Source organism: Neoarius graeffei, chromosome 14, assembly GCF_027579695.1.
Source record: "Neoarius graeffei isolate fNeoGra1 chromosome 14, fNeoGra1.pri, whole genome shotgun sequence".
Classification (NCBI taxonomy): Eukaryota; Metazoa; Chordata; class Actinopteri; order Siluriformes; family Ariidae; genus Neoarius; species Neoarius graeffei.
In genome coordinates, this window is record NC_083582.1 from 49,937,908 (window position 1) to 50,082,086 (window position 144,179).

At 42.4% G+C, this 144,179-nt stretch overlaps 4 protein-coding genes across 4 annotated transcripts; 2 read left to right on the forward strand and 2 right to left on the reverse strand.

Moving 5' to 3' along the window:
* Positions 1 to 18,626: 18,626 nt before the first annotated feature.
* si:ch211-214e3.5 (zinc finger protein 518A) lies at positions 18,627 to 46,698 on the reverse strand. Its single transcript, XM_060939916.1, has 2 exons — positions 46,610 to 46,698; positions 18,627 to 25,066 (listed from the first exon to the last, which is right to left on the reverse strand). The coding sequence occupies exon 2, from the start codon at positions 25,049 to 25,051 to the stop codon at positions 20,573 to 20,575; it is 4,479 nt and encodes a 1,492-aa protein (XP_060795899.1). The 5' UTR covers positions 25,052 to 25,066; positions 46,610 to 46,698; the 3' UTR covers positions 18,627 to 20,572.
* A 14,453-nt stretch (positions 46,699 to 61,151) lies between these two features.
* On the forward strand, positions 61,152 to 62,370 carry mxtx2 (mix-type homeobox gene 2). Its single transcript, XM_060938866.1, has 3 exons — positions 61,152 to 61,173; positions 61,318 to 61,490; positions 61,651 to 62,370. The coding sequence occupies exons 1-3, from the start codon at positions 61,152 to 61,154 to the stop codon at positions 62,368 to 62,370; spliced, it is 915 nt and encodes a 304-aa protein (XP_060794849.1).
* A 651-nt stretch (positions 62,371 to 63,021) lies between these two features.
* Positions 63,022 to 121,512, forward strand: bms1 (BMS1 ribosome biogenesis factor). Its single transcript, XM_060939917.1, has 23 exons — positions 63,022 to 63,139; positions 63,518 to 63,708; positions 80,954 to 81,144; positions 83,714 to 83,793; positions 83,870 to 84,058; positions 84,161 to 84,303; positions 85,030 to 85,151; positions 86,346 to 86,539; positions 97,310 to 97,449; positions 97,538 to 98,235; positions 100,337 to 100,438; positions 100,654 to 100,805; positions 102,910 to 102,991; positions 103,077 to 103,156; positions 103,242 to 103,427; positions 107,656 to 107,844; positions 108,053 to 108,233; positions 108,337 to 108,395; positions 108,513 to 108,635; positions 109,141 to 109,288; positions 116,076 to 116,251; positions 116,704 to 116,865; positions 120,898 to 121,512. Exons 2-23 carry the CDS (start codon positions 63,533 to 63,535, stop codon positions 121,123 to 121,125), a joined length of 3,801 nt encoding a protein of 1,266 aa, XP_060795900.1. The 5' UTR covers positions 63,022 to 63,139; positions 63,518 to 63,532; the 3' UTR covers positions 121,126 to 121,512.
* A 9,093-nt stretch (positions 121,513 to 130,605) lies between these two features.
* Positions 130,606 to 140,085, reverse strand: sh2d4bb (SH2 domain containing 4Bb). Its single transcript, XM_060938998.1, has 8 exons — positions 139,923 to 140,085; positions 139,070 to 139,229; positions 138,619 to 138,775; positions 132,574 to 132,712; positions 132,267 to 132,476; positions 131,911 to 132,033; positions 130,992 to 131,212; positions 130,606 to 130,698 (listed from the first exon to the last, which is right to left on the reverse strand). Exons 1-8 carry the CDS (start codon positions 140,083 to 140,085, stop codon positions 130,606 to 130,608), a joined length of 1,266 nt encoding a protein of 421 aa, XP_060794981.1.
* Positions 140,086 to 144,179: the final 4,094 nt, after the last annotated feature.

Genomic DNA, 144,179 nt, shown 5'->3' on the forward strand with positions numbered 1-144,179 from the left:
ATGCAGTTACCTCCTATACCTTATTTACCACACAATGGGTCACTAAAAGGAAAGCGAAAATAGGAAAATGCACTAATCGTTTAATCCTAATCGTACCTTTAAGTCTACAGATTAACTCAACATGCCACTGTACTTTACCTTGAGTTCTGGAAAGGAAATGAAAATTTGTCCACCTGTATTTTGATCCACGTGCCGATCAGTATGTGCATCCACATCTTTTTTTTATAGAACATGAATTGCTGCATTGCTCTTTGGACAAAACATGAGATTTATGTAGTGACCTAATTCAGTCAGGTGTTGTTTCTTTTCAACATTTGCTACTTTTTTTCCCAATAAATGTATTTTATCACCATGAACAAATTCCTCCATTGTCTCTCTAGTGGTATATTTGATCAGTTTGTTTATTTGAGCCATCATATAGTTTGATCTGAAGGTCAGAGTGTTTACAGCATTCTTGGCCCCTGTTTGGGGTTTGTGTTCATAATTGTGTCTGTGCCTCAAACTCCAGCGTCATGCAGGTTTGGACAGTTCCCTCTACACTGTGTCTCACCCCTTTCATGCCTTCTCTTGTCAAGGGCTGGTGCAATAGGAATCATGAAGATGAAGGGAGAAGTGCCTAGGAATAAAGCTTTCTAATTAATTAATATTTAAAGGTAGACTGCCTTTCAGATTTTTCAAGTGTAGGTCATAAAAAGAATTTTCCCTGACACCCAGTTATTTTTGTTTAGTGGACCGAAAGCTACTGTATTCGAATCACAGACTTCCAATTTTATTTTATTTTTTTTAAAAATAGAACAATTAATGAATTTAGAGCCATGTGGCCCTAAATTCTCCACTATTTTTTCCTGCTTCACCATGACCCAATTCAAGATACTATGTCATGCATCACGTAGTGGGCTTTCCTTGTTCATGTAAGGCATTGTGGGATACAAATTTGAAACTGGAGAGAAAAATGGAGGGCATGAGTGTGGGAATCAAAAGTGAAAGACCGACTACAGTAATGGAAAGCAAGAAGAAAAAATGTTATGTTGCGAAGGAAAGGAAACGCAGGACCAAACTAATAAATATCGGCGGTCAGCAAGCACCTCGGTGTGATCAGCTGTTCGTTTAGCAACAGAATGATGTAACTGTCAGTGCACAGTCAAGGTAAACCAGTAGATGGCAGTAATGCAATACTGTGGATGCCAGCTGCCGTAAAACCCAAAAGAAGAAGAAGAAGCAGGTGAACCTGCGCACACGGACTTCCTCTGTCTGCTTGACTGCATGAAGTGAGCAATTTCATGCACATTATTTGCTAGGGAATCGCTGCAAATGAAATAACTTCCCAGCCACAGAATGGCCTGATATTTTGTGAGATATTACAGAAATAAACATATATCACAATGACCAAATTTCAGAGGGAACTAAATTTCACCGATTATATGAAATCGAAAGGCCGTCTAGCTTTAATATACAGTTCTTGCTCAGACACTAGCAGGAGCACCCTGTAAAAAAAAACCCCTCTTGTTTAACTGAAAATATTTAAGTACTTTCTCAATAAACATAGAACGGGTATAGTTACTGCAAATCAATGACAAAAGGAGAGAATAAGAGATAAAGATCTTTCAGAATGTGGCTCTGATAGCATTAACAGAAATCCACTCAATCTACAAAACTAATCTGCATGGCTTTGTGAGAGGAAAGGGTTGAGTTCACTGAACTAGCACTGGTGGTGTCATTAAAATGTTCCATGGAGATAAGGGCTTTCACTTCATATCATATAACCATGCCAGGGGCTGCTAATGCTCATCACTGCCATCTGCTGTTCTGAGTCAATGCTGTTGTGACAAACTTCATTATTTGTGTGACAGTGATAGAAAGTCAGCTGGGTGTTAGACAGAAGTGTCTCCTTGTTTTTGCACAGTGTGACTCAGTTTTAACAAACTGAATATGATCATGCACATACTTTATTACTATGTCTGTCCCCATAAGAACCAAACAAGCAATGAAGCAAGTCACATTCTGACAGCTATTTGACTTTTAAAGCCTGCAAAAGTAACCTCGTTTCACCTTTTACTGATTTATAATTTTTTTACCCTATTTTTATACAGCATAAAAGAAGCTATTCAAACTCTTGCAGTATGGCATAAAAAATGAAACTAAGATCAATTATGTCAGATATTTTTCCAACTTTACTGTGATATAGCAACCAACAAAACAAAAGTGAAAACAAATAGAAACATTTTATTTATTTATTTATTTATTTATTTATTTATTGGGGGAGGGGTACTTGAAATAACCTGGTTGCATAAGTGTGCACAATCCTTCACTAATACTTTATTAAAGCACCTTTTGCTTGGAATATAGCACCTACAGCTTGTAATATCTTTTTGGGCCAGAGTTTACCAACTAAGCACATATTGATTTGGCAAGTCTACATCTATCAAATAGTGTGGGGATATACATCTAAAATCTCATCTCATCTCATTATCTCTAGCCGCTTTATCCTTCTACAGGGTCGCAGGCAAGCTGGAGCCTATCCCAGCTGACTACGGGCGAAAGGCGGGGTACACCCTGGACAAGTCGCCAGGTCATCACAGGGCTGACACATAGACACAGACAACCATTCACACTCACATTCACACCTACAGTCAATTTAGAGTCACCAGTTAACCTAACCTGCATGTCTTTGGACTGTGGGGGAAACCGGAGCACCTGGAGGAAACCCACGCGGACACGGGGAGAACATGCAAACTCCACACAGAAAGGCCCTCGCCGGCCCCGGGGCTCAAACCCAGGACCTTCTTGCTGTGAGGCGACAGTGCTAACCACTACACCACCGTGCCGCCCCTACATCTAAAATGTCTCAATTTTTTTCAATGTCTCATTTTTTAAATCTTAAACATATCTTCCTTTGCATTTTATTGTGGATTCTGTATTAACTTCTTAATCAAGATATAAAACATTCACGGAATTTATAGCACATCTTTATGATCCAGTGTTATTGTCAGAAATAAAGCTGGTAAATTGATCACAGATTGATCTAGCTCTATAACTAAGCTGTTCAACTACATCCCAGTGCTGTAACCATTAAGGGACTGGACAAAACCATGATTCCTAACATTAGGACACCTTTCTAAATGCAAATCATACTCTTCTGGACCTTAATCAATACAATCATGCAAAAGTTTTGCCGTCTCGAATGATCAATTTATGTTGGTTTATTGTAGGTAGACAGGCTACAGGGTTTCAATAGGATTTAGATCTGGGCTCTGACTGGCCCAAAACATTGATCATCATCTTCTGGAACCATTTCTTTGTTGACTGTGATTTGTGCTTTTGGTTGTTGTCATACTACAAAGTGAATTTTTTCTTTAGCTTCTGCTGTCTAACAGAATCCTGCAGATTTTGTGATAAATAGATTGGTATTTGAAATTAGACAGATTGGTATCAATGGTATTCCCTTTTTTTTTTATTAATTATAATACAATACAAAATAATTTACTCAGAATTAAGGAGTAAAAAAGGGGACAAACAAAGGAGGCAAAAATAAAAGGGAAAGAAGAAAAAACATTAACAAATGAACAGAGCCTGTGTGTTGGGAGAAGTCGACCTTGTTTTTAGACTGTCTTGGTATTCATGGATTTCTTTGCTTTATATGTTAACCATTTTCTGTAGCCTTTTATAAAAAAAATTCTTCCTTCATTTTCAACTTATATGTAAGATTTTCCATCACAAGTATACCATCTATGATTGACAACCATTGTTTGTGACTTGGTGCTTGGTGACCAGTTCTTAGCAGTGGCCTTCTTTCCAGCTGTCAGGAGGATCTCGACCAAATAGTCAAGTCAAGTTTGTTTGTATAGCGCTTTTAACAGTAGACATTGTCCCAAAGCAGCTTTACAGAATCTGAATGACCCAAGACACAAGCCAGTTTTATTCCTAATCTATCCCCAGTGAGCAAGCCTGTGGCGACGGTGGCAAGGAAAAACTCCCCCAGACGACACGAGGAAGAAACCTCGAGAGGAACCAAACCCAAAAGGGAACCAATCCTCACCTGGACAACAACAGACAACATGACTATAACATTACCAGTTTTAACATGAAGTCAGTTTTGTTGATGTTATAACTCTTCATTAATGGAAACTTGAGTGCAAAACTGTTCATGACAACCGCAGTCCCAAAGTTAGCAAGCCAACTGTAGTCCTCAGCCATAAAAGCATTACTGTAAGTGTCCAGAGTATCTTCCAAGTGTGACTTTCAACTGTCCATATGGGGCCATCCTCCACAGGAGCGATGTGATGAGACTCCAACCAGACATAGGGCATCAGGATGGATCAGGCAGGACCGAGGAGCAGAAGAGGTCAGCACCTTGATCCCAGGATTGACATGTAGCTTAGAGGGACAGATTGGAGGGGGGGAGGAGAAGAGAGAGAAAACACAGGTTGTTAGGTATGCCCAATGCCACCTGAATAAGTAGGTACAGTATACATTTTGCGTTGAGTACAAGCAGGGACTCCGGCAAAATTAACTATGACAGCATAACAAAAAGGAGAGAGCCAGAAGGTAACACAGGCATGAGGGAGCCCCGGGACATAAAGCAGCAGCCACTACACCATCAACAAACTCGAGTGAGCAAGCAAGTGGGGGACTGACAGCATCCATACATCCCAGTTTAACAAAACACTATGTCTGAGGACCCTCCAGATCTACACCTTTATGTCATAAGCACCATTAACGAAAGGCTTGACTAAACAGATATGTTTTCAGCCTAGACTTAAATGCTGAGACTGTGTCTGATTCCCGAACACTACTTGGAAGGCTGTTCCATAACTGTGGGGCTTTGTAAGAAAAGGCTCCGCCCCCTGATGTAGCCTTCACTATATGAGGTACCAGCAGATAGCCTGCACCTTTTGATCCAAGTAGGCGTGGCGGGTCATAAAGGACCAGAAGTTCGCTCAGGTACTGTGGTGCAAGACCATTCAGTGCTTTGAAGGTCAATAATAATATTTTATAATCAATACGAAATTTGATTGGGAGCCAATGCAGTGTGGATAAGACAGGGGTGATGTGGTCATATTTTCTAGTTCTAGTAAGGACTGTTGCTGCTGCATTTTGAACTATCTGGAGCTTGTTTATGCACTTATTGGAACATCCAGACAGTAAAGCATTACAATAATCCAACCTGGAGGTAACGAAAGCATGAACTATTTTTTTCTGTGTCGTGTAGTGACATTAAATTTCTCATCTTAGCAATATTTCTGAGATGAAAGAAAGCTATCTGGGTAATGTTATCAGTGTGAGTTTCGAATGAAAGACTGGGGTCAATAATCACCCCGAGGTCTTTTACTGCTGTACATGAAGAAACAGAAAGGCCATCCAGAGTTACTATGTAATCAGAAAACTTACTTCTAGCTGCATGTGGTCCTAGTACAAGTACTTCAGTCTTGTCAGAGTTAAGCAGAAGGAAGTTAATAAGCATCCAGTGTCTAATGTCCTTCACACATTCCTCAATTCTATTAAGCTGGTGTCTCTCATCTGGTTTTGCAGAAACATACAACTGTGTGTCATCAGCATAACAGTGGAAACTAATACAATGTTTACGAATTATATCACCCAGAGGTAACATATATAAAGAAAAAAGCAGTGGACCCAAGATAGAACCTTGTGGAACACCAAACTTTGCCTCAGTATGTCTAGAAAAATCACCATTTACATTAACATACTGATAGCAATCAGTTAAACAAGACCTGAGCCAGGAGAGGCTCATTCCCATAACTCCCACAACATTTTCTAGTCTATCCAGAAGAATGGAATGATCAATGGTATCAAATGCTGCACTAAGGTCAAGTAACACAAGCAGTGAGACACAGCCCTGATCAAACGCCAACAGTAGGTCATTTACTACTTTAACCAGAGCTGTCTCTGTGCTATGATGAGGTCTAAATCCTGACTGATACATTTCATGGATGTTATTCCTATGCAAATATGAGCATAACTGCTGTGCCACAGCTTTTTCAAGGATCTTGGCAATAAAGGGGAGGTTTGATATTGGCTGATAATTGGACAGCTGACAGGGATCAAGGTCAGGTTTTTTAATCAGGGGTTTGATAACTGCTAGTTTAAAGGATTTGGGTACATAGCCGATCCTAAGAGAAGAATTTATTATTTTTAGAAGCAGTTCAATTACTTCAGGTATTATCTGTTTGAATAGACGTGTAGGTAAGGGATCTAGTACACAAGTTGAGGCTTTTGATGCAGAGATTAATGAAAGTAATTCAATTTCTCTAAGGGGATTAAAACATTCTAATTCCTGATCTGATACAGTTATATTGTTAACTACAGGGTCAGTTACATTGTCTGACCTTAAATTAGTAGTTTGAATTTTTTGTTGGATATTCTCAATTTTGTCATTAAAAAAATTCATGAAGTCGTTGCTACTACATACTGCAGGTGTGCATGTGTCTTTAGTGGACTTATTCCTGGTTAATTTTGCTACAGTATTAAATAGGAATCTAGGATTACTTTTGTTATCTTCTATTAGGGAGGAGAAATATGTTGATCTAGCAGCACTAAGAGCTTTTCTATACATCAGGAAGCTCTCCTTCCACGCTAATTTGAACGCTACCAATTTTGTTTGACACCATTTCGAGTGGTTTGTTAAAGTGCGAGTGTCATCATTATACCAGGGTGCTAATTTTTTCTCTCTGATCATTTTCCTTTTAAGAGGAGCTACATTATCTAAAGTATAGCGGAATGTTGACTCTAAGCATTCAGTTACCTGATCAAGTTCTGCGGGGGCTGACAGTGACCCAATCAAAGTTGATAACTCTGGGAGATCATTTATAAAGCTCTGTGCAGTAGTTGACATGAATGTACGTTTAATACAGTAGTGTGTTGAGGTGGATATATTATTACTCAGACATATTTTGAATGAGATGAGATAATGATCTGAGATAACTTCAGACTGGAAGTGTGACTATATTTTCTATGTTTAACCCGAATGTTAGTATTAGATCGAGGGTGTGACCACCATTATGGGTCGGTCCTATGACACTCTGATTAATCCCTACTGAATCTAAAATGGACACAAACGCTGTTTTCAAAGGGTCTTCTGGGTTATCGAAGTGAATATTAAAATCTCCAACAACTACAGCTTTGTCTAAGGAAATAACCAGGTCTGAGATAAAATCTGCAGATTCAGAAAGAAACTCAGAATATGGCCCCGGGGGCCTGTAAATAATAAGTAACGGAATTAACTGGGTAGACTTATTTTTCGAGGCTACATACATTATATTAGTATGAAAAACTAATGTATTAAATTTATAACCAGGTTTGTGTGTTACACCTAGATAATCATTATAAATAACCGCGACGCCTCATCCTCTGCCAGTTAGACGAGGCTGGCGTATGTAACTGTATCCAGGAGGACTAGCTTCATTTAATGCTATACATTCATTTGGTTTAATCCATGTTTCTGTTAAACACAATACATTAAACTCCTGATCAGTAATAAGTTCATTAACCATTAGCGCTTTAGATGTAAGAGATCTAATATTTAATAGCCCCACCTTTAGATCAAAGGTGCTGGCAGTGGCTGTACAGTCAGTATGATCTAATTTTATATTGATTAGGTTACTGGAACAAACTGTCTGAGTATTTATACTTTTTTGTTGAGCTCGGGAAACAGACACAGTCTCAATGTAGTGGACCCTGAGTGACAACTCTATGCAGCTAGCAGACAGTTGGTTTAGCCTGTTCGTCTGCTCCCTGGCCTTGGCTCTGGATTGCCAGAAATTAACGAGGCCTGTTCTGAGACTATGACCTATGCTGCAAGAAACAAGTGGGATGGATACCATCCCGCCCTAACAGGCCAGCAGTGCCCTCAAAATTAGCCCAATTATCTATAAAGCCCACACTGTTTTCAGAGCACCACCTGGACAACCAGCAGTTCAGCGACCATAACCTGCTGTAAGTTACATTGCCACGCCACATTGGGATGGGGCCAGAGCATACTACAGCATCAGACATTGCCTTCACTAATTTAAACACCTCTACAAAGTTACTCTTAGTTACTTCAGACTGACAAAGGCGTATATCATTATTAGCTCCTGCATGGATAACTATCTTTGAGAACCTGTGCTTGCCTAGGACCCTAATGCCGCTTTTCCACTACAAACGCGGCTGAGTCGGGCTGAGCCGTGCCGTGCTGAGTTGAGCTGAGCGGGGCTGTTGGAGTTGCATTTCGACTACAACCGCGCTGAACCGTGCTGGCTGGAAGTGGGTGGACACATTGGGTGGAGTTAGCGAAAGTGGGTGGACGTCAGGTGATGTCGTTAAGCAGCGCAAACAGTGACATCAGTGATCTTTTAAGCGGTAGTCTCACGACCCGAATAGTAAACAATAAACATGGAGGACATGGAGTCGTTAGTGTTGCTGGTCTTGGTTCTGTGGCTTGTTGTCACCGACAACGCCAATAGATACTGGCAAGAGCGTATAGATGAGGCAAGGCGCATAAGGCTTCAGAAATTCTCGTAATTCGTAATTATTCTTCTTCCGGGTTTGCGGTGTTTACAGATCCCAGCGCGCTCGCGGGGCGTGTGTGGGCATGTGAGGACACTCCTCCTCACCAATCAGTGCACAGGGGAGTGTCTGCTCACGCCCCCAACCTCACTCGGCTCGCTTTGGCTCGCTTCAGCCCTACCCCAAAACGATGCGAGTTTTAGGGGCTAAGCAGGGCTGAAGCGAGCTGAGTCGTGCTGGTTTTTGGTAGTCAAAACGCGAGCCGTGTCGGGCTGAAGTGAGCTGAAGCGAGCTGAAGTGAGCTGAAAAAGGGTAGTGGAAAAGGGCCATAAGATTACCCGCTATGTCCGGCACCCTGGCTCCCGGTATACACCTGACTAAAGCTGCTGGTGCCCCTAAAGGCTGAGCTAATTTCACGTGCCATATAATAGAGTCCCCTATAACCAGAGCTCTTTCAGGTTTCTCAGTGGGTGCATCACTAAGGAGAGCGAACCTGTTCGACACGTTACGTGGAGAGGAGTGGTGCTCCCATGGGCGAGGCTCAGCGGTAGCTTTGGCTCTATACTTATGCCGCCGAGTCATCACCCATTCGCCCTGCTGTAAGGGCTCTAATGCTGGAGTTGGGGGATTACTAACTCCACCTAGGGCATCCAGACTTTCCCCTACAGAAACTACACTGTTCTCATTCTCACTGGCCTTCTCTAAAGCCTGGATACACGCTTCTAGGACTGCAATCTTCTCCGTCAGAGAGCTAGCTAATCTGCACTTATCACAAATAAAGCTATTGCTAGTGACGGAGGAAGAATAACTAAACATCCTGCACTCAGCACACTGAACAAGCTGAAGGTGTGCCATGATGAAAAGATTCGCATACCTTAATCGAAGATCTGTTGATATTAAAGCAGATCCGATGTGGATGGCCTCCACTTGTGGTCTTTATGCAGGAGGAGAAAAAAGAAAGCTTCCGGTCTTGGCGTTCGTCCAAAAAAAAAGGGGGAAAAAACAGAAAGAGGAAAGTGAAAGTGGAAAGTACAAAAAGGAAAGCGAAAGTACAATAAAAAATGAAGAGGATACTGGAAAATTATTTGTAGAAAAAATAAAAAAGATGACTGATTAATGCCAACACTCGCGGAAAAAAAGACTCGTCACAAACAACTCAGAAACCAGGAAGTGCGTAGCACAGAATGCGAATCAAAATATTGGTTTTCTACATGCACAGGTCCTTCCAAATATCCAGGGTATAAAACAAGACAAGATTTGGGAATTACGTAACCCAATACTTCACAGAGAGCTGAGTGAAGATCCTCCCAAAAAGGCTGTATATTCATACATTTACAGAAAATGTGTGTGGGGTCTGGATCCATGTGATTACATCATCTCCAGCATGACTGTTGAGCATTCATCTGTTTACTTTTAATTTTAGGTGTGATGAAATAACAAATTAGATTCTTCCAGCTAAATTCTCTCCATCTTAATGATTGTGTCTTAGTTTGGTGTGTTTTCCACATATCATACCACATCTCTTCTGGAATCCCTTCACCCAGCTCCCATTCCCATTTGGCTTTAACATACAACCCCAATTCCAAAAACGTTGGGACAAAGTACAAATTGTAAATAAAAACGGAATGCAATAATTTACAAATCTCAAAAACTGATATTGTATTCACAAAAGAACACAGACAACATATCAAATGTTGAAAGTGAGACATTTTGAAATTTCATGCCAAATATTGGCTCATTTGAAATTTCATGACAGCAACACATCTCAAAAAAGTTGGGACAGGGGCAATAAGAGGCTGGAAAAGTTAAAGGTACAAAAAAGGAACAGCTGGAGGACCAAATTGCAACTCCTCTCATCTCATCTCATTATTTCTAGCCGCTTATCCTGTTCTACAGGGTCGCAGGCAAGCCGGAGCTTATCCCAGCTGACTATGGGCGAAAGGCGGGATACACCCTGGACAAGCCGCCAGGTCATCACAGGGCTGACACATAGACACAGACAACCATTCACCCTCACATTAACACCTACAGTCAATTTAGAGTCACCAATTAGCCTAACCTGCATGTCTTTGGACTGTGGGGGAAACCTGAGCACCCGGAGGAAACCCACGCGGACACGGGGAGAACATGCAAACTCCGCACAGAAAGGCCCTCGCCGGCCACGGGGCTCGAACCTGAACCTTCTTGCTGTGAGGCAACAGTGCTAACCACTACACCACCATGCCTACCCCAAATTGCAACTCATTAGGTCAATTGGCAATAGGTCATTAACATGACTGGGTGTAAAAAGAGCATCTTGGAGTGGCAGCGGCTCTCAGAAGTAAAGATGGGAAGAGGATCACCAATCCCCCTAATTCTGTGCCGACAAATAGTGGAGCAATATCAGAAAGGACTTCGACAGTGTAAAATTGCAAAGAATTTGAACATATCATCATCTACAGTGCATAATATCATCAAAAGATTCAGAGAATCTGGAAGAATCTCTGTGCGTAAGGATCAAGGCCGGAAAACCATACTGGGTGCCCGTGATCTTTGGGCCCTTAGACGGCACTGCATCACATACAGGCATGCTTCTGTATTGGAAGTCACAAAATGGGCTCAGGAATATTTCCAGAGAACATTATCTGTGAACACAATTCACCGTGCCATCCGCCGTTGCCAGCTAAAACTCTATAGTTCAAAGAAGAAGCCGTATCTAAACACGATCCAGAAGCGCAGACGTTTTCTCTGGGCCAAGGCTCATTTAAAATGGACTGTGGCAAAGTGGAAAACTGTTCTGTGGTCAGACGAATCAAAATTTGAAGTTCTTTATGGAAGTCGGGACGCCGTGTCATTCAGACTAAAGAGGAGAAGGACGACCCAAGTTGTTATCAGCGCTCAGTTCAGAAGCCTGCATCTCTGATGGTATGGGGTTGCATTAGTGCGTGTGGCATGGGCAGCTTACACATCTGGAAAGACACCATCAATGCTGAAAGGTATATCCAGGTTCTAGAGCAACATATGCTCCCATCCAGACGACGTCTCTTTCAGGGAAGACCTTGCATTTTCCAACATGACAATGACAAACCACATACTGCATCAATTACAGCATCATGGCTGCGTAGAAGAAGGGTCCGGGTACTGAACTGGCCAGCCTGCAGTCCAGATCTTTCACCCATAGAAAACATTTGGCGCGTCATAAAATGGAAGATATGACAAAAAAGACCTAAGACAGTTGAGCAACTAGAATCCTACATTAGACAAGAATGGGTTAACATTCCTATCCCTAAACTTGAGCAACTTGTCTCCTCAGTCCCCAGACGTTTACAGACTGTTGTAAAGAGAAAAGGGGATGTCTCACAGTGGTAAACATGGCCTTGTCCCAACTTTTTTGAGATGTGTTGTTGTCATGAAATTCAAAATCACGTAATTTTTCTCTTTAAATGATACATTTTCTCAGTTTAAACATTTGATATGTCATCTATGTTCTATTCTGAATAAAATATGGAATTTTGAAACTTCCACATCATTGCATTCCGTTTTTATTTACAATTTGTACTTTGTCCCAACTTTTTTGGAATCGGGGTTGTATAATGTTGAATCTGTTCTAGCTTCCATTAAACAATGCTACAGATTTGACACAGCTTTTGGATAGCTTTGCTATAAGCTTGTACAAGTAGCTTTATGATAGGATTCCCTCTATTTTAACTAGAGCCCCAGGCTCAGTTCTTCTGAAGAAAAGCAGCTCCATAGAATGATGCTGCCACCACCATGCATTACCATGGGTATGGCTTTCTGTAAGTAATAAGCTGAGATTGAGATTGTTGTCACATACAGAAAATTACCAGTACAGTACTTGGCAGATATTCTTGCAGCTCCTTTAAGGTTGCTGTAGGCCTCTTGTTGGGTCGGTACGGTGGTGTAGTGGTTAGCACTGTCACCTCACAGCAAGAAGGTCCTGGGTTTGGGCCCAGTGGCTGACGGGGCCTTTCTGTGTGGAGTTTGCATGTTCTCCCTGTGTCTGCATGGGTTTCCTCCAGGTGCTCCGGTTTCCCCCACAGTCCAAAAACATGCAGGTTAGATTAATTGGTGGCTCTAAATTGACCGTAGGTGTGAATGTGAGTGTGAATGGTTGTTTGTCTCTATGTGTTAGCCCTGCGATGACCTGGTGACTTGTCCAGGGTGTACCCCGCCTCTCACCCATAGTCAGCTGGGATAGGTTCCAGCTTGCCTATGACCCTGCACAGGATAAACGGTTGCGGATAATAGATGGATGGATGGATGGATGGATGGATGGATGGATCGGTCTCTTGGCAGCCTCCTTGATAATTTGTCTTCTTGCCCTTTTGGCAATTTTGTTCTTGGTAATGTCACTGTGGTGCCCCATTTTCTCTCTGTTTTGATGATGGATTTTATGGCATTCCATGGTACAGTGCCTTGCAAAAGTATTCATACCCCCTGAACTTTTTCACATTTTTCCACCTTACAACCACGAACTTAAAAGTTTTTTATTGAGATTTTATGTGATAGACCAACACAGAGTAGCACATAATTGTGAAGTGAAATGAAAATGATAAATGGTCTTCAAAATTTTAAACAAATAAAAATCTGAAAAATGTGATGTGCATTAGTATTCAGCCCCCCTGCGTCAATACTTTGTAGAGCCACCTTTTGCTGCAATTACAGCTGCAAGTCTTTTGTGGTATGTCTTTACCAGCTTTGCACATCTAGACACTGAAATTTTTGCCCATTCTTCTTTGCAAAATAGCTCAAGCTCAGCCAGATTGGATGGAGAGCGTCTGTGAACAGCAATTTTCAAGTCTTGCCACAGATGCTCAATGGGATTTAGGTCTGGACTTTGACTGGGCCATTCTAACACATGAATGTTCTTTGATCTAAACCATTCCATTGTAGCTCTGGCTGTATGTTTAGGGTCATTGTCTTGCTGGAAGGTGAATCTCCTTCCCAGTCTCAAGTCTTTTGCAGCCTCCAACAGGTTTTCTTCCAGGATTGCCCTGTATTTAGCTCCATCCATCTTCCCATCAACTCTGACCAGATTCCCTGTCCCTGCTGAAGAAAAGCATCCCCATAGCATGATGCTGCCACCACCATGTTTCACAGTGGGGATGGTGTGTACAGGGTGACAAGCAGTGTTAGTTTTCTGCCACACATAGAGCTTTGCATTTAGGCCAAAAAGTTCAACTTTGGTCTCATCTGACCAAAGCACCTTCTTCCACATGTTTGCTGTGTCCCCTACATGGCTGCTTATGCCTGTCTTTCAACAATGGCTTTCTTCTTGCCACTCTTCCAAAAAGACCAGATTTGTGGAGTGTATGACTTATAGTTGTCCTGTGCACAGATTCTCCCACCTGAGCTGTGGATTTCTGCAGCTCCTCCAGAGTGATCATGGGCCTCTTGGCTGCTTCTCTGACCAGTGCTCTCCTTGCTCGCTCTGTCAGTTTAGGTGGACTGCCATGTCTTGGTAGGTTTGCAGTTGTGCCATACTTTTTCCATTTTTGAATGATGGATTGAACAGTGCTTCTTGAGATGTTCAGAGCTTGGGATATTTTTTATAACCTAACCCTGCTTTAAACTTCTCCAGAACTTTATCCCTGACCTGTCTGGTGAGCTCTTTGGTCTTCATGATGCTGTTTGTTCTTCAGTGTTCTCTAACAAACCACTGAGGCCTTCACAGAACAAGTGTATTTATGCTGAGAGTAAATTACACACAGTAGGACTCTATTAACTAATTAGATGACTTCTGAAGGCAATTGATTGCACTGGATTGTATTTAGAGGTATCAGAGTACAGGGGGCTGAATACTAATGCACACCACATTTTTCAGATTTTTATTTGTTTAAAATTTTGAAGACCATTTATCATTTTCGTTTCACTTCACAATTATGTGCTACTCTGTGTTGGTCTATCACATAAAATCTCAATAAAAAACTTTTAAGTTTGTGGTTGTAAGGTGGAAAAATGTGAAAAAGTTCAAGGGGTATGAATACTTTTGCAAGGCACTGTACATTTAGTGTTTTGGAAAGTCATTTGTCCCTCTCTTCTGGCTGATACCTCTTGGCAGTGAGGTCAAGTACATGCCTTGTAAGCTCTTTGTTGACCATGGCAGCAGTAGTTGTATGAAACAAAGTTTGAAGAAAATCCCAAAGAAACATCTCATCTCATTATCTCTAGCCGCTTTATCCTTCTACAGGGTCGCAGGCAAGCTGGAGCCTATCCCAACTGACTACGGGCGAAAGGCGGGGTACACCCTGGACAATTCGCCAGGTCATCACAGGGCTGACACATAGACACAGACAACCATTCACACTCACACCTACAGTCAATTTAGAGTCACCAGTTAACCTAACCTGCATGTCTTTGGACTGTGGGGGAAACCGGAGCACCCGGAGGAAACCCACGCGGACACGGGGAGAACATGCAAACTCCGCACAGAAAGGCCCTCGCTGGCCCCGGGGCTCGAACCCAGGACCTTCTTGCTGTGAGGCGACAGCGCTAACCACTACACCACCGTGCCGCCCCCAAAGAAACATGCTGATCTTTATTTGTGTTTAAGCAGAATCACTTCACTAATTATGTGAAATAATTACCTCACCCAGGCTGGAGTCCACCAGGGGGGCGAGATATTGTTTTTGGTGGGGTTTCTTTCTTTCTTTGTTAGCAACATTACAGGAAAACGGCTGGACCAATCTTCACGAAACTTTCAGGATAGATGGACATTCGTCTCCAATAGAACCTCCAACATTTTGAGGGTCATCCGGTCAAGGTCACCAAAAAGGTCAAAATCTTTTTTTCATGATATCTTCCTTCATATTCAAAGTATTTACTTCAAATTAATTACAAAATGTTCATCTTTCAATTCTGCTTCTATTGATATGATACATGATGGGTTTTCTTAGCGGTTGGAGGTCAAATGTCAGGGGGTCAAGGTCATTGCTAAAATTTGCATATTTTCCATTATAACTTGGAAATGGTTAGAGATAGACAGATATTTAGCAGTATCAACATATAAGAAGTCAAATATGGGCTTTCATTTGGCACCATGACCTTTGACCTTCTTTGTTTGTTTGTGTGTGTCTGTTAACAATCTAGCGTCTAGACGTTTCCACCGATTGACTTCAAATTTTCAGGGTAGGTGGGCAATGGTCCATAGATTACCTGATTAAATTTTGTGGGGTAATCGGGTCAAGGTGAAGGTCAAGGTCACTGGAAAGGTCAACCTTTCGGTCAAATTAACATTTTCCATTATAACTCAAAAACGGTTGCCGACAGACAAATGTTTACTATTATGAGCATATAGGAACTCCCATATGGCCTTTCATTTGGCACCATGATCTTTGACCTTGAAAGGTCAAACTCAAGGTCATGGATTTTCATAGGACTATAACCTGACAGCTGATGATTGAGAAATATTACCACTACCAACATATAGGTATAAAACAAGTGCTGCCAGGCAAGTTTTGTTTTGCCTGGCAACACTTGTTACTTTTGAGTTTCAATGTGATTGTCCGTTCTGTTTCTATTTGTTTTTTGCTTGGGTTTTGTTGTTGCTATATCACATTCAGGGCTCGAAATTCATAGTGGTCCGGTCACCAGAGGCGACTTAATTTGTCATTTGGCGGGTAAGTCCTGTCACTAGCCAGCCCGGCTGGCTAGTTGAAAATAAAAAATATATATGAAGCAAAGATTCAGACACACCGTCAACTAAAGCCGCCACATATTAAGCGTGTGCCGTGTCTGTGTTAATCGACATGTTTATCGGCAGGACGGAAAATACCGAAGAATTCCGATTCATATCATGTACGAGTCAGGCTGTCGGTTTTTTCACTACTGCGCATGCATATAACGCATTTCGTTGAATATCGCGGTAATCACGTGTAGTATTGGACCAAGTGGGTGGAGCACAGAAGCACGGCAGGCCAGAACTGAGTTCTCAATGAACTATTTATTGCTAGCTTTTCAGCCTTTTATCACTTCCCAGCCGCGCGCGCGCACACGTGTTCTGGTTGGGGAGAGCTCCCTTTCTCTGCTCTCCTCTCCTTTTAAAGGGCGCGGTCACTGGGGAAGACACACAAACACAGGTTAATCCCCATCAGGTGCAATGATTCCACTACTTACCTTCCCTGACTCCGCCCTCCATTCACAGACCGCCGCTTGGCCACACCCCCACTGCCACATCACGTTATCAAATTCAATAGATGTGACCACATTATCGCCCATTTAAACACGTGTTTTTGTTGTTGTTTACATCTACATCTGCCAAAGCTACATTGCGATGTGGAATTTTATGGAAGGTGTACAGAAACCGCCAGAGACGGGGACAAAGCGACCTCGGTCTGAAGAGGAGAAAAAGGCCGCCAATAAAGCGTACAAGAAGGAGAAACAACAAAGGACTTATAAGCAAACGTGGGAGCAGGGTAGGCCTTGGCTGCGATACGATTTTTATGGAATAATTAATTTTTTTCAAGTTGATTCCTAGTCAGTATGACGCTCCTAACGCTTTCTCTCTCATAAATGGTTAAATACAGAAAGCATGTTGGACATATTTTGGGTGCTATAGTCATGATAGTAAGTATATTTGTTTTCAATACTCATACATCAAGTTGCCAAGTTTTCCAATATATTAATATTTGTTGATATTATATTATGGTGCTCTGTATTGTTCTCATTTATGTATTCAACAACAGTATCAAAATACTCGGGTCTTGAAATAAATGCACATTAGTCATGAACAGTGGTAACTACTCTCTTTTGTGTTATTTTTGACAGAAGTAAAATTCATACATGAACAAGTTTTGGCTAGTTGATTTTCTGTTTGGCTAGTTACTTTGGAAGGTAACTAGTCCGGCTGGCTGGTGAAAAAATATATGAATTTCTAGGCCTGACATTAATGGTGGAAAATCTGGTATCATTTCGCTTTCTTTGTTTTGTCCATCACAAAACCTGCAATTATAACAAGGATATGTAGACCTTTTATATCCAATTTATGAACACAAGGGACATGCATGTGGACTAAGGAGTCGCATGCATTCAGTGCAGTGAATAATAAAAGTATCTTTGTACCAATTCCCAAATTAGGACATGTAAAGGATGGGTATCACAATAGTTTATCTTCAGTTTGGAGGACTCAGTGAAAGATGAAAAGAAGTGTTGCACAGCACACAAATCTAAACAAATCTCATATTTTTTATCCTGTTCTAGCCTCAGCTTTTTATAGAGACTAAAACCAGTCAGCAATTTCTTTATCACCTTAATTACTGTGCAACATTTAATCTAATTAAATTTATTTATTTTTCTTCCTTCTTCTCCCCCCCCCATCTGTTTGGTAACACTTCATTTCTTATGAAATCACTCCCTTCATCCAGGCCACTTTCATGCTCTGAACCACTTCTATGGCAGGAAGTCAGGAAGACAGCACTGCTATAAGCCTGACCTATTTATATCCTGCACAAGCCTGCAGAACTGTCTTTCCCCCTCTTTGGTAGCTCCACATTAGCTCTCAGTGACTTGGCACTGGATTACAGTGCACTAAACCAATCGGTTATCAATTCAATTCATAACTGTTGATATACAAGATGGAGTCAAATGAAAACCATATTTTTACTCTTCATTCTTTTTTTGTAAATAGGAGATATAAAAGCGTATCATTTTTCAGTCATCTCCATTTCAGTGCAAGTGCTCCAGAGCTTAACGAGTCTCCAGATTCCTGAAATTGATTCAGTTCCAGTTTATGTCACACTTAAGGTTTTCATTTGACTCACCTTTGTACATGAATTGTACATCACTGCTGAGTGAACTGAACACAAATCTGAACTCATATCAAAATTATTAAAAAAAACACCAGTCAATTCTTGTAATTAGTTCGTTGGGAGTGTAAACAACTGGGGTATGGGGGGGGGGTATGTTCAGGCAGGAAAAGAACTGAAACAGATTATTCTAAGTACAGGACTGCATGCTGTGGGACTCAGCCAGTCCAATAACTATCAGGTACTGCCCCCTAGTGAGCTAAGAGCATAACAGTTGAGTATTCTACTTCAAAGAGAAAATAAATTAACTTCATTCAATTAAAAAAAAAGTTTCCAGAATGGCTATACAACCTCCGCAAGAAGATTTATACACATCAAAAGTTCTTTCAAAGTATTTACATTTATTCAAGGAGGAACTGTAAGGAGGTGAATACAGTACAATAGTGTCGACCTGGTGCGTCACATTTTAGGCACTTAGCATAGAAAAATACATTTGTTTTTCACATCGCAGTAAACCTAAACGACCTGTTTGACATTAGCATTAAACATCAAACAGATTTTTTTTTTGCCTCATGATTAAAAAAGTATTTGGTTGTGATTATGTTGGCATGTGAGAGGGTGATGCTTTCTACTTGTGGATGGCATAATGTAGTGGTAATCTAAGGAAGGATCACAAGAGCAGAATAAAGGGTGCAGCGCTGTGAGTGAAAAGCATTAAACAGAGAGTAAATTTTCAAACTATGCATTTAAAAACCAATGGCATAGCAATCAAGATGCAAAGCAGTGAAACTTTGTACTGCTTTGTAACAATGATTGTCATATTTCAAAATTGAGGAGTAGGAATATCTAAAAGTCGTTGCAAACTGTAGGAGCTCAAAAGGCTAACATTTTAAATAAAAATGATACGGTTAAAAGGTATAACTTCACAAATTCCTGCCTTTTTACTTTACATGGTATTGTAAATGCTGCCAACTCTGAGGTAAAGCAGAACTTGTTCAGAAAGTGTCCATTTTAACATTTTAGGTTTGCATAAGTCATCAGTAACAAATATAGACCAGCAGATTCTATTTAACATTGGTAGTAATTCATGTAAATTAAACCGTTCAAACATTTAACCTGGCTGAACAGTACTGTGGATGCCAATAAAAAGCCTGAAATTTGAGTCATTAAAAATAATAATAATAATAATAATAATATCTGTGTTGAAGTAATTGCCATTTAACCACTCAACCCTCTTAAACACACAAGAAACTCAACACAAACAACAAGAATAACTGCCTGGTAAAAACTTTGAGGCAGATTGAGGCACACAAGTATATGAGAACGAGACCCATCACAACATTAATTTAGTGTCTGGTTGGCCATTTGGTGGATTGGTGGTTTGCATCTGAACATGCAAAGTATAAAACATGAAAGTATTACTGTGCTTTGCGTTTGTTTTTTTATCTTCATTCAAAAAGAGAACAGCAAAAGAGAAAGAAACACTAAAATGGATACTATATTCCCTGGGGGGGTTGTACAGAAGATTTAAAACATAGTTTAAACTAGGGTGAAATGTATTATTGCTACGAAAGTGACACTGGGTCAGTTTTAACATGATTAAAAAAAAATAGGATAGCACCAGTAAAACAAACATGACAACGTAGATACACACATACAGTGTATGAAAATAACAGTTTTAAAAATACAGCTTCCACAGGAACCTAAAAGTTTGCACAGATATTTCTACAGCTACATCAACTGACCAGTGTTCATAATGAACATTTATATGATTCGGATTTAAAAGGGAAATGTTTAAGTAAGAAGGAATTTTTAAAAAAAAATTACTAAAGTAATAAGCTCTATGACCTCTACCAACGGTTAATGCGTGTGGCCAACTTAAAACACACCCATAAATGAAAAATATTTTCAGACGCTTTCTGAGCCAACATAAAAGATCTCTTTATAAACTGGTTTCTGAAATTACCTGAGAAATCTGTTAACTGACTGCATTGAAATAGGTCTATTACAGACAGCACCTTCCTTTCATACCAGTGATCTTTTTTGCTTGCATGTATAAACATACAGTGTGTCCAGTTTTCACAGTTCAATTATGTACATACACAAAAGGTCTAGAGTTCAATATACATGGGTTAAAAATATTTACATACAAATTGGTATCAGGTACCAAACTTTCTTCTGTTACACTATCCATTAAAAATCTTCTGAACGGATATCTATGGGAAAAAAAATAGACAGCTTAAGTATATCTAACAGTACTTTTTTTTAAAGAATATTTCTACATCAGAGGACGGCTTTTGACCCAAACCAAGAGCTGTGTGGTTACATTAGAACAGCTTATTCCAGTCTCTTGTAGCCTCCATGAGATGCCGCTGTCCATGGCCAATCCACTCTTCTTGATTGTTAAACACTCGGCCACAAAACCAACAACTAAACATTGGTATTTGCTCTGAACCTGTGCTGGAGGGCAACCTCACTACCTCATATTTGTTTCTTCTTGTCTTTTTTAACTTCAGTCTTAAGATAAATCGCTCTCTAACATTGTTCCCTGATGGCTGGACTTGTGACCCTGCACCGAAACCAGGAGTGTTTGACAGTGTACCATCTGGACCAGTGACACTCCACTCAGACAGGGCTCTGACTGTGTTCTCTGACAATGCCACCTTGATTACTTCACCTTTGTATCTGTTAACAGACTTCATAATGTTCGTCACCTCAGGAATATCAGCGTCGGGGTGGTTTAGCACCACTACTGGCTGGTTTTGACGAGGACATTTGATCTGCTGAAATGGGCTGAAGGGAGAAAGTCTAAGTGTTCTCTCAACATCTTTTGCCACTGGCTCACACAACGAGGACGCCTCTTTCTGAGCAAGAGCCTTGGTTGACATTCTTCTAGTTTTAGGAGAGGTCTCAAAAGATTCCGCAAACAAGATCCTTCTCCTTCTCTTGCGTTGGCTCCGTGGACGGGCATGCATGGGCAAAAATGAGGATTTCTGCACTATTAAGCCATCCTCAACTTGGTTCTCAGGGTGAATATCTGACTGGGGTAAAATATTTCTAAGTTTTGCTGAGATGAGTTTATGAGCGGTGCTATGAGCACTATTGGAGGTTTTCAGTCCTGCTGACCAATCTGAAGACATAAGTAAGTAAGGTGACTGCAGAGAACTTGCGGCCACATAAAGTGGCTTTTTGGCTGAAGTGTATGGAGTAGTGGAGAGGAACCTGGTACCATTCGGACTTCTAACTATTTTGAGGAAAACCCTGCTTTTGCCTCCTTCGTTTGCTTGGCTGCCCTGGTTTGCCCCCTTCTCATTTGAGCTATTTACCAGTATCCTTGACTTGGCTGGCGAGATATACCTCACCAAGTATGCCTGTCGTCCAGTTTGCAAAGGAACTGCTTTATCAGCTGATTTCACAGGCATAGCCAATACTGGGCGAGTGGTCAGGACTGTCTTTGAGGTTGAACTAGTTGACTCAGTACTTGGTGAAACAGGAAGTGGTCGTTGAACTAAATAACACATCGGTTGCGCGTTTATTGTCTGTTCTGAGGGCGACTTAACAGTACCTGATAAGAGAAGAGGCCCTTTCAGGGCAGAAGCACTGACAAAATAGCGGCCTCCATTGCTGCTCACTGTTTGCAGGAGTGATGCATGACCTTTACCCTCTCCACTTAAACTCTGGGCTGACATGCCAATTCTACCACCATTAAGTGTGAGAGACAACCCTGATCCTTTGCTTGGTATTTCGATTCCTGGCTTAACATATGACACATTAACTTTGGAAGCGCAGGACTTTGTAATAAGCTTGAAGCCTTGGCCACTGGTGAGCTGGACAGGCACAGCATATGGAGTCTCCGTAGTCTGAAGGAACATCTGTTTCTTTCCCTCAGGCATCTGCAGGATCCGAAGTGTTGTTTTTGTAGGCTTGTTAGAATCCTGCAGCATAGCTGACGATACTATCTTTTCTTTCTCAAGCTGCTGGCTGATGATGGCATCTGAATGCTCTTCGAGTACCTTGCCCAAACCAGTAGCATTACTCAAAGATGCAGGACCACCTTCTAACACAGAAGACATAAAATCCTCTTCCTTTTTCTCCGACTCTGATAAACATGCTCCCTTGTCAGTCTCCGTCATCGCTGTAATGGGTAAATCATCAACAGTAGCTACGCACTCATCAACCTCTATGTCGCTATCGGACACTCGTTCTAATGATTTATTCTCACTGGCTGAAGTTATCTCATTAACACCTGCACTGCTTTCTTCCCCACTTCCGACATATTCTTCAGACTGTTCATCCACAAGGGGTGGAGAAGCAGGTAGTGTTAAACTCCAATCCGAAGCCAGCTTGAGTTCATCAAAATCATCTTCACACTCGTCTTCCTCCAAGTCCTCTTGAGAATGTTCATCAGCATCCAGAAAATCAGGCGAACTGCCAAAAGTCTCTTTAGAGTAATTGTGAAAACTAAAAACTTCCTGATTTGGGGAATTTTGCAAAACAGTGTCAACTTCTGCAAGACCATCTTTGGCATCAGAGGAATCATTAGCAGTTGTTTTTTTCTGTGGGCTTGTATCTGAATCTGAGAGCAGATTATCTGTGAGCAGCTCCTTGCTGGGACAGGAATCAGTGACTGAACTAGGCTGAGAGGTCTGACCATTCAATGCATCTGGAAAGGGGGTCAGAGTTGCTGCATTCTCAGATAACGAAGTCTCACCTTCATCATCAACAGAGGTCTCGTTCTCTTTAGCTAAATGAACTGAAGTGGGGGACGGAATTTTAGGTGAACTCTGCTCGGTAAGTCTCTTACATTCATCATGATCTTTAGTGGATTCCACATGTTTACTTGCTGCTAAATTACTATGAGACTTAACTGAGACGGGAGGGGGAGTGGCCTCATCTGCCACTGATGGTTGTGTGGCATCACTTGCCGATACTGGAATTTCAGGAAGAGTGTGCTCACCTGCAGCTGATTCTGATAACGATAGATCAGTACATGAATCTACATCTGTGGTGGGTTTGGCAAGTGTTTCTAATGGAGCTGCTTTTACTTTGGTTTGGTCTATGTGTGCTGTCTCAACTGAGTTAGAGGCTGAATGTGTAGATTTGGACTCCTCAGCTGTGGATTGGGGTGGACAGTGATCATCATGTAATGACTTCATTTCTGAATCCGAACCACTGCACTGGTTTTCCGAAAAATCTGCCTCTTTGTTTATTGTGGACAAGTCAGCACAATGTGAGGCTGAAGCCTTGGCAACAGATGCATCAGATATCTCAAGAACTTCATCATCAGCCTGGTTTGAAGTTGGGTCCACATTTGCTTCATGTGCATCTAATGAAGATGACTGATCCCCACTGTGATTTTCTACATCACGCGCGTCTGTTTTTACTGAGGAAGATACATCTTTCTTTGTTCCAGAATCTAAACTGAGAAGAGATCCTGATCTTTCAGACAGTGAGGAGTAGGGGGAGCGACCAGTCTTTTCATCATCTTCAACAATATTTGTGGGTGATGTCTCATTTTTGGTAGTAGGTTCCTGTTTTGTTGGGATGACTTTTAAAACTAAATGCTTTTTACCATCTACCATCTTAAAGCCCATTACTTTTGTGGTGCAGTTCGGGGGAATTGAGATTTTATTTTTGACCATGAGAACAGTCAACCCATTGTTGTTGCCTGGATCTAGAATCCCAGAACCAGCACCAAGTTCATTTTCTTGCATCTTTGGCTGTGGTGTAGTTGATGCGACTGGATAAGAACACTGTGGCTCACTCTTTAGCGGACCTTTACTCCACTTGTTGCCCTCTTTTTTCACACCCACAGCTCTTTCAAGAAATTGTTGCGTTTCCTCCAATGTTTTTTCAGGATTAAACAATCTGCCACTGTGGTCAAGCAGACCTACTCCAGGGTACGAATTCAGCTTTGACATCCACTGTGGTTCCCTGGACCCCCCAGCGGGAGGACTCTTTTTAAGCAGCAGTTTCAGTCCTGGAGAATTAACTCTAGAATTGTCCTCGATTGATCTCCATCTGTTTGTTCTATCCATTTCATCTCCATGAGCCACAGCCATATGCTTACTTAGATACTCCCTCCGTGCAGCACCATAACCACAAAACTGACACGTGAAAGGGAATGTCCCAGAGTGGACTTTTCCAGAATGGACCTTCCCTTGTGTGGGACTGATGGATGGACACTTTACACATTTGTGGCTGCCCTCGTTGTGATGATGTATGTGCTGAACAAAAGTGCCTGCATCTCTCGTCGAAAAGTCACACTTCTTACAGCGAAACAGTCCGTTACAGCTATGGCACATAATGAAATGCCTGGTCAGCAAAAGTAGCGAGTACTGGACTCCATCATTGCAGATCTCACAAGTGACCAAAGTGTCTCGATGTCCAATGCGATGTCGCTGGAGAGATGAGAACTCGTTGGTAACAAAGGTACAAAGATCACAAGGATATGTTGGAAGTGTTCCTTTGTGAACCCCTTGAAAATGTTTCAGCAAGTCATTGGGGCTGTAAGTGGTATCACCTTTGCATTCAGAGCAGCAAAAGCTGAGTATCTTTCCAGAGAAAATAGCACCCTGTTGGAGCTTACATGGCGATTTCTCTGAGGCCTTGCTCTCTGTGTGAGAGTTATCAGTACCTGACTCCCCAGACTGTGTTTCATCTTGGACACAAAGGTCATTATATGCAGTGTCTTCTGTCTGATTTGCAAGTTCTTTTGATGGTGGCAATGAATCGACTGAAGCATCTTTCTCAACATCCCCGTTCTGGTCATGGCTTTTTGGTGGGTCATCTGGAGTAGCCTCCATGTCTTACAATGGATCCTGCAAAAGACAGCAAAATGATAAGATGACTACGTCTCATCTTATCAGTTTAAGAAACTGCTGCAAGATCTGAATTTAACCCTTGTAATATATCCCAGTAAGAAACTAACCATTACACTTTCCCATTTAATGTTAACGGGATCATAAGCCAAAGTACATCACTGTGTTTGGGACGAGTTCATTTTTCTAAAAACCCACTCCACTCAGCACTAATGTCTGATTTGTCAGTACAGCATGTGGCTGCATTCAACTTATATTTACAAGTGCTGCGAATATCCAGAAAGGAGGCGTGTTCATACATACTCACACTCATTCTGAAACAGTCTATAATGTCTACTGTGGCAATACATTACGCATCATTATCAATAGACCAGAAATTTATATCAACATTTTAGGCAAGTGTGATTTCTACAGAGGATGGGTAGGTGTGTCCATTATTAAAAATAAATCATTTCATCAGTGAATAAATGTGATATTGGCCATGACATGAAAAATCTCTCCCTCAGAGGTTGTAGCCAGTGATGTCCAAGAGCAGAACACGGCCACTTTAGTTTGGGAGAAACTCAGTGTGATGGGTATCTTTTTTGTGGCAAAGATATGTTACCTTTGTATTCAACAGAGTAAAAATGGTATTTTTGCCAAGATCAAAATCATTTGAATTTAAAAAAAAGAAAGAAAGTCAATTAATTGCTCCTAATATTAATGCTGGTCTTCATCTGGAAAGGCAGCTACATATCTGTGAAGATACTCAGTCATCCAGGTACATAGTAATCTGTGGTTGGTAGAAGAGAGCAACTGGACTTGCTTGAAAAGTCTTGAAGACGTTTCGCCTCTCGTCTTGATACTCCCTATTAGGCAGACAGAACTGAGGATGCCTTTCGGACGAGAGGCGAAACGTCTTCAAGACTTTTCAAGCAAGTCCAGTTGCTCTCTTCTACCAACCAAAGGCAGCTACAATTAACAAAAAAAACCCCACACCAACAGCTTATTATAAATGTTGCATACTTTATTGCATGTGTCAAAAATAAACACTACATCACTCTCTGCTCACAGCGTTGTTGGTTTTTTTAATGAAAATTGTCCTTGTATTTTTATGTGACATACTTTTATTTACTGACAAAAGTAATCTTTTTTATATGGCAAGAATCATTTTGCTATGACAACGGAATTGTTTACTAGTATGTGTCAGTATTACGCATGTGTTATTGAGATAAGTGAGTTTAGTCAGTCTGTTGATTCATATATTTTGTTGCCAGCAAAAATCACATGGTTATAGAAAATTTCTGATGAGATTTTTAGAATTAGAAACTGTATCACATTTACATTACAGCACAGTGAAGTTCTTTCATTTCCATCTGAAGCAGTGAACACACACACACACACACACACACACACACAGAAAGAGAGAGAGAGAGCAGTTGCACCTGGGGATTTTTTTTTCGAATTAGAAGTCTTTATTTGTTAGCTCTGTGTTACTAAGGCAAACGGCGTACTAGTGATCCGATTATGTCACAGGAAGATATCCGGTTTCAGTGCAAATGGCTGCGTCTAGGTAAGCTTATTTTTAGCCATATCATAACTTTTAAATGGATAAATTGTTGTTATAAAGTTGTATTTTTAATTTAAATGTGCAGGGGGCACATCAGGGCACTTGCTGTGATTGGCAAATGGCTTTTATTTTTGAGTTTTGTTTTTCTAGAAATGTCTAACCAAACAGGGCTGCTGAAATCTTGTAAAATTTGATTTGAAATATTTCGTACAAAAAAAAGCAACATCAAATTGGCAAGCTGTAGAGCTAGACAATCAGTTTGTCTATGCTTCTAAGCAAACTTGTAATCAATAAATTACAGTGGGAACAGTATATATCACTACCAAATAAATAAATAAACAAACAACATGACCATTTGAAAATCCCAGCCAGCCAGATAGAAAAGAAGGAAACGTCAACAATGAGAAACTTGAGAAATGAAGCAGGGATATATAAACCAGTGCAACTCATTGGTCATCGTTCCACTGATGATTCGGTACAAGTGTTGGCTCGTCTCAATTTTTCTTCTTTTCATTAATTTGCATGTTTTCAATAAAATCTATAAAACTAAATTTGGAACCCAGTCCTCACTTTGCCATTCCAATGCATTATTAAAGGGTATTACTTTGTTTGTTTGACTTAATGAACACATGCTAATGTGGCTAACTAATGTCCTTTTTGAAGAGTCTTATGGATCATCGTGCTTACATGTTCAAAATACTCAGATAAAAGAATCTGATTTCAGCAACAAGTCATTAAGCCTGCATACATGTACTGTACTTCAGTAATATGATAAAGAGGAAAAACTCTGGTTCTATACGAGTTGGTCAAGAATCAAAGTCCTGGAAGTAGTGTCACTACAACAAGATTATCTCATCTCATCTCATTATCTCTAGCTGCTTTATCCTGTTCTACAGGGTCGCAGGCAAGCTGGAGCCTATCCCAGCTGACTACGGGCGAAAGGCGGGGTACACCCTGGACAAGTCGCCAGGTCATCACAGGGCTGACACATAGACACAGACAACCATTCACACTCACATTCACACCTACGGTCAATTTAGAGTCACCAGTTAACCTAACCTGCATGTCTTTGGACTGTGGGGGAAACCGGAGCACCCGGAGGAAACCCACGCGAACACGGGGAGAACATGCAAACTCCGCACAGAAAGGCCCTCGCTGGCCACGGGGCTCAAACCTGGACCTTCTTGCTGTGAGGCGACAGTGCTAACCACTACACCACCGTGCCGCCCACAACAAGATTATATTAACTAAAAATACATGTTCCGCTACAGCTAGTGGTAGCACTGATACTTTTGAACTATTTTTTTGACTGCCACAATGTTGAGAGATATTATATGATTTCATTTTCTTAATGTAAACAATCAATCGTTTTAATTTGTAATTTTAATAATATAATTTTGTGGCAGTGGGGGCGTGGTCAAGCGCCGGTCTGTGACAGGAGGGCGGAGCCAGGGAAGGTGAGTGGCAGAATCACTACACCTGACGGTAATTAACCTGTGTTTTGTGTGTCTTCCCAGTAACCGCGCCCTATTTAAGGAGGCAGAGGGAGAGCAGAGGAGAGCTCATCCCGGGACAAGAACACCATGTGTGTGTGTGTTTCTCTAATAGAATAAAACTAGGCTGTTATACTGAAAAGTCTGGCAATAAAAAGCCTATTAGTACCTGAAGCGTTGTCCTGCCGTCCTCTGTGCTCCACCCACACTTCAGAGAGCTCTACAGTGGTGCCGAAACCCGGGACAAGGTGGAGCACCAACCTCGCAGCCCCATGGAATCCTCCCCGTTCGCGGACCTGGTCCACGCCCTTGCCACGGCTCAGCAAAGCCAGCACCAGGCACTCGTCACGCTCCGAAAGGAGCAAGAGCGGCGCTTCGAAGCCCTGGTGCTGGCCCAGCAGGAAGATCGCGAGGCGTTCCGGCATCTCCTCGCGTCGGCGGGGTCCACCAGCGCCCCGGCCGCAGGCCCGTCTCCCCTCACCGTGACCAAGATGGGCCCGCAGGATGACCCCGAGGCGTTTCTCACATTGTTCGAGCAGGTCGCCGAAGCCTCGGGGTGGCTGATGGAGCAACGCGCGGCGCGCCTCCTCCCCCTCCTGACAGGAGAGGCGCAGCTGGCCGCGCTACAGCTCCCCGCCGACCGCCGGCTGGCCTACACGGACCTTCGCCGGGCCGTCCTCCAGCGCGTGGGGCGCACGCCAGAACAACAGCGCCAGCGCTTCCGCACGCTGCGGTTGGAGGAAGTCGGCCGGCCGTCCGCGTTCGGCCAGCAGCTCCGGGACGCCTGCTGGCGGTGGCTGAGGGCCGACGATTGCGACGCCGAGGGAATCATCGATCAGGTGGTGCTGGAGCAGTTCATCGCCCGCTTACCAGCCGGAACCGCGGAGTGGGTCCAGTGCCACCGCCCAGCGTCACTGGATCAGGCAGTAGGACTGGCGGAGGATCATTTGGCAGCTGTTCTGGTGGCAGGACAACCGACGACGTCTTCTCTCCTCTTCTCTCTCTCTTTCTCCCCTCCCTTCTGTGTCCCGTCCTCGCCCCATTCCCCCACCACGGAGGCGGGGGCCGGCTCCACCCCAGCCGGCCCGCCGCACCCGTGGTGCCCTCCCATTTCTCCCTTCTGTGTCTGTCTCTCCCCCACCTCAGGTGAGTGAGCCCCAGAGCACCGGTGCAGAGGGAAAGCCCGGGCCGGTTTGCTGGCGTTGCGGGGAGCCGGGCCACCTGCAACAACAGTGTGCAACAATGGAGGTGGGCGCGGTGGTACGGATCCCCGACGCGCCAGAAGCTGCCCTCGATCGGGCCGGAGCGTATCGCATACCGGTGAGTGTACAAGGGGCTACATATCAGGCGTTGGTGGATTCTGGTTGCAATCAGACCTCGATCCGCCAAAGCCTGGTGCAAGACGAGGCATTGGGGGGAGCACAGGGGGTGAAGGTGTTGTGTGTGCACGGAGATGTTCACAGCTACCCTTTGGTGTCGGTCCACATATTTTTCAGAGGGGAAAAATCTATAGTGAAGGCAGCGGTTAATCCTCGCCTTACCCACTCTTTAATTTTGGGGACTGATTGGCCGGGATTTAGGGGTTTAATGACGCGCCTAGTAAAGAGTGGGTCCTGCCATTTGACAGGGGGAGGTCCCGGTGTCGCTTTGGCTGGAGCTGCTGTCGCAGAGCCGTCTACGTCATCTCCGCGACAGAGTGAGGAGCCGCTGGCTCCTCCTCTTTCTGTTGGGGAATCCCTCGTGGATTTCCCATTAGAACAATCGCGAGACGAGACTCTGCGACATGCGTTTGACCAAGTGAGAGTAATCGATGGTCAAACGCTCCAGCCGAACGCCACCCCGTCCTTCCCCTATTTTTCTATTATGAAGGATAGATTATACCGAGTGACGCAGGACACTCAGACGAAAGAGCGAGTCACACAGCTGTTAATTCCAAAGAGCTGCCAGGAATTGGTATTTCAGGCGGCTCACTTTAATCCCATGGCTGGACACTTAGGGCAGGATAAGACACTAGCCCGGATAATGGCCCGATTCTATTGGCTGGGGATTCGTGGCGACGTCCGTAAGTGGTGTACAGCGTGCCGCGAATGCCAGTTAGTAAATCCAGCGGCCATTCCAAAAGCGCCTTTGCGCCCCCTACCATTAATCGAGACCCCGTTCGAAAGAATTGGGATGGATCTCGTCGGGCCATTAGATCGGTCAACACGAGGGTACTGCTTTATATTGGTTCTGGTGGACTATGCAACGCGATACCCGGAAGCGGTGCCTCTTCGCAATATCTCAGCACGCAGTATTGCGGAGGCCCTCTTCCACGTCATCTCCCGGGTTGGAATCCCGAAAGAGATTCTGACTGACCAAGGCACCTCATTTATGTCACGAACACTGAGCGAACTGTATGGGCTATTAGGTATTAAGCCGATCCGCACCAGCGTTTATCACCCACAAACGGACGGTTTAGTTGAACAGTTCAATCGCACCCTCAAGAATATAATTTAAAAATTCGTAAGTGAGGACGCACATAACTGGGATAAATGGCTCGAACCCTTGTTATCTGCAGTGCGAGAGGTCCCCCAAGCCTCCACGGGGTTCTCCCCGTTTGAATTGTTATACGGGCGTAAGCCGCGCGGCATTTTAGATGTGCTGCGGGAAAATTAGGAGGAGGGACCTTCACAGAGTAAAAACGAAATTCAGTACATTATGGACCTGTGCGCAAAACTCCACACGCTCACCCACCTAACTCAGGAGAATTTGCGGCAGGCCCAGGAACGGCAAGCCCGCCTGTACAACAAGGGCACGCGCCTTAGAGAGTTCACTCCGGGAGATAAGGTACTCGTACTGTTGCCCACGTCGAGCTCCAAATTAATCGCCAAGTGGCAAGGACCCTTTGAGGTCACACGGCGAGTCGGGGATGTCGACTATGAGGTAAGGCGAACGGACAGGGAGGGGGCGCTACAGATCTACCACCTCAATCTGCTTAAACTCTGGAACGAGGAGGTCCCCGTGGCGTTGGTGTCGGTAGTTCCGGAGAAGGCGGAGCTGGGGCCGGAGGTTCAAAAAGGGACATTGGCATCACGTACCTCTCCGGTCCCCTGTGGAGACCACCTCTCCCCGACCCAACTCACGGAGGTCGCTCAGTTGCAGGCCGAGTTTTCGGATGTGTTCTCGCCCCTGCCTGGTCGCACTAACCTCATAGAACACCACATAGAGATGCCCCCGGGGGTGGTAGTGCGTAGCCGCCCTTACAGGCTACCCGAACACAAAAAAAAGGTGGTTCGGGAAGAACTTCAGACCATGCTCGAAATGGGCATCGTCGAGGAGTCCCACAGTGACTGGAGCAGCCCGGTGGTCTTGGTACCCAAGGCCGACGGGTCGGTCCGGTTCTGTGTGGACTATAGAAAAGTCAACGCGGTGTCTAAATTCGACGCGTACCCAATGCCTCGTATTGACGAGCTGCTCGATCGACTAGGCACGGCTCGCTTTTACTCGACACTGGATTTGACGAAGGGATATTGGCAGATCCCCTTGACTCCATTATCCCGAGAGAAAACGGCCTTTTCCACACCGTTCGGCTTACACCAATTCGTCACACTTCCGTTTGGGCTGTTTGGGGCGCCCGCTACGTTTCAGCGGCTGATGGACAGGGTCCTCTGGCCCCACACCACCTATGCGGCCGCATATCTGGATGACATTATCATTTATAGTAACGACTGGCAGCGGCACCTGCAACACCTGAGGGCCGTCCTTAGGTCGCTGAGGCGGGCGGGTCTCACTGCCAACCCGAAGAAGTGTGCGATTGGGCGGGTGGAAGTACGGTATCTGGGCTTCCACTTGGGCAATGGGCAGGTGCGTCCCCAAATTAATAAGACAGCAGCGATTGCGGCCTGCCCGAGGCCCAAGACCAAAAAGGGGGTGAGACAGTTCCTGGGGCTGGCTGGCTACTATCGTTGGTTTATACCTAATTATTCGGACGTCACCAGCCCGCTGACTGACCTCACTAAAAAGGGGGCGCCAGATCCGGTCCAGTGGACGGAGCAGTGTCAGCGGGCTTTCTCTGAGGTAAAGGCTGCACTGTGTGGGGGGCCACTTTTACACTCCCCTGACTTCTCTCTTCCTTTTGTGTTGCAGACCGACGCGTCGGACAGAGGGCTGGGGGCAGTGTTGTCCCAGGAGGTGGAGGGGGAGGACTGCCCCATCCTGTACATTAGTAGGAAGCTGTCGGTGCGTGAGGGGCGCTACAGCACTATTGAGAAGGAATGCCTGGCGATCAAGTGGGCGGTCCTCGCCCTCCGTTACTACCTGCTGGGGCGCCCTTTCACCCTCTGTTCGGACCACGCGCCCCTCCAGTGGCTCCACCGCATGAAAGATGCCAATGCGCGGATCACCCGTTGGTATCTGGCACTCCAACCCTTCAATTTCAAGGTGGTCCACAGGCCGGGGGCGCAGATGGTCGTGGCGGACTTCCTCTCCCATCGGGGGGGGGGGGGAGTCGGCTGCGGGCCGGACGGGCACCCGGCCTGAGTCGGGCGGTGGGGGTATGTGGCAGCGGGGGCGTGGTCAAGCGCCGGTCTGTGACAGGAGGACGGAGCCAGGGAAGGTGAGTGGCAGAATCACTACACCTGACGGTAATTAACCTGTGTTTTGTGTGTCTTCCCAGTAACCGTGCCCTATTTAAGGAGGCAGAGGGAGAGCAGAGGAGAGCTCATCCCGGGACAAGAACACCGTGTGTGTGTGTGTGTGTTTCTCTAATAGAATAAAACTAGGCTGTTATACTGAAAAGTCTGGCAATAAAAAGCCTATTAGTACCTGAAGCGTTGTCCTGCCGTCCTCTGTGCTCCACCCACACTTCAGAGAGCTCTACAAATTTATTTCGGGCAGCACGGTGGTGTAGTGGTTAGCACGATCATCTCACAGCAAGCAGGTTCTGGGTTCGAACCTGCTGGTCATCAGGGGGCATTTCTGTCTGGAGTTTGCATGTTCTCCTCATGCCTGCATGGGTTTCCTCTGGGTGCCCTAGTTTCCTCCCACAGTCCAAAGATATGCAGATTAGGTCATCTGACTACTCTAATTTGCCCATAGGTGTGAATGTGAGTGTGAATGGCATCTGTCTCTCTGTGTTAGCCCCACAATACTGGCAACCTGTCCAGGGTGTACCCCGCCTCTTGCCCAGTGTCAGCTGGGATTGGTGCCAATTCACCCACGACCCACAATGGAAAGCGGTATAGAAAATGAATGAATAAATGTAATGTGTTTCCTGTCAGTTAGTTCGAAGCACAGTAAACTCCTGGTTACTGACTGCTGGAAATCCTTTCAGACACAAAATTTAAATACTAATATCCAAGTGTCCTGGTGATACAACTGAGACATTACCAATAAATGTAATATTAAAAGATATTATTACATACAATAAATATATTTGTCTCATCCTTTCTTCAATAGCAAATCTCGACTGGATACTCAAGATTTATAGCAAAGTTCCATACGTAAGAGAATATAGCAATGCATCGACCTGATTTTTTATAGCTTTTGTGACCGAATGATGCGTGTACGTCTATCACTTACAGGGTACCCGATCATAAATGCAAGGCAACGTATCTCAAACACTTGACAACCAGACAACAAAATTTGTAACTTTATTTACATAAGATAGATGGTTTTTATCCAGCACTTATTTTTAATTTGCTTTTTAAAAAATGACATGGGGCTATTTACTAACACATTTTACACTCGTCGGGAGCTCCACTTTTAGGCAGTACTGCTGTAATCATGAAGACTACAATGCTCCAACTGAATACCCCTTCAACACACGCAGTTCTGTTAATTTACAATACAGAACTGTAGAAGAGTAATGTTTTATAATCCCATTATCCAGGGTCACTCAAAAGAGGATGGGCTCCCCTTTGAATCTGGTTCCTCTCAAGTTTTTCAATTAAATTCAATTCAACGATTGTCATTATACTTTACAATGTAACAAATACAGTTCTCACTATTGTCTTCAATGCAACCAAACATTAGAAATAAAACAGTAGCATGCAAGAGAAAGAACAGTGCAGACATAACATTAATGTAAAACAACAGTCCAAGAGCACACACGCTGCAGTAGTGGATTATCAGGATGTTAGTACACCCATTTCATTTCTAAGACTATCCTCAGACTGCAAGCAAAAGGGGCCCAATTTTTTTTCCTTGTACATGAGTCAGATCTATTTTTTCCCATAACAGTGTGAACAGCACAAATCACAGCGAATCTGATGTTTTCAATCCTGATTTGGGCCACTTTCAGATGTGGTCCTAAATCAGATATAGGTCCGATTTTTTGCAATGCGACCTCAGTCTGATCAGTCATATTGGAATTCATGCGACTTTTACGTCACACAAGATCGACATTTGTCTCAGTTCTGTACTGGCGGGAGTCACGTGGCTAACAGATGTAGTTAAAAACAGCCCTTGATAACCTGAAATTTTTGCATGAAACCTATTTCAGTGAAGCCATTCAAATCATGATCTCACCATTCCTGGCTCTGACTCCGCATCCACACACACGTCTGTACAGAATTAGCAGCCATTTCGCCACAAAAAGCCATAATTAAAAGCTTGGCATTCTTTCTCATCGTCCTCATCCGCTTACGAGTTCGCTGGCTCCTACTGTACATCAACTTATAAATGAAACCATAAACACTGAATTCAGTGGCCTCCATGTTTACTTCAGTGTGCTACGTGTGACATGCTTGTTATTGTTTATTTGCTCAGGTCAGGTCAGTTTAGGACTGTGACCAGTTCACACTGAAATTGGATATTGTCTACAACAGACCTGGGCATTTTACGGCCCGCGGGCCGCATCCGGCCCTTTGGTTCATTCTGACCGGCCCGCGAAAGGTTAATTAGAAATTACAAAATAAACGTATTTTCTAATTTTACCTCATGCATGGACTGAATGTGCATTGCTTTTATTTTGAAGTTGTGTTCAACAAAAACGCAATGCACGCGACATGAACATGACATGAAATCCCACGAAGCCTAATCCCGCGATAACTACTTCCGTAATTTGTCCAGACCAACCACAAACTTGTACGTCATCCTTCAAACGGTCCAGCCAATCACATAGTGTGACGTCACCAGCAGGCGCCGCAGCCCGAGCCGATCTCCGGCGAAAAGCACCAAATGAGGTGATTAGACTACAAATGTGGGCATCATTATTATAATATGATGTATCTTGCTTGATATTTGGAGTAGAAAGACAATATTGTGATGTCTTTATTGTGTTTTGGGGTGAATGTGACTGAAAAAAAAAAGGTACAAACGTTGACATTTTGTTAACCATTGTTTTGGGAAATTTGATTGAATAAATGACATTTTTTGTAAGGCAACCTCGTTTTTTCCACACTCTTACCAGTCTTAGCAGCTTGTAAAAACAATGTTATTTATTGCTTTATATAAAGAAATACAATTAATATTATGCAGAATTTAGTTCAGCCTTTTGGTCCGGCCCTCCACAAAATTTTCTGTTTCTCATGTGGCCCCATGGATAAAATAATTGCCCACCCCTGGTCTACAACAATAATAATCTCATCTCATTATCTCTAGCCGCTTTATCCTGTTCTACAGGGTTGCAGGCAAGCTGGAGCCTATCCCAGCTGACTACGGGCGAAAGGCGGGGTACACCCTGGACAAGTCGCCAGGTCATCACAGGGCTGACACATAGACACAGACAACCATTCACACTCACATTCACACCTACGGTCAATTTAGAGTCACCAGTTAACCTAACCTGCATGTCTTTGGACTGTGGGGGAAACCGGAGCACCCGGAGGAAACCCACGCAGACATGGGGAGAACATGCAAACTCCACAATAATAATAATAATAATAATAATAATAATAATAATAATGTGAACAGCCAAACAAAAAATAGATGCCCTATGGGTGCATGTGGCTACTGCTTATAAATAAAATTGTTTTCTGATACAATGTCCATACAGTAAATATAGCATATGTACATGTTATCAATTATACTTGCCTCATTTCTTGCAAGCATCACCGAGCTGTAAGCAGCATCAGGGCTTTGTTCAAAATACAGTGCTGTGAACTCTATCTATTTTCAAAATAGTAAGGAAGCACTTGTTCATGAATTGTCTTAGAAGCATTATTTAGTACGAATGAGCACATTTTGTTTCACAAATATAAAGACTCTAAAATAAAAAATTAAATTAAAAAAATTTAAGCGAATAGCAGAAGTTTGACCAATTATAATTTTAACTTTTATTCTTAGTTTTCACATTTGTCAAAGATTATATCAGAAATTTATTTAAAAAATGTTATTCATTGAAAAACACAAGTCCTCATTACAACTCTTGTTAAATGGCTGGAATTCTTAGCCTAAATATCAGCCAAAAAAGCTAAAAACAAACAAACAAACTTACAAAACCTTTCATTTGACCTTTCTGAAGAACCACGCAAAAGCTGTGATAATCAAAAGGTAAATTTTCTTAAAATAAACACCACTTACTTGATCTCGAATCAGTAGCCTTGGTGAACCACGAGGTGAATTTCGTTTATCTTTTTATCTGCCGATTATCTTCCGATACTACAAAGTTATAACGAGGTTTCTCTTATTTCGTTTCTACTGTAGTTCTGAACTTTATCAAGAAATAGAAAGGGTAATCGAACTTGATCAGGATAAGTGCTAATTGGTTACGAAGTTTTGCTACTGTTACACTCATTCTTTCATTCTTATACACGTTCTTGTGTACCTCTGATAACGTGAGATCAACTGTTCATATCGTGAGATCATGATTCACCATTCTGGTGATTGTAATACTTATGCGTATACGCATTGCGCGATTGTTGCACTCATTCTTACAACATGATGATAACGCAAGATCAACTGTTCATATCGCGAGATCACGATTTGCCGTTCTGGTGATTGTTAGACTTAGCGCAATGCGTATGCACATATTGTTACACTCATTCTTACAACACGATGATAACGCAAGATCAGCTGTTCATATTGCAAGATCATTATTCGCCATTCTGGTGATTGTAATACTTATATGCATAGCACTATTGTTACACTCATTCTTACAATAGCTTCTTCTCCAGGGCTTCCACCAAAACAGCTTCTTCCCCAGGGCTGTAAAAGCTCTGCTGGAGGCCTGATCCGGACTTGGACTCACACTCTGCACCTTACTGTGTTTGGCTACATTGAATAATTACATACTACAATTTATACTGCTGCTTATATGCCAATATGCTGCTTTTTAAAAGGTTATCAGGGATGTGATTTGGGGCTGGTGAAATTATCTGAAAATTTTAGGCGGGGGTCTGGGGGCCGCAGGCCCCCAGCTGGTCCAGGGCAGCGCCCTGGTGGGGGGGACAAGGGGGGAAGCCCCCCGAAGCTCCTGGGTTTTGGGGTTTTCTGACTTAAAAATTGTACTAAAATGGCAAGCAAAACACACAAGAAAAAACTTATGATTAACAAATTCAAGCCAATTTAATGGTCAACATGCAACTCTGACACACACGCTCACTCTCTCTCTCACACACTCACTCACACACACTCTCTCACACACACACACACACTCTCACTCACACACTCTCACTCACACTCTCACTCTCACTCACTCTCACACACACACACACTCTCTCACACACACACTCTCACACACACACACTCTCACACACACACACTCTCACACTCTCACTCACTCTCACACACACACTCTCACTCACTCTCACACACACACTCTCACTCACTCTCACACACACACTCTCACTCACTCTCACACACACTCTCACACACACTCTCACACACACTCTCACACACACTCTCACTCACTCTCTCACTCACTCTCTCACTCACTCACTCTCTCTCTCACTCACTCTCTCACTCACTCACTCTCTCACTCACTCACTCTCTCACTCACTCTCTCTCTCACACACACTCTCACTCACTCTCTCACACACTCTCTCACACACACTCACACACACACTCACACACACACTCACACACACACTCACACACACACTCACACACACACTCACACTCACACACACACACACACACACACACACACTCTCTCACTCACTCACCCCCCCCAAAGAACCAGCGCGAGCAGGGCCCGCTAGCCCCGCGCCTTGGGACGTAATTCGCCCCGAGGCGAGCCGCGGCGCTCCGCTTAGGTTTCGTTTCTATCCCGGGCTCCAGCCCGACTTTGGACGCTCGTAGCTTGGGCAGGGGAGGTCCCAGCCGCCCCAAACCTGACAGCCAGAGACCTCTGCCCTCTCCCCAAAGAACGAAATCGCTGAACAAATGTCTCACAGTCTTATGTCCAACGTCTGTAGCAACCTCTTTCTCCAACCATTCCAAGCAGAACTTGTTTTTCACTATTCTGTCAATTTCTTTAACTCGATTTGCATCTTTACGCTCGATCACAGAGGCTGCCATCTTTCAACTCTTTGTTTGAAGCAAGCTTATGTACAGCTAACAAGCGCATTCATTGGTTGTTACAGAGCGATGGGCCAATCACGTACCTCGTTTCATCTCAATGACGTAATTGCGTAAATGACGTAATTACGTCAATGAGATGAAACGAGGTACGTGATTGGCCCATCGCTCTGTAACAACCAATGAACGCGCTCGCTTCAAACAAAGAGTTGAAAGATGGCAGCCTCCGTGATCGAGGCATAAAGATGCAAATCCGAGGCTGCCATCTTTCAAACAAAGTCGGAACGAATAGGATACGAATGTGGATTTGAGGGAAAAATCGGAAACATTTTTTTTTTCAAGTTTTGAGGTGAAAAAAGCGGAATTCCGCGAATTCGCGGAAAAATCACATCCCTGGGTTATGTATTTTATTTATTTATTTTATTGATATGCTGCTGTGATCTGAGCCCTTAAACAGTGTTTCGTTGTATATTAATATGCAATGACAATAAAGAATCTATCTACAACATGATGATAACGCGAGATCAACTGTTCATATCGCGAGATCACGATTTGCCGTTCTGGTGATTGTTAGACTTAGCGCAATGCGTATGCACATATTGTTACACTCATTCTTACAACACGATGATAACGCAAGATCAGCTGTTCATATTGCAAGATCATTATTCGCCATTCTGGTGATTGTAATACTTATATGCATAGCACTATTGTTACACTCATTCTTACAATAGCTTCTTCTCCAGGGCTTCCACCAAAAAAGCTTCTTCCCCAGGGCTGTAAAAGCTCTGCTGGAGGCCTGATCCGGACTTGGACTCACACTCTGCACCTTACTGTGTTTGGCTACATTGAATAATTACATACTGCAATTTATACTGCTGCTTATATGCCAATATGCTGCTTTTTAAAAGGTGATGTATATTATTTAATTTATTTTATTTTTATTTTATTAATATGCTGCTTTGATCTGAGCCCTTAAACAGTGTTTTGTTGAAGAAGAAAAGAAAGAAGAAACCTTTGTCACATGCACACTTCAAGCACAGTGAAATTCATCCTCTGCATTTAACCCATCTGAAGCAGTGAACACACGCACACACACTCAGAGCAGTGGGCAGCCACACTACAGCGCCTGGGGAGCAGCCAGGGGTCAGGTACCTTACTCAAGGACACGTTAACCTAACTGCATGTCTTTGGACTCTGGGGAAAACAGAGCACCTGGAGGAAACCCATGCAGACACGAGGAGAACATGCAAACTCCACACAGAAAGGCCCTCGCCGGCCACTGGATTCGAACCCGGAACCTTCTTGCTGTGAGGCGACCGTGCTAACCACTACACCACCGTGCCGCCCATATACACTGTTGTATAGTAATGTGCAATGACAATAAAGAATCCATCTACAACATGATGATAACGCGAAATCAACTGTTCATATTTGGAGATCATGATTTGCCGGTCTGGGGGGGGAAGGAAGGAAGGAAGGAAGGAAGGAAGACTTTATTCATCACACACTTGTGAAATTTCCTCTCTGCATTTAACCCATCTGAAGCAGTGAACACACACGCGCATACTAGGGCTGAACGATATATCGTTATCGTATCTATATCTAGATATGAACATTCAAGATATTAATATCGAAAAAGCAACAATATAGATTTCCCCTTCCCCCGCTCGCCCTGCATGTACAGCTCTGGCAGTCACAACAAACATAATTTTTACGATTGCCCTTGAATGCACCGCTAAGGCACGCCAACCACAAACCTTATTTCATGCTTGCTGTGGATCGACAGCTGAAGCCAACCAGTGACAAACATATGAGGGCGGGAGTGAGGGAGATGGAGACCGACGCGCACACACACTACAGACACAGTGGGGAAATTAGAAAGAAAGAAAGAAAGAAAGAAAGAAAGAAAGAAAGAAAGAAAGAAAGAAAGAAAGAAAGAAAGAAAGAAAGAAAGAAAGAAAGAAAGAAAGAAAGAAAGAAAGAAAGAAAGAAAGAAAGAAAGAAAGAAAGAAAGAAAGAAAGAAAGAAAGAAAGAAAGAAAGAAAGAAAGAAAGAAAGAAAGAAAGAAAGAAAGAAAGAAAGAAAGAAAGAAAGAAAGAAAGAAAGAAAGAAAGAAAGAAAGAAAGAAAGAAAGAAAGAAAGAAAGAAAGAAAGAAAGAAAGAAAGAAAGAAAGAAGTGCGGAAGATAATGTGGCCGGTGGCGGCGCAGAATCTGTCTTGGTGCCAAAACATAAATCATCCTCCATTATTTGGAGGTATTTTGGATTCAAAAAAGACGATGTTAACCAGAGTGAGGTGTTGCGCAGGTCGTGCTTAGCAAAAATTGTGACGAAGCAAGGTAGCACAACAAACATGTTTCACCACCTGAAACAACACCATCGCGTGCTGCACAAAGAGTGTATGACAATGAGAGAAACACCGGGGACTTCTCAGTCATCCCAAAACAAGCCACAGAAAAGTTTGATTGCTGATGCGTTCAGTAGCGTTACACCGTACGAGTCGACGTCCACCAGACATAAAGAAATTTCAGACGCTATAACATACCACATTGCAAAAGAAATGGTACCTGTGTACACAGTCTCGAAAGAGGGCTTTAAAAAATGGTTCGGACGCTGGACAAGCGTTATAAAATACCACCCCAGTAAAATGTTTGATTTGTAATTTATTTATTCGTAATTTATGTTAATGTTGATGACTGGCAGCGAGTTCTTAAAAATAAAACTGCACTTTCCACATTTTTTTGTATTATGATGTTTTTATTTTTCTGAAAAATGCTTGGTTTTCACCAAAGTCATATTGTATCGTATCGATATCGAGATATCTGGCATAAATGTCGAGATATGAAATTTTGTCCATATCATTCAGCCCTGGCGCGCACACACATACCCAGAGCTGTTAGCCAGGAGCAGTTAGGAGTTAGGTTGCCTCGCTCAAGGGCACCTCAATGCATGTCTTTGGACTGTGGGGGAAACCCACGCAGACACGAGGAGAACATGCAAGCTCCACACAGAAAGGCCCTTGCCGGCCACTGGGTTCGAACCCAGAACCTTCTTGCTGTGAGGCGACCGTGCTAACCACTACACCACTGATTGTAATGCTTATGCGTACACTACCGTTCAAAAGTTTGGGGTCACTTTAAAATGTCCTTATTTTTGAAAGAAAAGCACTGTTCTTTTCAATGAAGATCACTTTAAACTAATCAGAAATGCACTCTATACATTGCTAATGTGCTAAATGACTATTCTAGCTGCAAATGTCTGGTTTTTGGTGCAATATCTCCATAGGTGTATAGAGGCCCATTTCCAGCAACTCTCACTCCAGTGTTCTAATGGTACAATGTGTTTGCTCATTGCCTCAGAAGGCTAATGGATGATTAGAAAACCCTTGTACAATCATGTTAGCACAGCTGAAAACAGTTTAGCTCTTTAGAGAAGCTATAAAACTGACCTTCCTTTGAGCAGATTGAGTTTCTGGAGCATCACATTTGTGGGGTCGATTAAATGCTCAAAATGGCCAGAAAAAGGTCTTGACTATATTTTCTATTCATTTTACAACTTATGGTGGTAAATAAAAGTGTGACTTTTCATGGAAAACACAAAATTGTCTGGGCGACCCCAAACTTTTGAACGGTAGTGTATGTGCAGTGCATGATTGTTACACTCTTATGACATAGTGGCTAGAGCTAGGGCGTAATTTTGGGTAGGGATGCTAGGGACGTGTCCCTACCAATATTCAGCCGCTACTGTGTAATCACGATTAATAAAACCGATGTCCTAACCTGAGCAATGATTATATGGCACACAAAGGGTTAAATGTATGACACTGCTAATAATCCCCCCTCTAACGTAGATATATATTCTCTGATTAGCTACCTGTTTCTCGCTAACTTACATGGTTGGCTATCCCAGCTGTCACTCCATCTGCTGTAAAAGCAGCACACTTCCCACAGCAGCCGTGACTATCCGCCCATCAACCCCCCGTATCTCACATGTACACACCTGACCTACCCCACGCACCCCCAACTCTCCGTCAGCCTACAAATTGAGCTGGACTTCGATGTCCATGCATGCTTGCCCTACGACTCGCATGCTGACTTGAGTATCATGGATGACGGCCCCCCCCCAAGAAACGAGACATTTGTTCATTCTTCTTCAAAGTCAAGAATGTAAGTGCAGGGTTTCCGTCGAGCTTTAAAAACTCAAAATCTGCGTTAGATCTGCATGACATGAAATTATGATTGCTAATGAAAAAAAAAAACACCTTTCGGAAGCTCTGCCTTGGATCACTTTTGTGTCCCCACCAATGCATACATGTCAACCTATACAGAATGTCCGTATTTTATACGGATTTGATTCAATAAACGTAGCATACGGGCGTACAAATAAAGTTATATGGATTCTTTAAAAAAACTTCAATATTTATTTAGAGCTATAATCAATTCCCACGATGATAAAAGAATGCATAACATTTACAAACGTACTGTACACCACAGACAGCCAGTAAAGAGTCTTATGAAATTGCACGTTATCTTGTGGTAGCGAGACTTCGTTCCATTTTTGATCATGCGCGCACCGCATTGCGAGAATCCCGCCAACCGGGAAGTAACATTTTGTTTGAAAAGCGTATTTCCACCTGAGCGACTTTCACTAGTGACGGAAAAGATTCTGAATGGGCACTCCGGCAAGATCAACACAGACACTTGCTGTGACATGCAGCCTCGTGAGGTATTGGTGCAGACTGCTAAAAAAAAGCTGTCATGGAGTACAATTCAGAACATTAGAGTGACACTTTGTGTTTTTGTCAAACATTGGAGCTTTGTATTCATTCTTAAGGTTTATTGTTATTACCGTATTTTCCGGACTATACGTCGCTCCGGAGTTTAAGTCGCATAAGCCAAAAAATGCATTATGAAGACGAAAAAAACATATATACGTCGCACCGGACTACAAGTCGCACTTTTTTGAAGGGTTATTCTATCCATAGAATCTGTGATTCTATCTGATAAGCAGCGCGTGGTTACTGCGCGACTGCATTGTTTATTTAATAAACGAACAGCTGAGCAGTGATAACGCGCCCTTTGCCCTGTAAGTAGCCTAGTCTGATTATTTTAAATATCTACTACTATCTTTAATACTATCACAATCATTATTACTAATAGCCTATATTATTATTATAACTAATATTAGTAGCCTATTACTAATCGTTACTATCGTTATTACTCGTGGTGAAAAAAAACAAACATATATACGTCGCACCGGAGTATAAGTCGCATGGCCAGCCGAACCATGAAAAAACGTGCGACTTATAGTCCGAAAAATACGGTAATATTGAATAAAAATTAACTTGGATATATCATTGTTAATTATCATTCAAATTTTAGGTAAATTATTTTAATTTGCATCTTATAAGGATTTTATAAGGGAAATACGGATTTTGGAGGTTGGTTATACAGGTTTGATTGACCAAAGGTTGACATGCCAATGTCAAAATCAAAGTTACTCCCTTGGGCTAGAGTAGCCACAAAAATCGGATCTGAGCAACAACTATGGGTGTTTTCACACTTGGTCCCTTTCAGCCATCTAACCGAACTCAGATCGATGACTCAGCATTTTTTGCGCATATGTGAACACTCCAACCGTACCCAGACCCCTTTAAAGCGAACCGAACTGAGACCACCTCAGGAGGTGGTCTCAGTACGGTTCACTAAAAATCAACGGTACGGTTCGCCTAATCTGTGCATTGTGAACAAAAAGCGCACCGGGTTCACCTCGCCTTTTTCACTGTAGTTTAACCTTCTTCGTTTGCTGTAGTTGGTCACGTGACTGTAGCAGGGAAACTCAACTTCCTTTTGGAACTTACCACAGCCGCTTTACAGTTCTCTGAACTTACTGACTGACGAGTCGGCCACAATAATATAACTATATTATAAATAAATAAATAAACTTATTAATAAATATATAAATATATATAAATATATAATATAATAAATTTATTTTCCTTAATCCGCACTATTTTGATCAAAGAATACAGCAGGGCAAGCATGGCAGCAGACATTTTGATTCAAGAGAAAATTACCCAGAATTCCGTGCACTGGGGGTCTGAGGGCTCTAGAGCAGCGGTCCCCAACCTTTTTTGCGGCACGGACCAGTTTGATGTCAGACAATATTTTCACGGACCAGCCTTTAAGGTGTGGTGGATAAACTGTGGTATTTTCTAAATATAGTAATAAACGTGAATCCACTGTGTACTCGTATGCAACTTTATTAGCAGCATCCTCGTAACATCGCGTCAGCAACATAACATGAGTAATGTCCTCTCTCCAACATTCTTGGTCGCTGAGATAAGCGTCTTGACATGCGTCAAGAGCAGAGCATGTGAGCGGAGCGGACGAATTTTGAAAAGAGCGCCGAGCGGGATTTTTTTTTTTCAAGGATGGGAAGGATGGAGCGAGGCAATGGCCCGCTCCAGTTTCGCCCCGTTACCGCTCACATCACGAGTCTGAAGCATGCCCAACGTGGCTCAGAATGAACGACAGCGGTGTTTGTTTGCCACCTGCGCTCCGCCTGCTCATGATGCGTTTAGAGGCGGCTCGGAAAAACGCGTTTCCACGTGTTAAAAATTAATTAAGTGGTTGTAATGGCTGTAAAAAGTGCGGGGGACAGAGGGCAGAGATACGGGAAGTGCTCCGCGTCCGCTACGCGCATGCGTGCACATATTTTTTGAGCGAGCGTGGAGTGGAGCGGGATGCAATCTTGGTGGAGCGGTAACGGGCGAAGCGGCATGGTGCGACATTGAGCGGGGAGCGAGCGGAGCGACCACCTCCGTGAGCAAGGACCGAAATTCTCGCCGCTCCACTCCGCTCACATGCTCTGGTCAAGCGTGAGTTATAGACGGATGTAACGGAGAGAATCCGGTCATTTTTCAAAATCAAACATCGTTCAGACTCAGATAATGAATGAGACGGAAATAGTGCAGGTTATTTATTCTTTCTGTGTGGCCCGGTACCAAATGGCCCGGGGGTTGGGGGCCGCTGCTCTAGAGGATCTGGTGTGAACAGAAAGAGGACTGAGGCCCCATCAAAGCTTAACTGGACCAGAAAGAGAACCCAGTCCTCTTTGTAATAAATTCACAGTGTGAACACAAAAAGAACTGAGTTCTTTTTCTGTTGGTCCACTTTTTGGTCCACTTAAAGAGGACCGAGTCTGGTTCCTTTAAAGGGGACCAGGTGTGAAAACACCCTTAAAGAAGACTGAGTCTGGTTCCTTTAAAGGGGATCAGGTGTGAAAACACCCTATGACTTGCAGTGTGAACGCAATCTATACCAGGATTTGTGTAAAGCTCTTGTGCTTTGCTGTATTACTCTATTATCTGTTGGTACAACTAAAAGTGACACTGTTCCTGTGGAAACTTTCTGCACGCAAGCCTGCTCTCCAAACGCATCTCAGTGATCTCTGAAAGTCCATGCAACATCTCTGAGAGTTTATGCACACACCAGACCAGTGTGACCTGGTTAATCCCATGTTAGTTCAAGCACTTCCCTGGAAATCAAGTTTCAGCGACGGTCCATCCATAGTTGATAGGATGCTCTATATGATCACTCCGTTTCCATCAGGGTGTCGTGTTTGGGAGAATGACTCACGCGTGTGAGCCGTGGATCTTACACAAAGTATGAGCGAGGCGATTATAATTGACTTGGCAATCAGCAACTTTGAGCAACACGAACCCGCACAAAACACAGAGGAAGTGCCATGACAATCGCAATACCGACTGCGCCGCTTCACACTTACACAGCGGTGCCTTTAAAACGCACCACACGGATGCGGCATGTTTTCAGAGCAAACATACCGAAAGTAATTCTACACAACATAGTTATTTTGCTAAATCAACAAAAAAATAAAGCACGTCTCCCCCACCCACACAACATATCATACGATTTGAATCATCCGGAAGTTCTGAAAAGAGTAGATCTGATAAATAAGTTGTCCAGACAACCTCTGGGAAATGTTACAACTAATTACTTTCCATAAGCGCTCCAGATATATTTGATTTAGCTCAATTTACCTCTCTTTTCTCTTTAGACTGGCAGGTCAGAGACGGCGGCCATGACAGTTCCATCCGGGTAACACTGGGCTGCCTCACTCTGCTGCTCTGTGTGTGTGAGAGAGAGGAGTGAAGCAGGAACTCAGAGCGGAGGGATAGAGCAGCTCACTACCTGAAAGTCTCATTAGCTTGTCCTTTTTTTTTTTTTAAACTACTACCTTGTTGTTCGTTCATATCCAGGAAAGAACCTTTAAAACGTCATCTATCTTGTTACTAAACCTAACCGAGGCTCTAAACAGTATATCAACACTATGTTGTTGTATTGGTGTTTATAACAACAGTATAAGCCAGCCCTCATTTACTGAAGAGCTTTCTCACACTGGTAGACTTCAGAGACAGAGACGCCATGTCTGTTCCTCCTAGCCCGCCATTTTCTTTAAATGTTGACCACATAATGCTCATGTAATCCATCCAGAGTAGACTATTCAGCTTGTTCATAATCAACTGAGATGCAGGAGTCTGTACAAAACAAATACATGGTCCATGAGTACTGCGAGACATTTTTCATAAATCCGGTTAGACGCTCTTTTCAATTTTCTTTAAACATTTATTATCACTTTTACAGCGCTATTGATTATGTGAATATGATTGGTCATACTACACCAATACGGTGGTGTAGTGGTTAGCGCTGTCGCCTCACAGCAAGAAGGTCCGGGTTCGAGCTCCGTGGCCGGCGAGGGCCTTTCTGTGCAGAGTTTGCATGTTCTCCCCGTGTCCGCGTGGGTTTCCTCCGGGTACTCCAGTTTCCCCCACAGTCCAAAGACATGCAGATGACTCTAAATTGACCGTAGGTGTGAATGTGAGTGTGAATGGTTGTCTGTGTCTACTGTATGTGTCGGCCCTGTGATGACCTGGCGACTTGTCCAGGGTGTACCCTGCCTTTCGCCCGTAGTCAGCTGGGATAGGCTCCAGCTTGCCTGCGACCCTGTAGAAGGATAAAGCGGCTAGAGATAATGAGATGAGATGAGAGACGTAGGTGATTAGAGGAAATCGTGAATGCTGATTGACTGATTTGGACTATTTCTCGATAATCACCTAGAGCGACTCGGCAACATCGCTACCGATCGCTTTGTCACCGTAAATGAAGAAGAGTTACAAATTATGAAAGAAAATGTTGTTCCGAAAAGCACTAAAGATCAGGGATGTAGCTGGGGGGGGGGGTCCTGGGGTGCCAGTGACACCCCCCCCCCCCTTTGTAGGACCATACATTTTTTCAATAGCCACATAAGAATATTAGAAAAGCGCCCACTGTAATTTTTCTAACATTTTTTTTTTAAACTAGATTGTAACCTTGTATGGACTTCCTGTGGTTTGGGCACGAAAACCCAGTTCAACACGATCGCACTAGAAAGCATGGTCAAGCTGCCAGTGTAGCTGCAGTCTTTTTAGTTGTGAATTACGAGTATTTCCTCTTGTGTTAATAATTCGCCATGTCAAAACAAGTGAAAATTTCCTCCTTCTTTGGACGTGAAGAGAGGTAAGCAATTGATTAAATTTTTTTTCCATCAAAGTTGCATTTTGTGGTTTCGAAGCTAAGTATTAGTGTGCCGTTTCTAGAACGCAACATCAAGAAAATGTGGAAGAAACAGCAATAATGGAAGAGCCGGTTTCTAAGCTACCTAAAACTAGCAATGGTAATTATTTTTTGTTACATAATGTACTCAGGCTGCCAGTCAGTGTGTGACCCCCCCCCTTGAAAAATCTTAGCTACGCCCCTGAAGATGCTACGAAGTTTGGTCTAAAACTATTCAAAGGTAAGGTGGAGTTGTGATTTAATTTATCCATTTCAAAACAAAGTATTTTATGTGAGTCGGCATAGATAAGTGAAACAAGTCTGCACCGTGCCGTTATTACATTTTCATGCCATATTTGAAGTTTGAAATAAATGATTTTTTAAGACAATATTTTTACTTTTTTGAAATAATCACCTATTTATAGTAAAACAATTATCCACCTCAGGCTCAGTGAATATCGATGAATAATAATCTCGACTTTGTCTCGGTTATTATTTATTTAAATAATATTGGCTGGCTTTTTTTTGTGGTAGATCAGATATATTCCATTCAGCTAGCATGATAATGAACTCATCTTCGACTCATTCAATATCATGCTAGCTGAATGAAATACATCTGATATACCATGAATAAAAGCCAGCCAATATTATTATTATTATTATTATTATTATACATACACATTTGATGGTACAATTATAGATTTGTTTACAAATTATCACAGTCACTCACTAGCACAGAAGTTTTACATGTAATATGTATCTTATGGCATTTTCGATTCACTGTGACAGTTTACTGCGGGCGCTGCCGGCAAACAAAGAAAGTTTCCTGCTGCGCATGTGCAGAACCATTTCTCGTTGAATATTTGCATCAGCTCTGACGTGTGATGTCATGTTGTCTTGACAACCATGCAATAGCGTAAACAATACTGAACGCTCATTCTCCATTGGGTAGAGTGATGTAATACACGTAGGATAAGCGATATGCTAACAATATTGCATGCTATCAAATCAAATGAATGAAACCCACTTGAAGGGAGTAGAACACGTTTTTATTCCATCAAAAAAGTGTCCTGTATGTATTATAATTCTTGATCTTCACTTCATCTTCTGCAAATAATTGCTAAATAACAACAGCTCATACAATAGCACAAGCTGTAATTCATATTAAAGCCAGGGTAGGTAATATTTTTAGAAACAATTTTTTGGTTATATTTCTTGAAATGCTCTTTAAATTCAGACAGCAACAAATAAATCAAATGCTCGGACAATAAAAAGAAAAAAAACAGTCAACCATTGTAGTCACAGGGCTGTAAAAAGCCCATCCAATTATTTAATTCAGTCCAAATGAAATGATTGAATGGCCTACCTGCCTTTCTACCTGCCTGTGCACACATTGTGCATGACTGGAGTTTTCCACAAGGCTAAGCAGACAGATCGAAGACATAATTCTAAAACTAGCAAGCTAGCTGACAGCTGTAAGTACGAACAATTGCCATGTTCGTTGTTTACATTCATTACGATAATGTTAGGTGTTTTCTTACATGAGAATGAGACATGAAGTAGTTGGATATGACAAAAGATGTGCTACACTACCACCACAACCCCCCCCCCCCCCCCACACACACACACACACACACACTAAGGTGCATCAGTTGCCCCCTAAAAATGAAAAGTTCCTCCAATCATGATGCATTTTTGTTTTTATGTTCCTTTTGGTAAGAAAACACACTGGGTGAAATATTTTGACAAAATTCAAAAGTTTAAAGGAACAGTCCACCGTATTTCCATAATGAAATATGCTCTTATAGGAATTGAGACGAGCTGCTCCGTACCTATCCGAGCTTTGCGCGACCTCCCAGTCAGTCAGACGCGCTGTCACTCCTGTTAGCAATGTAGCTAGGCTCAGTATGGCCAATGGTATTTTTTGGGGCTGTAGTTAGATGCGACCAAACTCTTCCGCGTTTTTCCTGTTTACATAGGTTTATATGACCCGTGATATGAAACAAGTTCAGTTACACAAATTGAAACGTAGCGATTTTCTATGCTATGGAAAGTCCGCACTATAATGACAGGCGTACTAACACCTTCTGCGCGCTTCGGCAGCGCATTGATACGGAGCTCAGATATCAATGTGCTGCCGAAGCGCGCAGAAGGTGTTAGTACGCCTGTCATTATAGAGATCTTGCAGTCACGTGGCCGGAAAGTACACAGCCACCATCTTGTCGGTCAACAGTACAGCTGAATACTGCTGCACTCATGTACAGAATGGATCAATTTCAACCGACGGACTACACGGCTCATTTTTCTAATGAACAGATAACTAGATATATGTCTAAAATAAACGACCTACAGATTAGTGACCCTTATGGCTTTCCGGACAGAGTTTTTACGACCGTGTCAGTGGATGTTGAACTGCCAGAGGTGGAATACCCGGACGTGTATAATTACCTCATTAACCTTGCTGTTCAGTGGTGAAGCACTGCGTGCTTATAAATCTCTGGACAGTTATCTTTACAGAAATTCAGGATTTGTCAGCGACTCAGATGTGGCATCTTGTAAACAAGAAAATGATCCTCACTGGATGGGTAAGTCACTTAAGTATTGAGTATAGCACTGACCAGCCGATTATAGAATAGAATAAGGTAATTCCAAATCGTCCGTCTTGTTTACCTGGCGTTGGAGAGGTAGAGGCTTAGCAGTGGAGATTTGAGTGGCTGTTTTCTGAGCTTAGTCAACTCTGACTCGCTTTTGCTTCCTCTCCCGGTGCCGCCTCCTTAGCTTTGCTTCCAATAACAATCCACGGAGACCCCGCTGGTCTCGCTATCTCGTCCGGAATGTTTTTTTTTTCTCTCTCGTCCGGAATGTTGTGCATGCGATGGAAATCGCTACAAACCGTCATTTTCTGCTGGAAACCAATGTCCAGTAAGTCCATATGGTTGTAGTGGATATTGAAGTCTGGTACAGACGAACAACACGCAAAAATACACACAAAAAACATAAAAAACGTGCACAGGTAGGGAGAGCTTGCAGCCGTTGTAGTAGAATTGTATATAGTAGGTTTTTCCAGAAGAAAAGGTAGAAGTAGAAGGCGGAAATATGGCGTTTGACCGACAAGATGGCGTCTGTCACAATCTGGATCGGCTGTGACGTCACATGCAAGTGCTCCATAGTGCGGACTTTCCATAGCATAGAAAATCGCTACGTTTCAATTTGTGTAACTGAACTTGTTTCATATCACTGGTCATATAAACCTATGTAAACAGGAAAAACGTAGAAGAGTTTGGTCGCATCTAACTACAGCCCCAAAAAATACCGTTGGCCATACTGAGCCTAGCTACATTGCTAACAGGAGTGACAGCGCGTCTGACTGCGTCTGACTGACTGAGAGGTCGCGCAAAGCTCGGATAGGTACGGAGCAGCTCGTCTCAATTCAGATAAGAGCATATTTCATTATGGAAATACAGTGGACTGTTCCTTTAATGGTGGCACCAGGAGCTCAAAGTTATGGAAAAAGCTGCTATTTTATGACTTTTATGACAAAATTTCGATCACTTTTCATGAAACATTATGGCACCTTATAGAGTATACCAAATATCTTAGATACACATTTTTAGTACATATTCTAAATATATTATCAAGCACAGTTTGAGTTTTAGCTGTTCATTGAATCATTGTTCAACTACTTTTAAACAATACAAATGTATTATGAATCACATTAATGCTTCTCAATCCCTTGCAAAGGTTCTTAACGTGATCTCTGGGTCACAAGAAATCAATAAATGGAGTCCAACATTGTGATTCAAACCTTACGCAAAAACATAAAATAAGCGTTTTTTGGCAAAAAAAATGAACCTCATGGTCCCACCATTAGACTTTTGAATATGGTCAAAAAATTTTACAGGATGTCTTTATTGGTGAAAAGGAACACCCAAACAAAAATGCATCAGATTTTATGAAAGTGAGGGCAACTGATGCACCCTACCCCCCACGTCTCTTTTATGGACTCGTCCTCCAACAGTAATCAGGCAGTGCACATTCATCTGTTTGGGAGGAGTGGCTTTGGAAGGAGGGTCAGTGAGAGGGGGTGGGATTTTTCAGTTGGATACTTTCAAAATCTAGCTAACTCTTGCTGGTTTCTCCAAATTTACCTACCCTAGCTTTAATTTGCTAGTACTAATACGTTATCATTTCTCTGTATATCTTTTATTTAACATTTATGGAAGGAGTCTCCAGTGTCAGCACATTGTAATGGTTTATAAGTTTCCTACCACAGGACTGTCTTCAGGACTGTCTTCAGGACAGAGAACTTTTCGCTTTCCGGTTTCTCAGTAACATGAAAATTGAATGACATTATTAAAGGGGGACAGTGAGGAAAAGACTCTTTATAGCTGCTATAACATGTAGGATAACAGGAACTTCTTGCCCATAGGTGTGAATGTGCGCATGTGTGTGTGAGAATGGTTGTTTCCCAAGCCCAGAAATGGGAGGGTTGCAGCAGGAAGGGCATCTGGTGTAACACTATGCTCCAATTAATATGACATGGATCAGTAGAGTCCACATGGACCCTGACCTGGCAATAGTGCTGGACAAGGAGGAGGAAGAAGAGGAAGAAGTGTGTCCCTCTGTCTTTTTTTTAACAAAACAAAGTATATAGCCATTGTTAAAGGATATGTTAATAACTTTATTCAACCATTGAACAGTCTGATGTGTCAGTAATAGTGGCACGTGGCAGAGTTATGCACCATGATAAGTAAAAGTTCTGACACTTCTGCACTTATCTCAAATGTTGGGGACACATTTCATCTTATGTAATTGGTAGCATGATTGATAAGAACAGGATAAAGCAGCTAGAGATGATGAGATGAGATTGATAACTTTTGTTGTACCTTGTTTAGAGGTTGTGAAAACTCACTATGTCACAAAGTGTTAGGATGGTTGGAGGTATGGTGAAGTTCGGATCCAAAAGCAGAACACAGACAGTAATCCAATAAATAAGATGACTTAATGCAGGGAAGAAAGGGCGTAGCAAAAGGTAAACAAACAAGGCAAAAAACAAATGGCAAAAATAGTCCAGGCAAAATGAGAAACAACTTGACAAAAACATGAGACAGGCAAAGACAAAAACACGAGCGTAAAAAACCCTGAACAAGAAAAGAACTAGAGACCAGAGGTTTAAGCTGAGATACATGAAAGGTAGGGTGAACACATCGCATGGTGAGTGGTAATGCCAGTCTAACAGAACTTGGGTTGATTACCTTCTTGATGAGGAAAGGTCCAAGGAACCTGGGTGCTAGCTTGCGAGAGATGGTCCTAAGTGGCAGGTGGCGCGTGGAGAGCATAACTTGTTGACCTACTTGGTAGGTGGGAGCCTTGGAGCGATGTTTGTTGGCCTGCCTCTTGGATGCGAGTGCGGAGCGAATGAGTCTTCGCCAGGCCAATGCCCACGTCCTCCTGCAGCGGCGTATAAAGAGCTGGGCTGAGGATACGGTGACCTCCTCCTCTTGGCTGGGGAACAGTGGTGGTTGGTAGCCTAGTGAGCACTGGAATGAAGAGAGACCTGTGGCAGAGGAAGGGAGAGAGTGTTATGTGCATATTCGATCCAGGGTAGGTACTTGCTCCAAGAACTGGCATCCCTGGACGCCATGCACCCGAGTGCAACTTCCAAAGCCTGGTTCGCCCGTTCTGCCTGGCCGTTGGTCTGTGGGTGGAAGCCTGAGGAGAGACTACAGGTGGCTCTGATGAGTTTGCAGAAGGCCCTCCAGAACTGTGCAGTGAACTGAGGACCCCAGTCAGAAACAATGTCGGTAGACAGACCATGTAGGCGGAAAATGTGGTGGACGAGTAGTTCTGTGGTCTCTTTGGCTGAGGGGAACTTGGACAGAGGAATGAAATGGATGGTCTTAGAAAAACAGTCAATAACAGTGAGGATGCATGTGTTGCCACCTGAGTTGGGGAGTCCTGTGATGAAGTCCAGGGCGACGTGAGACCAAGGTCGATGTGGAGTTGGAAGGGGTCTTAGTAAGCCAGCAGGGGGTCGATTGGCTGTCTTGTTCTGGGAGCATGTGTTGCAAGCTGCCAGGAACTCCTGGACATCCTCCTTGATGGATGGCCACCAAAAGTGCTGCTGGATGAGAGCCAGGGTTCGGGCGGCTCCCGGATGACAGGCCAGCTTGGAGCCATGACCCCACTGCAGCACCCGAGTTCGCACAGGACAGGGAACAAACAGATGGTTACGAGGAATGTTGTTGGAGTTACCTTCACTGGGGTCCTGCTCCAGGGCCTTCTGCACGAGCGTCTCAACCTCTAGAATAGCGGCTCCCACCAGGCAGCGTGGAGGAAGGATGGTCTCGGATGGCTTGGACTCCTCTTGGTGGGAAGAGAACATCCTGGACAGGGTGTTGGGTTTGCCATTCTTGGAGCCTGGGCGGTAGGAGAGCGTGAAGTTGAAACCGGGAGAAAAAGAGAGACCAACAGGCTTGACAGGAATTGAGACGTTTGGCGGACTTGAGGTACTCCAGGTTTTTATGGTCAGTCCAGACTAGGAAAGGGAGATCAGACCCCTCGAGCCAGTGCCTCCACTCCTCCAAGGCTAGTTTCACAGCCAGTAGTTCTCGGTCACCGATGTCGTAGTTCCGTTCGGCTGGGGAGAGCCGGTGGGAGAAAAAGGAACATGGGTGGACCTTGTTGTCGTTGGCCCTCTGGGATAGGATGGCTCTGACCCCTGACTCAGAGGCATCGACCTCGACGATAAACTGCTTGGTTGAATCGGGTATGGTGAGAATGGGTGCTGTGGTAAACCTGCGCTTGAGACTGGAAAAGGCTTTATCCTCCCCCCACTTGAACTTGGTCTTGGTCGAGGTCAGGGCTTAGAGAGGTCTGGCCACCATGCTGAAGTTGCGGATGAAGCACCTGTAGAAGTTGGTGAACCCCAGGAAGCGCTGGAGCTCTCGTCTTGAAGATGGGGTGGGCCAGTCAGTGACTGCCTCCAGCTTGAGGGGGTCCATCTGGATCTTTGCTGGAGAAATGATGAACCCCAGGAATGAGACCGAGCCTTGGTGGAACTCGCTCTTTTCCACCTTGATGAACAACTTGTTCTCAAGCACTATAGGACCTGCTGGGCATGACTCCGATGTTCCTCCAGGGAGCGGGAGAAGATCAGGATGTCATCCAGGTACACAAAAACAAAGATATTTAGGAAGTCCCTTAAGACGTTAACGAGTGCCTGGAAGACTGCAGGCGCGTTGGTCAGGCCGAAAGGGACCACAAGGTGCTCGTAGTGACCAGTGGTGGTGTTAAAGGCCGTCTTCCACTCGTCCCCCTCCCTGATCCTGACAAGATGGTATGCATTGCGTAGATCTGGCTTGGTGAATACCTTGGCTCCCTGGCGTAGTTCAAAGGCCGTGGTCATGAGTGGTAGTGGGTAGCAGTTCTTGACCGTGATTGCGTTGAGACCCCGATAGTCAATGCGGGGGTGGAGCAACTTGTCCTTCTTTTCCATGAAGAAGACTCCCGCCCCTGCTGGGGAGGAGGAAGGGCAGATGATCCCAGCTGCCAAAGAGTCGGAGATGTACTTCTCCATGGCTTGCCTTTCGACGGGAGAGAGAGAGTAGAGTTGTCCTTTCAGTGGCACTGTCCTGGGTAGGAGGTCGATTCCACAATCATAGGGTCTGTGAGGAGGGAGGGACACTGCTCGGGTCTTACTGAAAACAAGTTTGAGATCCAGCTATTCCAAAGGCACATGAGAGAGGTCGGGGAACTCGCTGGCTGAAGGCTACGGTGGTTTGGTGAGAGGCAGAGCGGAGTTCAGACAGGAAGCTAGGCAGGACTGGCTCCAGCCTAGGATGGTGTTGTCAGCCCAGTTAAGGTGGGGGTTGTGCTGCGTTAACCATGGTAATCCTAGGACGATGGGTACATGGGGGTTGTTCATGACATGAAGCTGGATGGTTTCTGAGTGGTTACTGGAAATCCTTAGGGTGAGCGGGGTGGTAAGGCGGGTGATGCTGGTCAAGCCGGTGCCATTGAGTGTCAGGACCGTGAGAGGGACGTTGAGAGCAAGTAGCGGGATTCCCAGACGCTTGGCAGTGGCGGAGCAGAGCAGGTTCCTGTCCACCTGAGTCAACGAGGGCCTGGAGGTGGTGATGCTGGTTGTCACGGATAATGATGACAGGAAGTAACGGACGATTAGCGGGGGACTGGTTCCGAGCGTTGCCCACCAGGGCCCCTTGATTCACTGGTGGGCTCATCCTTTTAGCGGGCATGCTCGGCAGATGTGTTCCAGCTGACCGCAGTAGAAGCAGGCCCCCGTGCTCCTCCGGCGAGGTCATTCCTCCACTGACACCCGATCCTGGTCTACCTGCATGGGTTCGACGGACGCGGCAGGAGGTGGAAAGGAGGTGAAGCTGGGGCGGTTCTTCTCTCTCCTCCATTGCTGGATCCAAGCGTCGATGCGGTTGGCGAGGTCCATGAGGCTGGAGAGGTCTGACGGCAGTTCCCGTGATACCAATTCGTCCTTGATGGCGTCGGACAAACCGTGCAGGAACGCGTCGATCTGGGCGTTGTCGTTCCAACTGCACAAAGCTGCCAACGTCCGGAACTCAATGGCGTAATCTGAGGTAGACCGAGACCCCTGCCACAGCTCCATGAGCTCTCTGGTTGCTTTCCGGCCGGACAGAGAGCAGTCGAAAGTTCGCCTCATCTCCTTTGAGAAATCCTTGAAACCGGAACAAAAGGGTGCATTGGCATCCCAGACCACTGTTCCCCACTCTCTGGCCTTGCTGGTGAGGAGCATTATTGTATATGCTACCCGGGAGCTTTCTGTGGGGAAGACCAGAAGTTGCAGCTCTAGGATCAATGAACATTGAAACAGAAACGATCTGCAAGTACCTGGTTCTCCCTTGTAGGGCTGAGGCGCTGGAAGTCTCAGTTCGTGGAGAAAGGCGGTGGCAGGAGCTGAAGTAGGAGACGGCTGAGCAGGGGTAGGCATGGCTTGACAGCGCTGCATCTGTGTCGTGAGAAGGTTGAGTGCATTGGACAGGGTGGCGAGGTTCTGGGTAATTTGTTGTAGGTCCTGTTGGTGGGTCCCGAGGAGAGTCCCTTGCTGCTGGATGGCCGTTCTCAGATGGGCGAGTTCCGCTGGATCCATGTTAGCCAGAACGTACTATTAGGGTGGGTGGAGGTATAGTGAAGTTTGGATCCAAAAGCAGAACACAGATAGTAATCCAATAAATAAGATGCTAGTGCAGAAAAACGCTAGTGCAAAAACCATGAACGAGAGAAAATCACTAGAGAGAAAAACGATGAGAAGTAAGAGAGGCACAGAAACGGCTAGAGTAGCAAAACAAGACGTTCCGGAAAAGTATGAGTCTGAGAACGGCGTATTTATAAGCAGTGGTGAAAACCAGGAAGTGAATGCAGGTGAGAAGGAATTCCTGTCCCGGATCCGGATCAGCACTGGCGTGAGAGATCCGTAATCTCCGGAGTGAATGTCTGGGGCGGAGCATGACACAAAGTTTAGTTTGGTGTTTTATATAATGCAACTGTGTCTCAGGATTAGCCACTCAATTTGTGTACATCAAAGGGATTTACATTATAACTGCATAAACTGCATTTGCATTTAATTATAAATATCTGGCCAAGAAATTCTTAGAGGGATAACATGTTAACATTTATGTAGTGGCTAATAATATAAGAAAGCAGTACCGTAATTGAGTTGAATTCACTGTGGAGTTGGGTAATCTTATTTGCACAAATATGCAGCTCTATTGATGCCTAAACTGGAGTCATGTGTACATTTCTCTGGCGTGTGCGCGCACACAAACACACACACACACACCAGATCTCCCTGACGAGCTCACCCTCATCATACACATTTAGGAAGGATGTTCAAGCATATTTTGTGTGTCTGTTTCCATAAATATTGTCTGTCAATAATTGGGACATTATCAGTGAGTACAGAGATCTAATCAAACTGCTCTATCATGGCATTTCAATCGTTTTAGCGGTAGGCAAATTTCTAGCCTGTTTATTGGCCTTTATTACTATATATTTTCTGCTATCTCTATACTGTATATCAAGTAATATTGTGACATTCCTGTCAGCATCAAAGTTTTCAACATGACTGTGCTATTTAACAGAATGATTTTAAATATATTATAATAATGTGTACTTATTAAAAGCATACATTATAATAGTTTAATAAAGATTTAATATGTCCTTTGGCACTCATCTTCTTATACAGTATTGCAAAGACATATGTCTCATTTGACATTTTCTCAAAAGAAAAAAAGGTATTTTATTTGTGATGTAGTTTTAGCACTGGTACAATGTTAAAGAACACATCTGTGATTAAATTTGCATTGCATTTGTATTTTTACATTTGTATGTGATTGATATAAATGAACAGATATATGGCATTACAATGCTGAAATAAATATATTTTAGAGAAGGACCTACATACCCCAACAGACTCAGAACTTGACTTTGGCTTCTTGACTTGGAAATTACTTTATTTACGCTTGATGCTTGATTCTACACGAGTCTAAAAGACCCAGACCTGCCTCTCCTCAAGTGACGACTTCTTGACCATTTACCTTGATTAATTATTATTAGGCTTCCTTCTTTAAAATGAAAGACAAACCTTTTAATGTAACACTCAAATCATTATGTGGCTGTTAGAAAACTGACGGCTCCATATAGCAGCAATTGGCTTTATCCCAGTAACCTGACCTCATGCCATTTTTTTTTTTTTTATTAAATCTTACATGTATAAGCATCTGTAGTTGGCTAGATCAGGATATTCATTCATTCATTCATTCATTCATTGGGACATTATTTTGATTTTGTTTTTAAAACTTGAATTCCTTTCTCAGTGTGTTACAGGTTAGCTAATTATGATTTTAAAAGCTGTATAAAGAATATATTCAACTTTTAAAGCTTTTAAAAGTTGCACATATAAACTTAAAAAAAGACTAAACTCAAATTGTTTGACACCATTTTAATGTATTTTGTCTTTTTCTGCCATTGTCAGAAAATTGTTTCTAATTTCGACACTTTAAAAAATTGTCTTGTTTTTGATAGTAGGGATGCAGGGATTTGATGTTGCACTGATATCTGATTCAACTCATCTGCTGATTATCAGGCTTAGTGGGTGTGTTAAAGCAGTTAAATCACGATACAGCTTTCGACTCTTCAGGGCTGAAACTGTACGCTCTTGTTCTATAATGTACAACACCAATATTTACCATAGAAAACCTTCTGAATGTAAAAGAATGACTGTAACTATTAGATCTGTGCAATGTGTGCTAAAATAAAAGCCCCCATATAAATAGGCAATAAAATAAAGTTTACACAAATTGGCCAAGATAAGGAAGAGGGAACACATCTTAAAATGTTTCAGAATTGTTTTTAAAAATTAAGCACTTCTTTATAGGTTACAAATAAATTTCATCATGTTTGTAACAATTTCTAGCCACACTAACTCCATTATTTATTAAGTTATAATTTAATTTACACAATAATGTAACATGAGTATTCTACTGGATAAATGGTTACCTATGTTAAAAAATAAAAAGAAAGAAAAAGAAAAAATCCACAGAAGTGCTAGAAAGGTTCTTTCTTAAGGCAGTTATTCTCTTGCCCTGATGACAGTAGAATAGGTGTGTTCCCTATAGGTCTTGGCCTAGAGATTTGGGATTGTATGCTTATAGCATGACTGTCTTGAATTTGACAAAATGATTAATCTTCCAAACCAGACCAAAGTGAATGTCTCCATCACTAGAAGAGATTATCCTAATACAGTGTGAACTCACCAAACAAGAGCAGTCACAGGGCTACTGTTTGATGTGGATCATGAGATATCAGGCCTGTCGCATTCTAAATGTGTTGTTTTGATCATCTTTGGCCATTAACAGCCATTGAATTGATTAGGACAGCATATCAATCACCCATACATCTTCAATAAGCCAAGTTAATCAAGCTTATTTGCATAAATCAAGCTTGTGGTAGTGTCAAAGGTCTAAGCCCAAACGCCTCTGTTTAAGCTACAATTCTCCTTGTGGATATTAAGCATTAGTTGTCATATTTTAATGTTACTGTAGATTTTACATAAATAAATACATTTATAATGTAAAATTTTAACAGTTTTTAACACAGTTTGAATCAATCATAAGCATAACATACGAGTGTTACACAAAACTATTTAATGAGAAAGTGCTTTCTTTGTCATCACACAGTTATCATAACTACTTTTCTGATTATATTTAAAACCATTCTTAACATTACTAATACAAAAATGAATAAATAAATAAGATTTAACCATATGCGGTACTCAACAGGCTTCATACTAAACAGCCTTGTGGCGATATTAACAGAAAAAAAATTAATTAATTATTTATTATATTTCCAAATAGATAAAATATATTATTATTATTATTATTATTATTATTATTACAAATCTGTTTGTGCTTTTACAAATTTTAATGCCAATTAAATAAAAATAATTCCTGGATAATAAAATGCAAAAAAAAAAAAAAAAAATTCTGTCAGGTAAAAAAAAGAAAATATATAACAATATTTAATGAACAGTTTCAAAATGAGTTTATATATGTTATATATAATAAAAGCCTTATTTTTATAATTTATCATTGTCCAAGTTGAATTTGATAGTTGCCCTATCACACTCATTCCGAAAGGAATATCCTAAGAATAGAATGTGTGTTTGCTGCTGTTATGTATGAATATAAATGAAGTGTGAATTGGGGCGTGGCAGGTGAAAATGGCTGATGTTCATTAGTGAATGTCACAAAGCTCAGAACTGTGTAACTCCACCTTCTTTTGGACTAGGGAATTCTGGGATAAATACTGTCAGGCCTCACTACTTAGAATGACAAGCAGTTTGAAGTTGAGCTTTTCTGCTAGTTAAGAACTTAAATCTTTTTAGCTTTACACTCTGGTCTGAGGAAACTTACTTTTATTTAAGAAGAATTTACAGCCATGTGGTCTGATAGCATTGTTGGTAAGGACAAACTGATAAGGTTTAAGTTTCTAGATTGTTGATATTCCTTTGGTCTTTAGCTTTTTTTGTATTTTTTTTTACATAATCATATTGGTCTGTTTTGAGAAATGTTTTTCATTCTGTAAAATATTTTTTCCCCTTCAGGTAAAGATGGTGCATCTCAGGCCAGTAAGATTGCAGGCCGGAGGAAGCGGACCAGTTTCACTAAAGAACACTTGGAGCTGCTCAGAATGGCTTTTAGCATGGACCCATACCCTGGCATTAGTGTCAGAGAAAGTCTATCACAAGCTACAGGCCTCCCAGAATCACGAATTCAGGTAGATTCCTCCCCCCCAAAAAAAAACAACAACAACAAACAAAAAAAAAACACTCATGCTGTCACATATTAGCTATTTGTCATAACTACAAAATTTAGCTTTTGTGTTGTTGTGTATGACTTAATCAAACTTGCATATTGCATATCTCTGTCTTAAACAGGTATGGTTCCAAAACAAGAGGGCAAGAACCCTAAAGAACAGAGCCAATCGGACCTCACCTCAACCAGAAGCTACTTCTTCGCTGCACAGCCCTTTCCTACCACCTCACATGGTCAGTGTAAGAGAGGGTAGACAACCAGCATTTAATGCCACTCAACCTCAGCTGGGTGAAGACAGTGAGCAGGACTGCTATTTTACTGACTCTCCACAAAGTTTTGGCCTTCCACCAAGTGGAGCTCACTGCAGCACTCCGTCCATCAGGCCACACCAAGATAGGCTGATGGGCACTAGCTTGAGTCCTTCCTCATTTCATGCTGACTTGGAAGTTACTCCAGTTGGCTGGGGCTCCATGAGATCCCAAACCTCACCAGAGTGTCTGTGGAGTCCACCAGTGCAAGGCACTGGAAACAACAGCAAAGATGAGAGCCAGGTCTTTCTCTATCCTCCACCTCCTTATCCTCATGGCAGTGTGAGGTCTGGATTACTCAACAACTTGAAATCCACTTCTCTTGACTCTGCGGATTCTGCATTTTGGGAAATGGGGCTGGAGAACACCCCTCCTGTGTCATATTCTCAGGATGGAAGTGGCCTGTGGGATGAATCTGCTCAGGAGCAGCCTCTGGCCCCATTGCCCAATCTGTCTTCTCAGTGTCTAAAGGAAGTTCTTGGAGAGATGGAACCGGGCTGGTGGAAGATTAATGGACAAATGGAGCTTCAATAATGACAAAAAAAAAATGCACAAAAAGTACAAACACATTTATATTGTATTTCTTATCAAGGCAAATGACTGATTTTTAAATGTGAGGAAAGTCTTAAGATAATTTGTGTGAATTTCTCACTGATGTTAGCTCAATTGTATTTTGTGCTATAAATTTTTTTTTTTTACCTCATGATATTTTTTACCTCATGAAATCACTGCCCTGTGATAGGGCAGTGATTTAATTATGTAGCTACTGGGTTTTTTTTAATTATTTATTAATTTAATGTAAATCTCTTCCAAAAAGAAGGTTATCCACAGGACTCATGCTACAAGATTGTACTGATTTAATGTATCATTTATTTAAGACCTTTTGGTCATTTTTACATGAACATATTTATTTCATAATACATTGTAGAAGTACAGGATTTTTTTGGGGGGTGGGAATATGTAAATATTCACTTATATTCTACAATAATTTATTGCAAATAAAATGTTAAGCAAATGAATGGTTTGCAGTTTGTTTGTTTATTTTTTATTTACAAGCACATTATTATTATTTTCGTAACACTATTAGACCAATAAACGCAATTCTACTTCATTTGCGGAACTACTAGACGCGGAACGTTTAGTTTAACCCGACGACATATTTGTGACGGAAGTAGTTCCGGATGCGGTGCGCACGTGAAAAACACTACTGGTAGTCAGTCACGATTTGGGAATATGGCATGATAGAAATCACAGGGTCAGTTGAATTTCGGCATCAGTTGTTTTTAAGAACAAGGTCTTAAAGGTAAGCGTTTGTTTTATTGAAGTAATTTATTCACTTAAATTCGGAGTGTTTAACATGCTTTTAGTTATTATAGCTAACTCTGGGGACAGTATTTACAACTACCGTCAGGGATCGACAAGCGACTAGACAAACATTTCTCTTGGTAATTTTGTTAGATTGCTAGATCTTCTCTCTTCTAAGTTCGTCTGTCTTAGGAAAATACAGGACCCTTGTCACTTATTCAACTGAGAATTGAAATCGGACCACAAACTAGTGATTAGCTGTAATATTTTGTAAGACAGTAATGGATTTATTTGCATTTAAGGGACAGTATTAATTTCCGTTTTTGAAATACAGAGTAGCTGTTAAATCCTAAACACGTTGTTTTCTAAACTGCAGGTCTCGGGTGTGAAGATGGAGGGAAAGGAGCAGAAACGGCATCAGCAGAAGCAAAGTGGCCGCAAGGCTGAGAAGAAGAAGAAGAGGAAGCAGTTGGATCAGGGTGCAGAGCTGGAGCAGGATGAGCGAAAAAGAAATCCAAAAGCATTTGCGGTTCGTTCAGCTGTACGCATGGCCAGGACCTTCCACAGGTCAGTGCTCACTTTCATAATTTATATAGGGCACATATTCTGAGTCTGTACAATGAATTGCACATCATCTCATCTCATTATCTCTAGCCGCTTTATCCTTCTACAGGGTCGCAGGCAAGCTGGAGCCTATCCCAGCTGACTACGGGCGAAAGGCGGGGTACACCCTGGACAAGTCGCCAGGTCATCACAGGGCTGACACATAGACACAGACAACCATTCACACTCACATTCACACCTACGGTCAATTTAGAGTCACCAGTTAACCTAACCTGCATGTCTTTGGACTGTGGGGGAAACCGGAGCACCCGGAGGAAACCCACGCGGACACGGCGAGAACATGCAAACTCCACACAGAAAGGCCCTCGCCGGCCCCGGGGCTCGAACCCAGGACCTTCTTGCTGTGAGGCAACAGCGCTAACCAGTACACCACCGTGCCGCCCCGAATTGCACATCATAATAATCATAATCATCATTATTATTATTATGTTGCAGGCTGTAAGCAACAGGACTTAGAAATGAAATACTGACTATGAGGTTAAAGTGTTAGTTTTAATGTTTTGAGAGAGCCATATAGAAATACCAGCAGTTTCCATACACGGTCTCTTCTGTTTCAGGGACTCCATAAGTCAGTACGTTTACATGCACATCCAAATCGAGCAAAGGGTCCCAGCAGGGGTGCCAGAGAAATCCAATCCTACATGCACACAAGGAAATCGAGCTATTGTGTGAGGTACATTGTGCACCCGAGCCACAGGTGGCGCTACACGCCCCATCGTGTTGGTACACTTCCGGTTGTCGTCATGAAGAAGAGCTATTCAAGAGTGTAAACAAAGTTATCAGTTCCGTGTTCTCCATTACGCGTTTTTCTCCCATCCATGAATTTTAATATATTCATCTCCTTAAGCTGAATGAGCATGAACTCTGTCTCCTCATTGCTCCAGAAGTGCACGTTTCTGCTCGCCATTTTCTCTTCATCGTTTGTTCCTCCTGACCTCTTCTGCTGCTCGCTACTACTGTTGTCATGCCGACCGAGGCTGTCGTGTTTCCCGCTTGTGGTCTCGTCACTTCCGGAAGGGGCAGTGCTGAAGTAAGTAGCTCGACTACGTAGCTCGATAGAGTATACATGCACTAAGTAGCTCGGCAAAAATCGCATAATCTAGGTCATGTAGCTCGATTACGAGAAATCAAGTTCGGTTCAATTTCAGCTGAGCTAAGGTGTATCCACGGCATTTAGAACTTCGATTTCAGTCGAGCAATGGCAGAAATTCGATTTTCTCTATGTGCATGTAAACGCACTCATTGACTGAACATTCAGTAATTTGGATGTCTTTAAAGTAGGGGTGTGCAAAAATATCGATACGGCGATATATCGTGATACTTTGTCTTCCGATTCAATATCGATACTCAAAATTTGAATATCGATATTTTTTCAAATAATAAATCATGTTTCAGACGGGTTGTAAATCCAGTACGACTTCCGCACCTCCGCTCCGCGAGGTGTCGCTGTGCCGCTCCCTCACTGCAAGGCACTCTTCATCTTCTCTTTTTTCCCCGGCGGTTGCAGTGAGGAAAAAAAACAAGCAAGCATGGCTGTTAACATAAACCTAGAGACGCCGCCGAACTTTAAGGCAGATGTTTGGAGCCGGACAAAGAGTATGCACTCTGCAAAACCTGTTTTGCTCCAATTAGATATTCAGGTAACACAACAAACTTGCGAACTTACTTAGCACGACACCACCCCGACATATTAGCTCAGCTGGAGCCGCTGAAATACGACCCGAAGCAAACTACACTGGACAGCGCCAAAGTCCTCCCATCTACTTCAGTGATGTGTGACTTACTGTAACTGTGAACTTAATTTTGTCATTTAAGGCCAAAGGCAAGAAGCTGCACTTTATCTTGCATTTTCAATTTTAGTGTGTGTGAGACACTGCATTTTATTTTGAGTATTTACTCTAAGTTCAGAAGAAACATGATTCACTGAGGTTTCAGTTCAGTTTCAGTGTGTGGACACTGACCCACACTGCACTTTGTTTCATAATTGTGCTCAGGGAGACTAAGATGCCCACTGCACTTTTCAATGTGTTTCAGACAGTGTGTTGTTCCTGCAAAATAAGCACAAGTTAAATGTTCTCAAGTTTACAAAGAACAAATTGATATTAGTGTTAGCACTGAAATGTATGTGCAGTCTGCAGTGGAAGTTTTAAGTTTTCATAAAACAATTTGATTCTGCTTGTTAAGCAGCACTGATGTGTCCATGCTTACAGAAAAGTTGATAATACTAGCACAGAAATGGGAATTTTCTGTATGTTGTAGTGAAGCAACTCTTGGTTTTGCCAGCAGTGGAATAGAGACAAATATATGTCTGGCAAGAGTGTGTAGTTATGTATGTGAAATGTAATTTTACAGTGGTCAATAAATTCTGATTTTCTTCAGTGACACAGATATCGTGATGTGGTTGAAATTTCTTGCAATATATCGATTATTGCAGAATCGCTGTACCGTGATATTATCGTTATCGTGGGCAAAATATCGCCATAGTATCGTATCGTGAGGTATCTTGTGATACCCAGCCCTACTTTAAAGTAAAGCATTTCACAAGGTTCAGGTTTCATAACTAACCATAAAGGTGTAACACTTAAGGGAACGTTGGGATGCTGAAGGATGGAGGGATACTTTGACTTGCTGTATTTTTTCTTTTGACTTTTTGTTTTTCAGCTTTTTTTTTATTACTTTGACTGTCTCGCTGAGACACAGGCGTGCATACACGTACACACACAGTTCTGTGCTTTCTTTTCTCAGCTTTCTCTCCACCTTTTAGGGCAGCACAGTGGTGTAGTGGTTAGCACAGTCGCCTCACAGCAAGAAGGTTCTGGGTTCGAGCCCAGCGGCCGGCGAGGGCCTTTCTGCGTGGAGTTTGCATGTTCTCCTCGTGTCTGCGTGGGTTTCCTTCGGGTGCTCCGGTTTCCCCCACAGTCCAAAGATATGTGGTTAGGTTAATATGGGATGGCCTTGGGCTGAGGTGCCCTTGAGCGAGGCACCTAACTCCCAACTGCTCCCCGGGCCCTGTTAGCCCACTGCTCTGGGTATGTGTGTGTGCTCATTGCTCACATGTGTGCATGTGTGTGTTCACTGCTTCAGATGGGTTAAATGCAGAGATAAATAAAGTTGTTCTTTCTTTCAAGCCCTCGATCATTACTGAAAAAGACGACACACACACATACTCCTCACCGTTAATCAGTCCTCAGTGTAATCGCTTTGCCCCTCACCTCCCATGACCTTACTGTTCATTCACAAACCAATGCTCAACCATGCTTCCGCCTCTCCACTGGACTTATTGAGAACTTTTTAAATTGCATTTTGACTGGATTTTGAGTAATTAAGATGCTCCTGTTTTACCATTTTCATGAATGGTTCCTTTTTTTTTTCCTTTCTTCACACAGTCTCGATTCTGGTACAGCTTAATGTTAATATTTAGTTTTCTCTGTACTGGGGAATTTTCTACCACTACGTTTCTATCAAAGTTAAATTTGCAATGGCTTTCTTTAAATATCTAATGCTTAGATATTTAGCAGTGGCTGAGATATTTGTTCAGGTTTTTCAGTGATACAGCTGCCTATATTGCAAGCAGTGCCACTTTATTGGTTCCTGTGGTGGGAACATGAATTAATGCAAACGCAAAAACAATTGAGTATCCACTTTTATTTCACTTAAGTAGAGAGAGTATTAAAAATGAGTTAGTTACAATACTATACTTTATTTTCAAAACAAAATGATGATTGAACTGCACAAAATTAGAAAAAAATTAAAAACAATCAAAACCTTTATCAAAAGTTTCAAAGCTGACAAATGCTGGATTGTTTGCTGATATTCTCTCAGAAGGAGGATCCATGAAATCGTAATTGTCAGGGTATCAGTAATTCACTATGTTTACATGCACAAAATGTTCCTGTTCTTGCCCTTATTCAGAAAAAGACAATATTCCCATTAAAGTGTTTATACAGATAATGAAAATGAATATTACATTACAAGCATTTAGCAGGCACTCTTATCCAGAGCGACATACAACGGACACGCACGCACACGCCCAGCACCTGGGGAGCAGTTGGGCCTTGCCTAAGGCCTTGCTCAGTCTTGCTCAAGGGCACTTCAACCATGCTTTTTCCTGCCGGTCCTGGGAATCGAACCAATGACCCTTTGGGCCCAAGGCTGCTTCTCTAACCTTTAGGTCTTTAGGCTGCCCACAGCCATGGAATTAGTATTCTGCTAATATTCCCATTTACATGCAGCCGTGCATACTCCAATTGCCTAGATGGTTTGTGTAAAATGCACGAAGGTGAACGTAAACAGGCAAGAGGCTGTGTGGCGCAAACTGCCGTAAAAACTCAACTGAGATGTGAGCAATTCCAGCGTTATGGACGTGACACTTGAACTCAAAATGGCAACAAATGACCCAGTGCATGTTTTATTGTCTCCCAGTATTTAAACAGATGTTGCATATTTTAAGGCTGTACCATACTGGAGAAGTGATAGAACAAGAACAATTCCCATAGTACATCTAGGGCATGCCAGAAAATGCCAATAAAAGATGCGTTATGGATGTGACAGAAAAAGTATCACTTTTCTTGGGTGACTGTACATTTTTATCAAACTCTGTGAAATTGTAAACCTAATGTCGAAATGGAGATATCCATTTGATAGAGGGGTCCAAGGTGAATATTAAAAAATCTTTGTTTAAAATATTTTGTATTTCATGCAGAGTTTCGGAAGGAAAAGTCAGCGTTATGGATGTGACGAAATTCCGTTATGGATGTGACGCGTCTGAAATAGACATGGCATATGTTTAGAAAATCAGCAATTTAACCACCATAACCCTTTGAAAAACTCTCTAAATATCAGCTAAAACTATCAAAGTTCTTAAATAATATTTAGGATGGCTATTGTTTTGCTGTTTTGTGGATTTTAGCATACATTTCTGTGGCTTGTGGCAATAATATAGAATTGTACATGATCAAAGTTGATTTTAGCTTGGGGTTTACATTATAAGAAAGAAAGACTGACAGTGACACATTAGGTTGGTTACAAATTGGTTCAACTTATTCACATCTGTAAAATACAGGCCTAGGTGATATCTCTGGGAGTGGTTTTGATGTATTACATGTTGCTTTATTTTTGCATGGTGAGGTTGACATTTACATGGAATTGCCCATGTACACTGTGTCTGAAATCACTCACTATTTAGTGAGTTCACCATTTTGTAGTGCTGTCCAAATGTATAGTGAGAATTATTACACCCTGTATAGTGCACTCAAAGTATCCCACAATGCATCATGAAAAGTAGTTGTAGAAACGTTCCGGTTGTGGGTGGAGCACAGAAGTACTGCAGGCTGTTATTTGCTTGTGAGCGTTCATTTTGCTTTTCAGCACGACTCTGTCCGTTGGGGGGGACACTCATATACATACACACACACACAGACTACTATCGTGTTCTGGTCCCCGATCTCCCCTCCTCTATTCCTCTCACTCCTTTTATAGGGCGCCCTCACTGTAAGAGACACACAAATACACATTAAGCCTAGGTCACAACTGGACGTACGATTTTTTGGCGTTTCCCAAATCGCTGCGTTTTTTTTTGTTCGTGGGGAAAGACGCACGTTGGCCGTAAGTTTGTCTTGCAACCTGAAAAAAACTTGAGCGCCCGTAGAATTTGTTTGACATGACAAAGAACCTCTGCGGCCAGTCTACGGCTCGAAAATCAGCATGTCACACGTGCGCCCTCCGTGGGTTTCTTGCGTTTTTTGCACGTAGACCGGCCGTAGGAGCACGTACGGCCGGTTGTGACCTAGGCTTTAATTGACAACAGATGTAGCGATATGACCACTCACCTTCCCCGACTTTGCCCTCCATTCACAGACTGATGCTCGGCCACGCCCCCTCTGCCACATACCCCCACCACCTGACTCAGGCCAGGGAGCTGTCCGGCCTGCAGTGGACCCTATTCCCAGTCCGCCACCACCATCTGTGCCCCCGGCCTGTGGACCACCTCAAATTTGAATGGCTGGAGGGCAAGATACCAACGGGTGATCTGCGCGTTGGCATCCTTCATGCGGTGGAGCCACTGGAGGGGCGCTTGGTCCGAACAGCGGGTGAAAGGGCGTCCCAGTAGGTAGTACTGGAGGGTGAGGACCGCCCACTTGACGGCTAGGCACTCTTTCTCTATCATGCTGTACCTGCCTTCCTGCATTGACAGCTTCTGGCTAATGTACAGCACAGGACGTTCCTCCACCTTCTGGGACAGAATGGCCCCCAGCCCTCTGTCCGATGTGTCCGTCTGTAAATAAAGGGGAGAGAAAAGTCAGGGGAGTGTAACAGTGGCCCCCCACACAGTGCAGCCTTTACCCTAGAGAAAGCCTGTTGGCATTGCTCTGTCCACTGGACCGGATCTGGTGCTCCCTTTTTAGTGAGCTCAGTCAGCGGGCCGGTGATGTCCGAATAATTAGGTATGAACCTATGATAGTAGCCAGCCAGCCCCAGGAACTGTCTCACCCCCTTTTTGGCCTTGGGCAGGCCGCGATCACTGCAGTTTTATTAATTTGGGAACGCGCCTGCCCATAGCCCAAATGGAAACCCAGATACCGTACTTCCACCTGCCCAATTGCACACTTCTTTGGGTTAGCTGTGAGACCCGCACGCCTCAACGACTTTAGGATGGCCCTAAGGTGTTCGAGGTGCCGCGGCCAGTCATTGCTATAGATGATAATATCATCGAAATACGCAGCTGTGGGGGCGGAGAACCCTGTCCATGAGCCGCTGGAACGTCGCGGGAGCCCCAAATAACCCGAAAGGAAGTGTGACGAATAGGTGCAAGTCAAACGGTGTGGAAAAGGCCATTTCCTCTCGGGATAGAGGAGTCAAGGGGGTCTGCCAATATTCCTTTGTTAAATCCAGTGTCGAATAAAAATGAGCAGTGCCTAATCGATCGAGCAGCTCGTCAATGCGAGGCATTGGGTAAGCGTCAAATTTAGACACTGCATTGACTTTTCTCTTGTCCACACAGAACCGAACCGGACCAAGTGCCTTGGTCTGTTGGGATTTCTTTCGGAATCCCGACCCGGGAGATAAAGCGGAAGAGCGCTTCTGCAATACTGTGTGCTGAGATATTGCGGAGAGGCACTGCTTCTGGATATCGCGTTGCGTAGTCCACCAGAAGTAAAATAAAGCGATATCCCCATGCTGACCGATCTAATGGTCTGACAAGACCCATCCCAATTCTTTCAAAAGGTGTCTCGATTAAAGGGAGAGGGCGCAAACGTGCTTTTGGAGTGGCCGCAGGATTTACTAATTGGCATTCATGGCATGCCGCGTACCACCGACGGCCATCCCCGCGAATCCCTGGCCAATAGAACCAGGCCATTATTTGGGCTAGTGTTTTATCCTGCCCTAAGTGTCCGGCCATGTGATTAAAGTGAGCCACCTGGAATACGAGTTCCCAATGGCTCTTTGGGATTAATAACTGTGTTATTTGTTCGCCAGTTTGAGTGTCCTGCGTCACTCTGTATAACCTATCCTTAATAATAGAAAAGTAGGGGAAGGCCAGCGCCGCATTTGGCTGAAGAATTTGACCATCGATTTACTCTCTCACTTGGTCAAATGCATGCGGCAGAGTCCCGTCTCGCGACTGCTCTCATGGGAAATCCCCAAGGGGATCCCCGAAAGACTGAAGAGGGGTGGGGTGCTCCTCACTCCGCGTATCACTCTGATGCGGTGCTGATGTAGACGGCTCTGTGACAGCTTCTCCCACCAATGTTAGTCCGGGGTCTTCCCCAGACGGATTATTGCAGGACCCATTCCTTACTATGTGTGTCATTAACTCCTTAAATCCCGGCCAATCAGTCCCCAACATCAGTGAGTGGGTGAGACGAGGGTTAACCGCTGCCTTTACACTATGCTTTTCACCCCAAAATAGAATGTGGATGGACACTAAAGGGTAGTTGTGAACATCCCCATGCACACACAACACCTTCACCATCCGTGCTTTCCCCAGTGCCTCACCTTGCACCAGGCTTTGGTGGATTGAGGTCTGGTTACAGCCGGAATCCACCAAAGCCTGGTACGTATCCCCTTGGACACTTACCGGTATACGATACGCTCTGGCCTGATCAAGGGCGGTTTCTGGTGTGTCAGGGACCCAGACCACTGCGCCCACGTCCATCGCGGTTGAGTACTGATTTTGGAGATGTCCCGGCTCCCCCCAGCGCCAGCACACCGGTCCAGGCTCTCCCTCTGCACCGGTGTTACGGACATCACTCACCTGGGGGGGGGGGGAAGACAAGGAAGGGGAAAACGGGAGGACACCATGGGTGCGCCGTGCCGGGCTGTGGGGGGAGCCGGCTCCCACCTCTGCTGTGGGGGAATGGGGCAAGGAAGGGAAGCAGAGAGAGAGGAAAGAGGAGGAGAAGCACGTCTTCCTGTTGTCGGAACTGCCACCATGTGGTCCTCTGCCAGCTTGATCCAGCGATGCTGCGCGATGGCACCGGGCCCGTCCTGCCGGAAGTCGCGCGATGGCACCGGGCCCGTCCTGCCGGAAGTCGCGCGATGGCACCGGGCCCGTCCTGCCGGAAGTCGCGCGATGGCACCGGGCCCGTCCTGCCGGAAGTCGCGCGATGGCACCGGGCCCGTCCTGCCGGAAGTCGCGCGATGGCACCGGGCCCGTCCTGCCGGAAGTCGCGCGATGGCACCGGGCCCGTCCTGCCGGAAGTCGCGCGATGGCACCGGGCCCGTCCTGCCGGAAGTCGCGCGATGGCACCGGGCCCGTCCTGCCGGAAGTCGCGCGATGGCACCGGGCCCGTCCTGCCGGAAGTCGCGCGATGGCACCGGGCCCGTCCTGCCGGAAGTCGCGCGATGGCACCGGGCCCGTCCTGCCGGAAGTCGCGCGATGGCACCGGGCCCGTCCTGCCGGAAGTCGCGCGATGGCACCGGGCCCGTCCTGCCGGAAGTCGCGCGATGGCACCGGGCCCGTCCTGCCGGAAGTCGCGCGATGGCACCGGGCCCGTCCTGCCGGAAGTCGCGCGATGGCACCGGGCCCGTCCTGCCGGAAGTCGCGCGATGGCACCGGGCCCGTCCTGCCGGAAGTCGCGCGATGGCACCGGGCCCGTCCTGCCGGAAGTCGCGCGATGGCACCGGGCCCGTCCTGCCGGAAGTCGCGCGATGGCACCGGGCCCGTCCTGCCGGAAGTCGCGCGATGGCACCGGGCCCGTCCTGCCGGAAGTCGCGCGATGGCACCGGGCCCGTCCTGCCGGAAGTCGCGCGATGGCACCGGGCCCGTCCTGCCGGAAGTCGCGCGATGGCACCGGGCCCGTCCTGCCGGAAGTCGCGCGATGGCACCGGGCCCGTCCTGCCGGAAGTCGCGCGATGGCACCGGGCCCGTCCTGCCGGAAGTCGCGCGATGGCACCGGGCCCGTCCTGCCGGAAGTCGCGCGATGGCACCGGGCCCGTCCTGCCGGAAGTCGCGCGATGGCACCGGGCCCGTCCTGCCGGAAGTCGCGCGATGGCACCGGGCCCGTCCTGCCGGAAGTCGCGCGATGGCACCGGGCCCGTCCTGCCGGAAGTCGCGCGATGGCACCGGGCCCGTCCTGCCGGAAGTCGCGCGATGGCACCGGGCCCGTCCTGCCGGAAGTCGCGCGATGGCACCGGGCCCGTCCTGCCGGAAGTCGCGCGATGGCACCGGGCCCGTCCTGCCGGAAGTCGCGCGATGGCACCGGGCCCGTCCTGCCGGAAGTCGCGCGATGGCACCGGGCCCGTCCTGCCGGAAGTCGCGCGATGGCACCGGGCCCGTCCTGCCGGAAGTCGCGCGATGGCACCGGGCCCGTCCTGCCGGAAGTCGCGCGATGGCACCGGGCCCGTCCTGCCGGAAGTCGCGCGATGGCACCGGGCCCGTCCTGCCGGAAGTCGCGCGATGGCACCGGGCCCGTCCTGCCGGAAGTCGCGCGATGGCACCGGGCCCGTCCTGCCGGAAGTCGCGCGATGGCACCGGGCCCGTCCTGCCGGAAGTCGCGCGATGGCACCGGGCCCGTCCTGCCGGAAGTCGCGCGATGGCACCAGGTTGATAATTCCCTCAGCTTCGTGGTCGTTTGCCTTCAGCCACCGCTGGCAGGCGTCCCAGAGTTGTTGCACTAATGTGAACGGTCGGCCGACCTCCTCCAAGCGCAGCAAGTGGAAGCGCTGCCGCTGTTGCTCTGGGGAGCGGCCGACACACTGGAGGATGACTCTTCGGAGGTCTGCGTACACGAGCCGGCTGTTGGCAGGGAGCTGCTGCGCGGCAAGCTGCGCCTCGCCTGTCAGCAGGGGGAGGAGGTGCGCTGCGTGCTGTTCAACCGGCCAATCCCACGCCTCTGCTGCTTGCTCAAAGAGTGCAAGGAAGGCTTTTGGATCATCGTGCGGACCCATCTTTGTTAGGGTGAGGTGGGGAGGGTCCACTCCGGTGGCGGTCGTAGACCCCGCCAACGCGAGCAGGTGTCGGAATGCCTGGTGGTCTTCTTGTTGTGCCAGCACCAAGGCTTCGAACCGTTGTTCCTGCTCCTTCCGGAGGGCGATCGGTGCTTGATGCTGGTTCTGCTGTGCTGTGGTGAGGGCATGGATAAGATCTTTAAACGGCGAGGACTCTATGGGGCTGTTCCCTTCTGCACTCCCGGGTTTCGGCACCACTGTAGAAACGTTCTGGTTGTGGGTGGAGCACAGAAGTACGGCAGGCTGTTATTTGCTTGTGAGTGTTCTTTATTTTGCTTTTCAGCACAACTCTGTCTGTTGGGGACACATATATATATATATATATATATATATATACACGGTGTGTGTGTGTGTGTGTGTGTATATATATAATATATATATACACACACACTTATACACACAGACTATTATTGTGTTCTGGTTCCCAATCTCTCCTCCTCTATTTCTCTCACTCCTTTTATAGGGCGCCGTCATTATAAGAGACACACAAACGCACGTTAATTGACAACAGGTGTAGCGATACGACCACTCACCTTCTCCAACTCTGCCCTCCATTCACAGACTGACGCTCGGCCACGCCCCCGCTGCCACAGTAGTGTACAACCGATCGTCACTAACCAAGCTATATATCTCATCATATATTGTGGTCGTGCTGAAAGGAAAAAAGTGTGTTGGGGTGAATGGATGGAGGAAGAAACACATTATAAACAGGCGTTCAAGTGCAATTAAAAATAGTAAGGGAATAGAAAAAAGTAAAATAGAATAAGAGATCAAATACAAGAATAAAAGTTACAGTGCAGAGCGAGGAATTAATCAAAAGCCTCAAATTTCATTTAATAAAAGGTAGCGGCAAAGAAGAAAGCATTCAGCCTTGATTTAAAAGAATTGAAAGATGCAGCAGACGCAAAATACTTTGTATTGATTAATGTGGGAAATACGCTCAGTATAATATGGATTTATCACAAAAATACATGCATGTATTTATTATTTTGAAAACCCACCAGCCGACTGATCTGGCACATTTTAATTGTGCGACAGTAATGACGTAAATAACGGTGTGGCTGAGTAGTGTCCGAAAGTGTGTCCCCCCCCCCCCCCCCCCCCCCCCCCCAATTTTACTAATGAGCTTGCTAAATAGTCCTCTATATAGAATTCCCTAGACAGTGAGTAGGGAGTAGTGAACGAGTGAGTGATTTTGGACGCAGCTCTAGTGAACGTTTCAAATGCACTGTCTACCTGATGTCCAAAGAATGCTTCTTAAAACTGAATAACATTGCTATTGTCTAAATCAGAAAATGCTAAATCTGGAATATCCAAACGGAATATGTGGTTTACGTGACCCGCACGTTCAGAGTAATAGTGGAATATTAGTGTGCATACAAACATACTGAATAATTTTGAAACTGGTGTTTTGCAGGAAAAAGGTATAGTACCGTCCAGGTTTTAAATAAATAAATAAGTTAAAACCATACAGCATCCTCACAGGTTACACAATTATTGTCTTATTCATTATACAACCCCGATTCCAAAAAAGTTCGGACAAAGTACAAATTGTAAATAAAAACGGAATGCAATAATTTACAAATCTCAAAAACTGATATTGTATTCACAATAGAACATAGACAACATATCAAATGTCGAAAGTGAGACATTTTGAAATTTCATGCCAAATATTGGCTCATTTGAAATTTCAGACAGCAACACATCTCAAAAAAGTTGGGACAGGGGCAATAAGAGGCTGGAAAAGTTAAAGGTACAAAAAAGGAACAGCTGGAGGACCAAATTGCAACTCATTAGGTCAATTGGCAATAGGTCATTAACATGACTGGGTATAAAAAGAGCATCTTGGAGTGGCAGCGGCTCTCAGAAGTAAAGATGGGAAGAGGATCACCAATCCCCCTAATTCTGCGCCGACAAGTAGTGGAGCAATATCAGAAAGGAGTTTGACAGTGTAAAATTGCAAAGAGTTTGAACATATCATCATCTACAGTGCATAATATCATCAAAAGATTCAGAGAATCTGGAAGAATCTCTGTGCGTAAGGGTCAAGGCTGGAAAACCATACTGGGTGCCCGTGATCTTCGGGCCCTTAGACGGCACTGCATCACATACAGGCATGCTTCTGTATTGGAAGTCACAAAATGGGCTCAGCAATATTTCCAGAGAACATTATCTGTGAACACAATTCACCGTGCCATCCGCCGTTGCCAGCTAAAACTCTATAGTTCAAAGAAGAAGCCGTATCTAAACATGATCCAGAAGCGCAGACGTCTTCTCTGGGCCAAGGCTCATTTAAAATGGATTGTGGCAAAGTGGAAAACTGTTCTGTGGTCAGACGAATCAAAATTTGAAGTTCTTTATGGAAATCAGGGACGCCGTGTCATTCGGACTAAAGAGGAGAAGGACGACCCAAGTTGTTATCAGCGCTCAGTTCAGAAGCCTGCATCTCTGATGGTATGGGGTTGCATTAGTGCGTGTGGCATGGGCAGCTTACACATCTGGAAAGACACCATCAATGCTGAAAGGTATATCCAGGTTCTAGAGTAACATATGCTCCCATCCAGACGACGTCTCTTTCAGGGAAGACCTTGCATTTTCCAACATGACAATGCCAAACCAAATACTGCATCAATTACAGCATCATGGCTGCGTAGAAGAAGGGTCCGGGTACTGAACTGGCCAGCCTGCAGTCCAGATCTTTCACCCATAGAAAACATTTGGCGCATCATAAAACGGAAGATACGACAAAAAAAACCTAAGACAGTTGAGCAACTAGAATCCTACATTAGACAAGAATGGGTTAACATTCCTATCCCTAAACTTGAGCAACTTGTCTCCTCAGTCCCCAGACGTTTACAGACTGTTGTAAACAGAAAAGGGGATGTCTCACAGTGGTAAACATGGCCTTGTCCCAACTTTTTTGAGATGTGTTGTCATGAAATTTAAAATCACCTAATTTTTCTCTTTAAATGATACATTTTCTCAGCTTAAACATTTGATGTCATCTATGTTCTATTCTGAATAAAATATGGAATTTTGAAACTTCCACATCATTGGATTCCATTTTTATTTACAATTTGTACTTTGTCCCAACTTTTTTGGAATTGGGGTTGTATATTATTAGACCTGCTTATGTTGATTCACTGTCCACTTTATTAGGAACACCTGTACACCAACAGATTCATGCAGTTATCTCAATCAGCCAATCATGTGGCAGCAGCACAGCGCAAAAACTCCTGCAGTTGCAGGTCAAGCGCGTCACTTAATGTTCACACCAAACATCAGAATGAAGAAAGTGTGATCTCAGAGACTTTAACCGTGACATGGATGCTGGTATCAGAGGGGCTGGTTCATAAACTGCTGATCTCCTGGGATTTTCACACACAGCAGTCTCGAGAGTTTGCACAGAATTCAGTCAGTTCCTTCACCCAAGACTCAGAAGCCTGACATCTAAAGAACAAAGCACACTCTGAACCTGTAGACAGGGAAAGAAAGGTGAATAAAGGAGTTTTTCTTTGAAAAGTTGGAACAGGTATTCCTGAAAGAGAAGCTTCCCATATTACACCAGTTCTTATCTATTTCACTGCATGCCATCAAAGGTGTACATCACAAACCAGGACATGCTGAGGAATTTTATAGCAGTAGAACTTATAACAACATTAATTTACTCCTGTTAGTTGTTTTACTTGATGTAGCTTCAAATCCAGTCTGCTCGTCCTCACTTGGTTGGTTTGTTCCAAAGCCATGTTATAAGACACAGTTGCTGCCTAATTACTAAATACAGTAAATGTTTACAATGTGGTTTGTCAAATTTGTAATTTTAAAGTTACTCCGTAAGCGTCCTTTTGCATCTTAAAGGAACAGTCCACCGTATTTCCATAATGAAATATGCTCTTATCTGAATTGAGACGAGCTGCTCCGTACCTATCCGAGCTTTGCGCGACCTCCCAGTCAGTCAGACGCAGTCAGACGCGCTGTCACTCCTGTTAGCAATGTAGCTAGGCTCAGTATGGCCAATGGTATTTTTTGGGGCTGTAGTTAGATGCGACCAAACCCTTCCGCGTTTTTCCTGTTTACATAGGTTTATATGACCAGTGATGTGAAACAAGTTCAGTTACACAAATTGAAACGTAGCGATTTTCTATGCTATGGAAAGTCCACACTATAATGACAGGCGTACTAACACCTTCTGCGCGCTTCGGCAGCGCATTGATACGGAGCTCAGATATCAATGCGCTGCTGAAGCGCGCAGAAGGTGTTAGTACGCCTGTCATTATAGTGTGGACTTTCCGTAGCATAGAAAATCGCTACGTTTGAAATATGCTATGTAATATATCAGTCCATATGTCAAAGCGATGGCTGTAAACAAGATTCGTTGAGACCTGTGTACGACATTGTAGGACGGAAGTAAAGTGTACAGCGGAAAGCAAAGTGACCAACATCTGCCAACGTTGTCAAAAGACGCGCGCGCCCTCTTTCAAATGCTGGTGTAATCAAGCTGGAAGTTTTGTTTGTTTTGATAGCAATCAGGAAAGTTTGAAAAAAGTTGGCAGTAATTGTCATTTAAACTCGGTTTTTGTGCAATATGTCATTTGGAAAGCAGTTTTCAAAATGGCGGCGCTGACACTTCACGTTTCGAAGTCTCGCACAAGTCTTGTGAAGATCGCGCGGATAAGTGACGCCTGCTGTGGACCAAACGAACTAAATTCAACGTGGCTAAAACCCGAATAAGCTGATAAGTGTAATATTTAATTGCAATTAGTTGCCAATACGAGTCACAATATAATATTACTAAAACTGAAAACGTAATTGAATAACACGTTAATTAAGAAATAAAGCAAGTTTAAAAATGACTTCAGTTCCCCTTTAACTTTTGTCGCTGAGCTCGGAGGTAATCAGTTGGTTAATGATGGGCCAGATGCTGATGCACCCAAGTATTTCAGCAGATTAAACCAACATTTTTTGAGAAATACCACAGCAGAACAGATCACTGTATAAAAGAGTGGCTGAACTTCAACAATTCTAGTTTCTCAACATGAACTATGGTGGTTCAGAATTGTGGTATAACCAGTCGCATGCATTCCTTCAGGCGGCACTGTGGTGTAGTGGTTAGCAACGTTGCCTCACAGCAAGAAGTTTCTGGGTTCGAGCCCAGTGACCGGCGAGGGCCTTTCTGTGTGGAGTTTGCATGTTCTCTCCATGTCTGCATGGGTTTCCTCCGGGTGCTCCGGTTTCCCCCACAGTCCAAAGACATGCAGCTTGGGCTAATTGGTGGTGTGAACGGTTATTTGTCTCTATGTATGAGCCCTGTGATGATCTGGTGACTTGTCCAGGGCGTACCCCGCCTCTCGCCCATAGTCAGCTGGGATAGGCAACAGCTTGCCCACAATCCTGCACAGGATAAGTGGCTACAGATAATGGATGGATGGATGCATTCCTTCATTCATTTAGCTGAAGGGAACTCAAGGAAAGAGAGTTTTCAGACTTTTATAGTTTCTTTTGTCTGATCAGTGTAATTCTGAAAAAGTGAATGAGAAAAACAATGTTTAACGATGATTGGACAGACACGTGTGTCTGTGTGTGCGCACGTGCACGCCTATTTACCACTTCAAGTCCAAAACAGATGTCTCCTCTGATCAGAGTCTGTGGCACTAGTCAAGTGCGGTACTGTGAAAATCCAGTGTGAAACAAAGCATAATCACTTCAAACTAATGTCTTCTTTGGTTTGTTTTTTGTAGCCAAGAGCTAATCATTAATGGTCAAACATTGATTGGCGACACTGGTTCCCTTTTAAGTCTTGTTAGCTGCTTATCCAGACCTTCCTGTAAGCAAGGAATTTTATATAGCTGGACTTCCACAAATTTTAGCTGGTTTGGTTTATTTCTTTGAGTGTGTGCTGCTTTGTAGACAATGTTAAATTCTTTATCCATTTTATGCTTGATGCATTTCAGTGTTTATTTTCCATCAGACATTTTTAGTAATGACATCATTCAATTAAAAACATTTATTTAAATAATAATAATCAGTTAAATTTTTATATAGCGCCTTTCTCATACCCAAGGTCGCTTTACAATTATAGGGGAAAAAAAAGTCCACCAAAAGGAGGTCAGGAGGTCATTCCAATGGTGTAGCAGCCACAGTCCCACCCAAAGGTGCACGAAAATAAGTCCCATACCACTTGCACAACCATTGCAACGTCACCAAGCAACACCGCTCAGAACACCGTGCCAAGCACCAAAGCACTGCCGCTCAGAGTGCTGTACAACCCTGATGTTAAAAGAGCAATGAGCTCACTGCAGTCCATAGTGAGGATCACAGGCATCACCCACAGCGAAACAAGGCCTGGAGAGAACCGACGCCAAAACTGGGTCCAGAGCTACACCACAACCGGCTGACAAAACATTTAAAAAAGAAAAGAAAAAAATCAAACTACGCAAAAGATAAAATAAAAAGCTCTGATGAGAAGCGGCAGCCAGAACACGCCCAGAGTACTCTCAACCGGATATATATATATATAATGTTGGCATGGGCTTGATTTAAAAAGACTGTTTGACTTTTTGTGCATTTATGCATAATCTTTCAAGAAGGAATAATCAATTCTTACATGCATTGCAATTATTTCTGCTCTATTGTTTAAAAAAAATCATGTTTATGACCGAATGAAAAGCAAGTATGGTGCTTTTTATTTTAATATATATATTTTTTCCCCTACATTTTTTTTTTTCCCCATGCTACCTAGGACCCAAGACATAAAAGCTAAGAAACATCATATACCTTTGGTAGACCGCACACCTTTGGAGCCACCACCTGTCGTGGTGGTTGTCATGGGGCCTCCGAAAGTGGGCAAGAGCACCCTCATCCGTTGCCTGATCAAAAACTACACACGGCAGAAGCTTTCAGATACCTGTGGCCCTGTAACTATAGTATCAGGTGAGTCAGTGAATTTTTTTCATGTATTCCTCTGTCACCTTTCTTTCTATGTTTTATATCTCGGATCTTATCCACCTGCATTCAGCCCCTAAATCTCTTAGATCTGCTATACTAATGAAGTTCTTTTACATATCCCACAGTCACATCTTAAAGGTTCTGACTGCAAAGTTGAATTCTGGGCAAAAATATTCTAATGTTGCTCTTGGTGTTTTGAGATGTTTTGTATTGATTTGAGTGGAAATCGAGGAGTTGCGCTGCTGCACACACTGTGTATGCGACGTGCAAATGTTTTGCCGAGATAAAAAGCGTCCCGCATTTTATGATTCCGGAGATTGCCGAAGCAAGTGAGCAACAATATCATGGGACCACCATGGGGCGTGTTTGACCTACTTTTAACCAAAACAAGTCAGCGTGGCGGACTCCGCTCTCCCACTAGCTGAAAAGAAAAGGAAAATATGAAACTGAATCAGCTAGAAAGTGCGCCAGAAAAACGATGGAAACCTAAAGGTTGCCCACCAAGAATTTTCACGAAGGGACAGACTGACCTCTGGAAATGACCGAAGGATGAAACAGGTGCAAAATCTGATGAAGAATTTGCAGCGCTCGTCTCAGATTGGTGAGTCTGAGTATGGAGTTAGACACCGAATGTTTTGATCTTATAGAGAAAGAAACGATAACATAAAAGCAGTAACAGAGAAAATATATATTTGTCTTTTTTCACAGATCTACTCGCAAACGTCAACCACAAATTATATCACTGCGACTCAAAACTCTCCGAGGTCGATGCAGAGTCACAATGTTTTCCGCACGTCGCCATCTTGGTGTGACGCAGTTCCATAGTTATGCTAATTAATTAAAGCTCCTTGCTGTTTCTGTAGGGCCATGCTGTTTACCTCAAGAGGTAGGAAAGTGGTCCCAAAATGGAGAAAAACGACCCTCAGCACATCAGAATGATCACATCTTGTCCACATGATATTGTTCTTGCAGGATGTAGGAAAATGCTATACACAATAAAAAAAAAAAAAAAATTAAAATATCGGATGACACTGCAGTCAGTCCCTTTAAACTAAAAGGTGATGGAGTCTTTGCAGTTGCAGCTCCTCGCTTTTGGAATCCGTTGCCTTTAGAAATTAAATATGCTCCATCCATCTCTGTTTTTAAAGCTAAGCTTAAGATGCATTTTTATTCTCTGCCTTTCTCGGCCTATTTATTTTATTTTACGTTTATTTAAGTTTTATTCTGTCATCATGTATGTAACTCCATGCTCCTGCTTTTTACCAGTCATTTCTGCCGGTATGTGTTTTGTTTGTGTCTTTTCATGTATTTTGCATTTGTTTCCTTTTTATTATCCCCTGCTGGCCAAAAGGCCCGAAGGGGGATTATGTCGTGGCGATGTCTTTCCGTCCGTCCCGGGAAAGGGTGCTCACCTTCTGAAATCAACCCCTCTCTCAATTTTTGGAGGAATTTCATGAAACTTGGCAGGATACTTTTATATGTTGGTAATACACATATTGTAATTTCGTTAAATTCGGTTGCATTTTACCAGAGTTACAGCTTTTGATTAACAAAATTATACTTTGACAATTTCATGAGAGTGTGTTTTCCTTCTGAAATCAACTCGTCTCACAATTTTTGGAAGAATTTCATGGAACTTGGCAAAAGACATTGTTATATGTCGGTAGTACGCATATTGTTATTTTGTTCAATTCAGTCGCATTTTACCAGAGTTGTGGCCCTTGATTTAACAACCTTGTACTTTCACAATTTCATGAAGGTGTGCTCGCCTTCTGACATCAACTCCTCTTACAATTTTTGGATGAATTCCTCGAAGCTTGGCGAAAGGCCTTGTTATATGACGGTAATACGCATATTACGATTTAATTTCGTTTGTGAAAATTTTACCAGAGTTTTGACCCTTGATTAAATAACTTGTACTTTGACAATTTCATGAGGGTGTACGTTCTTCTGAAATCACCACCTCTCACAATCTGTGGCGGAATTTCACCAAACTTGGCAAAAGGCTTTGTTATACGACAGTTATACGCATATTGAAATTTAGTTTAATGTGGGCAAATTTTACCAGAGTTATGCCCTTGATTATTAACAAACTTGTACTTTGGCAATTTCATCAAGGTGTGCTTGCTTTCTGAAATCAACTTCCCTCACAATTATTATCCCCAGCTGGCTGAAAGGCCCGAAGGGGGATTATGTTGTAGCGATGTCCGTCTGTCCATCCGTCCCGGGAAGGGTACTCACCTTCTGAAGTCAACTCCAATCTCAATTTTTGAAGGAATTTCACGAACCTTGACAGGATTCTATGTCGGTAATGCGCATATTGCAAGTTCATTCAATTCAGTCGCATTTTAGCAGAGTTATGGCATAGTTGCCAGCGGGGGATATTGTGCTCTCGGAGCACTCTTGTTTTTATATTCTTTGTACAGCAATTTAGTCAGTGTAAGCCGTTTTTTTGTTTGTTTTTTAAATACATGTGCTCTATAAATAAAATTTACTTATAGAGATATTATTTTCTATGAATAATACATGGTTTTAATGTCTCACCTATCTGTAGGGAAGAAACGACGTCTGACTTTTATCGAGTGTAACAACGATATCAATACTATGATAGATTTGGCAAAGGTTGCCGACCTGGTGAGTGTGTCTTCTGGAATTTTGTATGTGTGAAAGCCTGAGCTATCAGTTGACTGAGTCCTTTTCCCTTCACCAGGTCCTTATGCTGATAGATGCTAGTTTTGGCTTTGAGATGGAGACCTTTGAGTTCCTGAACATCTGTCAGGTCCATGGTTTCCCTCGTGTCATGGGGGTGCTCACACATTTGGACTCGTTCAAAAACACAAAGTCGCTCAATAAGACCAAGAAACGCCTCAAACATCGCTTCTGGACTGAAGTGTACCAGGTAAAAGCCACATGTCTCTCAAATCAATAGTGTTAATGATTTTAAACCATCTGATGATTTATATATAAAAATAACTCCCCTTACTTTGTCTTTAACTAAAAGGGAGCCAAACTGTTTTACCTGTCTGGGATGGTGTATGGTGAGTACCAGACACAGGAAGTGAAGAACCTTGGACGATTCATTTCAGTCATGAAGTTTAGACCCCTGGTGTGGCAAACCTCTCACCCTTATGTTTTGGCTGATCGGTAAGTGTAGAGAAAAAATAAAAACCTTCCACCATATTGATTAGTGGTGATAATTTGTTTCAGGTGGTACTGTCCCACAGCTCCAGGGTTCCTGGTTCAAGCCTGAGCTCAAATCTCTGTCTGATTGTCACGTCCTGCCCGTGTCTGTTTGGGTTTTGCAAATGTGTGTATGCATGGTGCCTTGCACTGTACTGACATCCTGTTCAGGGTGTGTCCCCGCCTCATGTCCAGTGTTCCCAAATTAGGTTCCAGCTCCACCACATCCATGAACAGAATAAAGTGGTTACTGAAGGTGACTGAATGTCTCATCTCCTCTCATTATCTCTAGCCGCTTTATCCTGTTCTACAGGGTCGCAGGCAAGCTGGAGCCTATCCCAGCTGACTACGGGCGAAAGGCGGGGTACACCCTGGACAAGTCGCCAGGTCATCACAGGGCTGACACATAGACACAGACAACCATTCACACTCACATTCACACCTACGGTCAATTTAGAGCCACCAGTTAACCTAACCTGCATGTCTTTGGACTGTGGGGGAAACCGGAGCACCCGGAGGAAACCCACGCGGACACGGGGAGAACATGCAAACTCCGCACAGAAAGGCCTTCGCCGGCCACGGGGCTCGAACCCGGACCCTCTTGCTGTGAGGCGACAGCGCTAACCACTACACCACCGTGCCGCCCCGTGACTGAATGTATGATGAGCAATTTTCTTCTTGTACACTCAGGATGGAAGATCTAACTGATCCAGAGGCGATTCGATTAGATCCAAAATGCGACAGAACTGTCTCTCTGTATGGCTACCTGCGTGGGACATTCCTGAAAAACAAAGGCCAAGTTCATATCCCAGGTAAAACAATTCAGTTGTAGCCATCAGTACAGTCATGCGCTGTGAGGTCTTGAACAACTGTTTTTAACTTAAATAATGTTGGCACAGCATAGAATTAGAGATCAACATCCAGAAACAGACCTCCAGTTATATTATAGATGGTTTCCATTAGAATAAAAAGTCACATTTTGTTTTATTTCACTTCTACCCACTATTCTTTACTTCAGTGTTCTACTTTTAGACACGTTGAGAGTCTGTTACTTTAAAGGGATCCTCCAGCAGATTTATTCTCACTTATTTACAGTAAAAGTACTCGCCGGTTTCAAAAATAAAACTTTTTTCATTTTCAGAGACCAAATAGTGTTTGAGAGAAATGAATTTTCTTTAAAATGCCAGACGGGCTTCCTACGGTGGTGATGTATGTGATGTCAGGTAGCTGTCGCTTGGAGCAACTCGGCTGTTTATATTCTCTGTTTACATCGTAGTGTTGCTAGTTTTACAAGTATTTTACTGAATTTATCAGTTTTTAAATAAGTATGTCTCATATAAATGCTGCAGTGATGCTAAAAAGAAAGCATAAGCGGGAACTAGACTGCATTTCCGCAGAGAAAATGCAAAGTGTGCTTGCTCAGCTGTAGCAGGGGGTCACCGACAGAAACTGGATCAGACGAGAGACCTCGCGCTGCAAAATCTTTTTTTATTTTTTTTTATTTTTTTTACATGATCTATAGAAAGTATCTGTGGCAAAGTGTGTGTAGTGAAAATGAAAGTTTGATTTTTGAAATCTTGAACTACTTTTACTTAAAATAAGTTTGAGAGTAAATCCTCTGGAGGATCCCTTTAACCAGAATTACCACAATATAAGGTGTCAAAACATTTGACTGGCAGTGTGCATTTTATCGATTGTTTATCACAGCATTGTACAGAGTCCTCACAGGCTAACACTGTTAGAAATAAGAGTACAGTAGGAGTCCATTTCTGTCCCCCAAGGTACAATCTACCCTAATGTACCCCCTACAGCTCATTATTAGATCTCAAGGTAACTGTGTACCTTTTTAGGGCCAAAAAGGTACATATATGGTCCCAAGCAGTATATAAAGGGTACAAATAAGTACTTTAGAAGGTACTGCCCCAGTGACAAGCCGTTGTACCCCTAAGGGTACAATAATGTACTTTATTTTCTGAGAATGTAATGTATTAACATGTGCTTTACAGGAGTAGGAGACTTCTCTCTATCCGACGTCAGTTTTCTTCCTGACCCGTGTCCGCTGCCGGAGGTGCTGAAGAAGAGAGCGCTGAATGAGAAGGAGAGGCTGCTCTACGCTCCCATGTCTGGGGTTGGAGGAGTGGTGTATGATAAAGATGCAGTGTACATTGACATGCCTATTGGCCATGTCAAACAGGACCAGGTCAGTTCACGTGATTTTTATTTTCATTCATTTATTTGTAAGAGCATTCCGACAATAATATGGGGTTTTGAAAAATATTTTTTGAAAAAATACATCCCTGAAAAGGTTTTATACCCATCTTAAATATAATAAAGAGCAGCGGAAAGTTGTTGAAAGAGTGGAAACAGTAAGTCACATGTTTCCACTTCATCATCACAGAGCATCTTTACAATGTTTGCGTGACAATTGTTAGTATTTTTCAGCTGTCGGTAAGCTAGATCTTTTTTTTTTTTAATATAGAATTTATTTTTACAACCCCGATTCCAAAAAAGTTGGGACAAAGTACAAATTGTAAATAAAAATAGAATGCAATGATGTGGAAGTTTCAAAATTCCATATTTTATTCAGAATAGAACATAGATGACATATCAAATGTTTAAACTGAGAAAATGTATCATTTAAAGAGAAAAATTAGGTGATTTTTAAATTTCATGACAACAACACATCTCAAAAAAGTTGGGACAAGGCCATGTTTACCACTGTGAGACATCCCCTTTTCTCTTTACAACAGTCTGTAAACGTCTGGGGACTGAGGAGACAAGTTGCTCAAGTTTAGGGAGAGGAATGTTAACCCATTCTTGTCTAATGCAGGATTCTACACGGAGTGCAGAATTATTAGGCAAGTTGTATTTTTGAGGATTAGTTTTATTATTGAACAACAACTATGTTCTCAATCAAACAAAAAGACTCATAAATATCAAAGCTGAAAATGTATGGAAGTTAGCATGGGGTGTTTTTAGTTTTGGCCATTTTAGGAGAATATGTATGTGTTCAGGTAACTTTCACTGTGCAGAATTATTAGGCAACTTAATAAAAACCAAATATGTAGCCATTTCACTTATTTATTTTCACCAGGTACACTGATATGACAACTCCAGATTTGCAAATAAACATATCTGACATTCAAACACAAAACAAAAACAAATCAGTGACCAATATAGCCACCCTTCTTCATGAGGACACTCAAAAGCCTTCCATCCATAGATTCTGTCAATTTCTTTATCTGTTCACGACCAACATTGTGTGCAGCAGCAACCATGGCCTCCCAGACGCTGTTCAAAGAGGTGTACTGTTTTCCCTCTTTGTAGACCTCACGTTTTATAATGGACCACAGGTTCTCTATGGGGTTTAGGTCAGGTGAACAAGGGGGCCATGTCATTATTTTTTCACCTTTCAGACCTTTACTGGCTAGCCACGCAGTGGAGTATTTGGACGCATGAGATGGAGCGTTATCCTGCATGAAAATCATGTTCTTCTTGAAAGATGCTGACTTTTTCCTATACCACTGCTTGAAGGTTTCTTCCAGGAACTGGCAGTAGGTCTGGGAGTTGAGTTTGAGTCCATCCTCAACTCGAAAAGGTCCAACAAGCTTGTCTTTGATGATACCAGCCCATAGCAGTACTCCACCTCCACCTTGCTGGCGTCCGAGTCGGAGTGGAGCTCTGTGCCCATTACTGATCCAGTCACAGGCCCATCCATCTGGTCCATCAAGAGTCACTCTCATCTCATCAGACCACAGCACCTTAGAAAAATCAGTCTTAAGATATTTCTTGGCCCAGTCTTGACGTTTTATCTTGTGTGCCTTACTCAGTGGTGGTCGTTTTTCAGCCTTCCTTACCTTGGCCATGTCCCTCAGTATTGCACACCTTGTACTCTTTGACACTCCAGGAATGTTACAACTCTGGAATATGGCAGAACTGGATGCTAATGGCTGCTTGTTAGCTTCACGCTTGATTTTCCGCAGATCATGTGCAGTTATTTTGCGCCTTTTTTTTCCCCACACGCTTCTTTCGACCCTGTTGACTATTTGCAATGAAACGCTTGATTGTTCGGTGATCACGTTTCAACATCTTCGCAATTTCAAGAGTGCTGCATCCGTCTGCAAGACATCTCACAATTTTATACTTTTCAAAGTCTGTCAGATCTCTCTTCTGACCCATTTTGCCAGAGGAAAAGAGGTTGCCTAATAATTATGCACACCTGATATAGGGTGTTGATGTCATTAGACCACACCCCCTCTCATTACACAGATGCACAGCACCTGATATACTTAATTGGTAGTAGGCTTTCAAGCCTAAACAGCTTGGAGTGGGACAACATGCATTAAAAGGATGTTGTGGTCAAAATACTCACTTGCCTAATAATTCTGCACTCAGTGTAGTTGCTCAACTGTCTTAGGTCTTTTTTGTCGTATCTTCCGTTTTATGCGCCAAATGTTTTCTATGGGTGAAAGATCTGGACTGCAGGCTGGCCAGTTCAGTACCCGGACCCTTCTTCTACGCAGCCATGATGCTGTAATTGATGCAGTATGTGGTTTGTCATTGTCATGTTGGAAAATGCAAGGTCTTCCCTGAAAGAGATGTCGTCTGGATGGGAGCATATGTTGCTCAAAAACCTGGATATACCTTTCAGCATTGATGGTGTCTTTCCAGATGTGTAAGCTGCCCATGCCACACGCACTAATGCAACCCCATACCATCAGAGACACAGGCTTCTGAACTGAGCGCTGATAACAACTTGGGTCGTCCTTCTCCTCTTTAGTCCGAATGACACGGCGTCCCTGATTTCCATAAAGAACTTCAAATTTTGATTCATCTGACCACAGAACAGTTTTCCACTTTGCCACAGTCCATTTTAAATGAGCCTTGGCCCAGAGAAGACGTCTGCGCTTCTGCATCATGTTTAGATACGGCTTCTTCTTTGAACTATAGAGTTTTAGCTGGCAACGGCGGATGGCACGGTGAATTGTGTTCACAGATAATGTTCCCTGGAAATATTCCTGAGCTCATTTTGTGATTTCCAATACAGAAGCATGCCTGTATGTGATGCAGTGCCGTCTAAGGGCCCGAAGATCACGGGCACCCAGTATGGTTTTCCGGCCTTGACCCTTACGCACAGAGATTCTTCCAGATTCTCTGAATCTTTTGATGATATTATGCACTGTAGATGATGATATGTTCAAACTCTTTGCAATTTTACACTGTCGAACTCCTTTCTGATATTGTTCCACTATTTGTCGGCGCAGAATTAGGGGGATTGGTGATCCTCTTCCCATCTTTACTTCTGAGAGCCGCTGCCACTCCAAGATGCTCTTTTTATACCCAGTCATGTTAATGACCGATTGCCAATTGACCTAATGAGTTGCAATTTGGTCCTCCAGCTGTTCCTTTTTTGTACCTTTAACTTTTCCAGCCTCTTATTGCCCCTGTCCCAACTTTTTTGAGATGTGTTGCTGTCATGAAATTTCAAATGAGCCAATATTTGGCATGAAATTTCAAAATGTCTCACTTTCGACATTTGATATGTTGTCTATGTTCTATTGTGAATACAATATCAGTTTTTGAGATTTGTAAATTATTGCATTCTGTTTTTATTTACAATTTGTACTTTGTCCCAACTTTTTTGGAATCGGGGTTGTATTTATTTTTAAACAAAATTCCTAAAACATTCTGTTATCGGAAAATAATTAATGATCTAGATGTGTTATGTTGTTACCATCCAAAAGTTGAATATATTCTTGTAATGGCACTTCCGAAAGTGTATGCCCCATTGATTAAATAAATAAATAAATAAATAAATAAATAAATAAATAAATGTTATTTACATTTAATGTAGTGGAAAGTACATGAAACAGTTGCACCCTCGCGAGCCTTTCTGCACCCTTTGATAATGTTAATAAGATGCAAAAAAAATGCATCTTGCCATGTTACTGAAAAGCCACACAGTGCGCAGTCGTCTTTCCTGGAGACTTTCTCGTGTTTATTATCTCGTGTTTATTGTGAAAAATTACTTACAGTTTTAACTCTGACTGTTCCAGAGACACTGTCAAAAAATGATAAATTACAGAAAACATCATATCAATGATATTAACCATAAAAACGTGTTTATAAATAATTAGGCTTGGATTGTGTTGAGCATCTAACACCGTGTCCGTCCCTGTGGATAAGCTGTTACTATAGAAACAATAACACATAGGAATGAATAGATTAATATAAACCTGTGATTTGCCTTGCAGCCAGTGTTATTGTCAGAGCTGCTGTTAGAGAAAATTATTAACACCTTCCATTAAATTCAATTCAAGAATTCAGCAGCGCTCTTGTATAATCACAAATAAATGCCTTTACAAAACGTGTAACCTACTGTATAAATCAGATTTTTACATTATATATATATATATATATATATACACACACACACACAAAATTTTATTTATTTATTTATTTCTCTGTGGTTCAGGATTTTGTTTTGCATTTATAAGAGGGAGTCGAGTGAAAGCCTTTGGTCAGATCAGAAATACTGTAATAATCCTGAGGGGAAATTGAGTACATCTACAGTTGTTCACACTCAAGTAGAGAAAAGAAATTACAAAAGTGAACAGGTGTGAAAAACGTAAACCATATATCAAAAGGATGAAAAAGTTTCGTTACGGGTAGTGGTAATATGTAAATCATATGTTTGAGCAGTTGTGTACATAATTCTCAAACGATAATTAGAGTATATAGCAGTGTAGAAAATTATTGTACGGTATGTGTGATGGTTACACACCACAAGTTGGTCTAGTGGTTAGCTTGTCCGCCTCTCAGCCGGGAGATCACGAGATCTACACATGGTTGGGTCATGCTAAAGACAATCATAAAAATGGTACCTAATGTCACCTGGCAAGGCACGCTGCAATACAGATGTGAGTAGGGAAGTCAAACTCTTTTGGTTACCAGAGGACTAGCCCCCCACTGTAACCCTAGCTGAAAAGGTGAGAGGCCGAGGGCTATGGAAACGGAGATTGGCACCGTACCCATGTGCCTCAAAGAGCTGGTTAATGCTGAGACAGGAAACTGCCTGGGAAGACCAGATCTGGGCGTGGAAGGGACTTTAACTTGACTTGATGTATGATGGTTAAATGCAATGTCATTGTTGTTGTTATTATCCCCCATCATGAAGTGCGCAGGGGGATATAGGAATGGATTCCGTCCTTCCATCCGTCCGTTTCAATCTGGACAAGTTTTCTCAGAAACTACATAAGCTGCATCAATGAAACTTTGCATGCTCATATTACTGTTCATGATCTAAGTTGAGTTTGAAAATCATTTATGAGAAATTATTATTTTCAGAGTTATGGCCCTTGATTTTCGTTATTGGACTTTGTACAAGTGGACTCCAATCTGGACAAGTTTTCTTAGAAACTATAAGCTACATCAATGAAACTTTGCGTGCTCATTCTACTGAAAAAAGCTGGGTAGCGTTTTATGAAGGTGTCATAGCACTTACGACATCAGTCAATATTAAAGCAATGGGCTAATAAGGGCATAAGTGTTAAGAGGTCGTCATAAAATGCTCGTGGCGGGGGATAGTGGTGACCATGTCATCTTGTTACACACTGAGTTATTGCACATTTTCCGTAATTAACTCAAATTATACATGATTATTGCAAATAAATTGTGTGGCTGGACTAAGTTATTGTACCTAAGTAGTAAAATAATGCTATAGTAAATAGAAGTTATTACTAGGGCTGTCAAACGATTAAAAAAAATAATCGCGATTAATCTCAGAATTTCATATACAGTAAATCCTCTAATACTGGCCTGTATTCCATTACTGGCCGGGACTCTAATATTGGCCGGTCTCGCTGTCGGAGGAGGTAAATAATGGCCGGACTCTAATACAGGCCGGGGCTATAACCAACGATGTTTCTGAGATCATAGTGGCCTTACACAATCGTTCCGATCTGAAAGACAATTGTGATCAGTGGCGCCGCCAGGCGTATGGCCGTACGCACTAGGCGTACCTTGGGGAGAGAGATATTTTTTTTAAATTATAATTGTTACCTGAATGCTTTGGCAATGCAACATAATTTGAGAAAGAGAGAGAGAGAGACGTGTGTGTGCCGGTGCATTTGTGTGCTTCAGGAGTGGGCGGGGTGTGCGTGACCAAGAAAGCTCATTGGTCAATGCAGATATACTTTTCTTGCACCACTGAGATTCTCTCCAGTTTTGAGAAATGGAGACAGACAATCGTCAGTAGTCAGAGCTTGTGCGAGAATTTATTGAGAAGCGAGTCAAAAATGAGTAAACGAACCCTGAAACAAACGAGCTTGTTTCAGACTTTTATGAAAAAGTCCAAAAGCAGTGATCCAGGGGTGTCATCTGCTTGCCAGTCCTCTCCAGTATCAGCTAGTAACACGGCACCGGCAGCTTCCACTCCTCCGCAACCTAGCAGCAGTACGCTGCAGCTGGATGCTAGCTCAGTTCCTTTGAGGGAATTGCCTTCATCTACCTCTGAGTTTGAAACTAGCCATACATCCAGTGAATTTCATATAAGAACACCTACATCTCCCCATGTCCCTTACGATCAGAAGTAGATGGTTGCTCCACCTTGCTGACAAATGAGCCATCAGATAGCTTTACTAATGAGCCACGAGTCAGCCCGCTATCACTGACATCAGATTTATCAGACATAGGTAAACTTCAACCAGATGCCTTAAAATGTGCACCGGACTCTGTAAAGCTCAATGTCCTACAGAACCGCTTCAAACCAGACAGAGGGTGGGTGGCTCCTTCTACTCTGATTTTCGGTAAACTCAGAAAAATACCCGAGGAGTTTTTCAGCGAGTCTATGTACCCCACGTTGCGCTACAGTGTGTGTCAGAGTCGTGCGTGCGGTAGTGCTGAGCAAGTTCACTAGATTCTAATCGAGGCTATAAAGAGTTTATTGTTTATTGTCGTGTGTCCCCGGCCTATATTAGAGGATTTACGTAGTTCACATATGTTGTTCAAATATCAGCCTGTGTTCATGGAAGGCTAATAAATGAACCTATTTTATAGGTTCAAATAGACACAAAATCTCGTTTTTATTCATTCCACTGGTAGTCTGTTTTGCTCAAATAGAAATAGAGGCCTGCCTCTAATTCTGGCCTCCTTCCAATAATGGCCTGGACCAAGATGCACTTGAGTGAAATAAAGGCCCCGGCCTATATTAGAGGATTTACGGTAGTTAATCGCGATTAATCGCATTTTTTTTTAAATCTATGTAAATGAATAAGGCTTTTAAAGTGAAATGTTACAATTAAAATGGTGAACACATTTTATGCTAAAAGTACTTGTTAAAAACTGCTGGGACAAGAGAAAATGGTAAGGGAGTTTATTCACTCTCATACTAGGCAGTACTGAACATACAAAACACAAAATTGGATTTTGTGATGGATTAAGGAGCTGTAGTCTCAAATATAAAACATGTAGTCACATACTACTGTGTCTCAGTTCAGACGTGTGTGACAAAAGAAAATAAAAATGAAATAAAACTTCAATTGTGCTGGAGTTGTATTCAGTCACAGCCTATAGGACTTCACAGTGCTGTGCAAACAAAAATAAATTTCAGTTGGACTTCAATAAAGACATTGTGTCCTATCACAGTGCTACAGCATACTGAAATCTCACTTTACAAAAGTATTTTAGAACTGCAAAGTGCATACCAAAACCAACTCAATCACACTCTACTTTTGAAATGAAACTTCCTGTTTAACAGACCTTTCTCCATCACTTACTCTTATTGCAGCAGCGCGCGACAAGCCTCAACATGAACTACGGGTGACTCGCAGGGCCAAATTAGAATTTGCGTTAACGGCACTATTTTTTTAATCACGATAAATTGAGATCGTGTTAATGCGTTATTATCGCGTTAACTTCGACAGCCCTAGTTATTACACATTGAGAAGTATTGCACATTGAGACAAATTAGTTCTCAGATGTGAGAGAAATTAGAACTGAATAGACTTTTTTTCTAGAGGAGTCCAGATACTTGTAGAATGATGAAACACTTGCATTGAATGAAATGGAGATTGTGAAAAATTAAGATTTTCATTTCTCACCCTCATTATGCAGTTTGCTCTGTCAGAGCTTTTGTGCTCCCGGTTGTGCTTCACTTACTGTGTATCTGCCGTCAGAGACGGACCAGGGTTGCCTAATTTCACATGACGACAAAAGAAATCTACAACCCCGATTCCAAAAAAGTTGGGACAAAGTACAAATTGTAAATAAAAATGGAATGCAATGATGTGGAAGTTTCAAAATTCCATATTTTATTCAGAATAGAACATAGATGACATATCAAATGTTTAAACTGAGAAAATGTATCATTTAAAGAGAAAAATTAGGTGATTTTAAATTTCATGACAACAACACATCTCAAAAAAGTTGGGACAAGGCCATGTTTACCACTGTGAGACATCCCCTTTTCTCTTTACAACAGTCTGTAAACGTCTGGGGACTGAGGAGACAAGTTGCTCAAGTTTAGGGATAGGAATGTTAACCCATTCTTGTCTAATGTAGGATTCTAGTTGCTCAACTGTCTTAGGTCTTTTTTTGTCGTATCTTCCATTTTATGATGCGCCAAATGTTTTCTATGGGTGAAAGATCTGGACTGCAGGCTGGCCAGTTCAGTACCCGGACCCTTCTTCTACACAGCCATGATGCTGTAATTGATGCAGTATGTGGTTTGGCATTGTCATGTTGGAAAATGCAAGGTCTTCCCTGAAAGAGACGTCGTCTGGATGGGAGCATATGTTGCTCTAGAACCTGGATATACCTTTCAGCATTGATGGTGTCTTTCCAGATGTGTAAGCTGCCCATGCCACACGCGCTAATGCAACCCCATACCATCAGAGATGCAGGCTTCTGAACTGAGCGCTGATAACAACTTGGGTCGTCCTTCTCCTCTTTAGTCCGAATGACACGGCGTCCCTGATTTCCATAAAGAACTTCAAATTTTGATTCGTCTGACCACAGAACTGTTTTCCACTTTGCCACAGTCCATTTTAAATGAGCCTTGGCCCAGAGAAGACGTCTGCACTTCTGGATCATGTTTAGATACGGCTTCTTCTTTGAACTATAGAGTTTTAGCTGGCAACGGCGGATGGCACGGTGAATTGTGTTCACAGATAATGTTCTCTGGAAATATTCCTGAGCCTATTTTGTGATTTCCAATACAGAAGCATGCCTGTATGTGATGCAGTGCCGTCTAAGGGCCCAAAGATCACAGGCACCCAGTATGGTTTTCCGGCCTTGACCCTTACGCTAGGGCTGCACAATTAATCGAATTCAATAGAAAATCGCGATTTTGGCTGCCATGATTAAATTAAATGAAAATCGCGATTTATTTCCATTTAAAATGCGGGCTCTACTGCATATCTAAGCACTTTTTGACCAGTACTCCGCCAAACCATTAGGGGGCAAACCGACGCATGTAAGGTTTCATTACTCTGCCTAAATAAGCAAGCAAGCCAAGCGTTGCCAGATTGTGCGGTTTTAAGTGCTTTTTGGCGGGTTTTGAACATATTTTGGGCTGGAAAACGTCAGCAGCATCTGGCAACACTGGCCAAGTACGCAGAGCTTCAGTGCAGCAGTATCTTCTTCAAGGGGTGATAGCTTGAGAGTAGGTAACAGATTGAGGTGAGAGAGAAAAGCTAACTATGTCGGAACAACAGACTATTTAGCGCTGGAGGCAATGTTGTGACCTGCCTTCGCTCATGTTTAAAGCCAGAGCATGTTGATAGGCTGCTCTTTCTAGCTAAAAACTTGTAGGCCTCAGTATAATGCTATGTAATTGTTGCAATTGAGTTTTCAGTTCCTTTATCCTTTGGTAATTTCTTGGATAAATTTCATTTATTTGTCATTTGGAAATCAGAATTTCTCTTTTAAATTTCATTCTGCACTGAAAGCTGTTCATATTGTTTGTTTGAATATAGTGAAATAAAATTTAAGTGATTTCCCTAGCATCAAGAATAATCGTGATTAATAATCGCGATTACAATTTTGATCAGGATAATCGTGATTATCATTTTTTCCATAATCGTGCAGCCCTACCTTACGCACAGAGATTCTTCCAGATTCTCTGAATCTTTTGATGATATTATGCACTGTAGATGATGATATGTTCAAACTCTTTGCAATTTTACACTGTCGAACTCCTTTCTGATATTGCTCCACTATTTGTCGGCGCAGAATTAGGGGGATTGGTGATCCTCTTCCCATCTTTACTTCTGAGAGCCGCTGCCACTCCAAGATGCTCTTTTTATACCCAGTCATGTTAATGACCTATTGCCAATTGACCTAATAAGTTGCAATTTGGTCCTCCAGCTGTTCCTTTTTTTGTACCTTTAACTTTTCCAGCCTCTTATTGCCCCTGTCCCAACTTTTTTGAGATGTGTTGCTGTCATGAAATTTCAAATGAGCCAATATTTGGCATGAAATTTCAAAATGTCTCACTTTCGACATTTGATATGTTGTCTATGTTCTATTGTGAATACAATATCAGTTTTTGAGATTTGTAAATTATTGCATTCTGTTTTTATTTACAATTTGTACTTTGTCCCAACTTTTTTGGAATCGGGGTTGTAAATAATTTTGCATTCATGTAAAATTGTGAAATGTTTGAATGGAAATGACCAACTCTGTTGCTGCTAACAAGTTGCAGGTTGAATGTTAAGATTTTCCTTCTTGTTTCTTCTTAAATTTTTTTCTATACGAAAGGTTGTGCATATTCCAGCTTTTAACTCAGCAAATCTAAATATCATCATGCATATTATCCATTATGAAAAACTGTTGATGTCACTGCGAGGGATATTGCACGCCCGTACTGATGTATTAGAGAATGATTCCAATTCTATTCAGGCTTCGTTATAGACTTGTTTGCTGCTGTTGATGCATATTTTGTAAAGGCGCATCTGACTTTTCGTGCCAGGAGGAGGTGCGTCCTGCCACAGAGCTGATGCAGTCCCTCATGGGCACACAGGCTACTCTGGATGTCAAGATTGCTGCCAGCAAAGTTTCTCTGTTCACAGGAACTGCAGCACTGACCCCAGAGGAAGTGCAGGAGAAAAGGTACAGTTAGATTTGTCTTTTGGTTTGTTGAACTGTTTTCGTTCAGTTCTCTTGCATTATCTTCTGAGTTTTTGTGTTCCTTTAACAGCGGAAAGGAAGAACCTGTGGAGAGCCGAGTGTGGGACCCGGTGACTCAGAGAGAGAGGAGGAAAGCTGTCTTTAGTGAGGAAACCAAGAAAGACAATCGTGATGAGGAAGAGTCAGATGAGGAAAGTGAAAGGGAGGAGGAGGAAGAAGAGGAGGAGGAGGAAGAAGAGGAGGAGGAGGAAGATGATTGGGAGGAAGAGGAGGATGGAGATGATGAGGGCAGACTGGACAAGGGTGAAGTGGCAAAGTCTGAAAGGAAAACAATGAAAGAAGAAGCTCCTCCCACGAAGAGACAGAAGTTGGAGGAAACTGGAAAAGACAGCAGGCCTGTAGTAGAGATGCCTGCGTTTGCAGACAGTGATGATGACCTGGAGAAGAGTGATGAAGAAGAATCAGAAGAAGACACAGATGAAAAGGAGGAGGAAATGGAGGAAGAGAAAGAGAAGCCTAAGAAAAGAAGCTCTGCACCTCCAGACTCTGGTCACTGCTCTGAGGAGGATAGTGATGACGGCTATGAAGGAGAGGAAGTGCAAGGCGATAGCGACTCAGAAATGGAAGAACAAGGAAATGTTAAACCAGCCGTAAGAGAGGCTGCAAGGCTAAAGACAGCTCCTGATGATGATGATGATGAGGAGGAGATAGAAGAGATAGAGGAGATGGATGTCGAAGACGAAGAAGAGCTTGGATCTGAAACTCCTGGTACTTTCTCATTCGTGTTCGTTTCGTTATAGTCAGTGCAATTTATTGAGTCTTGAAACAACTTTTATTTTCTTGAGACAAGGAATTTCCAAGGGAGTTCAGGGTTCTCCATGGATTGAAAATATAGGGGGGTGGGGGTCAATCGGATGACCTTGAAACAAATTTGCATAAATTTACATATATCATTTGCATAAAATACTCTCAAATAGTAATCATTTAGAATAGAGGAATCAATTGGACTGGTACAAAACACATCATACATCAAACATTACACACACTTGAATTCATTGTATTAATTAATTTGCACACTTCAGTGCAAAGTAATTAGTACAATGAATTCCATAAAGCTAATGCAAGAATGAAAACTGAGGTCAACAGATTTCAAATGTAGGCCTGTTTATTAACATTGAGTGCCTGAGGAACAAGTTATAATAACTTAAAATAAAAAGAGAGCCATCTTTCTTAAGTAAACTTTTGCTTCTTTTACTTTTCCCATCTACAACATATCAGACATAAAAAAAGGTTGATCAATGGCTCAGCAGCATCAAAATATTGCACTTTTGTAAAAAGAATGTACATAAGCATTATAAATTATAACTAGAGCCAACAATTCCCCTGTGGGAAATTGTGAGAGTGATGCAGTGCGCGCAGCAGTCGCTATTGCAGGAGCTGAGCTGTACTGTGTGAATGTATGATTTGCCCTGATGCTACAAGCCTGTGTCTCTCTGAGAGGGAGCAGCCCCTCCCTCCTGTGTGTGTGTGTGTGAGAGAGCGAGCAGCCCCTCCCTCCTGTGTGTGTGAGAGCGAGCAGCCCCTCCCTCCTGTGTGTGTGAGAGCGAGCAGCCCCTCCCTCCTGTGTGTGTGTGTGAGAGCGAGGAGCCCCTCCCTCCTGTGTGTGTGTGCGAGAGCGAGCAGCCCCTCCCTCCTGTGTGTGTGAGCGAGCAGCCCCTCCCTCCTGTGTGTGTGTGTGAGAGCAAACAGCCCCTCCCTCCTGTGTGTGTGTGTGTGAGAGCAAACCGCCCCTCCCTCCTGTGTGTGTGTGTGAGAGCAAACAGCCCCTCCCTCCTGTGTGTGTGAGAGCGAGCAGCCCCTCCCTCCTGTGTGTGTGTGTGAGAGCGAGCAGCCCCTCCCTCCTGTGTGTGAGTGTGAGAGCGAGCAGCCCCTCCCTCGTGTGTGTGTGTGTGTGAGAGCGAGCAGCCCCTCCCTCCTGTGTGTGAGTGTGAGAGCGAGCAGCCCCTCCCTCCTGTGTGTGTGTGTGTGTGTGTGTGAGAGCGAGCAGCCCCTCCCTCCTGTGTGTGTGTGTGTGAGAGAGCGAGCAGCCCCTCCCTCCTGTGTGTGTGTGTGAGTGTGAGAGAGCGAGCAGCCCCTCCCTCCTCTCTGTGTGTGTGTGTGTGTGAGAGAGAGCGAGCAGCCCCTCCCTCCCTCCTGTGTGTGTGTGTGTGAGAGCGAGCAGCCCCTCCCCCACCCGCACGCTGAGTGCAGAGACAGAGTATCACACAGAAATCGCACTTTTTCCTCAGAGTGCTCCCTCCAAACAACGGGGATTTACACGAAAACGGAAGGAGATATTCACAAAATTCTTTCACATTGAGCGCCACAAGGCTCTCCTGAACACAGTGATGTAATTTTTTTTGTCTGTAGTGTACTTTGTCGGTACTCCAACAGAGAAAGGCTATCTGTCACAAAGAAAACAAAGGGACGTCTCTTCCTTTTGTAAAGGGGCGGAAGAAATTAAACGGGGCCGGGAATCACAGAAAGGGGGGCGGCCCGCACCTCTAAAACCCCTCATGGAGAACCCTGGAGTTGAACTATAACCCAAAGTAAAAATTGTTTTGATCCGTATTGATTTCTCTTGTTTTATTTGATGTTTACCTTGAGTTCACCAGGTTATTGACTGATGTGTGCGTCCTTGTTTTTGTAGTCTTTATGATGTAGACAAAAGCAGTATACTGCCACTATTGTAACCGAACCTTGTGAATGTGATAAACTGTGATTCACAGAACACAAATCACTAATTGGAGAGATGATGTGAAGCCAGAATCTATTGTTTTTATAATGTCTTCTCCTTTCTCTCTGCATATGTTCGATGCCTGCCTGTCAGGAGCACTCCGCTGGAAAGAAGATTTGGCCCGGAAAGCCATGGAAGCGCATCAGAGACGACAACGTGCTACACCTAACCTACGCAAGCTGGTGTATGGCACAGGTGAGCGAGCAAATCACAAGCGTATAGAAGACTCTAGACAAGCTGGCATTTATTATAAGAGGCATGGTTGAAGAATGAGCTGCTGCTCCTGTGAAAGAAATAGACTGGCAGTGCACTATTATGGAGCACATTGAGGTCCGTTGTGTTCTTTTGTGACTGAAGACAGGAGTGTATTGAGTGGAAGCCAGATTGTATTTCTCATTTGTTTGCATCAGTGGTGGAGGAGGAGGAAGCAAACAGCGAGGAGGAGGAGTTGGGTGGGCTGTTCCGAGTTAGTCGGCCAGAGAAGAGTAAGAAAGTAAAAGTGGATGCTGTGGACTGCTCACGTTTCCAGCCTGATGCAAGCCACGACTGGGACCAGGAGGAGGTGAGCAACATGGCCAGCACACTGTCTTCTCTACAGTGGTGTTTGAAAGTTTGTGAACCCTTTAGAATTGTCTATATTTCTGCATAAATATGACCTAAAACAACATCAGATTTTCACACAAGTCCTAAAAGTAGATAAAGAGAACCCAGTTAAACAAATGAGACAAAAATATTATACTTGGTCATTTATTTATTGAGGAAACTGATCCAATATTACATAGCTGTGAGTGGCAAAAGTATGTGAACCTCTAGGATTAGTAGTTAATTTGAAGGTGAAATTAGAGTCAGGTGTTTTCAATCAATGGGATGACAATCAGGTGTGAGTGGGCACCCTCTTTTATTTAAAGAACAGGGATCTATCAAAAACTGATCTTCACAGCACATGTTTGTGGAAGTGTATCATGGCACGAACAAAGGAGATTTCTGAGGACCTCAGAAAAAGCGTTGTTGATGCTCATCAGGCTGGAAAAGGTTACAAAACCATCTCTAAAGAGTTTGGACTCCACCGATCCACAGTCAGACAGATTGTGTACAAATGGAGGAAATTCAAGACCATTGTTACCCTCCCCAGGAGTGGTCGACCAACAAAGATCACTCCAAGAGCAAGGCGTGTAATAGTCTGCGAGGTCACAAAAGACCCCAGGGTAACTTCTAAGCAACTGAAGGCCTCTCACATTGGCTAATGTTCGTGAGTCCACCATCAGCAGAACACTGAACAAGAATGGTGTGCATGTCAGGGTTGCAAGGAGAAAGCCACTGCTCTCCAAAAAGAACATTGCTGCTCATCTGCAGTTTGCTAAAGATCACGTGGACAAGCCAGAAGGCTATTAGAAAAATGTTTTGTGGACAGATGAGACCAAAATAGAAGTTTTGGGTTTAAATGAGAAGCGTTATGTTTGGAGAAAGGAAAACACTGCATTCCAGCATAAGAACCTTATCCCATCTGTGAAACATGTTGATGGTAGTATCATGGTTTGGGCCTGTTTTGCAGCATCTGGGCCAGGACGGCTTTTCATCATTGATGGAACAATGAATTCTGAATTATACCAGCGAATTCTAAAGGAAAATGTCAGGACGTCTGTCCATGAACTGAATGTCAAGAGAAGGTGGGTCATGCAGCAAGACAACGACCCTAAGCACACAAGTCGTTCTACCAAAGAATGGTTAAAGAAGAATAAAGTTAATGTTTTGGAATGGCCAAGTCAAAGTCCTGACCTTAATCCAATCGAAATGTTGTGGAAGGACCTGAAGCGAGCAGTTCATGTGAGGAAACCCACCAACATCCCAGAGTTGAAGCTGTTCTGTACGGAGGAATGGGCTAAAATTCCTCCAAGCCGTTGTGCAGGACTGATCAACAGTTACCGGAAACGTTTAGTTGCAGTTATTGCTGCACAAGGGGGTCACAGCAGATATTGAAAGCAAAGGTTCACATACTTTTGCCACTCACAGGTATGTAATCACATCACATTATCTCTAGCCGCTTTATCCTTCTACAGGGTCGCAGGCAAGCTGGAGCCTATCCCAGCTGACTACGGGCGAAAGGCGGGGTACACCCTGGACAAGTCGCCAGGTCATCACAGGGCTGACACATAGACACAGACAACCATTCACACTCACATTCACACCTACGGTCAATTTAGAGTCACCAGTTAACCTAACCTGCATGTCTTTGGACTGTGGGGGAAACCGGAGCACCCGGAGGAAACCCACGCGGACACGGGGAGAACATGCAAACTCCACACAGAAAGGCCCTCGCCGGCCCCGGGGCTCGAACCCAGGACCTTCTTGCTGTGAGGCGACAGCGCTAACCACTACACCACCGTGCCGCCCAGGTATGTAATATTGGATCATTTTCCTCAATAAAAAAATGACCAAGTATAATATTTTTGTCTCATTTGTTTAAGTGGGTTCTCTTTATCTACTTTTAGGACTTGTGTGAAAATCTGATGATGTTTTGGTCATGTTTATGCAGAAATACAGAAAATTCTAAAGGGTTCACAAACTTTCAAGCACCACTGTAATCACTCTGCTTTCACTGTTTAATTTTTAAAATATCTGGAAGATTTTGGAAAGTGAATAAAGCACACATTTGTATGTGTTTTCAGATGTTGGCCTCCATTAGAGACTGCTTTGTAACTGGAAAATGGGAAGGAGACAAAGATGCTACAACTCTGCTTAAAGAGGATGGTAAAGACATCATTATCCCCCTTTTTTTCTGCCAGCAAAATTACTATGTATTTTGGCTCTTTCTAATTTGCGCTTATCATGCTAGATGAAATGTATGGTGATTTTGAGGACCTGGAAACTGGAGAGGTTCACAAAGCAAACTCTGGGAAAGGAGATGAAGCTGAGGTAGTTGGATTAAACCAACATTCTTACATAGCACTCTCATTTCTGTGGCTCTTGTGTTGCATTTGTATATGCTTGTCATGAGCAGGGAGATGAGGAGGAGGAGGATGAAGAAGAGGCACCGACGTTAGTGAAGGTTGATGATGAAGAAGCTCAGAAAAACAAGCGTCTGGAAAAGAAGAGGAGACTGAAGGAGAGGTTCAATGCAGAATATGATGATGGAGATGCTACCTACTTTGATGACCTCAAAGAAGAGATGCAGAAGCAGGCTGAGGTCAGAGGTCACGGCTGTAACATGACTTAGATTTTGCCCAACTTTTAAGCATCTGTTAAGCTAGACAGCCTTTCAATTTCATACAAATTGGTGAAATTTAGTTCCCTCTGAAATTTAGTCATTGTGATGTATGTTTATTTCTGTAATATCTCGCAAAATATCAGGCCATTCTGTGGCAGGGAGGTTATTTAATTTGAGGGGATTCCTGAGCAAATAATGTGCATGAAATCACTCGCTTCGCAAAGTCAAGCAGACAGAGGAAGTCCATGTGCGCATGCGCAGGTTTACCTTGACCATGCACGGACAGTTCCATCATTCTGCCGTTAAACGAACAGCTGATCACACCGAGGTGCTCACTGACCCACGATATTTATTAGTTTGGTCCTGCGTTTCCTTTCCTTCGCAACATAATGTCTTTTCTTCTCACTTTCTGTTACTGTAGTCAGTCTTTCACATTTCATTCGCACACTCGTGTCCTCCAGTTTTCTCTCCTGTTTCAAATTTGTATCCCACAATGCCTTGCGCAAATGGAGAAAGCCCACCACGTGATGTATGATGTAGTGTCTTGAACTGGGTCATGGTGAATCAGGAAAAAATGGCGGAGAATTTAGGGCCACGTGGCCCTAAATTTATTAATTTGTTCTATTTTTAAAACATTATAAAATTGGAAGTCTTTGATTCAAATTCAGTAGCTTTTGGTCCACTAAACAAAAATAATCGGGTGTTGGGGAAAATTATTTTTATGACCTACACTTGAAAAATCTGAAAGGCAGTACTTTTTTAAGCATTTTATGTAGTTGATTTTTTGTATTCCATTAGCTGCATGGTCCTTCAGTTTTAGAAATGAAACTCGAAGACTTTCATGACTCTAAGACATTCAAGATTAAAGTTACAGTTGTGGTCAGAAGTTTACATACAGTGACATGAGTGTCATCTTGGATGTGAATGTCATGGCAATATTTGGGCTTTCAGTAATTTCTTTGAACTGTTCTTTTTCATTGGCAGAATGTACAGTATACATCTTTAATTAAAAAAAACACTGGAATTTGGTGCACAAGTTTTAATTTTCTTTGGGTTTTCTGAGCTCAACACAGGGTCAAAATTATACATACAGGTTCAAAAATTTACATACACTCACTTTTTAGATTATTAATTCAGAGGTGCTGAAACTTCCAAAATATCTCTTATCTTGCCAAGTCTGAGGTCTCTTAATTTCCTGTTAGTGATCATGATTTACTACAGCTAGTAGCTTCTCTGTGCCTTCATGAAAAGGGTTTGTTTACAACACTCATTGGCTTGATCAACACACAGCAAAATGGGAAAGTCCAAGGAGCTCAGTGCAGATCTGAGAAGGAGGATTGCAGATATACACAACTCCGGAATGTCTCTTGGAGCCATTTCTAAACAACTGCAAATTCCAAGATCAGTTAAAACAATTGTATCCAAGTTATTGTGAGGTGTAGTCACTTTGCCAAGCCACTTTGCTTCAAGAAAACCCAAACTCTCACCTTCAGCTGAAAGGAAATTGGTTTGGATGGTCAGGAACAACCTGGGAACCACCATGGCACAGCCCTGCCATGAACTGGAAGCTGATGGATCACTGTCTACAGTTCAGATCACCATGGACTAAGAGGCTGCTATCCCAGAAATAACCCCCTGCTCCAAAAGTGACATTTTCGAACTTAACTAAAGCTTGAAGCTGACCACATGGACAAAGAAAAAAAGCCTTCTGGAGGATAGCTGTGTGGTCAGATGAGACGAAGATTGAGTTGTTTGGCCACAATGACCACCATGTACAGAGGGACACTGTACCAGCTGGTAGTGGTGGTAGGATCCTCATGCTCTGGGGCTGTTTTGCTGCCAGTGGAACTGGTTCATTGCACAAGGTGGATGGAATAATGAAGGAGAAGAACTACCTCAGAATTCTTCAGCATAAACCATCAGAAACTTGAACATGACTTGGGAGTTACAACAGGACAATGAACCCAAACACGCTTTAGAGCTGGTTGTGTAGGATAAAGCAGGCTAACATTAAAGTGCATATCACGGGTAAATTCAGGAGCAAGATCAATGTAATTCTCCTATTTTATATTAAACTTTGGTCAAATATCTGTCACATTTTGCATTTTGTGCAATTTTTTTACCTTGTGCAATACCAGAAAAATTCAGTTGAAATCAAGCCATTTGAGGCGAATTGGTCCGCCTCTGAAAAAACTTGGCATTTGGATTTCCCAGCAAACACTGATTTTCATGACGTCGCATGTGGGACGCCTCCCTCTGAATCCTTCGTCAGCGCTGGTTTGTTTATGAGAAAACGACCTGGTGGTTTTCTGCAAATTTCTTCGTTATCATGTAATTATTAAAATGGTTAACAGATGTATCGTAGGAGGGTGTAGCAACACCAATCTTGATGGGATTAGTACTCATCGTTTCCCAAAAGACCGGACAATGAGAGAGAAATGGGAGCGCTTGGTCTGTACAGGCTGTGCACTGAAACTGTGCAAGCTCGCACAGCCTGCTGGCAGTTCTGAAGGTAACGTCACGAATCTGGTTCCAGACTCCCTTGGGATTTTTCCAGACGCGTTTTGTTATTTTATTTTTTTCTGCTGTAGACAGATGGCCTTGTGCAAAATTACCCTTCTGGATGAGTGTGTAAAGGGACATTACTTTCATATTTAAAAAAAATTAAATTGGTCCAGAATATGCACTTTATTCTTAAAACAAGTCCTGACTTCAACCCTATTGAAAATATATGGACTGTGCTTATAAGTCGAGTCCATGCCAAGGAAAAAAAAAAACCAAATTTAATTGAGCTCTACCAAGTCTACTATGATGATTCATGAAATATCCAACCAGAATTCTGCCAGAAGCTTGTTCATGGTAAACAAAAATGTTTGGTCAAGGTGAATCTTGCGAAGAGACATTTTACCCAAATATTAGGTGTGCTGTATGTATAATTTTGACCCTGTGTTGATTTCAGAAAACCCAAGAAAAGTAAAACTTATGCACCAAATTCTAGTGTAGTTTTTTTTTAATTAAAGATGTATGCTGTACATTCTGCCACAGAAAAAGAACAGTTCAAAGAAATTACTGAAAGCCCAAATATTGCTATGACATTCATATCCAAGATGACATCCATGCCACTGTATGTAAACTTCTGACCACAACTGTACATATACAGTACTTTTAATATGTGCTACAGCACTCACATGGCTGAATGTGAGCATTCTTACAATCTGCAGGAGGTTGGAACCTGTTATTTTTATTTATATATATAAAATGCATTAAGTGATATTGGTAATTGCAGAAAACAAGCTTGTAAAGCTAGCCGCACACTACGGCGATCCACGCGGTACCGAACCGACCCATTTCAGAGCCGACTCCCGACAGGGCATGCACATATCCCCCGACTGTTGACAAGTGCAGTCGCGATTGAAGCGACACGTGACAACTTAATAGCTTTGTGATTGGCTATTGGATATAGTTACTGTTAAATCCAACACTTGAAGATGCTACAGGCTGAATTACAAATGACACAACATGGAATATGTAGCGCACTATCTAGGCTGCATGAGCTATTATTTCCAACCTTAAATAGTGCACTTATATAGGGGAGTTAAAGCGATTTGGAATTCAGCCACACAACTTGAGCAGAGTGGCTTTCCAGCCCACTGTGTCTATGGATAAAGCTGTGTCTATGGAATTACAGTATATACCTGCAGTAGGTGCTACCAACACGTATTTCTCGCGCTCGAAATTGTGTTTAATGATGTCACGTGTTATATGCGAAAGATATGATTGGCTATTGCTAGCGACTCTCGCCGATCAGTCTGGCTCCCGATTAGTTTTTCGAATCGGCTGTGAGATGAGTCGGTACCATCGAAAACTAGTCTTTACGCCTGACTCGCGACTTCAGTTGGCTCGGTACGCTGAAAATCGGTGTAGTGTGCGGCTAGCTTAAGACAGTATGATGTCACATAGGCATCACATTAAGTAGGGGCTGCCCAATCTTCTTTTGATAAAACAGAACCTGTATCTTAAAAAATCCAACTGAAATAATTAACATAAGCATTAATAATATTTACATTTTGATCATTTTAACGATTGGCAGCAGCTTTGCTGAAAGAAATAGTGATGATTCCCCCTGCGGCACCATGATGGCCCAGCAGGAGCATACAGCGCACAGGTTAAATATCGCTAAAACACTTCTCTCAATGTGTGTCTGCAGCTGAACAGGGCTGAGTTTGAGGAAATGGATGATGAGTCTCGTGTTCAGTACGAGGGCTTCAGGCCTGGCATGTACGTGCGCCTGGAAATCTCTGCACTTCCGTGCGAGTTTGTTACCAACTTTGACCCACATTATCCAGTCATAGTCGGTGCCTTGGGAGCCAGCGAAGGCAACATAGGCTATTTGCAGGTGAGCATAAAATCATCACAAGATTTTGACCAAGTCTGCTTTCTTCTTCTTGATTCTGATCTTTCCAGATTACAAGCATCAAATATTAATTAATGAAACATTACTTCGTAGAAAATGTCCCACTCTTGAAACAGAATAAATAAATTATTAACTCCTTTTTCTGGTGCCATATTTCACATTTCCTGTCCTGTTTATTTCTTGACCATAGATGCGTTTGAAGAAACACCGCTGGTATAATCGCATCCTGAAGACCCGTGACCCACTCATTCTGTCGTTAGGCTGGAGACGTTTCCAGACAATTCCTCTCTACCACATTGAAGATCACAATGGCCGTCACCGCTTGCTCAAATACACTCCTGAACATATGCACTGTGGCGCCTCTATCTGGGGTAAGGCAACTACATCTTCTTGTATTATAGTCCAAGAAAGTGATGTTTTTCACCTTTATCTCTCTCTCTCTCTCTTCACTTTGCTATCTGCCCCCACCTTTAGGACCTCTCACACCCCAGGGCACAGGCTTTCTTGCTGTTCAGTGTGTTGCAGGGACTCGAGTAAGATCTTTAACATATTAAAATATGTAGCAGCAGTTTTAACGAGTTATTATCCATGCTTCCTGTTTGAGTGCTACTCTCCCTTAAATTTCTTGAAATTTGCCTCACTTTCCTTAGGCCAATTTCCGCATTGCAGCCACTGGAGTTGTCTTGGACTTGGACAAATCTGTGACCGTTGTGAAGAAGCTGAAGCTGATTGGATACCCATATAAGATTTTTAAGAACACCTGCTTTATACAGGTAGAGGATCGGGCACAGTCAGACAGCTGTCTACAGTTGTAGCAGGACTGCACATGATGGCTCTGAAAATGTTTCAGAAGTGATGGCTGTGCTTAAAATTCAGCAGCTACTCTTGTAAGATCAACCATTTAGAAGTACTGCTAAACGCATGTGTGGGTCCTGCAGCTGATATTAAAGTTTATTCAGTGTTCTATGCCATCTGTGACCCTGGTGCTCTAGAGGGTGTAATTAACCATGTTCTCAATGCGAGAGAAGGCTGGCAGGGTCCTTGTTTTCTTTGACACTGCCAGTTGGGAGGTCAGGACTTTTCATTTCATGTGGTTGGTAGGTCACAAAGTGTCCGGCAGGAGACAGTTGGCTACAGGAGAAAATGCTGGGAATTCTCAATGATTAAGCTGGAAGGGGGAAAAAAATTTAATCAAGTTAATTAACCATTGCTCAAAAATAATTGGGTCTTCTGATTGTAAAAGCATGTCAGTGACTGTCCTTTCCTGCACTCTCTCAGGGAATGTTTAATACAGTCCTGGAGGTCGCAAAATTCGAGGGTGCCTCTATCCGCACGGTCAGTGGGATCAAAGGTCAGATTAAAAAGGCTCTGCGGTCACCGCCTGGGGCCTTCCGAGCAACGTTCGAAGACAGACTCCTCATGAGTGGTAAGTATGTACTAGTTGAAGCTGCTAGAGGTCAGATTTTGGATGAAAATGCAATTACAAGCTATTTGTGGCAGAATATTTCATAATACCTGCATCCAAAACCACAATAATCCAGTTTAGTCTGGTAGTATGTCGTTCAGGACATGGTGACAAATTCATGACTCTGAGGTCTATAAATATCTCCTCCTGCCTCCTCAGTAATTACAGATGCATTATGAGAATAAGAATATTATTGTGCACATCAGTATGACTTTCAGTTACTGAGCACCAGAAAGACCAAAACTTCTCGGTTGCTCTGCTGTAAACTGTGCACCCTTGAGTGGATCTTCATTAGCGATGGCTCCTAAAGCTGAAGTACGGTATAGAGAACAGAGCTCTCTCTAATGCGTGTTCAATGTATTGTGTATTTTATCATCTAATTGGTATATTTTGTTCTCCAGCTTGTCAAGAACATTGCATGAACCAAATAGTATCTAACAGCACATTATATAAAATGTAGAGCAGTTAATATACACAGCCAGCTGAGCAGATGCTGTTGAACTCTGTGTTGTCTACAGACCTGTCTTTTCGACGGCCAATACTAGAAGTTGACGGGTAATTTTCTGCTTCAAAATTCCTGTTAGAGAAAATTAAGATGAAACAAAAAGAGCAAAATTAGTTGCACCGGCAGATCAAAATGAACGCCAGTGGACGAGTGGGGACGCAATAAATCTGCATCCCACGTGCGTGTTTCTCTGGTACAATGTTTGCTGTCCCTTATTTCCGAAGCGGGACGTGATTTGCTGCTCTGAATTGATAGCGGGCTCCCATTGGCCAGCACGTGGCACGGCAACCAACCATAGTCCTCATTTCATACTACAGCCAGGTTTAGCTATAGCAACAGAATAAAGGTTGGCCTTCGTAGCCAACTTAGCATCTGTACATCGGATTGCCTTGTTCGTCTAAGCCTTGTTCCCATTTGAGGAAGCTGCAGAACTTTTCATGCAACCTCATCAGAGCTGTGTGTGAAATCTCTAATCGGAGCTGTCCAGAAGTGCCGGTGACCGATATCCTAGTAAACTAGACCCACCCGCCTAGCGGCCAAAAATATTTTTGCCTAGCGAATGGGTCTAGCCTCGCACCATATAAACAAAAACACCCTGGGCATCAAATCGTGCCCGCCAATCACAACGCAAGGTTTTTGTTTGGATTCTTTGGGCGGGCTTTTGCAGGAGTGACGACAAAGCTGCGCGACGCTGGAGAAAGCACAACAGGAAAGATGGCTACGGCTAGTGAACAGCGCGCGTTTAACTCCGCTTTGGAATCAGTTTTAGAAGAATTAGACTTGGAGTTTTCGTTGAAACATGAGCAGGAAGAGGCTCTCCGCTCATTCCTTTTCAAGAAGGACGTTTTCGCTGTTTTGCCGACCGGCTATGGCTAAGTCTGATCTACCAGCTGGGTCCGCTCGTAGCCAAAAGGATGGGGCTAGTTTGTGCAGTACGAAGAATTAATAAACAGCTTTGAAACATTACTTTTTGATTGTTTCTTATTTTCCCGTTATTTTAAATTTAAGGGAAATTATTTCACCAAACACCACTAAATAAAAACTCTCAAAAACAGTTTAAGCAAACCCTTGAAAAATACTTGGAAAAAATAAGAGTGTATGTTAAGTATGTGGTACAGACTCCAAACTTGTGGTCATTATCTCCAAACTTCTTAATATCTAGAACCTGTTTATTAATTAATACGCATTTTGAAAAATTATTTATTTCAAGGTCTCCCCCACCGCGCGCTCCGACTACGTCACAGTCACTGTTGCGCTCATTGGTCAGAGCGTTGGCCTATACGCACAGAGACAGTTTGAAAGACAGCGGTTTGTTCCACCCCCACCCTTCAGAAATGTCTACGGATCGAGGCCAGACTAAATATTCACATTTAGTCTGGCTTGCCAGGCTAGGTGACCGATGGTTTTCTCCGCCTACGCAGACGGTCTGCGCCGGCTACTCGAGCCCAGAAAAAAAATAAAAACTTGCCTTTCAGTGTTCAAGCAATTTATATCGTCTCTGCTGCCCATAATTTGCTGCAAATCCAATCATTTCACCACGAAATTGTTTTCGATTCACGTCATTACCGGAAGCAACGCTATTTTGTTGATCGATTCTCGTCCTCTGATTGGCTGAGCTGGACCATGTGTCCATGCTGTAGCGTATGTAGTAATGTTACAGAGCCAGGCAGCGTAGTACAGAGGGGAACTGAGAAAGCCAAGCGCGTGCACGCACACACATCTGGAGGGAAATTTCATACATATTTTCCAAGTATTTTACAGGAAAATGGTTAGTAATTTATTAGCTGAGAGTGCACCAGAAGGCATGGAAATTTAAAAATTTTCTGGGGGAACATGCCCCCAGACCCCCCTAACATTAATGCTAGCATTAGCCACCTACGACTTTTTTTTTAATCCCCCGCTGGCTGAAAGGCCTGAATGGGGATTATGTTGTGGCGATTTCCATCTGTCCAGCCGTCCCGAGAAGAGTGCTCACCTTCTGAAATCAACTCCTCTCAGAATTCTTGGAGGAATTTCACAAAACTTGACAGGATTCTTTCTTATATGTCGGTAATACACATATTCCAATTTCGTTCAATTCAGTTACATTTTACCAGAGTTATGGCACAGTTGCCAGCGGGGGATATTGTGCTCTCAGAGCACTCTTGTTTTTTAGCCAGCTACTTCAGATTTTTTGGAGAACCCTGTTTACACACACTCAATATGTACATGTAAAGGTTAGCTTCTGCGGTTGGGATGGCCATTACCAATTTACCACACCATGCTAATCAGGATGGAGCATTGCAAAGTTAAGCACAAAGGCTACATGTGCTATAAAATGGCATAAAATAAAGACTTTTTTTGAAATGATTTGAGTTGACTGATTCAGTAATTCACTACCTAAACCACCGTATTTTAAGAGCTTCTCCCAACTGCTTTTTCATGCCAGGATTGTACCAGAGAGCCCCAAATTTGCTTCAATATTTCAATTTTCCCCAGGGGAGCATGCCCCTGGACTCCTCTAGCAGTTCTTCACTTGACCATCAGACATCCTTCTCTCAATTTCTCGATAATACCCTGCTGTGGAAATACAAAAATCAGGAGAAACTCCCCAACAGCTCCTCTTCGCCACTACCAGCTGAGTTCACCCACTAGTTCAGCAACTTTCCTGTTGGATATTCGCTTATTCTCTGACTTTTTTTCCCTGTCACAGTGTAGTCAGAATTCGTTCGGGCATGATGTTTGACACGTGTATCTGAGCTGCCATATAATGGGTTGGGATTGGTGGTAAATTGATATGTATATGACTCCCCTGGCACAGCTGACTGTGCATTACTTTGTGCAGAATGACAAAGCGGGGCTATTATGACTCTACAGGATTATCAGGGTGACTCACAACATCATGTTCCTGTGTATTTATTTCTCCCCTGACTCAATAATCATTTTAACAAATGCGTCCCATGTACTTTTAAACCATTTGCTTAAAAAAATCACCCTGTGCTAGCAATATGGTAGGCATTTGTCTTCCTTGTCTTATGTTTAAGTTTTCACAAGTTCACATCATGTGTCATATGTGCGTTCTGGGAAACCTGAAAATATATTGACTAACTTTCTATTAATCGAAAACACCTTGAAAATGAGAAAATGGTTAAATGGTCTGGAAATACAGTATTAGTGCAGTGTAAAGTTGGACTATTAAGCCAAGGAGGTTGCATATTTTAGCATTTTTTTTCCTTCCTTCATCCTTTGCTAATGATGATTTAAGTCCCCGCCAAGATAACACGACTCTTACCCATCTCCAAGAGCAGCTCTGAAAGCAGTGAACCTAATTTTCCAAAAAAGGATTTATAGATGGATTTTCAGCTTACCCAGAGGATTTGTGTGTGTAGACAGTAATAAGTGCTCAGCGCTACATTCAGGAAATGTCTTTTTCGTTAGTCACTAACCGTGTCCCTCTCGAAAGCAGAGAAATAAAGTACACAGAAGTGAGGGCACTATCACCCAGCACAGCCAGGCTACTTAAATGTATTCATTTTATCTTTATTTGACCAGAAAGGTCCAGTAAGAATCTTTTTCTAAGCAGAGACCCGACCATGAGATAGCACAGCTGGAGTTCTGACCAGGTTTGGGATTTTGGACTTTAAGTGTAAAGTTGTCATTCAGTCTTTAAAACTGGAATTGCGCAGGATTGTTGTGCATGTCTGAAAGTTTGGAAACATCTGCAGTCTAAAAGGGCTCATCTTTCCAGACTTGAAAAGTATAACAATTCAGATGATGTTTTTAAAAAGTATGGATATTCTGTTGTTAAAGTAACATAGACTCAAGATATGCATATGATGTGGCTTTTTTTGATGGTTATAAACCTTCTAAAAATGAGCATCAAAACTGAACACAAAGTATAGAAATATCAATATTAAAAAAGATATTTTGGAAATTCTGATCATTTTCACGACCGTCACGGTGGTGTAGTGGTTAGCACGGTCACCTCACAACAAGAAGGTTCTGGGTTCGAACCCAGCGGCCGGCGAGGGCCTTTCTGTGTGGAGTTTGCATGCTCTCCCAGTGTCTGTGTGGGTTTCCTCTGGGTGCTCCGGTTTCCTCCACAATCCAAAGACATGCAGTTAGGTTGGCGTGGGGCGGCCTTGGGCTGAGGTGCCCTTGAGTAAGGTACCTGACCCCTGACTGCTCCCCGGGCGCTCTGGTGTGGCTGCCCACTGCTCTGGGTGTGTGTGTGTGTGTGTGTTCACTGCTTCAGTCGGGTTAAATGCAGAGGATGAATTTCACTGTGCTTGAAGTGTGCATGTGACAAATAAAGGTTTCTTCTTAAAGTGTGCAAGGCCTGCAATATGTTTGGTCACATTTTTTTCATCCTCTGCTGGCCGAAAGGCCCGAAGGAGAATTATGTCGTGGTGATGTCCGTCCGTCCCAGGAAGGATGCTCATCTTCTGAAATCAACTCCTCTCACAGTATTTGGAGGAACTTCATGAAACTTGGCAGGATTCTTTGTTATATGTCGGTAATGTGCATATTGCAATTGCGTTCAATTGGGTCACATTTTACCAGAGTTACAGCCCTTGGTTAACAAAATTATAATTTGACAATTTCATGAGTGTGTGTTTTCCTTCTGAAATCAACTGCTCTCACAATTTTTGGAAGAATTTCTCGAAGCTTGGCAAAAGGCCTTGTTATATGACGGTAATACGCATATTGCGAGTTAATTTCGTTTGTGAAAATTTTACCAGAGTTTTAACCCTTGATTAAATAACTTGTACTTTGACAATTTCTTGAGGGTGTACGTTCTTCTGAAATCAATTCCTCTCACAATTTGTGGAGGAATTTCACCAAACTTGGCAAAAGGCTTTGTTATATGACAGTTATACGCATAGTGAAATTTCGTTTAATTTGGGCAAATTTTACCAGAGTTATGCCCTTGATTATTAACAAACTTGTACTTCAGCAATTTCATCAAGGTGTGCTTGCTTTCTGAAATCAACTTCCTTCACAATTTTTATCCCCCGCTGGCTGAAAGGCCCGAAGGGGGATTATGTCGTGGCAATGTCTGTCCTCTGTCCCGGGAAGTGTACTTACCTTCTGAAGTCAACTTCTCTCTCAATTTTTGAAGGAATTTCACGAAACTTGACAGGATTTTTTGTTATGTGTTGGTAATACACATATTGCAATTCCGTTCAATTCAGTTGCATTTTACCAGAGTTATGGCACAGTTGCCAGCAGGGGATATTGTGTTCTCAGAGCACTCTTGTACTTGGTTGTTTTTGGCGTATTGCTTGAAGTAAGAATTAAATCAACCAACCTTTTAAACCTCTCAAGTACTGATCTCAAACAGTGCGTAAACTGGTATACATCATCTCTAAGAGTTTTGTGAAAAGTATGATCACTTCCTGAACGGTTGAGGAATGGATTGTCTGCGTGAGGGTTCTGTGTTTATCAGAAAGGGAAGTTAGGGTTTGGATTGTTGATTTTAATCTTAAATATAATGTTGATATCTGTGAGCAATGTTTGTCATGTGAGGTAGTCATTTGGAAGATAGTTTCCCATCTCTTTAGGAAACAATTTGAGATTGTTGGCTCATCTGGCCATAAGGCCAGTGAGCTATTGCCGTGGTGTCCGTCGTCCACAATTCAGCTAAATCGTATCTCCTCTGTCAATTCTCCACGGATTTCTGTTCTGAATGTTTTGTTTGAAAGAACTAGTCCTTCTGTACAAAACTTGGTCCTTGTATTGTCAAATTTTAGCTAACAAATTAGTAATTAGGTTAACTTAACAAATTTCTCCTGACTAGAATTGTATCTCCTCTCTCATTTATCATGCGAATTCAGTTCTGATCAGTGTTTTGGGTAGATCTTCCCTTGGGGAACAAAATTTGGTCCTTTGTTGATTTTCCTGTTGTACACAGTTTGTTGTGGACGTTGGTCCTCTCTCGCATTGCCACTCTGTTGATGTTTTGGTAGTCATAGTTGTTTTGATGGCAGGCCTGATAAGCTTCTACATCCTCGACATTCTGGTTTCGGGTTGGATGTGGTGTGGTGTTGTTTTTTTTTTTTTTTGCTTGTTTGTTTGTTTTTTCCCCTTTCTCTCCTCCCCACATATTTTTATTGGGTCTATACATAGCTGTATCAGTAACAACCTGTGACACTGGGACTAGTATTTCTCTTCCAAATTCATCTGTAAAGAAAAGCACACAGTAGGTTAAAACAATTGCAACATAATGAAGGTTAATACTTGATTGTTGTCTGTGTTTTGTAGATATTGTGTTCCTGCGCTCCTGGTATCCTGTCTCAGTTCCTCAGCTGTATAACCCAGTGACATCTCTGCTGATGTCTGTTGGTCAGAAGGACACATGGATGGGTATGAGGACCCTTGGGCATCTTAAACATGACTTGGGAATAAGGAACCAACCCAATCAAGACTCTCTGTACAAGGTAGTGCACTTATATTCATGTAAGGACAGATTAAAAAAGGCACAAATCTGGCACTTTCATTATCAAAATAAATGGGACTAATCCCCAGAGATTCCACACAATTTACCCAGAATACAGCAGATTAATCACATAATAGATAGTCCTTTATCAAAATTTGCAAGAGAGTTAAAGCTACTGAAAAAGCTGTCAACTCAGAATAAGAGCTGGTTCGGTCATGTCAGCTCAGGTCTGGTTATATCAGAAGGTTAAAGGGAGTCTCTTGGCTCTCTCTCTCTCTCGTCTCGGTTTCTGTGTCTCTCTTTATCCTCAGCTTTATAGGCACAGTACACCAGTGCTGATCAGTGCCAACACTTCATGCACTGACTGTAGGTCATAACTGTCAGGACAAACCATTACCTGCAAAATCATTGTCCTGAAAATAATTAATCTATGTACTTTGGTGTTTTCTGTAGCCCATTGTGAGGCAGAAGCGACACTTCAACCCCCTCCATATCCCCAAAGAGCTGCAGAAGGCTTTGCCATTTAAGAGCAAACCCAAAAAGCAGGAGGCCAAGGGCAAAATCCCCCGGGACCTGATGAGACCCGCCGTGATCCGGGAGCCGCACGAGAGGAAGGTGAGCCTCCAGAGCGGTTGTGCATCACTAACAGAATTTAATTCAATTTTCTTGTAATTTTGAAACACCTACAGTTAGGCTAAAGTTAATCCACCAAGGATGTCTCCAGAGCATAACTTTCCAAATATTGCATCTGTTTAATCCCTGTCCTAGCATTAATACAGCATACACCGTGTTAACCAATTTCTGAGCCAATCCCCATGAAATCGCTCAAATTATTCTTAACCAGGACAAGAAGTCTCCTATTTTTATCTGGTGGATATATATATATATATATATATATATATATATATATTTTTTTTTTCCTCTTTGCTTAATCCTGTTTGCATGCTATTTAGTAATCAGATATTCCTCCTAGATGTACATTAATTGTGTCTTCTTGTAATGGCGCAGATGATCGCTTAAAACCCTGCAGGAAAGCGTCCAGTCACTGTTTCAATCAGTTACACATTAAAGACTTGAGCACATTTTTGCTAACGCTTGCACTTCCTTTAAAAAAAAAAAGAACTATTGCATTTTACTGGCATATTTATGGCGTTTATAGGATTTATAGTACAGTTTATAATGTTGATCTAAAATGAGATCCCTTTATATTTTTACTTGGATGGATATTGCATGATTCTAAACAACATACATGACTCAGCTTTTTAAATTTTACTTACACCTTTAAAACTCCTCTTAGATTGTCCCATATCATGACATGATTTCAACAAAAATGGAAAGGCAAACTGTAAATGTCATCATTTAGGCAGCTTGTCTTGGTTAGACTGTATAAATCTAAATTGGATGTGTTTTGTGAATTAAAAATAATCCTGGAAGGCAGGGAAATTGTGACAGCAGCTGTGAGGAAAAAAATGTTCTTGCCCTCTAATTGTAAAATAATTCTACTTTAAACCTCTCAGCAAATCAGACCCGTTTTAGTGGATGTCTCTCACTCCGATGGCCCGACACTGGCAGCGTTTTTAGTCTGTCATGCTTTCAGCTTTAGCTTTCAGCAGCACAGAAGTTAACACACTTGTCTTCCTTGTGAAGAACGTAGAAGCGTGTTTGCACAAGGCGATGAAATGGTTCTGAATTTTGATCTTGAATATATATTATGCATCAAGGATTTTTTTTTTCCGATCCAATTAAAATGGGTTTAATGTAGGGTTGTCAAACGATTAAAAAATTTAATCACGATTAATCTCAGAATTTCATATAGTTAATCGCGATTAATCGCATTTTTTAAAATCTATGTAAATGAATAACGCTTGTAAAGTGAAATGTTACAATTAAAATGAACACATTTTATGCTAAAAGTACTTGTTAAAAACTGCTGGGACAAGAGAAAATGGTAAGGGAGTTTATTCACTCACATACTAGGCAGTACTGAACATACAAAACACAAAATTTGTTTTTGTGATGGATTAGGGAGCTGTAGTCTCAAATATAAAACCTGTAGTCACATACTACTGTGTCTCAGTTCAGACATGTGTGACAAAAGAAAATAAAAATGAAATAAAACTTCAGTTGTGCTGGAGTTGTATTCAGCCACAGCCTATAGGACTTCACAGTGCTGTGCAAACAAAAATAAATTTCAGTTGGACTTCAGTAAAGACATTTAGTGTCATATCACAGTGCTACAGCATACTGAAATCTCACTTTACAAAAGTATTTTAGAACTGCAAAGTGCATACCAAAACCAACTCAATCACACTCTACTTTTGAAATAAAACTTTTGAAATGAAACTTCCCGTTTAACAGACCTTTCTCCATCACTCACACTTACTCTTATTGCAGCAGCGCGCGACAAGCCTCAACAGGAACTACGGGTGACTCGCAGGGCCAAATTAGAATTTGCGTTAACGGCACTATTTTTTTTAAATCGCGATAAATTGAGATCGTGTTAATGCGTTATTATCGCGTTAACTTCGACAGCCGTAGTTTAATGATATAATTATTGATGGAGTGGGTCACCCATGGGAAGGCGCTCTGTTATTTATTTACCATATGTGTATTTGGTCATATTCATAGCTCAGATACTCAATAGGCAGTGTTTTGCTTCTTCAACACACGCTTTTTCATATCTTTGTTTTTGCTCTACATGTGTTTGAATGTGAGCCTGAGGTAGCTCTGAAACAAAGTTAAAATATAAAAGCTTATTGAAGCATTATAACAAGCTTCACTTTAATAAATGCTCCTTTTAAACCTGAAGAGCACAGAGCAGCTTTGTGTACGCTAAACTTGTGTCAAGGCTAGTTTGTGGTGCAGTGCGAAGTGTTGCTGTCTCTCAGCTCCAGGATCCCTGGTTAGAGCCTGAACTTGGGTTATTGTCTGTGTGGAGTGATGCATGTTTTTAAGTTGCCGTGGTTTTTATCCAGGTTCTCTGGTTTCCTCCCATCTCTTAAAAACATGTCAGTAGGTGAGTTGTGTGTCCTGCAATCAACTGGAGTCCCATCCGGTGTGTATTCGCAACTCCGGATCCACTCTGACTCTTCAACAGAATAGAGCAGTTACTGAAGATGAATGAATGGATACTAAATTTTATTTGATCATATGCAGGGATATTGCATGTTTATAATAATGTGATGGTCAAATATCGACAATTTACTATGGCTACTTAAGCTACAGGCTCCAATGAATGAATGATGTCAGGGTGAGTGTGGTAGCACTTATGATGAATATGAAGGAAGATCTCACAAAAAAAAATAGGTACCCTATGGGTGCATGTAGCTACTGCTTATAAACACAATTGTTTTCTGATACCATGTCCATACAGTAAATATAGCATATATATTTATATTTACTCTATGAGGCAGTAGCCACAAAAATGAGACGTAATCCAAAAATGAACAATTTTTTAAAAATCACAGAAGTAAAATATACCAAGTGTCTGTACTTTATATTATTCGACTCTTATCTCTTACAGTTTTTGAAACTGAAACCTCTGAACCGAGGCTGACATACACACGCTGTCGCCATGACCCAAACTCTTATTTCCCGGAAATGGCCAAGTGCTAGAGCTCAGTGGAACGCACTTTCCCTCTGTAATAAGTATAAACCTGTCTGAAAGCGATTTCTTTAGTCTCGTCCGTAGCGGGCGAGGTGGTGGTAATAATAAATCAAAAGAGCGGGGAAGTTTTTATTTAATGGGGTCTAAAAATGGGCGTGGCCAAAACCCCTTCCTTTGCATATGTAAACGAACTAAGAAACCATCCATTGACAGCACAGTGTATGCAAATGAGGAAGGTAGTGATCCAGTCAGCGTGTTTGTGGGAGGAGTCTTTCCGAGGCAGCGCTCCTGCAGTCAGAGTTTTTATTTATTTAAAAAAATTTTATTTGCCTTTTTGGTCACCATGACCTTGACCGGATGACCCTCAAAATGTTGGAGGTTCTATTTGAGACCAATGCCCATCTATCCTGAAAGTTTCATGAAGATTAGTCCAGCCGTTTTCCCGTAATGTTGCTAACAAAAAAAACCCAAAGAAACCCGACCAAAAACAATACCTCGCCCCGCTTACTCCGTAGTGGGTGATGTCATAAAAAGCAGCCTTATGTAGCTTTGCAAGTAGTTAATAAGACAAATAAATTAGTGGCCTGTTATAATCTTAAGGTAATATTTTGTTGGAGATTCTCTGTACAGTTTGTGATGAGATATAAAATAAAAATACATTTATCCATCATTTCTAATCTAATAAACTCTGCTTCCATTGTAGTTGTAATTTCACACTGTGCCTATGGGCCAATCATATGTGTGGCAAGGTCTGTTACTGATGATATCCCATTATAATTTAATTCATATAGTTACCCTTATGAATTATTTACTAATATTGGAGCTAGTCGAGATTGCAATATCATCATAAGGAAAATGCAGTCTATAATATAAGCATCAAAGATGCTCAGGAGTAATTTGTTTTTTAATTTAATTTCTGTAATTATAATATCCACAGACAGCCATTTCAGTAAATGTATCATCCAAGCCCATTGTTTTTTGAGGCTGTGTGTTTGTAGTAGTGTTGCAGCTCTTGTTTTAACTCCTTCCCTCTGCACCAGGTGGCAGCATTGCTCAACGCCCTGAGCACAGTCTACTCTTACAAGACAAAGAAGGCTCAAGCAGAGCAGCACATGAAGCACAAAGAATTCCTGAAGAAGAAGGAGAAGCAGGAGGCAGAGAAGCTGAAGAGGCAGAAGGAAGAACGAAAAAAGGTATACCGTGCTATGGGACAGAAGGAGAAGAAGAAACTCAAAGCCAGCCTGAAAGGAGCCTCTAATGATAACTGAACATGCTGTACCTAGCGCTGCTGGACTTCAGCTCAGCGTTCACTGGACCCCCAACGTCTGGCTGTGTCACTCACTGTCTTTTCACCAGATGTGCAGGTTCTAGTGTGGAGATTTTCAATGTTATGTGAGATGGAGCTGAGTCGTGTATGTATTTAATCAAAGAAACAAGGATCGCATGTCATGGTGCTACTGGCCAGCTGTTTGACTCAAATGTGAGGATTTATAGGCACCATTCACATGTGACCATCACATTCGTCTCAGAAATGTGGGTTGCTATATAGATTTATTGGTTTTCTTATTCCTGAAAGTCATGTCCGTTTGATATCATGTAAATGCTTTGTAATGTTGGTTTTAATAAAAGTAACTAATGTGTATTTCCTGACATAACTATGATTATTTCCTTCCTTTAAAGTGCTTCTGGTCCATGAGTAAATCAAAAAGTGAAATGATTTCAGCTGGTTATTTCTATTGTGTAGTTTAAAAATAAATAAATAAATAATAATACAAGCTGTTTCAAAAATTTTGATATTATTTAAGATGTAAATATCCCAGAAACTACATAGTCCAGGCAAATGAAACCGAACAGGCTTAATGCTGAGCAATATACGATTTATTCCTCAAATATTGAATGAGAAATTCAAAGGTATGTGGATTCCATGAACGATTTCACAAATTTTCAATATTCGTGAACCTGCTTGACCGTTTTTTTTCGATGCTGGTGGTCGTCCAGATCCTTTTGCCCTGCACACACAACCTTCCTCTTTGAACTTTTTGTGCCGTGTCCAAATCTGCATTGCACTTGGTGCATTTTTAGAGAATTCTCTCATAAATGCACGCTGCACAGTCTTGTTCGACTGTGTTCAAGCGCACTCTAACACACAAAATGCCTTTTCTTTTCCAGTGAATGGCATTTCTATACCTGAAAAGATAAAAACAAAAAATTTTGACCTGCTTCCACACATGCTGTTAAAATTTGAGGTCAATTGAACAAGAATCGGCAAAGTCATTAGTTTGTGAAATGATGTCAAATTTTTTGAAACACCATGTATTATTATTCTCATTCTGAAAGAAGAGAAGGATATTTTCATATCACTAGCATCACTAATCACCAGTACAATAGCAGTTTAAGAACTCCAGCTGTTGACACATCTGCATGAGTAACAACAGCTGTCACTAGATCATCTCAGGCCTCTGAGGGAAGCAGAATTGATTGTGATTACATTTTATATGTATATGCAGAAAATAATTTTTTTTTTTAAATTGATATTTAAGGATTTGAATTCATGAAGGCTAAATGAGCTGAATAAAACAAGGAAATGAAGTTAAGGTGCAAAATGCCTTTTTTTTTTTTTTTTTTTAAATTGCACAACCATTTCAGAACCAGACGTATTCAGACAACTGTTTTGTCCAGTTTTTTTTTCCTTAACCAACACCATGATAATCATTAGTTCCAGCACAATATAATTAAAAAGTCTCGCGTTTATTATGATGTCAATAATCAGTGTCTTAATCAGAATATACCACAAGTTGGCCTAGTGGTTAGCATGTCCGCCTCTTGACCAGGAAATTGTGAGTTCTACTCACAGTCGGATCATACCAAAGGCCATCATAAAAATGGTACCTACGGCCATCATAAAAATGGTACCTACGGCCATCATAAAAATGGTACCTACTGCCATCTGGTGAGGCATGCTGCAATACAGATGTGAGTAGGGAGTCAAACTCTCCCAGTTACCAGAGGACTAGCCCCCAACTGTAACCCTTGCTGTGTAATAGCTGAGAAGCTAAGGGCTATAGAAACTGAGATTGGTACCGCACCTACAGTGGTGCTTGAAAGTTTGTGAACCCTTTAGAATTTTCGATATTTCTGCTTAAATATGAACTAAAACATCAGATTTTCACACAAGTCCTAAAAGTAGACAAAGAGAACCCAGTTAAACAAATGAGACAAAAATATTATACTTGGTCATTTATTTAGTGAGGAAAATGATCCAATATTACATATCTGTGAGTGGCAAAAGTATGTGAACCTCTAGGATTAGCAGTTAATTTGAAGGTGAAATTAGAATCCAGTGTTTTCAATCAATTGGTATGACAATCAGGTGTGAGTGGGCGCCCTGTTTTATTTAAAGAACAGGGATCGATCAAAGTCTGATCTTCACAACAAATGTTTGTGGAAGTGTATCATGGCACGAACAAAGGAGGTTTCTGAGGACCTCAGAAAAAGCATTGTTGATGCTCTTCAGGCTAGAAAAGGTTACAAAACCATCTCTAAAGAGTTTGGACTCCACCAATCCACAGTCAGAGAGACTGTGTACAAATGGAAGAAATTCAAGACCATTGTTACCCTCCCCAGGAGTGGCCGACCAACAAATATCACTCCAAGAGCAAGGCATGTAATAGTCGGCGAGGTGACAAAGGACTCCAGGGTAACTTCTAAGCAACTGAAGGCCTCTCTCACATTGGCTAATGTTAATATTTATGAGTCCACCATCAGGAGAACACTGAACAACAATGGTGTGCATGGCAGGGTTGCAAGGAGAAAGCCACTGCTCTACAAAAAGAACATTGCTGCTCATCTGCAGTTTGCTAAAGATCACATGGACAAGCCAGAAGGCTATTGGAAAAATGTTTTGTGGATGGATGAGACCAAAATAGAACTTTTTGGTTTAAATGAGAAGTGTTATGTTTGGAGAAAGGAAAACACTGTATTCCAGCATAAGAACCTTATCCCACCTGTGAAACATGGTGGTGGTAGTATCATGGTTTGGGCCTGTTTGGCTGCATCTGGGCCAGGACGGCTTGCCATCATTGATGGAACAATGAATTCTGAATTATACCAGCGAATTCTAAAGGAAAATGTCAGGACATCTGTCCATGAACTGAATCTCAAGAGACATTGGGTCATGCAGCAAGACAACGACCCTAAACACACAAGTCGTTCTACCAAAGAATGGTTAAAGAAGAATAAAGTTAATGTTTTGGAATGGCCAAGTCAAAGTCCTGACCTTAATCCAATCGAAATGTTGTGGAAGGACCTGAAGCGAGCAGTTCATATGAAGAAACCCACCAACGTCCCAGAGTTGAAGCTGTTCTGTAGAGAGGAATGGGCTAAAATTCCTCCAAGCTGGTGTGCAGGACTGATCAACAGTTACCGCAAATGTTTAGTTGCAGTTATTGCTGCACAAGGGGGTCACACCAGATACTGAAAGCAAAGGTTCACATACTTTTGCCACTCACAGATATGTAATATTGGATCATTTTCCTCAATAAATAAATGACCAAGTATAATATTTTTGTCTCATTTGTTTAACTGGGTTCTCTTTATCTACTTTTAGGACTTGTGTGAAAATCTGATGATGTTTTAGGTCATATTTATGCAGAAATATAGAAAATTCTAAAGGGTTCACAAACTTTCAAGCACCACTGTATATGCCTCAAGGGCCTGGTTAGTATGGGGACAGGAGACTGCCTGGGATGACCAGGTCCTGACACGGGAGGGACTTGGAGTTAATAACCAGGATAATGTTTTCTGTGTCTGTGACAAATTTATCATGTAATTACGACTCGATCTTGAGCTCAGTTTACTGTTTTTAGGGAGTGTCACAAGTTCTCTGGGTTTCCTCCAGGTTTTCCTCCCACCTCCCAAAAACTGTGTAGGTGGCTTGGCTAAGAGAAATTGCCCGTAGGTGTGATTGTGTGAATGTGCCCTGTAATGGGCTGGCATCCCATGCAGGGTGTTTCCCTGCTATGTTCCTAGTGTCCTCAGGACACACTGTTACTATGACCAGGATAAATCAGTTACTGAAGAGGAATACTGATATGATTCTTCGTACAAGAAGCAACAGTTTACTCTGAAGCCAAGAAATAGCAAGATGCCTGGCAGGGCATAGGATCACAGCTGTGGAAATGGATCAAGAACGCTCCAGGATGTAGACCTGAATGTTTGAAAGGAGTATAACTTGCAACTTCATGATAAGCAAGAGGAACAGAAAAGTTAGTTTGCAGTTTGTGAGCGTGCACTATGAGAAAGTACAAGGTTCTGAGTGAAAGATTTATGGACTGACAGAGATTTGAAGATTGAACATCATAACTAAACAAACTCCTGATCAATTGCAGATCTGTGAAATGGACAGGATGTCTGGAAATGCAGGCACTACTGAGGAAATAAAACAAATGCAGTACACAGGTGATTACTTTTCAGTAGTTATGTGGAAAAATTTGCCAAAACAAGAAATAAAATCTTTATATATTGTCACATCGCTTGATCCCATTACTGAACAGCAATATATGTGGGTGTATAAAGTATACAATGATGTATTTGTCAAATGCAAGGTATGCTGTAATTTAATCAGTTTAGTTTATTGTGTTCCAGTGTGCATTGCTTTAAAGATTGTACAATAAACCTATAAGAACCTCACTGCATTTCTGCAAATGATGCGGTAAACTTCACTGCGTTTCAGCCACAGCAGTGCAGCCGTATTAAAATGTAATAACTGTCCTTTACTGAATTCCTTCATATTATATGAGAATATAGTAGCTAAATATATATTATTTGAATAATTTAGGGATGGTGCAGTAGCACATCGGGTAGTGTTGCCTTGCATTTCCAGGATATAGCGATTGATCTTAAGATCGGGTTACTGTCTGTGCCGGGCTATGCATGTTCTCTTGATATCCACAAAACATGCCAGTTGCTAGGTATGAATGGTTTTAGGAATGTGTGTATGTGTGACATTGGATTGCAGTGGAATGTCCAGCCATCCATTATCCATAACTGCTTATCTTGTGTAGGGTCGTGGGCAAGCTGGAGCTTATCCCAGCTGAGTATGGGTGAAAGCCAGGGTACACCCTGGACAAGTCGCCAGGTCATCGCAGGGCTGACACATAGAGACAAACAACCACTCACACGCAAACTCCACACAGAAAGGCCCCCGTCAGCCACTGGGCTCGAACGCAGAACCTTCTTGCCGTGAGGTGACAGTGCTAATCACTACACCACCATGCTGCCTGCAGTGGAATATTCAGGGTGTATTCCTGTCTTTTGCCCAGTATTCTCTGAATCCCCTCAAACCTGACCAGGGTAAAGCAGTTACTGATGGGGGTAAATGAATTCATTGAAATAATATTATTACAATATTATATTTCACATTTTGTTTGATAGATTGGTACAAAACACATAGCCAGAGTACAGATACAAAAGGTTTCAAAGTTGATTTCATAGCTTGGTACAGTACTGCATAATTTACATTTATGGTTCATCTTTAAAACTTAAATATTTTATCTTGGCCTCAGGCTTTTCAAGGTTTCTTTAATATTACAGTATGCTATATAGGATCTGAGGTGGATTTGTATTTAGACTATATCTTGGCCTTAGTCCCTTACAGAGGATTTCAGATGGGTTTGTATTTGGGCTCTGCCCTGGCTTTTCAAAAACTCCATTTTGTCCTCTTGAGCCACTATGTAGTGGATTTGCTCAAGTGCGAAAGTATCAGAAATGTTGTCCTATTGTGAGGTACTCCAATATTTTCAGCTCTACATCAGCTTTTGACAGATTGCTTCATTCTTCTGAAGTATTCTCTGCTACACCGTGTAATTTGTTTGACTCAAACTGAGAATAAAATGCCAAGCCAAAAAGAAAAAAGAATATGAAACAATCTTCAACCCTAATGTTCCGATCAGTGTTTTACAGTTTTGTCAGGAACTTCATGCAAGAGATTCTCGATCTACACCAAGGTGATTTCTAGCAGTTTTGACCTTCTCTATTGACCAGGTCTGTGCTCTTTCTTACAACTCATTCACATTGATGTTGCACCAGGAGAGACCTGTATCTATTACTTCGGAGGTCTTTTTGAGAAAGTGTTCTTTATAGATTATATCAGCTTTTCCTCAGTACTTCCTTGAACCTCTGTACTAATTAATACATTCTGCACTAGGACTCATTAAAGGATGTTTGGGATTGTATGAATTTGTGTGCTGTATTTTAGACAAGGTGTATCTGTCAAATTGAGTATAATTAATGTTTTGTCTGTTCTTTAGAGGATGAAGGTATCTAGGTCACAGATCAAGTTCAGTTTAACCAAGAGCTTTATTTATCTCTGACGATTACTGCCCCGGCGGCACGGTGGTGTAGTGGTTAGCGCTGTCACCTCACAGCAAGAAGGTCTGGGTTCGAGCCCCGTGGCCGGCGAGGGCCTTTCTGTGTGGAGTTTGTATGTTGTCCGCGTGGGTTTCCTCCGGGTGCTCCGGTTTCCCCCACAGTCCAAAGACATGCAGGTTAGGTTAACTGGTGACTCTAAATTGACCGTAGGTGTGAATGTGAGTGTGAATGGGTGTCTATGTGTCAGCTCTGTGATGACCTGGCGACTTGTCCAGGGTGTACCCCGCCTTTCGCCCATAGTCAGCTGGGATAGGCTCCAGCTTGCCTGCGACCCTGTAGAACAGGATAAAGTGGCTAGAGATAATGAGATGAGATGAGATTACTGCCCCATGAGAGTAACTCTCATGGTTACCAGAGAACTAGCCCCCACTGTAACCCTAATTATGTAATAGGCGAGAGGCTGAGGGCTACAGAAATGGAGATCGGCACCGCCTAATGCGCCATACGGTGCTGGAAGGACTTTAGACTAGACTTTAGATTATGCCCCTCACAACGATACCCGGGGCAGCACGGTGGTGTAGTGGTTAGCGCTGTCGCCTCACAGCAAGAAGGTCCTGGGTTCGAGCCCCGGGGCCGGCGAGGGCCTTTCTGTGTGGAGTTTGCATGTTCTCCCCGTGTCCGCGTGGGTTTCCTCCGGGTGCTCCGGTTTCCCCCACAGTCCAAAGACATGCAGGTTAGGTTAACTGGTGACTCTAAATTGACCGTAGGTGTGAATGTGAGTGTGAATGGTTGTCTGTGTCTATGTGTCAGCCCTGTGATGACCTGGCGACTTGTCCAGGGTGTACCCCGCCTTTCGCCCATAGTCAGCTGGGATAGGCTCCAGCTTGCCTGTGACCCTGTAGAAGGATAAAGCGGCTAGAGGAGATGAGAATGAGATGAGACAACGATACCCCAAAGCTGATCTAAGATCACTCAATATTCTTATCTCTGTCTAGTCCTTCACACTAGAGCACTATAAAAGCATCTCCCTGGCAAGCTGAACAAGTCTCTTAAGATGAATTGTTATTTAAGGTCTAAGTCCAGCATCTTTATAAACATCTCGACTGTCTTTAAAATACAATGATTTTTCTTGGATGAAAGACTGCACTTATTGGAACAGAATAGGAATCGGAGGGTTATTTTGTCTTTTTGGAGTCGAACCATTTACATTTCATTTTTGTCCCCCGCCCAAGTGAAGTTTGGCAGGGGATATAGAAACAGGTTTCGTCCGTCTGTCCGTCCGGTCACGTTTTCCTTCCCGGGCCATATCTTTAAAACTACTGAGGATATCTTCATGTAACTTTGTATACATATCAAGCAACATGTGAACTGGTGCCTTTTGCTATTTTGGATTTTTGAAAAAAAGTATTTTTCAGATTTTCTACATAAAAATAGATTTTGACTTAGTTTCTAAGAGCAATGTTCGTTTCTGGAGCATATATCCAAAACTATTCATGATACGGATTTGAAACTTGGTATACATGTTAACAAGGTGATGTAGATGTGCCTTTTTATACTAAGAAATTTGAGAAATTTTAATTTTTCATATTTCCATGGAAACAATTTCAGACTTAGTCTCTCAGGTTAGTCTTAGCGGTAGGTTTTGTTTCCGGAACAGAACTTGAAAACTATGAGTGGTATGGTTGTGAAAGTTGGTATACGTGTTGATTAAGTAATGTATATGTGCCTTTTGATACTAAGAAATGTAAGAGATTGTAATTTTTAGTTCACCTGGACCAAAGGTCTGGTGGGTTTATGCCATGGGCTGCTGAGGTCAGTGTAAAGAGTTAGGGTTGGTTTCCTGCAGCAGAACTTGAAAAATGTGACAAATAATATCTTGAAACTTGGTATATAGTTGGTATATAGAGCGTGGGATATAGATGACTCTGTCTTCTTGTCATGTGCTTTACATGTATTTGTGTACTGCATTCCATCCATCCAATTTGGCATATCATTACAGTGGCGTGGCCGCTCTGACAGCTTCAGCCATCAAAGTTTCTAGGGAACATTACAGTAGTGGTTTCCCGTTGCCTGCTACTGGGTTATTATAGAAGTTTTCTCCTCTCAACCATTCACACACACACCTATGGACAATTTAGAGCCAACAATTAACTTAACCTGCATGTCTTTGGATTGTGGGGGAAACCTGAGCACCCAGAGGAAACCCATGCAGACACAGGGAGAACATGCAAACTCCACACAGAAAGGCTCCCACCAACTGCTGGGCTTGAACCCAGAACCTTCTTGCTCTGAGGCGACAGTGCTAACCACTACACCACCGTGCTGCCGTGTACTGTGTTAACGAAGCTTAAAAGTATATGTTTTGCTTTTTGCACTACAAAAAATGATGTCTTAGCGAATGAAAATATCTTGAAAATAGTTGAAACGATCTAGCATTTCCTATTAGAAGAATACAAGACACCAATTCTGAGATTATTAAACCTAGTTCTAGATTGCAACCAATTTATTCCAAGATGTCTTATCAAGTAAAAATATCTGTCCATGCAGAAACATAATTTCACTAGCATTAAGTAATTTTCTCCTCAAATTCAGTTTTCAATTTTTTTGCAGTGTGGTAGAAAACCTTTCTTGGATGCTTGCTTTGTGATAGAAGGCTAAATGACTTGAATGTAGGACATACTGATATGCATTTATTTTTCCATTTACACTGCTTCTGAACACTTCCAGTCTTATCAATAACTAAACGCTAACAGAAACGTTCCTGCTATCCTGGTTTGATATGGGGAGGTAAATTGAGACTGCACTTCCTCCTTTACCTCATGCTTTCTTCAATCCTCCATCCTCCTGGCAGCTTTGTCTGCACCATTTGCTGAAATAGTTGCTTTTCATTGAACAATACACACTTTAGCAAGGTCAACCATGCACATCACCTGACTCTGTTTATTCTTGTATTTGTGTGTTGGTGCTGTGTGTGTGATTTAGAGGGCAGCGAGGCAAGAGGAGGCTGCTAGGCTGTTGATATGGATGGTTAGGCAGTTGGAACCGGTCTAAATGTAGGAGGGAAGGTTTTGTATGGATTCAGGTTTTGGTTCAGTGATGTGAGAGCCTTTGAGGCACAGACCAGCAGACGCCCCTTTAATCCTGCTGAGCTTAATCAACACATGAGGTAGCATTCTCTTTATTCCCTGTACAAAAAAGTGACCAAGCAGATTAGAATAGAAATGAGTAGTTTTATTAATTCTTGACAAAGGCATGAGGTGTGGTGATTGGCCACAAGGATGTGATCATTAGAAAATCACTGTGCTTCTATGTGATGTGATGCTTAACTGTTTTGTGAAAGTTAAAGTCAGAGTATTACAAGATGAGAAGGGAGGAATGAGTCACTGAAAGAGTCCTCCAAAATCTGGCGCAGAGCCTTTGAGCTTGCAAGAGTCCAGCAGCAACTCTCCTCCAGATGTGGTGATCACCTCCTCCTGAGGAAACACACACCGGCAGCCAGACAAATGAGCAACAGCCCAGGTACAGACAACGGCACGCATATGTTTAGTAACAAAATCAATTCTCTCTGTCAGTAGCACAGATGGAAGGACAGTTGTGCTTACTGTGGTTGTGTTAATCACACCCCTTGAGCTTTATGATCAGCACCCTGTGAGTGTTTCCCTGCCACTGTGCACGTGTAAGTTTGATAAACTATGTGCGTATACATTCCAAGACAAAATACGTGCTTTGAGAAAAGTTCAAGTGAGATGACTTGCAAGAAGTTAACCTTATGGAAGTCGATGAGGTCAGCTAAAGTAGCATGGCGGTTTTGATCCACCCCAAGGAAGCTGTAGTAATCACCAGAGGCATCGATGAGAAAATGTTTGAAGCCAGAGGCCGTCCGGTAAGACAGAGTGTATCCCCAGATCCTTTCACTCACTCTTACTAGGAAACAGCCTTCAGAAGCATTCATTAGTAAGGACTCCGAATCTTGCCGAGAGATGATCCCTGTAGGTGTGTGCAAAGAAAATATGAGAAGTTGTGATCCATTGTAAGATGGATAGATGAAAGAGGGAGCATGAAGGGAGAGTAAAAAAAGAGCAAGACACGTTTAGATTGAAGAAAACCACCCAGAGCAGACATGAGTCAGAGCATGGCAGACAGGATGGAGACAGTGAGTGATAGGAATGGGTTGTACGTGCTAGAGAGCACAGATGCTTTGGCACACTATTGTCGTGTGACAGGCCTCACTCTCATGTTGCTATGGTGGAAAAGCATCGCTCTGACACTCATTAATTTTATCATTCCCCCAATCTGGAGTGACACACAGTAACCCCAATCAACCAAAACACAAGCTGTGAATGACTGAGCTCCACTTTTCCCATCTCTCTTTCTTTCTATATCTCTGCTGTCTTGTTCTAACTCTGTGCACTGCACCTCTGCCTTATCATCTGTTTCTTCTACCCCTTGCTCTTTCTATCATTCTCTCAGTGTCCAATCGATATTGCTCTCTCTGTCTAAAACCACTAATCTAGTCTCTTGTTACACCAGAGTGCCTCTTACCCAACTTGGCGAACTAGAAGCTTATTTTCTTCAGGGTTTAAGAGAGATTTCTGTGCCATTTTATCAACCATGGATCGCTAATAAAGTTTGGTGTTTCTTCAAAGTTATAGGCTAAAAGTGTAGGACATTGTTGCATTCTTTACCATAGAACCAAGGGGCAATGGTGTTACTGCTCCTCTCATAGCCAGCTCTTCTGGGCTTTTGTTCCTCCTTAAACCACCGCATGATGGAATCACGAGAAGTTGGCCGAGGTGGCCGAATCCACACTGGGCTAGAAAGCAGAATGATGTAGAAAGAAGCTTGTGATTATTCTAATCTTACCATGTGCATGTGTATGTAAAAGATTAGTCATTAGTGATGATGATAGCTATAGTAAAGTATAGGATGTAGACGTACCCCTCTGTTATTGACTGTGTCTGTGGGCTGCTGTATCTGCGGTTCTGTCTGCGGCGGCACTGGACAGGGGCAACTGCACTTCCAACAGCAGATTGTGATTGACTAACATCAGCTGGAGTATTTGATGGCCGCTCAATGACGTCACTGTGGCGTCGGTTGTGACCCGAGCCATTCAGATGTGTCTTCTGGAACAGTCCACTGAGGCCAGCCACGAGGCCTTTCTCGATGGTGCGCAGGGATTGGCGTTTGCACTCATCTCTGGCGCGGCGAGCCTTACACTTCATCTCCTCATCAGCTGCTTTGGAGCGGCGCACTGTGAAGCACACAGATTATTTGAATAGAAATCAGCAGCTTTAATGGAACTGGCCCACTTGTGCAATTTTTTTCTTCCACTCCATTTGCTTTCTCACATTGTTCCTGCCATTCCTTGTCATCCCTTTCGCTTCTCTTTTCCTCCTGCTTCAGAGAAATGAACAGCTCCTTCGTTCGCCTTTCCTCTGCTTGCCGGATTTCCTCCTCACCTCTCTGTCTCTCCTCCTGCTCACATTTCTTGGAGCCAAGGATAAAATTAATTGATTAACCTCATCTCTAAGCAGTACTCAGATAAAGTTCCATGCTCTATGAAAATTCCTCTGCTGCTGATCTCATTTTCTCATTTTCATTAATGACTAGGCTATAATGATTGATTCCGTAGATTGTGTCATTAACGCTGACATTATCCTCTTAACTCGAAGCATCAAAGATCAGACCTACAAATGTTGGCCTTGTCTTGCAGAGATCACTATCATCATTGTGCAAGGGTTGCCAGGTTTTAAATAAATCAACATGGTCACAAAATACATTGTAATTAGGAATAATTGAACCCAATCTCCATTGCTAAATGGCTTGAGTGAAGTAGAAAAGATTCCAACATGACTTAATCTTCATGGAATTGGAATGAATTAAACTAATAGGATTGGAAAAGGAAGCCTGGCTTCACTTGACTTTATTTTGGTCACTCGATTGTAATCTGTTGAAGTGGTGAAGAGTATATTTGATTTTGCATTAGCATAGACCCATCTTCAGCTGCTCTAAAATACAGTCCTTTTTTTCCTCCTGAAGAACTCCAGTCACTCACATCATTACAGCTTAATGCTCCTTACACCTCTAATTGCCACTAATTAGTTTCTATAAGTTGGATCTTTATTACCTTTTATTTATTAATGTCTGTGTGACTGTGTTTTTTGGTTTTAAATTAAATATGCTCCTTCTTGTCTTCCGAAAACTGTTTGTAATCTGCAGTGACGTAAGACGTAAAATAGTCAAATTTACTAAACCCCAGGGTCTCAACAGATGCATAGTATGAATAGAACATGACAAATTATACAAGGATCCAAGGTAGCTTCCATATGATGGGTTTTCTGAAATGCCATTGCTTAAGTTTCTGGATTTTCATACAGCTGATTAGCAGCATATATATAGACTTTATTGTTAATATAGGCAGACAAAAATAACCAAATAACCTGCACAGTCAATGTATTAGCTACATGATTGAATTAACCTGATTATATATATATATATATATATATATATATATATATATATATATATATATATATATATATATATAATACACACACACACACACACACACACACAGTGGTGTTTGTGAACCCTATATTTCTGCATAAATATGACCTAAAACTACATCAAATTTTCACACAAGTCCTAAAAGTAGAATAAGAGAACCTAGTTAAACAAATGAGATAAAAATATTATACTTGGTCATTTATTTATTGAGGAAAATGATCCAATATTACATATCTGTGAGTGGCAAAAGTATGTGAACCTCTAGGATTAGAAGTTAATTTGAAGGTGAAATTAGAGTCAGGTGTTTTCAATCAATGGGATGACAATCAGGTGTGAGTAGGCACCCTGTTTTATTTAAAGAACAGGGATCTATCAAAGTCTGATCTTCACAACACATGGTGGAAGTGTATCATGGCATGAAGAAAGGAGATTTCTGAGGACCTCAGAAAAAGCGTTGTTGATGCTCATCTGGCTGGAAAAGGTTACAAAAGCATCTCTAAAGAGTTTGGACTCCACCAATCCACAGTCAGACAGACTGTGTATAAATGGAGGAAATTCAAGACCATTGTTACCCTCCCCAAGAGTGGTCAACCAACAAAGATCACTCCAAGAGCAAGGCGTATAATAGTCTGCGAGGTCACAAAGGACCCCAGGGTAACTTCTAAGCAACTGAAGGCCTCTCTCACATTGGCTAATGTTAATGTTCATGAGTCCACCATCAGGAGAACACTGAACAACAATGGTGTGCATGGCAGGGTTGCAAGGAGAAAGCCACTGCTCTCCAAAAAGAACATTGCTGCTCATCTACAGTTTGCTAAAGATCACGTGGACAAGCCAAAAGGCTATTGGAAAAATGTTTTGTGGATCGATGCGACCAAAATAGAACTTTTTGGTTTAAATGAGAAGCGTTATGTTTGGAGAAAGGAAAACACTGCATTCCAGCATAAGAACCTTATCTCATCTGTGAAACATGGTGGTGGTAGTATCATGGTTTGGGCCTGTTTTGCTGCATGTGGGCCAGGATGGCTTGCCAGCATTGATGGAACAATGAATTCTGAATTATACCAGCAAATTCTAAAGGAAAATGTAAGGACATCTGTCCATGAACTGAATGTCAAGAGACGGTGGGTCATGCAGCAAGACAATGACCCTAAGCACACAAGTCGTTCTACCAAAGAATGGTTAAAGAAGAATAAAGTTAATGTTTTGGAATGGCCAAGTCAAAGTCCTGACCTTAATCCAATCGAAATGTTGTGGAAGGACATGAAGCGAGCAGTTCATGTGAGGAAACCCACCAACCTCTCAGAGTTGAAGTTGTTCTGTATGGAGGAATGGACTAAAATTCTTCCAAGCCGGTGTGCAGGACTGATCAACAGTTACCGGAAACGTTTAGTTGCAGTTATTGCTGCACAAAGGGGTCACACCAGATACTGAAAACAAAGGTTCACATACTTTTGCCACTATGTAATATTGGATCATTTTCCTCAATAATTAAATGTCCAAGTATAATATTTTTCTCTCATTTGTTTAACTGGGTTCTCTTTATCTACTTTTAGGACTTGTGTGAAAATCTGATGATGTTTTAGGTCATATTTATGCAGAAATATAGAAAATTCTAAAGGGTTCACAAACTTTCAAGCACCACTGTGTGTGTGTGTGTGTGTGTGTGTGTATATATATAATATTTATTTTCCTATCCACATTCACTGGATATGAGCAATCGTGCACTCTAATTGGCTACTCTGCCACTAGGCTATCAGCTCATATACTGTGAGTAGAGAAAAACAAAATAGCAGATTGTGTTGCTGAACCAACCGAGAACAAAATAAAAACTCTACTCAAAAACAAAACCCCAGAAAAACCAACAAAAAAAAACCCAAAAGACAGGAAAATATGGAAGAAAAGTTTTTGATGGAAAGAACGTATCTTTTTTAATGTTTCGAGAATTATTATTATAGCATTTTTCACAAATTGTTACTGTCATTTCACTGGCTTGTTTACATTCTAAGCAGAAATTATTTTGTTTGATATTTTGTATCAAGTTTTTATTTCTCGAATTTGCTAAAAATGAAAATGCTCTGTTTCCCAAAATCCAGTGAATGTGGATAGAATAAAACAATTATTCTACTCAGTCTCGTCGTACATGGCTTATAGCCGACTCGGTGCTACGCGTCTTGTCAGTTATTGGTGTGTATGTGTGTGTGTGACACCCCCCCCCCCGACGACTGATTCATACATTCAACCTGAATAAACATGAAGTGATTCAGTTCAACAATCTGTTTTTTGGGGGCTTATTCTATTAACTGTTATAAAATCAATTGCATATAAAGTCTATTTTCTGTATTATGTGAAATTTCAGTAATAAAAATATTTATTTTTTATCCATCCCAATGTTCTTGTCAACTCTGTTAACGCTGTTGTAAAACTGTATAAAATCCACAAAGACTTTTAATAATCCACATGACACCTGCACTGAGAGATGTCACTTCCTCTGGCGGGAAACTTCAGAAAGGCAGTGAGGTATGTTACGTTTCTTCTCTCATTAATTTGAACAAAATGTTAAATCCATAAAATTCTGTTTTTATACATGCCATGTGGTAGCTAGTTTGAGGTTAGCATGTGAAGTTAAGACACAAAATAGTGGAAAATGTCAACTCTGTTATCATCACTTCTGTGTGTGTGTGTGTATATATATATATATATATATATATATATATATATATATATATATATATATATATATATGAACATTAAATTTTTAAACATGAGTGGTTTACTGGAACATATGCCACTTGTATTTTTCATATGAGCTACATCTGGGATATTCAATAACATATTTTCCAATATCTTTACTCGTGAGGAAATTGATGAATTGTTTTGATTAACTTGTGTAGTTTTTGTTTGTGAATGTGTCTGTATAATAAAAAGAAAATTACATGTTGGCTTGAAGATATGAAGTTTATTCTCTTGTCTTGAAAAACTTGTATTTTTCATACAAAATTCATCACAGATCTCAGTGACTTATTTTCCAGTATATTCACTCTGATGATGATTTCATGCTGACTAGATGTGGGTTGTCAAAATGGCAAACCGTTTCAAATTTAAAATTCTTTTGTTTAAAGATAGACTGCCTTTCAGATTTTTCAAGTGTAGATCATAAAAATAATTTTCCCTGACACCCAATTATTTTTGTTTAGTGGACTGAAAGCTACTGTAATCAAATTAGAGACTTCCAATTTCATTCATTTTTTAAAAATAGAACAATTAATGAATGTAAGGATCCAAAGGGATCAATAAAGTTTTATCTAATCTAATCTAATCTAATCTAATCTAATCTAATCTAATCTAATCTAATCTAATCTAATCTAATCTAATCTAATCTAAGGGCACGTGGCCCTGAATTCTCCACTATTTTTTCCTGCTTCACCATGACCCAATTCAAGATACTACATCATGCATCACATAGTGGGGTTTCCCTGTTCACGCAAGGCATTGTGGGATACAAATTTGAAACAGGAGAGAAAAATGGAGGATGTGAGTGTGCGAATGAAACGTCAAAGACCGACTACAGTAACGGAAAACAAGAAGAAAAGACGTTATGTTGTGAAGGAAAGGAAACGCAGGACCAAACTAATAAATATCGTCCATCAGCAAGGACCTCGGTGTGATCAGCTGTTTGTTTAATGACAAAATGATGTAACTGTCAGTGCACGGTCAAGGTAAACCTGCGCATATGCACACGGACTTCCTCTGTCTGCTTGACTGCGCAAAGCGAGCGATTTCATGCATATTATTTGCTAGGGAATTCCCTCAAATTAAGTTTTCCACCGTTCCACTGTGTAATGTTAAGTAAATTAAGTAAAATTAAAATTTTTATTTTAATTTACTTAAACATTTTTTATTTACTAAAATTTAAGTAAATTAATTAATTATAATTAATATAATAAATGATATTCATTTACTTTAATATTAAATTAAATAAACGCCCTCAAATTAAATAACTTCCCAGCCACAGAATGGCCTGATATTTTGTGAGATATTCCAGAAATAAATATATATCACAATGACCAAATTTCAGAGGGAACTAAATTTCACTGATTTTATGAAATCAAAAGACCTTCTAGCTTTAACATTTTTTTTTTTTGTGGATGTGTCATATATAATAAGTGGCAAAGTTTGTTTGTTTGTTTGTTTGTTTGTCTTGAGCTAACATCGCCATTTCTTGACAGATTTTCACCAAATTTGGCAAGTCGGTCCAGGGATGACCTGGAATTTTGCAGATATAAACAAAATTCAGATACGGGCCCAGGGAGGTCCCTGGGGGGCACAACATCCACCCACCCACCCCCTCCCTCACGTTACATTTATCAACACAAACTCTCAACAGATCTTCACTAAACTTGGCATGTAGGTACAGGAGATAGCCACAATTTGGCAGGACTCAAAAATTCCATATTTGGGCCTCAGGGGGTTAAAATCACCTTTTCTCGATGGATCTTCACTGAATTTGACATGGAAGTCTGGGGGCAACCCAGAATTTTGTAAAACTCAAGCAACGCCCGGGTAACCTGCTAGTATAATATAAAGAACATTACACGGTGGAATGAAGATATGAAGTTTATCTTGTGTTGAAAATATTTTCACCCATTCGCTTAGCTCACTCGTGAATATGTTCAACACACGAATATGAACTTCATGTCTTCGTGCAACTGTGTGTATATATATATATATATACACACACATACATACACACATACACACATATATATGTGTGTGTGTTATATGGTCAGGATAATTCAAGCACATTCTAATACATTTATTACACTAATGTTTTTTCTGTGTTAGTGATAAAAACTACATATGTTTTGACAATAGCAATGACCCACCTTCAGCTCCTCTCGAATACGATCCTCTTCCTCCTCCTCTTGCTTGGCTGCTTTTCTGTCATCTGTCTCCTCCCTCCATTTCCCTGCTACAACTCGAGCCTTCTCCTTTGCCATGGCATCCCGAAACTTCTTTTCAATCTCTGCTTCCTTCATACGCCTCAGAAAATTCAACAGGGAAAGACTGACACACTGCTCATCATCATCTCACTTTCAGCTAATCTCTATCTCTCTTCCTCCTCATTTTAGGTGGCTCACATCTGTCGGTCTTCACACTTTCCTCCAATCCCTGTGATTCTTGTTCACCAATTTTCATATCTCTCACACTCTCTTCATTTCCCTCTAGTTTTACCTAATCTCTTCTTTCTTTTTATTCTTCATTTCGTTCTCTCTCTCTCTCCCATCATCTCTTCTGCCCTACAGTCTCTGAAATCATATCTTTAGGCTCTCTCACCAGAGCTCCAGTGCCTCTCGCTGGGCCTGTTTCCTGGCTCTTTCCTCCATCAGCTGTTCCACTATGTCTTTGTAAGGTTTGTCTCCTTGGGCCTCCCCCATGACCCAGACCCACACCTCACCATCAGAGCCCAGCAGCCACTGAATGCCTCTACGGCTACCTGGCCAGGGGGAAAAAAAAACCACACACACACACACACACACACACACACACACACACACACACACACACACACACACACACACACACACACACACATTGAGAAGAACTGGCAGAACTTCCCTGTATTATTAAATCTCAGATACAATAAAGGCACAAGAACACACTCTACAGCAAGAACATGATAGCTTGAGATACAAGCAGTATAAATCTCCCAAAAGTATGTTATAGTGAAAATATGCCACAGCACTAACAGGGCAATCTAGTAATGGCATATAGGTTTTTTTTGGGGAAAAAACTGAATCTTGTATTAATAGTCAATTGTTATAATAAAGTGAAACATCACAAGAGTTATTAAAGCCATCATGGTCTCAATAATTAACAATTTGCTTAACTTCATTTGTTGTAAAATATTAAGATGAATGTTATCGGAAGGTAAAATGTCATAGCTTTTTCTTTAAATTATTATGAAATTAAATGAAATCAAAACAAATCACCCATGCCTGTTTGAATTAGCATGAATCAGTTTCACTGAAGTCTTCCATTATTTCCCTGTACCATATGCAATAATATTGTGAACTGTATCAGAAGTATTGTAATCTTAATTCAATTTAAGTTAAAGATAAGATATGGCTTGTAATATCCTGTGACACAGGAGGCTGTACTATATTGATTGCCTGATCAGTGGACTCACTCCTCTTGCGGACACTTGGACTGGGGTCTCTGCTCTCCCTCTCGTTCCAGCGGCGCACTTGTTCCTCACGGATCTTACAGAAGAGAATCTGCTTTTGTTCTTCATTTAGCTCCAGTAGCAGATCTGGCTCGATGTACATATCTTGAAGAATTTGTTGCATCATCTTGACGACTGTGTAATGATCGTACTCGTAATCTGTCACCTCGCGGTTCAACTCTTGATTGAAGAAGACTTCCCGGGGGTGAGGAAGACGATAAGCTTTAAATGGCAAGGAAAGCCCTCAGTGTGCTCTGTTTAATATGGAGTAGATATATATCACTTAAATGCCACATGCTTACCAGCAGCCTTGCCCCACCTTATTTCTGGAACTTTCTCTGTCCACGTTTTATTTCAAATAAACTCTTTTCCACAATTGTCCTCTTTCTCTTCCCCTAGTCTCTTGAAGCCTCTTTTTCTGCCACTCGCTCACATCCTCCTAGTTTTGCTTCATTGAGTAGCTTCCCTAAGGGTTTTAATTTCACCTCTCCCTCTCTCTCTCTCTCTCTCTCTCTCTCTCTCTCTCTCTCTCTCTCTCACACACACACACACACACACACACACACACACACACACACACACACACACACACACACACTCACTCCCCCTCTCTTTCTGTCTCCTGCAGTGACCCTACAGACAGGTGTCCCTGACATTTGTGTCTGCTTCTGATGAACTTAACTAAGACATTCTCTCAAAATGTGTCATACATACATCTGTTTCCTGTCACCACATTGTGGGATTTCTGTCTGATGTAAAAAAAAGTGTTCATTTTGTTTGTATAATTAATACGAGAGAGAGAGAGAGAGAGAGAGAGAGAGAGAGTCCATGCATATGTTTGTGTGCGTTATCTGACCTGTCCCTTTCTCCCCTCCTTTCCATAGTGCAACTTTATCTGTGCTTCTCATGTTGCTCTAGCACTGTCGCAGATGGTGTTGACTCTCCTCCCCCTTGCTCTGCTCTCCAGGTAGCCCTTGAGCTTCGAGAACACCAGTCCCTCATGTCTCATTATAGCTTAATGCTCCCTACAGCCCTCATTGCACTAACTGCTTTCTAATTGTTGTCTTTATTGTTTTGTATTTATTAATGGCTATGTAATTGAAGTATTGCATGGTTTTACTTAAGCATGCTCATTCTTGTGCTGTGACATCTTTTTTTTTTTGTCCTTTTATAACTGCTTTCAATCTGCAGTGGAAAGCTTCAGCTTGTTTTATCTGCTGTGCATTGAGACCCCATGACCTGCCATTTAGTATTCCATTCATTTGTCTTACGTTACCTTACTTTTACATTTCTCACACACACACACACACACACACACACACACACACACACACACACACACACACACACACACACACACACACACACAACCTTATTAGAAGCCATGGTCTAGACAGTTGCATATTATAAATAGAACAAGACAAATTATACTAGCAGCCATGGTAGTAAGCTGTTTTTTTTTTAAATTTCTGTTCTGTCCTAACTCTAACAGCGATCTACCCTGATGTATAAGAAGCTCAGAAATGTAGACACTCACGAATGTTTAAAATTAAGAAAATGGGAGAAAACCTTAACTCAGGACACGGAGATATAAATCTGGCACTAAAAAAAAGCCCGTCCCCAAATATTTCCACTTTTTAATCCAAGCATGCAGCAAATAAATCAATTACACTGACCTTTTTAATGTTCTTTTTTTTTTTTACCTTCTGCATTGCCATTGGACAGAGATTTTTTTGTTTGCTAATTTACATCATTCATAATGCCAACTCCAAAATAAACGCTAATTATCTCACTGATGTAATAATCATGTCTAACAGAGAGACTCATTATCAAATGTAATTAATCAAAAACAAAAGCCTGTCAAGCCTTTCAGAGGCTGCACTGTTAACAATAACAGGGTTAATTCATGGTAGGTGAATATGAATAGAGATCACGACTCATTAATTCACCTGGCCTCTCCCACTGTGCAGAATAATCTATACTTTGGCTTTGCTTACATTTATAAATGTTTTAACAGTCTAATTATATTTATACACCTACAACCTGTTGTGTCCATTAGAGCAAAACTCTGTGGTCTCTGGTTACACATTAAATTAGGCATGCCATTTACAAATTCTGTGAAAAATAGATTTGGATCGTGCAAAGTAGGCAGTCAACAGAGAGTCAGAAATAAGGTGACTGTCATCACCCAGCCTCTGCACGAATGTCTGTATGGCAACAGTTTTTGACTGCTGATGTGTAAACTTTATACTACTACTATTAAGACTTAGGCTAGTATTATCATGACTTTTCTCTTCACCATCAAATAAGCTATTACTTCTTCCAAGCATTTTCAATGGAAACTATTGATTCCATGGAACACATCGTTTTTTCTTAATAGACAGAAAAATCGAATGATATAATGCTGATAATAAAAATCAAATGCCACCCTCGGTCCCGTTCAGGCATCCAAGGAGCTATGAATCAATTTTAGACTGCTTTGAGTCATGGTGATTGTCCATTTCAGAGTCAGGCTCCCAGCCAAGTTCAAAAGTGTGAGCAGTGCACACCTTAATCCAGACTACATGACGTTTGAGTTGCATATAGAGATCAGAATATAGAGTAATCAGGGGGTCTGCTCACCTATGCAGTGATACACCTCACGCAGATATTTGATGCTTTTCGTAGTGACTTTTCCATCAACTTGTTTCCATAAGTATCAGCAAAGCAGTGCCAGATACATGTGGATTCCACATCTGTTTCTTCAGATCTCCTTACTATCACTAGGAACTGCTGTTGAATCACAGCTAATCTTGATTAAAGGAGATACGCAGAACCGTTTTTGTTTATAAATGCCTTGAGACCTCAAGAATGGCATAGGAATAGTTTTAAGCATTAGCAATAAATCTAATATAGTAATTTTTACGATTAAAATGATTCATACAGGTAGCGGTCTAAGTGAATGACCTTGATATCTGTGACATCACCGCAGGAAGTCTATCGGCCTCATCGCCATTTCCGCTATACTAAAACACGGAGCTGACTGCAACTTCAATCTTCAATTTTGAGCTAATTTATCACCACGCCACGTAGATATGTTGCTGGCCGGTGCAGCAACACGACAGAAGGTGGATTTACGTTGCATTCATGGCCCAAGAATGTTCAAACTGCAAAGATTTGGACACATTTTGTAAGAAGTTCATGGGCACATTGGGCACCTACGAAGTGGTCTCTCCTCTGCTCTGCACATTTTACTGAAGACTCATATGAAACCTCTGATCTGTTGAGGAGCGTTGGCTATAAGCCCGTATTGAAAGAGGGTGCAGTACCAACAATTAAAGGAAAAGAAAACTACAAGAAAAGGAAAGTATTTATTTATTTATTTATAGAAAAGGAAAGTAAGTTCAGTTGCACCAGTTCTCCTGGAGTGTGAGCCGAGGGTTGTTGGTAAAACGCAGGATGGAATGGGACGGGACGTGACATTATCACTCGGACAGTGACCACCCTGCGGTTGTTGCTAAAACTGGTGACGTCCCATCCTGTCCCGGGTTTTAGTAATTGCCTGAGCCGAGCAGTAATGGCGGAGTACTCAGTATGGAGAAAATGGAGAATGAGTGGACCAGCCGTCTGATTTCTCCGCTTGATATGTTTGCCTCAGCAGCAATATCTCGCCCTTATGTGGAAGAAGCGAATGAACGGAGAACTGAACGAACAACTGAAAGTCAGATTGTTTCAAAACAATCGGCCACAAGATCGGCCTTCAAGAAGCAAGAACACAGATGGGTAAGCTTCAACTCTCATTTGGACACAAAACAACAAAAACAACAAACACTCGTTGTTTACCTGCATTTAGATTAATACATGTAACTTGTATTGTGTGTTTAAGTTACTGGTATAAGATTATTTAATTTGCTTCAGAATGTGATTGTCTCAGTTCATCTGATTATTTAATTAGCCTTTTACATTTTATCAGTGAAAATGCATGCATGTACATGTATGTTGCATAAGTTATAACACCTGTTTTAATGAGAGAGTCAACCCACAATCAATGAAGTCAAATCAGTCTTAGTGGAGCAAGTCGGTAACAGGATTTCTTACTTTCACCATAAATTTTTATTTATATGACTTTGGTCTATAGCTGTCAAAGGCCTCAGCCTTAAAACCGGTTACTGCTGTGACATCACGCACTCAGGACTGGCTGGCTCAGTGGGGCAGCTTGAATGCCAACTTTGCAGTCGATTT

What these genes read in the sequence shown, in the direction of transcription:
- si:ch211-214e3.5 (XM_060939916.1), bottom strand. Translation starts at nt 25,051, where the DNA reads ATGGAGGCTACTCCAGATGACCCACCAAAAAGCCATGACCAGAACGGG.
- mxtx2 (XM_060938866.1), top strand. Translation starts at nt 61,152, where the DNA reads ATGTGGTCTGATAGCATTGTTG. An exon ending in GTGGTCTGATAGCATTGTTG is followed by an intron (nt 61,174 to 61,317) that starts GTAAGGACAAAC and finishes TTTCCCCTTCAG; the next exon opens with GTAAAGATGGTGCATCTCAG. An exon ending in TCCCAGAATCACGAATTCAG is followed by an intron (nt 61,491 to 61,650) that starts GTAGATTCCTCC and finishes TGTCTTAAACAG; the next exon opens with GTATGGTTCCAAAACAAGAG.
- bms1 (XM_060939917.1), top strand. Translation starts at nt 63,533, where the DNA reads ATGGAGGGAAAGGAGCAGAAACGGCATCAGCAGAAGCAAAGTGGCCGC. An exon ending in TGGCAAAGGTTGCCGACCTG is followed by an intron (nt 83,794 to 83,869) that starts GTGAGTGTGTCT and finishes TCCCTTCACCAG; the next exon opens with GTCCTTATGCTGATAGATGC. An exon ending in TCTGGACTGAAGTGTACCAG is followed by an intron (nt 84,059 to 84,160) that starts GTAAAAGCCACA and finishes TTTAACTAAAAG; the next exon opens with GGAGCCAAACTGTTTTACCT.
- sh2d4bb (XM_060938998.1), bottom strand. Translation starts at nt 140,085, where the DNA reads ATGATGCAACAAATTCTTCAAGATATGTACATCGAGCCAGATCTGCTA. An exon ending in GTATTCGAGAGGAGCTGAAG is followed by an intron (nt 132,713 to 138,618) that starts GTGGGTCATTGC and finishes CTTGGCTCCAAG; the next exon opens with AAATGTGAGCAGGAGGAGAG. An exon ending in AAATACTCCAGCTGATGTTA is followed by an intron (nt 132,034 to 132,266) that starts GTCAATCACAAT and finishes TTTCTAGCCCAG; the next exon opens with TGTGGATTCGGCCACCTCGG.